Source organism: Narcine bancroftii, chromosome 4 (assembly GCF_036971445.1).
Source record: "Narcine bancroftii isolate sNarBan1 chromosome 4, sNarBan1.hap1, whole genome shotgun sequence".
NCBI classification, from domain to species: Eukaryota; Metazoa; Chordata; class Chondrichthyes; order Torpediniformes; family Narcinidae; genus Narcine; species Narcine bancroftii.
In genome coordinates this window covers 180,461,399-180,605,577 of record NC_091472.1, presented here as the reverse complement: position 1 = coordinate 180,605,577, position 144,179 = coordinate 180,461,399, and the positions used below count along the sequence as shown (strand labels likewise).

The following is a 144,179-nucleotide window of genomic DNA, read 5'->3' as shown; positions in this document are numbered from 1 at the left end:
TTGGCATTAGGCAATCCTGCCTGCCTACGTGCTGTTTCTGTGAACTTGGAGGACCAGGGGGTATCCTGTCGGTGTCTCATCATGTCATTATCCTCATTGTCCTTATTCACAAACCTGTCTTTGTTCTAATTTACACCTTCCCAACTCTCAGAGCAACAACCTCTTCATATGTAGAACTTGCTAATACTGTCTAGGGCTTACTCTTTCTTCTTCTTCTTTCTTTGGCTTGGTTTCGCGGACGAAGATTTATGGAGGGGGTAAAAGTCCACGTCAGCTGCAGGCTCGTTTGTGGCTGACAAGTCCGATGCGGGACAGGCAGTCACGGTTGCAGCGGTTGCAGGGGAAAATTGGTTGGTTGGGGTTGGGTGTTGGATTTTTCCTCCTTTGCCTTTTGTCAGTGAGGTGGGCTCTGCGGTCTTCTTCAAAGGGGGTTGCTGCCCGCCAAACTGTGAGGCGTCAAGATGCACGGTTTGAGGCGATATCAGCCCACTGGCGGTGGTCAATGTGGCAGACACCAAGAGATTTCTTTAGGCAGTCCTTGTACCTTTTCTTTGGTGCACCTCTGTCACGGTGGCCAGTGGAGAGCTCGCCATATAACATGATCTTGGGAAAGCGATGGTCCTCCATTCTGGAGACGTGACCCACCCAGCGCAGCTGGATCTTCAGCAGCGTGGACTCGATGCTGTCGACCTCTGCCATCTCGAGTACTTCGACGTTAGGGATGAAAGCGCTCCAATTAATGTTGAGGATGGAGCGGAGACAACGCTGGTGGCTTACTAATTACATACAAAACCTACTAATTCTATCTAGGGCTAGAAGACCCTTATCTTATTCAGACTAACTCTACTTCCTACATTCTAATATCCATTTCTTATCCTGTTCATACTGGCTTTATTCATTTACCCATATATCTATATTAGTTTCATCATCTTCATATTTTTATATCAGTTTTACTCATCTCTCAGAATCCTCACTTTTCTTTTAGATCAGTGATACTGATCTCTCACAATGATCAGTGTTACTGATCTCTTACAATCCTCACTTTTCTTTTAGATCAGTATTACTGATCTCTCAACTGAAATGTATTACTTGCAAACTTGGTCTTTTTCCCAGCTGGTCAGTAAATGAACTGCAGTCTCAGGATCATTAGACAGAATTAGGGAAACATACATCCTTTGGGTTATAGTGTTCGATGAATTAAATACTGCACACAAGTCTTTAGGCAGGGGAGCACCATAATGGTCAGAATAGCGAGTCCAGCTGCTATAAGGGCTGTGGGTATCAGACTTCCAGTTACCAATAAAAAGTCTAGTTAATCCCACACCGAACCAAGTTTGCCACGTCTGAACCAGGGCATGGGAAGATTTTCGAACTCCTGAAGAAGTGTCTTTAACCGCCTGACCGTTGTGAGCATTGTCATTAACCAGTCTTTCACAAACGCTGCCTTCAGCAGCCAACGAGTAATCGAGAGCCAGGCGGTTTTGTTGAACTGTGGTTCGTATCTGTCGTTTTTCTTCAGCCCCTAAATTCAGGGCCATTGCTATCTGTTCGGTGATGATCTCCAAGGCTGCCTGGAGTCTGATTAAACGATTTAAATGCCAAGCAGCTTTAGTATTCTGGTTCAGCTTACTTCGTTTACAGCTGGAACTCCCCTTACAGTGGTGGTTTTTTTAACATTCCGAATGTCTGTGTGACCCAAAGGATGCTTTACAGGAGACCAAGTTGGGGAGGGGTGTTTCTTGTCACTTAACCTGTGAGTTGCAGCTTGTCTGCGAACATTAGCATAAGTATCACTGAGCCTGTGAGTTGCAGCCTGTCTGTGAACATTAGCATATGTATTAACTCTATCTCTGCCACATGTACAATCCTGACTACCATTCTGTCTGTCTTTGTCCCACCATCTCCTTTGTGCTATCCCTTTAAAACTCCTCTCTTTAATACCTGTAGAGGCCAAAATACAAATCAAATCTACTCCTCTAGAGCCGTTCTGTTCCCCTGGTCCATGTTGGGATCCTATATTAACCCATACCCCACTATGACTATATTTTATATCTATGCCCTGTCTACATTCTAAAGGTAAATAATTGTCACCTCTGCTGCCCCTATTCCAGGAGGACTTAATACATCGTGAGTAATTTAGGGATGTCCCAAAAACGGGGAACCAACAAGTAAACAATACAGTAAATGGTAAAAACAACATTACAGCACTTTTTCCCGGCGTAGTGTAACTTTCAGATCAGAAGGATGAAGGACAGCACGCCCGGTGGAGGGTAGATTATCAATGTCTTTAGTCCGTGGATCAGCAGCTTGTTTAATTCATTGTATTTGAGTCCACCCCTTTTCTTTCGTTCGCACTGCAGTGTCTGTAATCAAAAGTACACAATAGGGGCCATCCCAGACAGGTTTTAGTTGGTGATCTTGCCATGCTTTTACATATACCCAATCACCAGGTTTAATAGAATGAATAGGATACTCCAGGGGTGGGCAGTAACATCTGCATGTCTATTTTCTCTGTGACCGCAGCCTGTCTGGCAGCTGCATCTGCCTGTCTGTTCCCCTGTGCTTCAGGACTGTCACCACTTTGATGGCTCCATACATGAACTACAGCTATTTCCTCAGGTAATGTAAGAGCATCTAGAGATTGGACAATTAAGTTTTCATGGATCAACTTTTGTCCTTTTCCAGTTATCATTCCCCGCTCTTTCCAGATCTTCCCAAAGGTGTGCACTACACCAAAAGCATTCTCTGAGTCTGTGAAGATTGTGCCCACCTTGTTCTCTGGACCCTGGAGAGCTCTACAGAGGGCATACAATTCACAAGATTGTGCTGACCAATGACCGGGAAGGTGACCGGCTTCAATCACCACTCCTTCTTTCCCATCCACTATACTATACCCGCTATAGCGAGTGCCATCAATGCAACGAGAAGATCCATCAATAAACCACCTTTCACCCTCCTGTAAAGGCTCATCACTTAAATCCTCTCTAATTTTGGTCTGTAAATCTATTACCTCTAAACATACATACTCTAACTCATTTATGGTATTGTCAGAATTTGGAGAAACCAAGAAAGCTGCTGGATTGTGTTCTTTATTCGTAATCAGGGTCAAATCATCCCTATCCATTAGGATCGCTTCACATTTTAAAATTCTAGAGTCTGTGAGTCACCTTCCAGCACTTTGTAAGAGAATATTGCGGACTGTGTGAGAGGTGTGAACTATCATCGGGGCACCAAACATAATCTTTCATCCTTCCTCAACTAAAATAGCAGTGGCTGCGATGGCTTGCACACACTCTGGCCAACCACGACAAACTGGGTCTAAAACTTTTGACAGAAAAGCAACTGGCAGTCTACAGCCTGCCCTCTCTTGTGTTAGTACTCCGGTGGCTACACCTCCTTTCGCATTGGTATATAGGTCAAATGGCTTATTTAGGTTGGGTAAAGCCAACACTGGGGCACTAATAAGGTGCTGTTTCACCAAGTTAAAATCTTTAATCTCTTTATGTCCAGACAACAGCTTTGCCCCCTAGAATTGTGAGTTTATCATAGAAAAATCTGACCAGGCTAGAATAATTTTCAATCCAGATTCTACAGTATCCCACTAAACCAAGGAATTTTCTAAGTTCTTGGGCATTCTTGGGAGGGGGGATCTGTAGAATACCACGTATCCTCTCTGGACTTATTTTCCTAGTTCCCTGACTTACCAGATGACCTAAGTATTTAACTTCTGATTGAACAAATTGTAATTTGGATTCGCTCACCCTGAGACCCTTATTCTCCAGAAAATTCAAAAGTTCAACAGTATACTGTTTAACTAATTTGTAAGTTTTTCTCGTAATTAACAAATCATCAACATATTGTATCAACTGATAATTCTCTCTCCGAGGAGCCTCATCTAGTATTTGTTCTAAGACCTGGCCGAATAAATTTGGTGATTCTGTAAAGCCCTGGGGAAGGACCGTCCACCGGTATTGATTCTTGCGTCCAGTAAAAGGATTTTCCCATTCAAAGGCAAACATGTCTCTGCTCTCTGTTGCTAACGGACTGGTCCAGAAAGCATCTTTGAGGTCAATCACACTAAACCATTTACTATGGGGATCGATTTTACCCATTATTGTATAGGGATTAGGTACAACCGGGTGACGGGTGAGAATAATTTTGTTCAGCTCCCTCAAGTCCTGCACTAATCGATAGGTACCATCTGGTTTAAGCGTATACAGAGCCGTTGTCATACCCACACTCCTGTTTGGCTCCGAATCATGGGTCCTCTACCGGCACCACCTACGGCTCCTAGAACGCTTCCACCAGCGTTGTCTCCGCTCCATCCTCAACATCCATTGGAGCGCTTACATCCCTAACGTCGAAGTACTCGAGATGGCAGAGGTCGACAGCATCGAGTCCACGCTGCTGAAGATCCAGCTGCGCTGGATGGGTCACGTCTCCAGAATGGAGGACCATCGCCTTCCCAAGATCGTGTTATATGGCGAGCTCTCCACTGGCCACCGTGACAGAGGTGCACCAAAGAAAAGGTACAAGGACTGCCTAAGGAAATCTCTTGGTGCCTGCCACATTGACCACCACCAGTGGGCTGATAACGCCTCAAACCGTGCATCTTGGCGCATCACAGTTTGGCGGGCAGCAACCTCCTTTGAAGAAGACCGCAGAGCCCACCTCACTGACAAAAGGCAAAGGAGGAAAAACCCAACACCCAACCCCAACCCACCAATTTTCCCCTGCAGCCGCTGCAACCGTGTCTGCCTGTCCCGCATCGGACTTGTCAGCCACAAACGAGCCTGCAGCTGACGTGGACTTTTTACCCCCTCCATAAATCTTCGTCCGCGAAGCCAAGCCAAAGAAGAAGACAAGGTTCGAGTATCCCATCTTTCACCAACTGGTCAATTATTGGCTGCAGCCCCTTTCGGCCAGCCATAGGAATTGGATACTGTTTTCGTCTAATTACTTGTTCAGAATCTTTTAAAGAAACTTGCAGGGGAGGAATATCTAACACTCCTCTATTGCCTCTTTCTGCCCATACTCCAGGATTTATTAGTTCTCGATCTTCCTCGCTTAATACATACAAGTGAACCCCGATACCTGATTCCTGTTGTCTGGTGCTGATAGCCAATTGGTCCTGTAAATCTCGTCCTAACAAACAAACTCCAGCTTGGGGAACTAGTAAAATATCCTCTGTTATTACCTTTTCTCCCATTTGTATTCTTACATCTCTTAATACAGGGACTGTAAAGTCTCTTCCTCCTACTCCCGAAATCATCACGGTCCCCTCTATCTTAACACCCTCAGGTGGTTGTAAGGTACTAATCCGGGCTGCCCCAGAATCTACTAAAAAGGTCATCTTGTCACTGTGGGGTCCTATGCTTAAATTTACCAATGGTTCTCCGTGCAGGCCCACGGTGTGTATTTACTGAGAACCGTGACCCCCCCTATTCATAATCTGCTTCCATCTGTCTGACTCTGGCTTTAACCTACCCTTAATTTAGTCTATGTGTCGTCTGAGTCCAGCGTGTTCGTTAAATGAAGTGATAGGAGAATCAGTTTATTCTTTTTCTTCTTTGGCTTGGCTTCACGGACGAAGATTTATGGAGGGGGTAAAAAGTCCATGTCAGCTGCAGGCTCGTTTGTGGCTGACAAGTCCGATGCGGGACAGGCAGACACGATTGCAGCGGTTGCAGGGAAAAATTGGTGGGTTGGGGTTGGGTGTTGGGTTTTTCCTCCTTTGCCTTTTGTCAGTGAGGTGGGCTCTGCGGTCTTCTTCAAAGGAGGTTGCTGCCCGCCAAACTGTGAGGCGCCAAGATGCACGGTTTGAGGCGTTATCAGCCCACTGGCGGTGGTCAATGTGGCAGGCACCAAGAGATTTCTTTAGGCAGTCCTTGTACCTTTTCTTTGGTGCACCTCTGTCACGGTGGCCAGTGGAGAGCTCGCCATATAACACGATCTTGGGAAGGCGTTGGTCCTCCATTCTGGAGATGTGACCCATCCAGCGCAGCTGGATCTTCAGCAGCGTGGACTCGATGCTGTCGACCTCTGCCATCTCGAGTACTTCGACGTTAGGGATGTAAGCGCTCCAATGGATGTTGAGGATGGAGCGGAGACAACGCTGGTGGAAGCGTTCTAGGAGCCGTAGGTGGTGCCGGTAGAGGACCCATGATTCGGAGCCGAACAGGAGTGTGGGTATGACAACGGCTCTGTATACGCTTATCTTTGTGAGGTTTTTCAGTTGGTTGTTTTTCCAGACTCTTTTGTGTAGTCTTCCAAAGGCGCTATTTGCCTTGGCGAGTCTGTTGTCTATCTCATTGTCGATCCTTGCATCTGATGAAATGGTGCAGCCGAGATAGGTAAACTGGTTGACCGGTTTGAGTTTTGTGTGCCCGATGGAGATGTGGGGGGGCTGGTAGTCATGGTGGGGAGCTGGCTGATGGAGGACCTCAGTTTTCTTCAGGCTGACTTCCAGGCCAAACATTTTGGCAGTTTCCGCAAAGCAGGACATCAAGCGCTGAAGAGCTGGCTCTGAATGGGCAACTAAAGCGGCATCGTCTGCAAAGAGTAGTTCACGGACAAGTTTCTCGTGTCTTGGTGTGAGCTTGCAGGCGCCTCAGATTGAAGAGACTGCCATCCGTGCGGTACCGGATGTAAACAGCGTCTTCATTGTTGGGGTCTTTCATGGCTTGGTTCAGCATCATGCTGAAGAAGATTGAAAAGAGGGTTGGTGCGAGAACACAGCCTTTCTTCACGCCATTGTTAATGGAGAAGGGTTCAGAGAGCTCATTGCTGTATCTGACCCGACCTTGTTGGTTTTCGTGCAGTTGGATAATCATGTTGAGGAACTTTGGGGGACATCCGATGCGCTCTAGTATTTGCCAAAGCCCTTTCCTGCTCACGGTGTCGAAGGCTTTGGTGAGGTCAACAAAGGTGATGTAGAGTCCTTTGTTTTGTTCTCTGCACTTTTCTTGGAGCTGTCTGAGGGCAAAGACCATGTCAGTAGTTCCTCTGTTTGCGCGAAAGCCGCACTGTGATTCTGGGAGAATATTCTCGGCGACACTAGGTATTATTCTATTTAGTAGAATCCTAGCGAAGATTTTGCCTGCAATGGAGAGCAACGTGATTCCCCTGTAGTTTGAGCAGTCTGATTTCTCGCCTTTGTTTTTGTACAGGGTGATGATGGTGGCATCACGAAGATCCTGAGGCAGTTTACCTTGGTCCCAACAAAGCTTGAAAAACTCATGCAGTTTGGCATGCAGAGTTTTGCCGCCAGCCTTCCAGACTTCTGGGGGGATTCCATCCATACCTGCTGCTTTGCCACTTTTCAGTTGTTCGATTGCCTTATATGTCTCATCCAGGGTGGGAACCTCATCCAGCTCCAGCCTTAGGGGCTGTTGAGGGAGCTGGAGCAGGGCGGAATCTTGGACTGAGCGGTTGGCACTGAAAAGAGATTGGAAGTGTTCTGACCATCGGTTGAGGATGGAGATCTTGTCGCTGAGGAGGACTTTGCCGTCTGAGCTGCGCAGCGGGCTTTGGACTTGGGGTGATGGGCCGTACACAGCCTTTAGAGCCTCGTAGAAACCCCTGAAGTCGCCAATGTCCGCGCTGAGCTGGGTTCGTTTGGCGAGGCTAGTCCACCACTCATTTTGGATCTCCCGGAGTTTGCGCTGAAGATGGCTGCATGCGCGACGGAAGGCTTGTTTCTTCTCTGGACAGGACGGCTTTGTAAGGTGAGCCTGGTGGGCAGCTCGCTTCTTTGCCAGCAGCTCCTGGATTTCCTGGCTGTTTTCGTCAAACCAGTCCTTGTTTTTCCTGGAGGAGAAGCCCAGTACCTCTTCAGTAGATTGCAGTATGGTAGTCTTCAACTGATCCCAGAGGGTTTCAGGGGACGGGTCTGTGAGGCGGGTTGCATCGTCGAGCTTTGCTTTGAGGTTTGCCTGGAAGTTTCCTCTCGCTTCGTCTGACTGCAGGTTTCCAACATTGAACCTCTTTCTGGGGGTTTTATTGTTCCTGGGCTTTGTCTTGAAGTGAAGGTTGAGCTTGCAGCGAACCAGCCGGTGGTCAGTGTGGCATTCCGCGCTAGGCATGACCCTGGTGTGGAGCACATCTCGTTTGTCACTTTCTCGCACCAGGATGTAGTCCAGGAGGTGCCAGTGTTTGGATCGGGGATGCATCCAGGTAGTCTTAAGGCTGTCCCTCTGCTGAAAAAGGGTGTTTGTAATGACAAGCCGCTGTTCTGCGCAGAGCTCCAACAGGAGGCGCCCATTGTCATTGCACTTGCCGACGCCATGCTTGCCCAGGATTCCTGGCCAGGTTTCTGAGTCTTTGCCGACACGAGCGTTGAAGTCGCCCAGGATGACAACCTTGTCGGCTGTAGGGGTGCGTTGGATGAGGTTGCGCAGGTCGGTGTAGAACTTGTCCTTTTCTGCTGGTTCCGCCTGGAGGGTTGGAGCATAGACACTGATGAGGGTGATGTGACGCTTGTTTTGAAGGGGGAGTCGCATGGACGTGATTCGGTCCGAGAGGCCTGTCGGAAGGTTTTCGAGTTTGGAGGCAATGAAGCTCTTGACCATGAAGCCTACACCAGATAGGTGTTGTTCATCCGAAGGCTCGCCAGACCAGTAGAGTGTGTAGCCCGCGCCGCGTTCTTGGAGGCTGCCTACATCTGCCAGGCGGACTTCACTGAGAGCGGCTATGTCGATGTCAAGTCTGAGGAGTTCATGTGCAATGAGGGCAGACCGACGTTCAGGTCGGTGGCTGTCAGCCTTGTCTAGCATGGTTCTGATGTTCCAGCATGCTAGCTTGAGTTTGTGAGCATCTTTTGAGGGGGAGGACGTGGAGGGGGAGGACGTGGAGGGGGAGGACGTGGAGGGGGAGGACGTGGAGGGGGAGGACGTGGACCTGTCCTCGGGCTTGCGCAAAGGAGCTTTTAGGTGGAGTGCAGTGCGCGCAGTACTGGCCCCACCCTTTACACCCATGGTTCGTGTTTATTACACAGCATAAGAATAAAGCTTAACAGAGCTCTGGTTCAGTCGTTAGTTCATAGGTCACCTGCACAGTGAGCTATTCCCCAAGACTGACCTCTACTGTCCAGTCTCTACAGTTTATATAGCTCAACCTTATACAGTACAAAAGTTGGCTTCCTTTGCTAGATTTCTTGCATAAGATTTATTTCCTGCTCTGCAGTTATCTGGGGTGTAGAGCTCCCATCTTTTTTTTTTAATCCTCAAGGTCAGAATATCCTGTTGTTTTGATCAGAAATCAATTCATACCCCAGATATTTCTAATTATTTCTTTGTTCTCATCTGCCATATTCTTCTGTTCTACTAAACACCTCCTTCTGTCTTAGCTTCTTACTGGTTCCATTCTCTTTGTTTCTGACAGTCTCTGTCAGGATTCTTTTTGTTTGTGCTAATCAACACCTCCTTTTGCCATAACATTCCTACTAAATTGTTTCATACATATCCTCTCTTTTGTATTTTGGGAGCAGGCAATTCTAAACCTACTGTAATCAGCCAACTTTGCTACATACTGTGGCTGCCCCTTACTTACATTACTCTTTCCCTTCACCATGAGGTAAATATTAAATTGTTACATAGTACTGGATTCATGTATACAAACCGAATAGTACATAAGCATATATTCTACATATTTTCTATGATTAATTAACCCCTATATTCCAACACATCAGTGCGTAAGGTCGTGTCTCCCTGGCTTGCATTGGGCATTCTCTCTTAAAATTACGCACCTCCGGACTAGTCAGGGGCACATTTACAAAACCAAGAACCCCTCCCATGGGAACTTCCTGTAAAGGTCTCATCCAGTTAGTTTCTGGCTTATTATGTCTAGGTTCCTGCTCTCTGGGAAATGAATAAAAGGGTTCTGCCCTTTCTTCCTGGAGGGTCTCACACTGTTCTGAATTGAAGTCGCCTCTCTCTCTTGTCAATAGAGGTGGTAATCGAGTACTTTGTGAAGGGTCATCATACCACCCCTACTTTCTTCTCCTTTAGCTGTGGGGGAGGAGGGGAAGGTGCAGAAGGGTAGAGCATAGGAGGGGGGGAAAGATAGGAGCCGGCATAGGAGGAGCATAAGGTGGAGGAAGGGAATGTAACACATCCTATCCTTGTGTTTCAGGGACAAAAGGTTCCTTATCTTTCTTGTCTTTGCATTCCTTTTCATTCAAAACCAGTTGATCAAACGATCCCCTGAGCCAGCAGGCTGCATATTCCCTGCTCTCAAGATTATCTCTTTGGTTTTGATAGAGCCAGATGTTCAATGCTTGACACATCCAGTCATCCTCGGATCGGAGCTTTGGCCAATATACTGAACTCCCTTTAATCGGACTTTTAACCCATTCCAAACAGGAATACCTGACCATGGTCTGTTTGTCCTTCTCACAGGTTCTCCCCGCACCCCAATCAGATAACATTAATCCTAACGGACTTTGCTTGATTATCTGATCCTCTCATCCTTCACTAGGACTCTCTTCCTTACTACTCACACCTCCCATTCTAACAGGTAAGTAAAATTTCTCTTACCGAGACCCAGTAACTAGTTCTAGCACGCTTCCTTAACGTCCTCTCGTTGCTTGTTCTCAATGCCTCTTCTCGGATATCACTCGCTTCATCCACTGACCAGTCACCCTTCGTCCGTGAGTCCAGCTGAATCAGCTGGGGTGCACCTACCCCCGTCGTCGGGCACTCTGTCAGTGGAGGGAGTGGGATCCTGGACGAGTCCCCATTTGTTAGAAACAGAAGTACCTTCACAGAAATTGCTCGAGACAAAAATTGAGAACAAAGAACATTTATTATACAACAATGCAAAGTTGGGTGCTTCCCCTTACCCTGGGAATACACACATACACTGGGGCTCACCCAACTTTTATACAGTTTATTTCAGTATAGGAATACCCTCCCCCTTACATTCTTCTGCCTCCTGGATAGGTTTGGTATTAGGCAATCCTGCCTGCCTACGTGCTGTTTCTGTGAACTTGGAGGACCAGGGGGTATCCTGTCGGTGTCCCATCATGTCATTATCCTCATTGTCCTTATTCACAAACCTGTCTTTGTTCTAATTTACACCTTCCCAACTCTCAGGGCTACAACCTCTTCATATGTAGAACTTGCTAATACTGTCTAGGGCTTACTAATTACATATGCAAAACCTACTAATTCTATCTAGGGCTAGAAGACCTTTATCTTATTCAGAATAACTCTACTTCCTACATTCTAATATCCATTTCTTATCCTGTTCATACTGGCTTTATTCATTTACCCATATATCTATATTAATTTCCTCATCTTCATATTTTTATATCAGTTTTACTCATCTCTTGCAATCCTCACTTTTCTTTTATATCAGTGATACTGATCTCTCACAACTTACATCTTCAAACCTCAATAAAGGGCAATTATAATGGTTTAAATGTGCCATTGCCTTCAGGTGGACTAGAAAAATAAGCAAAGCTTATTTGTAGATGAACAGAGGCTTGTGTTTAGCAGGAATTTATCCCATTTGGAAAGAGGAATTCCAAGAGAAAGAGGAACAATCTGTTGTTCACAAAGCAGGTTGACGATGAAATAAAAAGTGGGGCATGATGGTAGGCCAGAGAACTGGGAAGTCTTTAGAATTAGCTGTGAAAGACTAAAGAGATCATAAGGGAGTGAATTGATGTGAGTAAACTTGTATGTAGCGTCAAAATAATCAGATCTTCCATGGATAGATGTAGGAAGGTGGTAGCTAAGGTAAGCAGGGGACTTCCAGAGAAGGAGAATGATGACAGGAAGCAGAGTCAAGTCAAGTCACCTTTATTTATTGTTCATACCATGCTCGCACAGTAAAGACAATATAGCAGTTCTCCTGGACCATATTTACATAAATACAAGTTAGAATAGAAGTTAAACACATTTAAATATTAAAATATTAAGACATATACAGTAAAACCCCATGGTACCCTATCCACATGTGTTCTGGGAATTCAGGAGACCGATGGCTTGGGGGAAAAAAAACTGTTGCTATTGTAGCGTGCACACTACCGTGAAGTGTGGGAAGAATGATACTCATCCAAGCAGTCAAAGTCAAAGACTGGTTCATTGCACTGGCAGCTCTGCTTATATTCTCACCCCACTGCTGATGACAGGAGTGATGTCACAGCAGCGCCGGCCTCGGATTGGTCGGCATTCCTGCCATTGGTCATTGTTTCCTACTGTGTGGGTTGTCATCTAGGATGAAGGTCGCTGGCCCCTGCGGGGACTGCACGGTCACCATGATCGTCGGACCTTTTGTTTACCAGGTTGCGTCCCACTTAGCAGGCCACTACACAAACCCCTCGCCAAGAACCGGCGATTGGAGCGTTGATCACCGCTTTTGGTGCCCTGCCTCTGTGTCGCTGGGGCTGAATGGAGACTGGTTGACGTGTTGGCTGTGGTGCAGCAGGCAAACACAAAACACAGAAAGACTGTGCTACAGGCTTTAATCCACTTAAAGTCTTGTACACCAGTTTTAATTTCGATGATTCCATGTGTGACTGGTTGCTGGGGTTTGTGCTGTGGATGGTGAGTGGGGGAAACGAGCCACCGAAGGCAAAGGAGAGTCTTTGGAAGTGGCACTGGAAGTCCAGCCCTAAGGTGAATGGGACACAGAGCTGGGGCATGACCAGGAACTTGAACCCTTGATATGTTTCCCAACCCACTGTTAGATTTGCTGAGCAGCCGCTGAGTGATGTGATAGAGTGGTCCTGGGCAGCAAAGGAGATAGAGAAGTTCGTGGGGTATAAATTTAATTTCAGTGTCCGGGCCATGTTCGGATGCACAAAGCTCTCAGCACTGCCGCTATCAAACAGGCATTTTATTACCTTGCCATTGACAGCGATCTCTATCATCGAGCACCTGAGTCCATGAGGAATACCCTTCTTTAGCATGGTGAATGCTAGGACCATCTCGGGGCCCGAATCACTGCTCCCTGATGGTTGTGGCGAGTAGCAGCCAACGGCTTCCTTCTGGGGTGGGGGCGTGCATTGGGTATGTGATTGTGTATGGGCAGATGTTGACCACGTCATCCCATCTGTGAAGTGAGCAAGTTGCGGTGGTCGGGGGTTGGCTGGCTGGCAAATGATGGCAGCACCTAGTGGACGCAAGTGGCCTTGATGCGGTCGGGTGACCCGACCGGAGGTGACATCATCATTGCTGGCAAACATGACATCTTTGGTGGGGGCAGAAGTCGAGCAGAGGAAGATGGTGCCCAAGGTGAGCACACTGTGGTGGTGCGGGAGGGTGGCTGGAATGTAAGTGACATTGGCATTGCGGGCAGAAGTGGCAGGCCGAGTAATGGCACTGCCAGTCCTTGCACTTGGCGTATCCAGGAGGGCTTCCAACTGGCCGTGGAGGGCAGCAGCACTCCCAGTGGGTCTGGAAAGGCACACCTTAGTGAAGTGGCCTTTCTTACTGCTTTGGGAGCAATGCGATTTCCTCATTGGACAGTCCTTTCAGGAGCTCCTGTCTGACCCACACTGGGACCCACAATGCTAACAGCGGCATGTTACATTGTTGGCAGCAATTGTTTCCTGCCTGTAGGGGCCTTCAGCAATGGTGGTTGTCAACATCAGCCAGGCAGGAGCTTGGGGGGAGTCGGGCCTCGAATACTTCCACATGGTGGGCTACAACCTCCAGAGAGCAGACTACCTCCATTATTCTGGTAAGGAAGGCAGTATTTCCCTCCAGCAGCCTCTGTTGGGTTCCACTCGATTGTAGCCCTCGCACACAGGCATCCCGGATGAGTTGCTCCACCTCCCCTTCGGTCACCCCAGTCTCAGTCAGGCATGGGCGAGCTACCTCACGCAGAGCTCCCACGATAGGCATCTGCCATCTCACCTGGCTGCTGCACCCTGATGCTGAGCAGGTACCAGGCATAGACTACGATCGTTGAGGGCCATCACAGATTCATAGACCGAGCATAGGATGGTTTGGAAAGCGCAGGGGCCCAATTTAGTGCAGAGCACCATGAGACGTTTCTGGTTCATGTTAATTATCTCAGCCTGAGTCTGGATGATCACCTTAATCGTATGCTTCCAGATCTCGAAGCACGCCAGGGGGGTCCATTTCCGGACTGCCGATGGTGAAGAACTTCTTCCTGGTCTTTAAAATTTTAAGCGGATTAAATTGTGGTGCAGCAAGCAGACACAAAACACTGAAAGACTGTACTACAGGCTTTAATCCACTTAAAGGCTTGAACACCAGTTTCAGTCTCAATGGTTCCACGAATGACTGGGCTCACGGTCTATATCCAGGTCAGTTGACTGTCAGCTGGCCGGGTGGAGTCAGCCTCCCAGGTGGTCTTCCTGCAGGTACAAAGGTCGCCCCCCCTGCAGTAGACTGGTGGTTGTATCACCACACTGGTTTGATGCGATCGATGGTGAAAGCCTCTTCCTTACCGCAGATATCCAGCAACCCACTGTGTCTGACTACTTTGTACGGCCTCTCGTATGGCCATTGCAGAGGTGTCCGGTGCACCACCCATACTTACGGGTCTCTAAGTATTTGGGGACATAGGACTTGGCCTGGCCATGCGGCAGAGGCTGTGGAGGGGCAAGAGAGCCCAATCTTTCCCTCAGCTTAGTCAATGAGGCCATCAGGCCCTCTGGGAACTCCGCTAGGATCTGCATAAATGCGTTGTTGGGCAAAGTAATGGATTTGAGGTGGGGATAAGGTAACTTGTCTTCCCCCAGGGGCATTGTTTGATAGTCCTGACATGCATCAAACACTGCCCTTTAAGGTCCACCAGCAGGTGGAGGGATCACAGGAAGTCTGGTCCCAGGAGCGGTTGCACCACTACCGTGATTATGAATGTCCAGGTTAACCGGTTGCTGCCGGAGCAGAGAGGGAAGGTGCGGGTGCCAAAAGTTCGTATGGTGGTGCTGTTCGGTGCCCTCAGTACCGGGCCTGGTTTGCTGTTCCGGGTGTCGTAGGCTGAGGGGAAGGGGGGAGGGAGTCCATTTATTTCAGTGCCAGTATCAACGAGGAAGCGCCTTCCTGACAGAGATTCCCACATGTGGAGGAGGCTGTCATGTTGGACATTAACGACGGTTGCCCATGGCATTTTCCTAAAAAGCGCAGGGTGGGTGGAACGAGGGGGGGGTCCACTTGCCTCTCTGTTTGCTGTGGCCTTGTTGCTGGCTGTGTGCAGGACCTAGTGATCTACTCCACTGAGGTGCCATTTCCTTTCTTCGCTCTCCAGAGGATGTCCACCCAGGCTGCATCTTTCCTGAGGTTGCTGAAGTCCTCATCGAGATGCAAGGGTCAGATGTCCTCAGGCAGCTGCTCCTGGAAAATCTACTCAAAGAGCAGGCAAGGCGAGCATCTTGTTCATGAGGGCAGATGGGATCCTGTCCCCAATACATCCATATGCAACAGTCGGGCAGTGTGCTTGCACCATGAGAGCCTGAAGAAACGGGTTAATAGCTCCTTGAGCGGATTGTGTTTGCCTTGGTCTGGAGGGTGCCACAGGACCCTTGCTGGCATGTCCTGGTCGAGCAAGCTCATCATGTTGTAGTAACATGTGTCAGCGGCAGTGATCTGTCTGAGCCTCAACCTGTTCAAACCACACATGTGGCTGTGATGTCCAGAACATTGGCAGCTACAACGAAACCATGTGAAGAGCCACCTGGTCCATCATCTTTGGATCGAACTGGAGGTTGGACCTGCACCAATGTATTGTGCATGCTACTGCAAAGAGTGGAAAGAATGACATACACCCAAGATGTCAAAGACCAGTTTATTGCACTGGCAGCTCTGCTTTTATTCTCTCCCCGCTGCTGACGACAGGAGTGACATCACAGCAGCGCCGGCCTCAGATTTGTCGGCATTCCTGCCATTGCTCATTGTTTCCCACCATGTGGGTTGTCACCTGGGACAAAGGTCATTGGTCCCTGTGGGGTTTGCAATGGTCACCTCGTTCATTGGCCATCTTGTGTATTGGGTCATGTCCCGGTTAGTGAGCCGCTACATGCCCAATGTAGGGCTTGAGAGCTATGGTATCTCCTAAAAGGTGGCAGAAGGGAGAACAGTTTATGTGAAGGGTGTGTGGAGTCCTTCACAATGTTTATTGCCTTAATACGGATAAGTGTGAAGTGTTGCATTTTGGAAAGGCAAATCTAAATAGGTCATATACATTGAATGGTATACAATTGAGGAGTGCAGAGCAACAAAGGGATTTAGAAGTTATGGTAAATAGTACCCTCAAAGTTGATACTCAGGTAGATAGAGTGGTGAAGAAGGCATTTGGAATGTTGGCCTTCATAAATCGGAGTATTGAATTCAAGAGTTGGGATGTTATGATGAAATTGTACAAAGCATTGGTGAGGCCATATTTGGAATACTGTGTGCAGTTTTGGTCAACAAATTATAGGAAGGATATAAACAAAATAGAGAGAGTGCAGAGGAGGTTCACGAGAATGTTGACAGGATGTCAGGGTTTGAGTTACAGAGAAAGGTTGAGCTGCCTGGGGCTTTTTTCTCTGGAGTGTAGAAGATTGAGGGGGGATTTGATTTTGTTCAAGATTTTAAAAGGGGCAGAGAGAGTCAACATGGATAGGCTTTTTCAATTAAGAGTGGGGTATATTCAAACCAGAGGCCATGGTTTGAGATTGAAAGGGGAAAATTATAAGGGGAACATGAGGGGAAATTTCTTCACGCAAAGGGTGGTTGGGATGTGGAATAAGCTACCAGCGGAGGTGGTTGAAGCAGGAACGTTATTTACATATAAAGAAAGACTGGATAATTACATGGAGGGAAGAGGATTGGAGGGGTATGGACCAAGTGCTGGTCAGTGGGACTAGGAGGATGGGGATTTGTTCCGGCATGGACTAGTAGGACCAAACTGGCCTGTTCTGTGCTGTATATGGTTATATATGGTTTTATCGAGTGTTGTAGATATACTTCATGGTAAGAAGAGAATTATGATCTTTTCCGCTGACTTCACTATCCTCTACAGTCTCTTGCGGTCCGAGGTGGTGCAGCTTCCAAACCAGGCGGTGATGCAGTTGCACAGGATGCTTTCAAATGACAAATAACAGGAAACAAAGAAATGACTGCATGTTAAATCTAATTTTTTTTCAGTCTTTACCATGGAGGACACTAAAATCTGTAGGGTAACAGATGGACTAATTTCAAATAACAGGGAGTGGCTTGTAAAAATCCCAATTGCAAGTATCAAAAAATGCACAGAGCTACAGGAGTGGAGTCAATACCTGCTTCCAAGGGTTTTAAAGGAAGTGGCTGCAGATATAGGATACAGGTTAAAAAAATTTAAATTGGCCAAACTCAAGAGTGGTACCAGAAGATTGGAAAACAGCCAACATGAGTTCAAAAAGGAAGGAAGACAGCTGGTAGAGAAATATAGCCCAGTTAATTTAGCCTCCACTGCTGGCAAAGATGCTGGAGTCAATAATCAAAGAGAAAACAACAAATCATTTGGGAAAGTTGACATAATAAAAATCTGTGTCTTAGTTTTATGAAAGGTAAACCATGTTTGGCAAATTTGTTTGAATTCTTTAAGAACGGGGCAATGAGAGTTGATAGTGGGGGACCTGTTGATGTGGTGAATTTAGATTTGCAAAATACATTCGACAAGAAGGTGGTGGATAAATGAAGAACCCAAGTTTTTGGGCAATGTGTTTTCGCATGGATAAAAAGCTGACGGTCATATAGAAAGGAAAGCGTTGGAATAATTGGTCCTTTTCAAGCTGAAAGTTTGTAATGAATGGAGTAACTCAGAGATTGGTTCTTAGCCCTCAACTGTTCCCTGTTTACGCTCATGATCTGGCAGAGGGAACAAAAAATAAGGCTTCCAAGATGTGAAAATGGGTGAAAGGGTATGTTGTGATAAGAACGTTGGAATAAAAATGGATTGAGGGATTGGGTAAAAACCCAGCAAACTCAGTTTAATGCAGTGAGGCGTGAGATCAAGCACTTAAGTAAGACAACCCAAAACCAGATTATTAAATCAATGAAGAGAGATTAGAAATTAATGAAGTGCCAAGGGATAAAAATCACAAAATGTTTGCAGGTAGGTCCAGATAGAAATGAACAAGGTGGACAGCAGGTTGGTGTTTATTGTAAAGGGGTTGGAATCTAAGAATAGGGAGGATTTTTTACAATTATACATGGTGTTGGTACTACCTCAGCTGGAATAATGTATATAGTTTTGGTCTCCTTACCTAAGAAAGGATATAGTAGTAATGGAGCAGTCTAAAGGAGATTCGTTAGGGTGGTTTCTGGAATCAGAGGAGGGCACTACGAAGAAAGGCCAAGCAGTTTGGGTCTGCCTTCTGTTGGGTTTCAGTAGAATGAGGGGTGGCCTTATTCAGACGTAGAAGATCCTAAGGGTAGATGTTGAGATGTTGAAATATTTACACTGGTGAGTGAGTCATGAACAAGGAGGTACAACACCAAGCACAGGAGAGATGATTTAAGATGGAGCGACACAGAAATTTCTTCTATCAGAAGGTTGTGAATCTCTGGAATTCTCTGACTTTGAGGGTCATTCAATTATCATTTAAGGTGGAGATAGAATAATATTTGAAAGTTTGAGAAATTGGGTTATGGTGCAGAAGAGTTGAAGCCAGTATTGATCCTCAATTATCACATTGAATGGTGAGGCAGACTTGAAGACCCTGGTGGTCTCCTTCTGCTCCAATTTTGTGTATAAGGACTCAGTGCAAATAAATATTTTAAGATAAATGTAATCACAAGTATGAAATATTGCATGCTCCATCATTGAATCATTCCTGTACAACGCCATTGTCCCTGCCTTGCCAGTGTACCTTTGCCTATCCTAGAATAATAACAGTTAGGTCGGTGTCAATGTTGTGCAACTGCTCAGTAAAAGGAGGTGTAAGGTGTTCCTTCCATCCAATAGCCTCCAGGTCACCCTTGGGCAAGGTCACATGCAGCCATGGATTGCAGATAGTGGATGGTTTTTACAAGCAGATTCTACAAATTGGAATTTGTGGTTGTAAAACTAAAAATGCTGGGCAGATGAATCTGCTGATCAATGGCCCAGGTTACCCATCCAGTATGGACATTGCAACTGAAGAAGGCAACAGGAAACCACTGTGGTGGTACACCACCGGCCTACTGCAGGGGGAAACACCTGTACCTGCAGGAGGGTACTGCCGGCCTACTGCAAGGGAAAACCTCTGTACCTGGAGGAGTGTAAGGGGACTGGACAACACCTGGCTGGCTGTCAATCAGTCAGCCTGAAGGATCAAGCCCCACCCAGTCAGGTGTCAATCACCCTCCAGGATATAAGCTTGTGCCAGCCTCCCGAAGCTCACTCAGAATTACTGCAGCTGCAGCCAGCCTGGCTCTGTGGAAGTCTTTGTGGATTAAACCCTGCTGTACAGTCTCTACCTTGTGTGTGTCTGATTCTGGCTAACAGTGCACCACAACCACATCAGTATTTTTCTCTTGTTTAACCATGATCTCAACATTGACTACAGTTTGAGGTCAAAGATGGAACCTTCATGGAAGGAGAAAAGGCAACAACTACAATTCGGAGGATTAGAGATCGTGAGGGACGGAGTGACATGATCGCCCACGCAGAATGGCAAGGCACCTGAATGATAATGATGAGGTTAGCTAATTCACGAACTGATACAACATAGATGGCACCAATGCCAAAGATAGGGCAGTGCTAAGGGAGAGCCCTGGCCAATATTAGTGCTATGCCACAGAAGCATCCTGGCAGATATCAGGGGCCTGGTGGTGACTCTGGGGCACTGATGTTTTGACGTAATTTATTATTATCAAACAGCCTATTAAAAATGTGTGATGCTGCAATAAAACTAAAATAATAGAATTAATTAGATATTCAGAAATAAATTGACATTCCACACATTTTCTGTTGATGTTCAATTGTATCTAATATTAGGAGAAAGTTATGTTGTTTATTTTGATTGTTCTCAAAACAAGGAGAAAGAGAACTTTAAACGTAGATTCTTATGTACATCCACTTGAGAGCTTCTTGACATTTTTATTGTTTGAAAGAAAATATTCCCTCAATGGCTTGTTACCATATTAGAAATTTTAGGGCATCCAGCCAAACACCTGGGCATCTCTTAAAAATTAATTTTAAAGTTTAAAGATTTTCCCTGGTGTAATTTTACTGCAGCTGAGGAAAACTAAAGCAGTGTGAAACTATTCCCGAGAGATAGTTTTGCATTTGAAGACAAATCTGTTACTGATACTGTTTCAGCTGCAGTTATACTGAAGATTGGGTATTGCCGTGAATCTAAGCCTGCTTTTATGATGCAAAAGAAACAGTTTAATTCCCTATATAAAGAAAAGTTAAGGCCATATGACATTAATGCTAAATTACCTCACTGGATTGAAAGCTGGCTTGGAAACACAAACCAAAAGCTTTTGATAAATGGAAAAGCATTTGTCTCTGGCTAACTCTTTTACTCACTGCAGGTTTATAAATTGTACGAGTAGAAATTTCTTAAAACATTATAAATCTTGTTCATAACCTCAAACTATAAGGCCAGCATAAAAACTAAAATTTCTGGAAGACTTCATGATAAATTAAACTGGTGAATTAAAGGATAAAACAAGGATTTGAATAAATGAAGTATATATTGATGCAAGGAATATGAAATATGTGTGTGTGAATAATGAAGGTCTAAAAATTACGAAAGATGGAAGTGGTGTGATATTTAGCAACCATTTAAAGTGTCTGGTCAACACCAGTTTGTTTTGAGACCATTAATTTGAAGTTGGTTAATTATTTACTCTGTGAAGTCTTGGGTGCAGAATCTTTTAATAATTTGAATGTGGACATTTTTATCTGATGGACCTGCAATCCATTTGCTTTTTTTTTTAAGTCCAAAGAGTTTGCTAGGCAAGAATTATGACATAAAAAAAAACCCCACAAACACCTCATAGGGGCAAGGATGAACTGTTAACTCCATCCATAACCTACCTGCATCAGAGACACTTTGATGTTTTTCACTTCCCTGGTCCTAACTGGCTCATCTTTGCCATGGACCTACAATCCCTCTTTGCCAACAAATAACATCCAGGTGGTCCCTCTGACTCTTTCTAAAACAGAGGCAAATTATCTAATTTCGCTACCTCATTCTCACAATAAACAATTTCTTCAACACCAACCACTTTTTCCAGATCAAAAATGTAGCTATGGGCACTCATGTTGGTTTAGCGATAGGTGGTAATCTCCTTGTTTCTTTCCTACTCAGGTTCTCTTCCTCAACACTTTTTCTGTACAGAAATGGCTTCATTTGTACTTCTTTTGACACCCATGCAGGAATTGGACTTTTTTTTTTTTTTTTTTTTTTTTTTTTTTTTTTTTTTTTAAATTTTTTATTTTTCACACCATAAATCACAATAGCCATGATATACACTTTTTCTTTTCCACACATTTACAGTGACTTTTTCTCCCTCCCCCCTCCCTCCTCCCAAGCCACCCCCCCATCCCTCCCCCCTCTCATCCATTTTAGTTATACAATCTAGGTTGCATTAATTCAGTTAGACAATGTTGTCATTCAACAAAAATACACCAGAAATTCTACTGAGTCCATTTTTTTCTTCTCTTCTCCTTCCATCAACTTAGGTAATGTTTGTTCCCGGTAGGTTTTCGCTATTGTATTTAATGTAAGGCTCCCATACTTGTTCGAATATTTCAATATTATTTCTTAAACTATATGTTATTTTTTCTAATGGAATACATTTATTCATTTCTATATACCATTGTTGTATTTTCAAATTATCTTCCAATTTCCAGGTTGACGTAATACATTTTTTTGCTACAGCTAGGGCTATCTTAACAAATCTTTTTTGTGCATCCTCCAAGTCAATTCCAAATTCTTTATTTTTTATGTTACTTAGGAGAAAGATCTCTGGATTCTTTGGTATATTGTTTTCTGTTATTTTATTTAATATCTGATTGAGATCATCCCAAAATTTTTCTACTCTCTCACATGTCCAGATTGCATGAATTGTTGTTCCCCTTTCTTTTTTACATCGAAAACATCTATCAGATACTGTTGGGTCCCATTTATTTAACTTTTGCGGTGTAATGTATAGTCTGTGTAACCAATTATATTGTATCATACGCAGCCTCGTATTTATTGTATTTCTCATCGTTCCAGAGCATAACTTCTCCCATGTTTCCTTTTTTATCTTTATATTTAAATCTTGTTCCCATTTTTGTTTAGTTTTACCATTTGTTTCCTCATTTTCCTTTTCTTGCAGTTTAATATACATATTTTTTATAAATCTTTTGATTAACATTGTATCTGTAATCACATATTCAAGGTTACTTCCCTCTGGTAAACTCAAGTTGCTTCCTAATTTATCTTTCAAGTAGGATCTCAGTTGGTAATATGCCAGCGCTGTATCTCCCGTTATATTGTACTTATCTCTCATTTGTTCAAAGGATAAGAATCTACTTCCTGAAAAACAATTTTCTATTCTTTTAATCCCTTTTTTTTCCCATTTTCTAAAGGCAAGGTTGTCTATTGTAAAAGGGAGTAGCTTATTTTGCGTCAATATTAGTTTTGGTATTTGGTAATTTATTTTGTTTCTTTCTACATGTATCTTCTTCCATATATTGAGGAGATGGTGTAATACTGGAGAAGTTCTATGTTGTACCAATTTTTCGTCCCATTTATATAATATGTGTTCAGGTATCTTTTCCCCTATTTTATCTAATTCTAGTCTCGTCCAGTCTGGTTTTTCCCTTGTTTGATAAAAATCTGATAGGTACCTTAATTGTGCGGCTCTATAATAATTTTTGAAGTTTGGCAATTGTAAGCCTCCTTGTTTATACCATTCTGTTAATTTGTCTAGTGCTATCCTCGGTTTCCCCCCTCTCCATAAAAATCTCCTTATTATTTTCTTTAACTCTTTGAAGAATTTTTCTGTCAGTTGTATTGGCAATGCCTGAAATAAGTATAGTATCCTTGGAAAAATGTTCATTTTAATACAGTTTATCCTTCCTATCAGTGTTAGTGGTAGCTCTTTCCAATGCTCTAAATCGTCCTGTAGTTTTTTCATTAGTGGATTGTAATTGAGTTTATATAATTGGCCTAGATTTTTGTTTATTTGCACACCTAGGTATCTTATTGCCTGCGTTTGCCATCTGAATGGGGATTCCTCCTTAAATTTTGAGAAATCCGCGTTATTCATAGGCATTGCTTCACTTTTATTTACGTTTATCTTGTATCCCGACACTTCTCCATATTCCTTCAATTTCTTATATAGTTCTTTTATTGATAGTTCTGGTTCTGTTAAGTACACTATCACATCATCCGCAAACAGACTGATTTTATATTCCCTGTCTTTTATTTTTATTCCTTTTATATTATTATCTCTTCTTATCGATTCTGCTAGTGGTTCTATAGCTAGCGCAAACAATAATGGTGATAGTGGGCATCCCTGCCGCGTTCAGGAATTGGACTTCTCATTAATTTTCTCACAATACTCACATTTCCATATGGTATTTTCTCGTTCTTTTCCTTGGCTAATAGATGAGCAACCAACAGTTGTAATTACAAGTCCTCACACACCAAAAATTATCTCCACTACAGCCCTTCTATAAGAAATCCATTATATTTTCCAAGTTTCTTTGTGAGCATATTACTTGCTCCAATTATGAGATTTTTCCACTTCACAGCTATTTTCTACATCTCTCATCTAACCTCTCTTCTCCGGTCCTTGTGCATTCAATGTATTTTCCAGCACCCTTCAATGAGATTCCATCACTGGATACATCTTCTGCTCACCCCCTCTTTTAGTATTCCGAGGGACTACTATTTCCTTACTGACTCCCTGGTTCACTCTTTAATCTCCAGCAACAACTCCTCTTCTCCCAACACTTTACCATGTAACCTGAAGGAGATGCAAGAGTTGTACTTTTACCATCTTCCCTTTCAGCATGCAGAGCCCAAAATAGTCTATCCAAGAATAGTGGCAATTCACTTGCACTTCTTCCAAACTAATGGTCACAATGTTGTCTGTTCCACCCTGGAGAAACTACATGCAGATTCCGTTCATAGTGCTAAACCTGTGCTTACAGTTGTTTATTGTTTTAATCCTCCACCCATCTTCACTCCCTCTCTGACTATTCTGCACAGTTATAGTAAGGTCCAACATAAACTTGAGATACCACCTCATCTGGGTACATTGCAGCCCTTTCATGTTCAAATACTGGATTCAACAATTTCAGGTATCTCACTTTCTTGTTGATATTAGAACTAACCCATACCGATGTAGGACGTCCATTTGTAACATTAGCTCAGTTTTTCCCCCTCAACTTATACAGCTGGGCTTCCTCACATAAAGTTTTGCAAGCCATCTGTCTTGCAGGGCCTACAAGCTGAGTTAAGGTATTGGAACTGAAGTTGAATGAACTCCTTATCAAAGGAAGGATGTTCTTGCAATGGAGGGAGTGCAGAGGCGATTCACCAGGCTGATACCTGGAATGGCTGGAATGACTTATGAGGAAAGATTGCGCAAATTGGGATTGTACTCGCTGGAGTTTAGAAGATTGAGAGGGGATCTCATAGAGACATATAAAATTCTGGCAGGACTGGATGCAGATGGGATGTTTCCAATGATGGGAAAATCCAGAACCCGGGGCCATGGTTTGAGGATAATAGGCAAACCATTTAGGACCGAGATGAGGAGGAATTTCTTTACCCAGAGGGTGGTGAATCTGTGGAATTCATTGCCACAGAGGGCAGTAGAGGCAGGTTCATTAAATATATTTAAGAGGGAATTAGATATATTTCTTTAGTATAAGGGTATTAAAGGTTACGGAGAGAAGGTGGGGACGGGGTACTGAACTTTAAGATCAGCCATGATCTCGTTGAATGGCGGAGCAGGCTCGAAGGGTTGAATGACCTACTCCTGCTCCTATCTTCTATCTTCTATCTTCTAACTCCAGATCAGGGTGGTAGACAGGAGTTAAAGGGACACGATCACACCCAGGAGGCAGGAGGAGGGTAGATGGGTCTCCCCCCCCCCCACCACTCCTTTGTTTGGTAACCTCCTGACAATTTACCATTCCTTGATAAAGGGTTCAAGCCCAGTAAATCTGTTATGTATTTTTACCTTTGTTATATAAAAGACACTGATTGACCTGTTGAGTTTCTCCAGTATTGTGTTTTCACTTTGTGTGTGGTAGGTCACGTTTAACCAATCTTATAGAGTTTATCGAGGAGGTTAGCAGGAAATTTGATGAAGGAATGGCTGTGAACATTGTCTATGTAGACTTTCTTCAGGCCTTTGGCATAGTCCCACATGGGAGGTTAATCAAAAAGGTTCAGACACTAGGTTTTCATGGTGAAGTAGTGAACTGGATTCAACAATGGCTGGATGAGAGCAGCCAGAGAGTAGTGGTGGATGATTACATCTCAGACTGGAGCCCTGTGACTAGTGGTGTGCCTCAGGGATGGGTGCTGGGACAATTGTTGTTTGTCATCTGTATCAATGGTCTGGATGATAATTTGATAAATTGGATCAACACACTTGCAAATGACACTAAAGATTGGAGACAGCAAAGAAAGTTTTCAAAGCTTGCAGAGGGATCTGGACTAGCCAGAAAAATGTGCTGAAAAATGGCAGATAGAATTTAATGCAGACAAGTGTGAGGTGTTACATTTTTGAAGAACAAATCAAGAAAGAGCATATATGGAAAATGATAGATCACTGAGGAATGCGATAGAACAGAGGTATCTTGAAATACAGATGCATAATTCCCGGAAAGTGGCATCACAAGTGGATAGGGTTGTAAAGAGAGCTTTTGGCATATCGGCCTTCATAAATCAAAGTATTAAGTACAAGAGTTGGGATGTGATGGTAAAGTTGTACAAGGCATTGGTGAGGCCAAATTTGGAGTATTGTGTGCAGTTTTGGTCACCTAACTACAGGGAAGATATCAAAAAGAGAGAAAGAGTGCCGAAAGGAACTGAGTTACAGGGAAAGGTTAAACAGGTTGGGACTTTATTATTTCCTGGAGCATAGAAGAATGAGGTGAGATTTGGTAGATGTATTTAAAATTATGAGGAAGGTAGGCTTTTTCCACTGAGGGTAGGTGAGATACAAACCAGAGGACATGGGTTAAGAGTGGAAGGGGAAACATTTAGGGGATATATGAGGGGGAACTTCTTCCCTAAGAGAGTGGTGGGAGTGTGGAATGAGCTGCCAGCTGAAGCAGTGAATGTGAACTTGGCTTTAACATTTAAGAAGAATTTGGACAGGTACATGGATGGGAGAGGTATGGAGGGCGATGGATTGGGTGCAGGTCAGTGGGACTAGGCAAAAAAATAGTTTGGCACAGACTAGAAGAGCCGAAGGGGCCTATTTCTGTGCTGTATTGTTCTATGGTTCTATGGTTTAGAGCCAGGGGGCACAATCTCAGATAAGGGTTCATCCATTTAGGATAGTGATTTAAAAAAAAAGCCTTAAGCTATAAAACAAATTGCTGGAGCAACTCAACAGGTTAGGCAACATCACTGGGGAAAGAAAGATTCATCAGCATTTCAGGTCAGAACCCTTCTTATGCCACTTGGTTACTCTACCTCAGAGGGCTGTAAATGCTTAGTTAGTGAATATGGTCAAGGGTAGGATCACCAGATATTTGGATTCCAAGGAAATCGGGAGATTTGGAGCAGCCATGGCATTGTTCTATCCCCATTTCTAAAGTTCCTAAGTACCCTAAACATGGAAACAACTTCAGCATATCATCTCTACCTTTTTTACATTTTTAAAAATTTTTTCACACTATGAATAATATTGACCAAAATACACATAAACCTTTCCCTCTTGAATATACGCAGTGACATTTTCTTCCCTTTTTCTTCCCACCCCCCTCCCCACCCACTAAATGTTCAACATATCCAATACATTAAACCCATTAAACAATGTCATCACACAATGAAAATAAACAAGAAAATTGTGTCATCTACTTTTACATACTGGGTCAGTTCATTTCATCTTCTTCTCATTCAGTCATTTTAGGTGGTGGACGCCCGCGGTAGGACTTCTCTGTTGTGTTCCATGTACGGTTCCAAAATTTGTTCGAATACTGTGATGTTATTTCTTAAATTATATGTTATTTTTTCCAATGGAATACATTTATTCATTTCGATGTACCATTGCTGTATTCTCAGGCTAACTTCTGATTTCCAGGTTGACAATATACATTTTTTTGCTACAGCTAAGTCTATCATAATAAATCTTTTTTGTGCTTCATCCAAATCGAGGCCAAGTTCTTTACTTCTTATATTACTTAGAAGAAAGGTCTCTGAATTTTTGGTATGTTAGTTTTTGTTATTTAATACCTGATTTAGATCTTCCCAAAACTTTTCCACTTTCTCAAAACTAGATCAAACTGGATTTATTAAGAAAAGACGAACAATGGACAATATCTGTAAGTTCATTAACTTAATCCATGCAGTACAAGGAAAGAAGACGCCAACAGTGACAGTTGCCTTAGATGCAGAGAAAGCCTTTGACAGAGTAGAATGGAATTATTTATTCAAAGTACTACAGAGGTTCAACCTACCAGAGAAATATATAAATTGGATAAAAGCATTATATAAGGGACCATTGGGGAAGGTGACAGTAAATGGATATATATCAAACAAATTTAAATTAAGCAGGTCAACTAGGCAGAGATGTCCACTATCTCCCTCACTGTTTGCGTTAGCTATAGAACCCTTGACAGAACTGTTAAGAACAGAAAATAAAATAAGAGACATAAAAATAAAAGAGATGGAATATAAAATCAGTCTATTTGCAGATGACATCATAGTATACTTAACAGAACCAGAAATATCAATAAAAGAAATTGAAGGAATATGGAGAAGTGTCGGGGTACAAGATCAACGCAAATAAAAGTGAAGCGATGCCAATGAATAATGTGGATTTCACAAAGTTTAAGAAAGAATCACCATTTAAATGGCAAACACAAGCAATTCGATACCTAGATATTCAACTAGATAATAATCTAGGCCATCTATACAAATTAAATTATCAATTATCAATTGTAATGAAGAAATTACAAGATGATTTAGATCATTGGAAAGATTTACCACTAACACTGATAGGAAGGGTAAATTGCATTAAAATGAATATCTTCCCAAGGATACAATACCTCTCAATCGTTACCAATTCACCTAACAGAGAAATTCTTCAAGGAGCTAAAGAAAATAATAAGCAAATTCTTATGGAAAGGGGGGAAACCGAGGATAGCGCTAAATAAATTAACAGAATGGTACAAACAAGTGGGCTTACAGCTACCAAATTTTAAGAATTATTATAGAACAGCACAATTAAGATACCTATCAGATTTTTATCAAACAAGGGAAAAACCAGATTGGACCAGATTAGAGCTAGATAAAATAGGGGAGAAGGTACCTGAACATATACTATATAAGTGGGATGAAAAGCTGGTGCAACATAGGCATTCACCAGTACTGCATCATCTGCTCAACATTTGGAAGAAGATTCACATAGAAAGGAAAAACAAAACAAATTATCAACTACCAAAATTAATATTGACGCAAAATCAACTAATCCCTTTCACCATAGATAACCTTTCCTTTAGAGAATGGGAGAAAAAAGGGATTGAAAGAATAGAAAATTGTTTTTCGGGAAATAAATTTTTATCTTTTGAACAAATGAAGTACAAATATGGTATAACTCACGGTACAATGTTTGCATACCACCAACTGAAACCCTACTTGAGGGACAAATTGGGAAGCAGACTGAGGTTACCAGAAGGAAGCAGTTTTGAATATGTGATTACAGACACAATGATAATTAAAAGATTTATAACAAACATGTACATCAAACTACAAGAGGAAAAGAACGATGAAATAAGCTGTAAACCCAAACAAAAGTGGGAACAAGATCTAAACATAAAGATAAAGAATGAAACATGCTCCGGAACTATGAGAAATTCAATAAACACGAGGTTACGCATGATACAATATAATTGGTTACACAGGCTATACACCATGCCCCAAAAGTTAAATAAATGGGACCCAACAGTATCAAATAGATGTTTTCGCTGTAAGAAGGAAACGGGAACAACAGTACATGCAATTTGAATATCTCTACTTTTAAAGAATTTATTAACAGAAATAAAAAACATAGCTTGATTTACTATTCTATTTGCAGGCCATATTGAACTGCCGAGCTACTTTTAATGTGCCACCTATTTGCATTCCTAAATATAACTTCCTCTTTTATCACATACATTTCAATTTGAAGTGATATGACTTAATTATTTTCATAATGAAGGGTTATACCTCACCTTATTGCTGAAATAAATTTGCTATTCATGTTTATTTAGCAACAAATCATAAAATAAATGAATAATAACTATCTACCATTCTTCACTTCCTCCACCTCCTAAGATATAGTCACACAAAGCTTGTGCTTTTTGATCTAAAGTCGTGTACAAATGTGATCCTTGCGTTAATCCTTCCAAGGCCTACATTCAGATGCCAGGCTTTTCAAAGGTTCTTTCATTCCTTTTATTGTCATTTAATAATACATTAAAAATCTAATATACATGATATACTCCAACTTTTGTCTGCTGTAATGTGAAGAGTCGCCATGATTATTGCCTGGCGCCCCAAACAATAGGAGAAAGAGAACCAAATGAGTGTCCCTTCAGAGACACTGAGTGTCTGTGGATTCGCCTCCTGCACTCACCCAGCCTCTGCACAGACTCCAGTTCAAACCATCGGCAACCCAAGCTCCAGATCAGAATGTGTGACATGATCAGGAAATCTTCAGAGCCCGAGGCCCCTTGGGAGCCCATCTTGGCCTCAGCACCCTCTCAAATCCCGGATCTGATAGCTGTTTTCCACGAGTGGGTATCCAGCATCCTACAGCCTATGTATGTTCCTCAGCCGCTGAACATCTTGCTGGTCTGAGGCCATGGCCACTGTCCAGTAAGGTCATCCCCTCTATGGGGATATTCTCCCCTTTCTGGGCCCTGTGCCCTGCTGCTGCGCCCCCAGCATTTGCAACCTTTGTGGTATGCTGCCCAGCAAAGGTGCCACCACTTTTGGCACAGGCCTTGAGATTCCAAAATTTTTTAAAAAACACTGTCAGCTCCTTTAACAGGCCATTTAAAGCCTCCATGGAGCTGTCAGAATCAGTTCTTGACGGTAGGACCCCGTGGAGCAGCACTTTGTCTCCGCTCTCTGCTCCCCGTTCTTCCAGGTCCACAGTGCTGCCATTAGAGTCTCTCCAGCTGTACCACCATTTTTCACCACTCTCCGTTTTCTGCATTATTGCAGCCAGCTGGCTATTCTGCTAAATACTTTCATGTTGTAAACTTTGCTCTTGTGTTTATGGAAATATAATGAATGTGTTCCAGTTGATATATGATGCTGATCGACTAATTGTGCAGTATCCCTTTGAAAGAATAAAGGGAATGCTTTAAGCATATTTTGCATTGATATTTTAGGAATTAATGTTTGCCTTCAAAGAAAGATTAAATGATATTTACATTAGCTGTAAAAACGAAAGCCTATAAAAACACTTTTTCATTCTTACTTCTGGACACAGAATGTTTATGATGAAGGACATTGACTGAAGTCAGGGTTTGCTGTGCTTACTGTTGTCTGAGGTAAAACTACGGTGACCAGAAAATCTGGAAAATCTGAACAGTTTTCTTTCTGTCTGTTAGATGTGTCTTGATGGATTTTTAAAAAAACATGGTGGATTTCTGAACGACTTTGTAACTATCCTGAACAAAATGTGAGCATTATGTAAAAAACAAGAGGAAAAAAGGGGAAAAAATTATTCTGTATAAAATTCAATTAAAACAAGGAAAATTACAAGAATTGGTGGAAATTTGGAGAAAAGATTGGAGATATACACACACACCCAAGCATCACAACTTCAGCTGCACATTTGGGGTTCTTGATGTGGATGGGTTGAGCAAGTGGGTGAAATGCTATTTATATATTATGTGAACCCAACACCCAACCCCAACCAACCAATTTTCCCCTGCAGCCGCTGCAACCGTGTCTGCCTGTCCCGCATCGGACTTGTCAGCCACAAACGAGCCTGCAGCTGACGTGGACTTTTACCCCCTCCATAAATCTTCGTCCGCGAAGTCAAGCCAAAGAAAGAAGATTATGTGAGCAAAATGGGGAAAGAATCAAAAGATGGGTCTAGTGCTGCTGTCAGCAATTGCAGGGTTACCCTGTTTAAGAAAACAGAGACAATCATTCTGGTTTGAAATTGTTGAACTCGAGTGTTGAGTTAAGAATGCTGCAAAGTGTCAATTTGAGATGATATCCCTTGAGCTTCCACAGAGCTTCATTGGTGTAATGCAGGTAGCTGAGTCAGAGTAGGCTGGAAAAGATGGGTATCTCCCTATCATGCTTGGAGACATAACAGGGATGTTTTGACAAATATATATTGCTCAGCAACGCTGTTCATAATAAAGACATAACCACAGTATTATTTAAAATGATTTCAGTGCTTGGGCAAACGACCAGAGCCGTTCTCAGTGTGCATACCTTCATATTGCCATCTTACACTGCCCTCAAGTGGTGTCCACAAGTAAATGGCACAGTTCATTTAAAACCAGATTCAGTCAAAATTGTCAGACTTCAATTAAGCTTTGTTATTCTGTGCGAAGTAATAGGAACAGAATTAGACACAAGGAGGAGGCTGAGTCCAATGATATACATTAATAATATTTCATTCCACCATGAAGTACTTGGGAAAATGTCTGATGCAATTTAATGTTAAGGCAGGCTCATTGCAACTTGTAAAGGTTACTCAGTTATGCTGAATAGTTTATGCTGACCTTAAGTATCTTCTTTATAGGCCAGTGTGGGAAACACAGAACATTCCAAAGATGGCTCTGGAACTCCATGATAGAGTGGGTTGGAAGATAATGTACGGGAATTTACTCTGAAAGGTGTTTAAAAAGGGCTTTGTGTAAACCTGATGCACACCCTCAGGGTCCTTGTTATTTGTCATCTATATCAATGATCTGGATGATAGTGTGGTAAATTGGATCAGTAAGTTTGCAGATGGCACTAAGTTTGGAGGTTTTGTGGACAGCGTGGAAGGCTTTCAATGCTTGCAGAGGGATCTGGACCTGCTGGAAAAATGAGCTGAAAAATAGCCGATGTTATTGAATGCAGATAAGTGTGAGGTATTGCATTTTGGAAGGACAAGGCAAGAAGGGACATATATGGAAAAAGATTAGGGCACTGAGGAATGCGGTATGCGGTAGAACAGAAATATCTTGAAATACAGATACATAATTCCCAGAAAGTGGCATCACAAGTGGATAGGGTTGTAAAGAGAGCTTTTGGCATATTGACCTTCATAAATCAAAGTATTAAGTACAGGAGTTGAGATGTTATGGTAAAGTTGTACAAAACATTGGAGAGGCCAAATTTGGAGTATTGTATGCAGTTTTGGTCACCTAACTACAGGAAAGAGTCAATATGATTGAAAGAGTGCAGAGGAGTTAGATGGGTTATAGATAGAGTAAATGCAATTAGGCTTTTTCCACAGAGCTGAGATGAGATACTAACCAGGGGACATATGTTAAGGATAAAGGTTTAGGGGTAACGTAAGGGGAAGCTTCTTCACACACAGAGTAGTGGGAGTGAGGAACGAATTGCCATCTAAAGTGAATAATTAAGACTTTTTCTTTCCACCCACCTTAAGCAATCTCTTACTAATCACAGACCACTGATGGCATAGGGAAAACTTAAAGTGGTATGTGGGTGGAAACCACTGTTTTAATCGTACCTAATTGACTCGTTATGTGCACGGTTTCCTAACTCCAAAGGAAATGGGCCAATGACAATTTTTTCTCAAGCAAAGTATTTCAGTAACAATTGGGTCTAGAGCAGGGATTCTCAACCTTTTTTGTTCCACCCACATCCCACCTTAAGCAATCCCTTACTAATCACAGAGCACCGATGGCATAGGGATTACTTAAAGTGGTATGTGAGTGGAAAGAGAAAGGTTGAGAACCACTAGACTAGGCAGAATAGTTGGACACAGACTAAAAGGGTCAAAGGGTCTGTTTTCTATGCTGTAATGTTCAATGGTTCTGCAGTTTTCTGGTTCTCCATGACCATCCTGAACACTTCTTTTCCACTTTGAACAGTTATGAGCCAAAGGTTTCAATATAATTTAAATAAAAGGTCAGCTTCACATGAAGATAATACTGCAACTAGTGAAGTGCATTGGTGGCTCTGTGATTGAATTAACAGAAGATATCCTGCCATTTAGTTGCCAGAGTTGTTAGCTGTATGAAAAATTGACAAATAAAGCATTAATTTCTGAATGTTTATCCTTGATTGTGAATCAAATCACAATAATATAGGCTCCAATTCTTGCTAATTAAAAATGCAAATATTATCATTTGTTCAACATTGTTTCCAATTTTGGGAGAAAAATAAATATACAGTATATGGTGAATAAGAAAGATTAAAGATTTTATGACGAGGCTCTCCAGAACATTTACAAGTGTTTTGGGGATAATATAACACAAGACATTCCATTTTTTGTGAAAGCTGCGTGAACTTGATCACAAAGGGGTTTGGAGCACATGTTTCTCATTGAAATTAAATAAACTTCAAATCAGCTCTACAGCAATCCAACAATAAGGTTACAATAACTTATAATACCAAAGCAGTAGTGAAATTTGAAGTACAAATAGCTGGCAGCTGTAAGTACAAAACTAGTTTGCCTCAGAATATCTTTCCCACATGAAAATGAATTGTCTTGGATCCAGTCCACTGCCTGATTCTGCCGTCTGCAATTTCATCCTGTCCGTACTCTTCTTTTTCCAAATCAGGAGGACTGTACAAACTGTTCCTCACACTGAAGAGGCAATTAGCAAGGTGGGGGTATGTTGTGTGTTGAGGAAATGATGTTCTCCCCCTCCCCCCACCCCCAACTGTCTGGAATGTGTATATTGCGGGTTGTCACATGTCTTCTCCCTTTCTGGAATGTATTAAGAAGTCACATCACCTGTCAATCAAGGTTGGGTATCTGGCCTCTAATTATATCACCTGTCAGTCAAGGTTGGGGCTCCAGCCACAAATTAGTGCACACCTTGCCATTGGGTAATTCAAGTCACTATTGGCTAGAACCCTGTATTTAGCACCAGGACAGAACACATTGCTCTCACTCTGCCTCATGATGGCCCCAGACACCACTCCATGCCATGTTCGCTACTGTTGACGTTGCTTGGAAGGGTCGTGGGTAAGGTGTGCATTGCACTGAAGCTGATCCATGGTATCACGATAGTTTAAACGGCTATAGATGGATACTTATAGTAGAGCTGCACCTCCTGATGATCATGGGGCTGAGAGTGTGCCTATACGCCAGCGAGTACCATTTGTACCAGGGTCGCCTCTGGATGATCATGGGTCTGGGAAGGATGTGTATTACCCCTGTTATAGTGTGCGGATGTCGGCACCACCTGTGTGAATTATAAATTGTGTATTGTGCAGAATTTTACCATGCTCCTTTATAAATTGTGCACCTGTGTTTTTATTCCTGTAACGCTTCCCACGCTCCCCTATAAATTGTGATGTGATGATAAAAGCTACGTGTGATTTCAAGCCTTTGTGTCCAGACTCGTCTCTCTGTGAACCCACCAAATCTGACACCTTTCCCAACAATGGGGTGGCTGTATAAGCTTCAGGAATCAAACCCTGAATCCTGACCCAAGATTAGAAATGTCCAATAATTTTAGAACTACTTTAAGTGCTGTTTGTTGTCACAGATATTTTTAAACCAGATGGATTTAAATAAATAAAATGTAAATGAACATATTTTATACAGGTAAAATACCCTAAAGAGAGCCAATAATTAAAAGAAGCATTTAACCACTTACCTTTGCTCATTTTAATTTTGAATGGAGGTTAGAGCTATAAAAAAGTATTTAATTTGTTTACTTCCTTTACTTGTAGGCATGTAATGGCAGAAAGTTTGACTTTTTATTTTTGTTCCTTTGAATAAATGATGCACGAGCAAAGTATATTTCTCTAACACCTATTAATTAATAAATTTCAGAATGTTCAGTTGACTTAAATATGTGAAAGTCTAACTTGCCTCCTCCCCTTTGAAAGGGAGGGGATAGAAATTTATGGGTGACAGTGGAAAATGGGTAGCTTCTTGCCTGCTGCCTGTTTTATCCTTGCTTAATATTCACATTCATTGCCTTCAGTAAAACCAGATATCATGATTTCCATCTAATGGGTAGCCTGTCCACTTAATGCCCAAGTCAAAATTCTTCTCTAATAATTGATTTTAGTAATCTATGTTGCTTCTATGTTGCTTCCATTTACATTTTAATAGCTTCGAGCTATTACACATCATGAAACTCACACCAATAGTGAGCATAGGTATTTTATTGGCATTAACTGACATGGTGTGGTAAATATTTGGTGAATGTGCAGGTGCCTGCTCAATTCACTGGAACTGTTAAGTGAATAACACACATCTTTTTACAATATCAAAGTAGGCATGAAATTCAATTATGCAGACATGGAATGGGAACTTTAGTCTGCCCAAAGACACATGGAAAGATCAAAACCTTCTGTTGGCTTGAGGCCAAACATTAATTTTACTTGACATGACCAGGGGAATGCATTTTGTGTCACTATAATAACATGGGTGGGGTTACTCTCCCAGGTTTATTCAGAAGTGCTGTTGGATTCACTTTAACATGAATCTTTTAGTTCGGATTATCAATCAGAACACCAAGACATCTTTGCCAATGCATATCATTGAAGTTCTTCCAAATCACAAGTGAAGACATGCCAAATTACTTGTTTTGTTGTTGCAAAATGTATTAGAAGTTTGAAGTTCTGCAAGTTTGCAAAGGTTAATCTTCCACCCCTCTCAAATCATTTTTTTTTTAGTGTCATGAAATTTTAAAAAATATTTAGAAATGCAGCACGGTAACAGGCCCTTTCGACCCATGAGGCCGTGCCACCCAATTGATCTAGAGCCCCCGATACATTTCGTGAACAGTGGGCAGAAACCAGAGCACCCGGTTGAAACCCACACAGACACAGGGTGAACATGCAAATCCCTGGACTCGAACCCCGATCTCAGTCTCTGTAACCGCGTCGTGCTAACTTCTATGTTAACCTTGCCACCCTACTTCTTCATCTAAAATTTGCTTCTTTGGTCAGTGTCTCACGTTAGCAAGCCATTTGATCCTTGACAGTCAAAGTTTTCTTTTTTGTGTAGGAGCAGATGCTTTACCACCCATTTTTTCACTAATATCCTCATCTAGTTTGAATCAGATGTTTAATTCAACCCTTTGTTGACATAAAGTAGTTTATGCTCTCACATTATAAATAATATGTTAAAATGCTTCAAGTCTACATTTCCTGGGAAAAAAATCTAAAGCAACTTGTAGGATATTCAGGTGCAAGCGCATCAATATTATTTACCTTAACTTCCATATGTAGAATAAAATTAGCACAACGAATTCACCGTGCTGCTTCATTTGCAGTATCATTACAAACTGGGTAGCCTTGAGGATCGAGTGCCCTACATAAGATTTATATATTGCATCAGGATACAATTATGTATGATGACTTGTAGGAAATCTGTCGATGCAGCCAAAACTTGAAGATTGAACGCAATGTGCTGGAGGTACTCAGTAGGTCAAGCCTCAACAGCAGAAGGAAAAGAACGGTAAATGTTTCAAGTTAAAATAGAGTTTCAGCTCAAAATGTTGACACTGATGCTACACTAAATTTCTCCAGCCGATTGTGTTTAGCTTCAGATTCCAGAATCTGCAATCTCCAGAATCCTCAGTGTTTTGCATGAATAAAACCAGTTTAACTTGCCTGAATTTCCATACTGAGTAAATATGAAAAAAAAATGCTGTGAAGTTCTCAACAGTTCTAAACCTTCCAATGTGTTTATTTATCATTCAGGGAATATTTCTTGAAACAAAAGAAAAATCCAGTTCATCAGACAATTCTTTTTTTTGCATCTAATGGCTTCCAATTTAACTAACTCTTATGAAGTTAGAACCAAGTACAAAACCTGTGTATTAATTACATGCACAGGTACAGGAATGCTCATATTTTTCATCTTGTTTCTGTCTTGTAAGCAAGTTAAATGTCACCTAAACAACCAGCATAACTTGAAAACTGTACATTATGTTCAGTAAAAATGATTTAATTGTTATCCTAATTGTAAATGACAATATACTGTTGTCATTTTAAAAGATATGACTAAACTTACGCCATGCATTTCCTGCATTGTCAGAGCACCCCCAGGTGGCCATCATTGGATAATATGTTCACCACCAAGTTTTCGAAGGAGAAGCCCGATGTTCATGTTTCATCTACCCATTCTTTCATTTGAGTGCTTCCTGCAATTGATGCATGACATCGATCTCTGACCCCATCCAGGATGCATTGGGGAAGACTGTAGTTACCTTAATTCAATTTGATTTCAAAATCTTCATTTAATTCCGCCTGAGTTTGGTCACAGAAATTGAAGTGATAGCCCAGTGGGAGAAGGGTTCTGGATGTTGTGAAGTGGTTGGTCATTTTTTTGAGTTGGAGCCAAAAATCCCTCTATGTCTAGAAGGGGGTCTCAGAATGTTCCGCAGTCATGTACTTGCCTGAGTCAGGAGTGGTGCCGATCACTGCTAATAACATAAGCGAAGCAAAGCGCGGGAGTAATAGCACACATGCATAGGTGTGTTAAACGTCGGGTGATGGATCTCGGCTGCAGGAGGAGGAGAGTGAGAGCATCAGGATCACCCGTGTAACAGTGAGCCAATGAGAAGGTCAAAGGAGTTTGGCTTGGTGGTGTTTGGGGAGTTGAAGAATATAATGTTGTGTCTAGTGAATACAAATAAAATTGACTTCACGGTGTGCTGAAAGAAATGAATGAGTGTGTTCTTTATTTGTTTATAAGCTGCGGTAAATCAGTGTTGTTACAAGTCCACCATTCCTTCATTATTGTCAACATTGGGACATCCAGCATGAAATACTAAATTTCTTCTTCTTCTTTCATTGCATAATATATTGATAGTAATTTCAGGCTTTACATCAGGCCTTGGCTCCTCAGCACAGTCACTGGATCATAGACATCTCCAGCACAGAAAAGGACCCTTCAGCCCAATTCATCAGTGCTGACCCAGCTAGTGCCATTTGCCTGCATTTTATCTCTAAATGTTTCCTTTCCAGGCACCTGTCTTCTAAACTTTACAACAGTCCCTGCATCTCTCTCTTACACTGGCAACTCATTCCATAAACCCAACATTGCATTCATGAAGATGTCCCTCCCGGTCTCCTTTAAATATTTCTGCTCTCTAATCTCTGTCCTGCTTTTATATTGACTATTTACATTATCCATGCCCCTTATGATTTTATGAACATTTATTTATAAGGTCCCTTTTTTGACTCCTGAGTGAAAAGTAATTCAAGCCCATTAACATTCTTGTGAATCTTTTCTGCACCCTTTCCAGCCTAATGATATCTTTCCTACAGCTGGGTGACCAGAACTGAGCACTCTGGTCCGAGAGCAGGCGCACCAATGTTTTGTACAGTTGTAACATAATGTCTCTGCTCCTGTCCTCAGTGCCCTGTCTGATGAAGGCAAGAGTGCCACACACCTTCTTCACCACCCTAACAACTTTTGAGAGAAGTATCAAACAGTGGCTCCACTTTCCCCATGGAAGTGGGTATAAAAGGTCTCACACCTAATCCAATGAAAATCAGGCAAGGTTTGATGGGAATCCATCTTTCAAATGGTGCCTCCAGAAAAAGGATTGTGACGCAAATTATCTCAACACAGTGCACATTGGTTTGTGGGCTTTCTTATATTTTAATAGTAATTAAAGTTCAAAGATAACTTAATGATCATGAGTACGTTGAGGCTTTCTATGGTCATGACAGGATCAATTTCAGCAAAAGTATTTTCTTAATGCCCCAAGTATAACGATACATGGATAAATTGACCTTTCAGGCAACTCTCATCCTATTGCCTATAACTTCAAAATAGACCAATAGCAGGCTAATCATTCTGGTTACCAAAATTGGATATGGAAACCATTTTCATCAGACTCACAGGATCTTTGTGTGACTATAAAAGCATAACTGGATAAGAGCTTCCATTAATTTTCAATTGAAGTATTAAATGTAGTACACATGCTGTGACATAATATTTGATATTATGCCAAATATGATAAGTTGGCATGTCAAAAAAGACAATAACAAATTCAGTACTAATATTGACATATTAAATATTTTAATATTTAGATATTGATTAATGGTAGATCATAGCATTTCATGTATTCAGGTATTTTCAGTTGCATCAGTTTTATTAGACTATTTTACCTTCAAATTGTAGCATTATATCTGACACTAGTCTAGTAAAAGGTATTTTGTATTATTAAGTAATGGCATAAAATAGTTACACTATTTTGTAGTTCTAGATTAATATCAAATAACGGCAGATCTCAGGGGAACATGACCCAGACCCCATCGAGGGCTAAGATACTGCTGCAAAACACTGCATTTTGTAACTTGTTCATAGCAATAAATTCTGATTCTGAAATAATTCTGCAATACTGTATATTTAAGACAATAACGTTTACTTTTACAAAGCTGAAAATGCTACAAATAATGCCAGATACAGTTATGACTGCTAATGCCAGAGTAGTATACAGTCATGTGCCGCATAACATCCAGGCAACGTCCAACCGCATATACGTCTGTTCGGAAATCTCGACTGGAGAATGGGACCTAGTGGATGTAATTGAACTTGTTATGATCCTCTCAGTCAGAGCCACTGTTTGTCATTACAGTAAAATGCTTATTGTCACATACACTGACAGAAGTCCTGCCACAAGACTGAAGAACTTCGGGCATCCAGCAGTAGTGTTACAGAAAATGAGCCCGCGTCCATTTCTCCAGGCACCATGCTCCAGTATAAAATTAATGATGTTCGAAGCTGTGGCCTAGCAGGTAAAAATTGAGCAACAGCAATTATTCTAATGCAGGAATAACACAGCACCGAATGTTGCTGTTAGGGAATGGTTTAATTACCCTGACACCCATGTCGCTTCTAATCACCTGTCATTAGTGTTTGCACAACATCCTATTTCGCAGAGCGTATCGTAGACTTTAAGCGACATACGACTGTATAATATTGTGCATCATTAGGAAGTAATTTCATATCAGATATTAATGTGCTCATGTTCATCTTGAAGAAAAAAATTGCAGATGCAAGAATTTTGTAATGAAAACATAAAAAATGTTTGTATTTTACAGAATCTGAGGACAAAGAGTTAATATTTCATGTCCGTGACCCTTCAACAGGATTAAAACAATGAGAAAACAACTGTGTTGAAAGCTCCAGTAACTAACTGGTTCCTACAGCTTTGACAAAACCTGGTTTCCATCCTACTGTAGAGATTCATTTGTTCTCCCCACCCCTCCCCATCTCTGCAACTTTTTTTCACTATTTGGTTCCATAGACGGGAATAACCAAAAAAATTAAATTTAATTCTCTCTTTACTGATGCTCCCAGGCCAATATTTTGTACTTTTGTGATAACTTTTAATACAACTTCTCCATGATAATGTGCAACATTGATATAATAATGCACAACAGTGTATCACAAACACAATAACAATCAGATATTGGTGATTATTGAAATACATATAATAATTGAGCGACACTGGTGCATTATTAAATGCCTACTCCCTCTTTAAGATGAGATTTTTATTGCCAAACTTAAGCTTATTCTAATTGTGGGCTTTGCTGAACAGTTTCAGAGGTCATTTGAAAGTAAATCTTGGTGACCTATTTGACCTAGAGATAAGCTGTCGACCAGAGGCCAGAGCTGCTATTAAGCCTGTTCATTTTCACCTTGTGACATGGCCAAACTTCACCTAAACCTGATCTTATTTGTTGCTGAAACTCCCTGCCGTGTATTTGCATTTATTACCACAACACTTTTCTAGTGCACTCTTAGACGCCATTCTGCATCTACCCTCTGCATATCTGAGGTCATTGAAAATCTTCTGCTCGCAAAAGCAGCCAACGTCATAAAGAACCTCCACTACCCTGGTCACAATCTTTTCTCCCTGTTATCTTCCTAAGGTAGGGAAGCCTGAAAAACAGCACCTCTACTTTCAAGAGCAATTTCTTTCCAATTACTCTCAGATTTCAGATTTATTATCAGAGTACATACATGACATCACATACAACCCTGAGATTCTTTTTCCTTTGAGCAAGGTAGTGTGGAAAAAAACTGTACGCATTTTTTTAAAAACTGCAAACCAATTATGAATGTAAATTAATTGAGAGAAAAATAGATCAATAAAGTGCACAAGTGGTAGTGTCCTTAAATGAGTCCCTGATGGAGTTTGTTGTGGAGGAGTCTGTTGGTGAAGGGGTAGCAGCTGTTTCTGAATCTGGTGGTGTGAGTCTTGTGGCATCTACTCCTCTTGAGTGATCGTAACAGTGAGAAAAGAGCCCATGCTACGTGGTGTGGATCTTTGATGATTGCTATTCTTCTCTGAGAACAGTGTTCCTTGAAGACGTTCTCAATGGTTGGGAGGGTTTTGCCTGTGATGTCATGGGCTTTGTCCACTACCTCTGGCGGGCTTTACGCTCAGAGGCATTGGTGTCTCCATACCAGACCCTGACACAGCTGGTCAGCACACTTTCTACCACGTTTCTGTAGAAATTTGCCAGGGTTTCTGATGTCATATCACACCTCTGCAAACTCCTGAGGAAGTAGAGGCGCTGACGTACTTTCTTCATTATGCCATTAGAGTGTTGGATCCAGAAAAGATCCTCTGGGATAGTGGCTCCCAAGAACTTAAATTTGCTCACCCTCTCCATCTCTAATCCCCCAATGATCACTGGATTGTACACCTCTGTTTTTTTTATTTTCCTGAAGTCAACAATCAGCTCCTTAGTTTTAGTGATATTGAGTGCAGGGTTGTTGGTGGTGCACCATTCAGCCAAGTTTTCCATCCTGTAGGCTGACTCATCCCCTTCTTTTATACAACCCACTACTGTGGTATTGTCAGCAAATTTGTAGATGGTGTTATTGACATACCAAGCTACCCATTCGTAGGTGTAAAGTGAGTAGAGCAGGGGGCTAAGAAAACAGCCCTGTGGTGTTCCAGTACTGATGGAGAATGTGGAGGAGATTTTCTTACAGATTGTGTTCTGGAGGTGAGGAAATCCATGATCTACATCAGACACTTGAACCTCCCCTTGCTACACTTATCATGGTCTGTCTGCACTACTGCCAATCACTTTTTTTGCACTAGGATTTCTGTGAAGAAATATATATTATGTATTTATCCTTTCTATTTAATTTAATTAATTTTCCATTAGAGTCTTTTTTTACAAGAACCTGCTCAGCTCAGCAAATAAGAATTTTGGTGCATATGTATATTGTATCATGTGTATGGCAATAAACTCAACATCATTATCCTAACTCACCCTTAATTTCTGTTTAGCCATTGTGCCTGCTGGCCCATAGTGGCTCCCATTAGGCCGCTGCAAAACAATGAATAAATTCTGATTCTGAATCTGACTCATTATCCATTTTAGCAATAGTCACTCAAGTTTTCAGATCCTTGGCTTTCTCCCTTTCTATCATTTAATCCATGTGCAACCACCCAAGAAAACTTTCTCGACTTGGCGTAATGTCTTGAGCGCCCAATTGTTTCACGAGTGGCAGCTCAGATTCCGCTGCCAGGACCCTAGGTGTTAGAATTTCCTTTTTTTTTTAAAATCTCTTATTTCTCTTTGATCCTTTTCCTCGAAACATCTTTAGATTGCACTAATGAGCAGCTATCATTTTTTTTTCCTTTGATAATTGTATGTGTTCTAAGGATTTTATGAGGTGATTTTATTAGTCTTATCCTCTCAGTGCCATTGTTTAAATCAAATTCATTTTGATTTGCAAAATATTAAATCCAAACACACTCCTATCCAAATGGAATGTGATAAATGGGCAGAAAATATAAAAAAGCATTTGCATCCAATTTAGATAATTTTTGTAACTAGGGAGACAGAAAGCAAATAAAAATTAGTTTTTTTAAATTTAGCATTGGATGAAAAAAATGATCTGTAAAAAATTAATGGTAATAAATAGTCACATGGAGCGTTGGAAAAAGATGGAACTCATATTAAACTCAACTGTTGAGAAGCTACCTGAGGATGTTGCATTAGTTGGTGGTGTGAAGAAAGCCAATGCATTCTGTGTGAACACACAATGCTGCAAATTAGGTAGGTTGTTGCACATACTTAAGAGTCCAGAGATAGATTTTGGGCTGTCTATAAATACCCAAACTCCACTCCAGGTTATGAGTCAGAGCTGATGCTAGAGAATCAATATCAAGGTGTACACTGATTGATCATCATTTCATCTTACTTCTTTTTCCTTATTTAATATTGGTGCTGTAACGGCACTTGGTTGAGTGGTGGTGGGTACTGTTGTTGCACCTTCCTCTACTGTGTATCTCTACCAAGGGCAGTTTATAAATTGTTTAGTTGTGTCTGACAAGTGTATGAGTGATTATGATTCCCTGTGGTGAATCTCCCTCATGGTAAAATAAAGACTGTTATCACAGTTGAACTGTGCCTAAACTCGTTGCTTTTCAGACCCGTTGAACCTGTTCCTTATACAACAACTTCCCTGGAGTGCAGATTGAAACTATTTCTGCAAACAGAAGGGGATTTTTAATGCACAAAGGTTGTGGTCTTACTCACACTTCCGTCTTTATTACTTAATGTGTCTCATTTGCTGATCTATACACTCCGCCTTTCTGTTTTCCAGCTTCACAAATGTGTATGTGGGTTGGCCTGGCTGCACGCAAGATGCTTGAGCGCTAGCCAACCCACCCATTTACAGAAAGGACAACGAGCAGGGTGGATACCTCTTCCCATGTGAGATAAGTGTATACCCACCACTGACCATTCTCTTTGTGAAGCATGTGTCCCTGTTTTACAATTATATGCTACAAGGCTACTTCAAGGAGTATAATCTAATTAAAGGGTTTGGAGTTTTCCAGATACTGTAGGCCATGCACTGGAAAACATTTGTCGACCATGAGATTGTGAAAGTACCTTTAAATCTGCATTGCTCTCCCCACAGAAATCCAGAACTGTACACAGAGTGGAGATCCCCGTGCATCTAGTCGGACACCCTTCTTACCCCATCAGGAAGTGGCTGATGAAGGGTTTCACACATCCCCGCGCACTCTATCAATGGCAACGAACCTTTAACAGACAATTGTACTTGACAAGGAAGGTCTGGAAAATACTTTTGGCCATCTGAAAGGCCGCTGAAGGCGCCTGTCTAAGCGCCTTGATATTTGTACCTCTTTTGTTTCAGACGTTGTTGTTGCCTGTTGTGTCCTGCACAATATATATGTGAACTCTGCGATGACCGCTTCCTGCCAGAGTGGAACACTGACCTATCAGATCTCCCCGCACCTGAGTGATCAGTTTGCAAGGACGCATCAGCAGGCTATCCGTGAAGCAATTATGTCTATCCTCTAAACCGATTCCTACTTGTATCCACTAAAGTGATTATAAAGTTAATGCTATAAAATGAATGTTAAAACTGATCTTGTTCACTCTGTAATCAGAAGCTTATGAAGAAAAGAAAAAAGGCCTCATTCATGAAATGTTTTAGACACGATACAAGTTTTTACTTTTCATTTTTCGTAATATATGTATAGAGCAATTAACAATTTCAATAGCAAGATCAAAACAATAAAGAATGCAAATAGCAGACAAAGTGACTAATGACTGGTTTCTGTAATTCTTAATTCAATGCTTAAGTATAGGTGGGATCATCTTATATCAGTCCAGCAAGAGGATGAGGAGAAAGATGGAGTAAACGACCCCAATGCCTCATCCATCTGGATGTGGCTGTTATATTTCATGCCAGCCTCTGGGATGCAGGAGAGTGGTACAGGGCTGATGGGTGGGGGGTGGTTTATGTACTGTTGAAAGTGGGGTAGGTGCTGATGGGAAAGGTCATAGATGTGTAAGACCAGATCCTGAGGCATTGAGGCCTGCCTATCCATTTTTTTCCCTCGATGCTCTGGAGCAAGGAGGTGAATCCAGCCATGTGCTGCGCATGCTCCATTCTATCAACCTGCCATGCCACAACCTCCACCCCCTGCATTTTCGTAAGCATCTCCACCTCGTGCTCCCTCTGCCTTTCCACACAAAGGCCATCCCTCTCCACGTCATTGGACACCAGCATGTCATTTATCTCCTTCGAGACAAGTTGTGCCTTTGCCAGTTTTTGGTTCTTTGCCCTTTGCTGGGTTTCTAGAGAACATACCAAAAATGAGGATGATGGTGGTAACGAAGCAAAAAAATTACCTGGCTGCTAATGAGGCGCATCTTGCTCGTTCCTGCCAGTTGTGTCAGATTCCAACCCGCTCACGTTTCTGCCGGTGGAGTCAGCCTCCAGTCAGCTCATGTTCCTACCTGTGGCCTCCACCTCCAATCCACTTGTGTCTCTGGCATCAGCATTGCCGCTTGGTGCTGGAGATGCTTCAGGGATGAGCTTGGGGGAACCAGGATCATCCATTACACTCTGCAGGGCCACGGGCTTGGCAGATTGGCTACCCATATGGAATAGCAGAGGTCATTCCAGACACCCCCTGCCATGTGATCAATCACCTAGTGAATTTTTTTTGCATAGGCTTTTTAACTTAATTATATCCTGGCCTTTAGTATATTGAAAGCCATGCTCACGCAGCCAGCCTCTCAAAGGTCGGGCCATCCTTAACAGTTCCAGTGAACTGGAGATCAATTTCCTTTTGAGCCCTGAGGGCCAGGATCCCACGTGTCTCACTATCACCCCGATTAGTAGACATTCTAGCTGAGACTATATCACGTTGACCATTGATCTGAACTTTCCTGGGCTCGTGGTGGGTTCACTGCCAAGTGCGCAGATAGGTTCTTTAAAATTTGCACTTATGACGTCGTCATCCCTCCCCCTTTGGAGCCACTTTCAGCAACTATCCTTATAAACGCAGGAGGTGAAGCGACTCAACTCTCGGCAGAGAGAACCTGGAGCTCATTGGACCTTTTACGCAGGTAAAGCCTTAAAGGCAGAGGAAACCTGTCTTTACAATTTGTTAATTTTCACTATAGAAGGCTCTACTGCCAGAGACGTGGTGGTTGCAGAGGCCTTCAGAAAGCAAAATAAAAGTCTCCCCTTTAAAAGCAAGAGGCGCCCATTTAAAAGGCCAAATTTTGCCTCTTGCACCCAGTTAATTAGATGGCCAAATTTTGCCTCTTGCACCCAGTAAATTAGATGGCCAAATTTTGCCTCTAACGAATTTCCATTGTATTGATCCCAAATGACAATCATGCCAAGAATTGGTTTGAAATCTGAAGCAGGGAATGAACTAATTTCTTCATAGTCAAGCAATCTCCACTCATGATAGCAGTACTTGATGTTGAGGCAAAAATGACCTGTAAAAAGACTAGGGGAGCACCAAGAGCAGCTGCCTCAGAGCATCCAGGGACCTGGGTTCAATTCAGATCATGGGAGCTGCCTATGTGGATCTTGCATTTTGTCCTGGTGCCTCAAAGGGTTTCCTCTGCTGCTCAGATTTTCCCTCAATCCCAAAAGTATTTTGGTAGATTAATTAGTAACTGCAAACTGCTGCTCAGTGTAAAGTAAGTGGCAAAGGATAAGAATTGATGGGCATGTGAACGAATAAGTTGTTGGGCTATGGGGAAATTGGCGAGAAGGAATGGGACTAATGGAATTGCTCTGCTGGGAACTGTCATGGACTAAATAGTCTCCTTCTGTTTCATGATAATTAATAATTTTCAATCAGAAAATAGTTCTTTGGAAAAAGTAACACGAGATGTAACATATGGCACTCACAGGAGCATGCAACTTTGGACCTATAGTTTCACCACTGGGATTTTACCTCCCCTCGATTGGGTCAATTGTATAGTAATGGTTTGTAATTTATCAGCCTTAATAGTCAGTAAGCATTATCATGGATCACATTGCACATGGTGGTTGAAAGTGATTTTTAAAAAAAAATGCAGCATTCCTATATTCTTGGTAAATGAGAGTTCACAGTACAAGTGGCTCCATGCTCCAGATTGAATGCACTGGGAAGAATAATTTCGTTGTCCTCATCTCATTCCCCAGGGCAGAAAAAAAAGGCCATGGTTCATTGTACTGTGGTTTATACCTTCAATGGAAATGTGCAAAGGAAAAGCCACTAATTGTAATATTTCCAAATTTTTCCTTTGAGCTATTTATCTTAGAAGGTGCCCACAAAGAGGGGGGCGGGGGGCACATTCCTTCAATGTATATCCCTCAGCAAGATCTCCAGGTGATGAAATAGGCCCTAATGCTCTTATTGTTCCTTGGCAAAAATGTTACTTTGGAAAGCAAAATAAAAGCCTCCCCTTTAAAAGCAAGAGACGCCCATTTAAAAAGCCAAATTTAGCCTCTTGCACGCAGTAAATTAGATGGCCAAATTTAACCTCTAGCACCCAATAAATTAGATGGCCAAATTTTCCCTCTAGCACCCAATTAATTAGATGGCCAAATTTTGCCTCTCGCACCCAGTAAATTAGATGGCCAAATTTTGCCTCTAACAAATTTCCATGCACAGTTGGAATTTGATCCACAAATTTGGCGCATTCTGCTCATCTTTATATCCTCTACCCTCACCCTCTTTAGCTTTGCAATATCTGTCAGAAGTTGACCTGGCTGCCGAAACATTCATTGGATAAGTGTCAAACAAGGGATTGATTGGCAAAATAAGTTCCATTTTATTTTAAACTCACAAATATTATGAAAGGAAAATAAGAAGAAATCAAAAGAAATTATGATAAACTAATATGATGATTTCAATATAAATTCATTTTAAGATATTGAATATTGGATTTGTTTTAAAACAACTGATGATTTTCCTTGTTGAAATGAAGGAAAAGTCATTCATGAAGCTTAAAAAAGCTCTGAAGCATCCTTGCTTGACAACATTAATATTTTAATGTGATATTTTTGACTGCACCTTTGATTTTTTTTTCAATAACATCTCTTAGCATTAATATTTATTGCAGAACACAGGTCCAAGTGTCTATATGATCAATATTTAGTTTCTGGCAAGAATTAATTGCCATGATATCCATTTTGGTTGTTCAGGATTCAATGTACTTCCTGCAACAGGAAAGTGGTTCACTAAAAAGAGTGGAGGGCAAATCCATGAATTTGCAAGTGTCAAAGCTCTTGATCTGCACACTGATCTATTAGCTGTTGGTTGGGCCTTGTGCATTTTATTTCATTACTTTCTTTCCAGTTTGCTAAATTTACCCAAGTCTCTTGTTAAAATGTGTAAACATTGGTATACATACAAGATGCATTTTAATTTGACGTGTTTTATTGTCCAGAACTTTGATGCAAAGGGAAAATCTTCACTAATAATCTGTAAAATATAGCTTGACAGCAATAAATTTAACACCAAAAGAATGAAGAGGAAATATCAGCAGATTTTTTTTTGTTTTCCACAGGAGACCTGTTAAACATGCAATGCCAATTCAAAACACTGGTAGAGGCAGATAATATTTACCTTTTGAAACAGAATTGAATAAATGGATAGAAAGAGAAAAAAAAATAAACATTTTTAGGGCACAATTTTAAAAGTTGTATTTGATGTAAAGCTTAGAAGACCAATGAGGAAGATGGTGTTAAAGAAGAAAGTGTGCAAAAGTGCTGAAGAAATTCATGTTGCGTTCTTTATGGAAAAGATTCACAACCAGCATTTTGGGCCTGAGCTCATTGTCAAGGTATGAGCTAAAAGAAGGTGGAGGGAGGAGCACAAGCCAACAGCCAAGAGGTCCTAAGTGGATATGGGTGGGAGGGGGCAGAAGAGAAAAAACCTGGAAAGTGAAAGGAGCAGATAGTGATTGACTTTAGGCATGCGGGCATTGGGAGGAATATGGAAAATAAAATTTAGTATTCTTGTAATACAATTTTATCAGGAGAACAAATTCTAAAGAACAGCAGGAATAGAAAGACTGGCGAAACAGTTTATGTATAAATCTTTTAAAGCAGCAGGAAAAGCAGGTATTTTATTGGGTTTTATAAACAAAGGAATAGAACAAAATGTATGGAAATTATGTTGAAACTAAGACACTCGAAATTGTGTCCAATGACTTTACCAAGCATGAGAAGATTTATTGGAATGATCCCTGGGATACGAGTTATGTCGTTTACCCGAATTTTTCCTTAAAATAGAGAGATAATTTATTAGAAATACTCAGAAACATGAAAAATCAAAACAGAGAGACAAATGACTGCAGATGCTCAGAAATCAAAAGAGATTGGCAAACTATTTTAATTGGCAAAAGTTTTGCGAACTTGAGTGTTATTAGTATGGCCGGAGTATATAACAATCAGGGAAGGACACAGAAATGACGCTTAATTAGTGAACCACATAAATCAAAGTAGTAAAATCAGTCCCTGTTTTATTCATTTGATTCTGCTTTAGAGGTTTGCTGGTAAAATGTAATTTTTGAGTCTAATCGTTCTCCCCGTGACCTGCATGGGTATTCTCCAGGTGCTCCAGTTTCCTCCCACTTTCTAAAGCATATATGGTTGTTTGGTTAACTGGGTGTGATTAGGCAGTATGGGTTTCATGGGTCAGAAGGGTTTCTGCAGTGTTTTTTTTTTAAATTAAAATAGAATTAATAAAAACTTAAAATAAGCAAAGGATTCAAATGACAACTCGAATTTAAATTCTACCTGCAAGAGTTCAGCTAATTCTAACAGTTATATATTAGCAGTCAAATCAGTAATAGAATAACACTAATGAACTTAACCTCACTGAAAATCTCTGCTAATTGCCAACAGTTAGCCATGCATTATTGTGGGAAGTTGTCCAAAGTTAACAATGTGCAGAAAAAACCATAATCAACAATATGCATGTTCAAGACCACGTTCAACAAAATTGTTGCTTCCATCACAATTTTTGCCAAACAAGCAAGGAAACAGAAGAACAAATCTGTAATTATTTGTCTGTGAATGAAAACCAGCATTGAGAAATATACAGTACAAGCAGTCTTGGGGATAACATTTTATTTCTGAGGATTCACCGGAATAAATATTTCATAAAAGGTTTGCCGGAAAAAAAAGGGCATCATGAATTAAACAGGGCAAAATTGTTATAATCCAGCTGTGCATCTTTGACAAACAGTAAGAAAGTAAATATCACTGCACCAATTATTAAAAAAAAAGAGGCTCAATCTTGAAGAGATTTATTCAAAACCATATAAAAGTTGCCAATTGCACAATAGAATACTTCATTCTAAAGCAAAGCACAGGAAGCCTGGTGTGAAATTGCATCCTTCAGGGTATTCCGCTGACTGTCTGCTGGTTTCATTAAAGTCTAGTTGGATTTAATGACTTACCATTTCAAGATAGAAATTTCACCAAAATGGTTTAATCATAATTATCATCAAGAAAGGAAATTCAAATTTTCTGGTATTGGGATCTGATTAATTGAGTCCCTGAGGAGGAAAACCGTCAAGTCATATCATTTCTGATCCCAGGGTGACATTCATCTCTCTTGGTCAATTTGTTTTGTGGTAGACATTACAAAATTCTAAGTAATAGAAACAAAGCCAAATATAAATTAAGATTACATGCCAGATTTGCCTGACAAAAAGAAAACATAAAAAATATTTAACTGTACATTTACTCAAAGCTTTTCTTAGTTTCTTTAATTGTTGAACTCTGATACCAAATAATTTTTCTTGACTTAAGTAATTTTTATGTCTGCAAACCTATTTATTAGTTTATGAATCAAAAAAAAATCTACATTTGTTATGTCAGTCATGTGCTTTAAATTTACATTTATGTGTTGCATCACAAAATAAATGTTGGCTTCGTGTTTAGGAATATGTAAATGAAACTCATGAAAGATGCAAACTCTGCTTAAGCTAAGAAAAAAATTGGACATCCTGTATTTGATTCATTGGTGAAATTTGAAAATACATTATCATTTGATGTAAATGTTTTTAATGTGATCAGATGTACTCACTCTTCCAGATGAGATATAGTCTTACCATTGATTTTTTGATTCACGGCATAAATCAAAAGCTACAAAATATATGTAACCTTCAGGACAAACTGCTCAGATTTATTTTTGTTTAGTTTTTTTTTAAATAGAGTAGGTTAGGTGGTTTTATATATAAAAATGTATGAATATGTATATATTAAAACCCACCCAATATATATTTTTGATGTCTTTTCTGTACATCAAGTGCAATGGAAGAGGGACTGTTTATTTTTATTTATATTTATAAAATATACATAAACACACACACGTGATATTGTATTTTCAGTCTTATTTTCTTTCCTTCATTGTACTGTACTTAACCATATAACCACTTACGGAGTGGAAACACTTATTATAAAACCGATAAAAAATAGAAAAAGATGCAAGCTATCTTTCTTCATCGTTTTAGATCTGTGCGTTTAACTTCATTTATAGCTTAATTAACAATTTACACAAGTTTTCTAGGGGAAAAAAAACTTGTTTACATTATTTTTTTTTGATGAAATGCATTCCAAAGTAAAAAAAAAGTCATTATTTAAACCTTTGGTTATTGAGGTTTTATATTCTAGAATTTCAGCATAAATTTATTCAAGTAACTATTTGTCTCTATTTCTTTCTCCTCATCTGTGAAGAATATTTTGACGTCCCCAAATCAGTTTTCCTTCAAGCTGTTCCTGTCGCCACACTTACTTTTGCCAGTTATGTGCACTGGAGGCCTTGCTACGCAAGGGAATGGCCTGCAAACAGCAACCAATTCTCAGCGGATCGTCTTATGACCACTCACTGATGTTAAAGGCTTTTCAAACAGCTTTCAAGCATACCTAATGATTTGAAAAATATTTTTTTTTTAAGGTCCAATGATTATTACAAAAATATGACATGCTTAAATCCAAGAACATAATGATAACAATGCACTTGTTTGAAATAAAAATAGAAAATTCCAGAAACACTCAGCAGGCCTGGCGGCATCTGTGAAGAGAGCAACAGAATTAGCTTTTCTGGTTGACCTGAGAAATGCTCGCTATCAAGCAAATGCAAAGGTAAAGAGAGAGGAGGAGTGCACCTGCACTTTTCAATCAAGATCAGGACAATGTACCATCCATCCCTGTAATAAAATTGTGGGGTGTGCTGGATAGTGCACAGCTAAGGAAATGCGTGCTCCATCCCTAGACTCGTTGTTTTGGCAGCAAGCAGAACATCAGAGAATGACTCTCAGTTAATACATTGCCATGTACAGAGGCAGAAAAGCAAGAACAATCTGAACCAAACTCTGCAGCAAGCTGGTGGTTCTCTACTGTACTATTGACTAAACACCATCAGAATCTGGAATAATTCTTGAGAAAGTGGGTGCACTTGCACAAGGCATGACCATCTCAGAACTGATTTTGCTGTGCCATAGTACTTCCTTGGGACCATATCTTTGACCTACCATTTAAATTGGGATGGCTTTTGAGTGGGAACTTGACCAACATTATACACACAATTTATATTGTTAACGTGCTTAATGATTTCAAAGGGTATTTGTCCCTATTGGCCTGTGCTTTACAAATCTCTGCGAACAACCAGTTGGATAGGTCTCAATTGGATGTGTTGATGAACTGAGATCTTTCTTCTTGCAGGTGGAAGGAAAAAGGAAGAATAGCAGAAGATAACTATCAGCTGTCCTTTTCAACACGAGTCCCTCAACCAACAACAATTAAATCGTTATCTTGTCATGGTTGCATCATCATTGTCAGGACTTTTCGATGGAAAGCTCGTTGAATGTTTCTTTAGAGCGTAGAGGAATGAGGGGAGTTTTGATAGAGATGTACAAAATTATGAGGGGCTAAGATAGAGCAAGTGCAAACAGGCTTTTTCCACTGAGGTTAGGTGAGACAAGACTAGAGGACATGGGTTAAGGGTGAGAGGTGAAATGTTTAAAGGGAACATTAAGGGAAACCTTTTCATGCACAGAGTGGTGAGAATGAGGAATGAGTTGACAGCTAAAGTGGTGAATACAGGATCAATGGTGACATTTAAGTAAAGTCTGGATAGGTACATAGATAGGAGGGGTATTGTTCAGGTGCAGGTCATGGGGTTCAGCAGGATAATAGTTTGGCACAGACTAGATGGGCTGAAGGGCCTGCTTCTGCACTCTAGTATCCCATGGTTTTACAGGTAAAGATAAAGTTTCCATTATTGTCACATACTACTACATTTAGAATGTATTATACATGAAATTCTTTGACTTTTGGCTAATGTATGCAGAGTCGCTTCTTTGTCCAGCACCCTTTGTCCAGCAGTGACTGCATTTAAATAATGCACTTAATTGGTTTTTATCACTTTGGTCCAGGGAGGCACAACATAAATCCAAGTTTTCTTTTCTTTCATTATTTTGCACAGGTCATTGCTGATGTACCCAACCATGAAGTGGAAAAATTAATCCAATAAATGTAAGTGGATGTGAATCAAACTCATGACTGTCTGAGTGTGATCCAAAGGTTTTTTTTTCAACTTCCTAACTATAAATGGATAACCAATGGTGAAACAATGTAAGCAATGTGAGAACCCATCCACAGCGCCTGCGATCGGGACAGGGGTTCGAATCCCGCGCCGTCTGTAAGGAGTTTGTATGTTCTTCCTGTGTCTCCATGAGTTTTCCCCTGGGACTCTGGCTTCCTCCCATCATTTGAAACGTACTGGGGGTGTGGGTTAATTGGGGTGTGGGAAATTGAGTGAGACGGACTCGTGGTCAAATGGCCTGTTACCATGCTGTATGTCTAAATTTTAAAGTAGTTTCATTGTAAGATAGAACAAGCAAAATAGAGAAAAAAAAAAATCGCAACACAATAAAAATAGAAGGAATCACTTTGGCTTTTGAGCCAACAACTTTATTTAAGATGATGGTAGCTTATCGGATTGAATGCGACTTTGCATTCCCATCTATTGGCAATAGTCTTTCACCTCAATGCATCCACCTCACCTTAGAAATATTCTGACCTGGCTTCCATTGCCCTTTGAGAGAGTTTCAATTGGCCTTTGCGAAAAATGTTACATTATCTCTGACTCGTAAGTTCTAGACATTCTCACAAGAAAAATACATTCTCTGTTCTTCATCCTGCCAGGGCTTCTCGTGGTGTTGAGTTTCAATCATCACCTATTACCTTTTAAAACTCAAAAACCTACCTTTCATCAAAAGGCAACATTCCCCTTCCAAGTGGAGTGAAACAAGAAAATCTGCTGATGCTGGAGTCGAGTGAAATGCACAAAGGTGCTGGAGAAACTCATCAGCATCCACAGAAAGTAAAAGGTGATCAACGTTCTGGGCCAGAGACCTTCATCAGAATTTTACCATTTCCAAGTATTAGTTTAGTAAATTTTCTCTGAAATGCTCAACCCTCCAGAAATAAGGGGTACCCTGTACGCAGTATTTCAAGTATGGTCTCACCAATGCCTCATCTTGCTGAAACAATTAGTTCTGAATAATAGGGCACTGGGAGTGTGATGACATTTTTACAAGCAGCTCCCGGCTGATCTTGTCCTCTCCATCAGAATTAGAATCAGGATTCATTATCACGAACAAGTCACAAAATGTGGTGTTTTGTGGCAGCATCACAGTGTAAACATTCATATTATAGCCATCTTATGACATTATTATAAAAAATAAAATATCAATTATAGGGCACGAAAAGTAAGGCAGTCACGAATACCATTCTACTCTCACCTCTCCACTCTAGCACTTGCAGGATTTACCAATCGCTCTCTCTCTCTACTATGTTTTACTTGCCATACTATGCATAGAATATCTAGCTGGACTACTAACAAACCAAACTTTCTCACTTAGCTATGGTACATGTATTGATAATCCTGAACTTCGACTTGCCTTAGGAACACATTCCTATCTGATCCCCACAACCTTGGATTCCCTTTGTATCCAAAATCTATTATTCACATCATTGAACTCAATAAATGGAGCATCACTAAGGTAGAGAATTCCAAAGATGTCTCCTCAACTCATTTTTAAATAGTAAATCACTTATCCTGAGATAATGGCTTGCTATTTAAGCCTCTGAGCATGTTAATATCTCACAGAAACTGCTATGCCCCAATGAGATTACAGGTAAACCCCACTTATTTATTGAGAATTAGTCAAAAATAATACCCCCCTGTGGTGCAATGTTAGCCAGAATCAGACGTACACAAAGATAAAGACTGTACAACAGGCTTTAATCCACAAAGACTTCCACAGAGCCAGGCTGGCTGTGGCTGCAGCAACTCTAAGTGAGGCCTTGGGAGACAAGCGCAGATTTATATCCCAGAAGGTGATTGACACCCAAATGGGCGGGGCTTGATCCATTCAGGCCGACTGATTGACAAGCCGACCAGGTTGTTGTCCTGTCCCCTTACACACCTGCAGGTACAGAGGTTTCCCCCTGCAGTAGGCTGGTGGTGTACCACCACCGCCCCCACCACCCTTTTTGTTGAATTCGATTCCAGATCTCAACAGCTCCTCTCTTCAATTTTCCTTTTTTCCTTCTCTCTTTTCTTTCTCCTGTCCTTTTTTTCTTTCTTCTTCCTTCATTTTACTTTTCTTCATATATTTAGGGTATTGTCTGGGGGGAGACGGGATAAGGGTTATATTGGAAAACACACATCATTTATTAATTTATTTATCTGTGATGTTATCTTTTGATACTTTGTTGATAAAAATCAAAATAAAATATTTAAAAAAATTAATACACAATTAATTTGTCCCAATATTTACTCGCACAAGACGAATTCACGTTAAGCGATGAATAGAATCAATGGGAATAATTACAATGACTCCACATTCTTTCAGACTGTCCACCAAAACTTTAAAAAAAATGTTTTAAAAACAATTTTTAGCTGCATATAATGCCAAAACTGTTAAGGTTAATAAAAATGCTTTTTTTAAAATTTATTTCATAATTACATTTCTTTTTAAAAATATTTGTCCAAAGTTGACTAAACAGATTTTTTTTTCCTCTCATTATACAATTTCCTCTAGCTAGCCATTGCTTTTTTCTAAATGACTGTGGACGTCCAAGCTTCTTTCCATGTTAGGATTGACATTTAGATAAGAAAATCTTTGGCAGCTTTAACAATTTCAAATCCTTTTTTGAGACATTTCTGGAAATTTTGCAGGAGCATTTTTTTTAACCAGCGCGAGCAGCTTCCCCTGTAATTCTTACGTTGTGTAATCCTGTTCGATGCTTAAAGTGGTCAAAGCAACCTAGGCTTGCAGCAAAAATTTCCGTATCCCCCTTGAAATTTATTTTCTTTAAGCATCAAAAAGTTGCTTAAAGCTTTGGCTTGAATGTTTGAGCCCAAAGTGGTATTCGCTTTTGGGTGCAATCTTCAGTCCTAAGATGAAGTAACTGTTCCACCTCAATCATTAATGGACTTCTGTATTGAGTAATTTGCATGCTTAGAGAAACTGATGCAACTTTACCTTGTTTTTTATATTCGTGCTTCTTATTTAAAATTGTGTGTACCATTGACTCATTGTAGCCCAGATCGTGTCCGATTTTCACAATGCTGGCACCCTCTTCATGCCGTTTAATAACTTAACTTTTCTTCTAAAGTAATTGCTTTTCTTTTCCCTTTAATATCACTGTCAGATTCTTTTCCACAATGTCTTTTATCCACATTTAATAAGGAGCGCACACAGAGTCTGACTGTCATTTGCATATATTTTATTTAGGGCCATTCACACGACCTACTTGTAACTCGTGTTTTGCAGAAAGATCTTGCGGCAACTGAATAATTACATGGGTAAAACAGGAAATGGTTGCAGTTTTCCAAATCGTGGGAACTGAATTTCACGTTGATTAATGTGGGTTTGCCTGTACTTGTTCATACTGATCTTACTTAACCCCAGTTTTTCCATCAGCAGAACCAATCCAACAAATAATGAAGCACACTTTCTTGGGCGAATATACCTTCTTTGGGTACGGAGATTATTAACTGCATAAAACCCTCCAAATGAGGTTTCAGACAGAGTTATAGATCATGGAAACAAACTCTGCAACCCAGCAAGGCTGCATTAACCTTCAGCCATTCAGGAAACTAACCTACATACATCACATTTTGTTCATTGCACATTCCCATCAATTCCTGCCAGATTCTTCCACTTATCTGCACATTAGTGACAATTTATAGTGGCCAATCAACTGACCAACATGCACATATTTGAGATGCGGGAGGAAACTGGAACCTCGTGAGGCAGTGCCATAGCTGGGGGTGGGGGAAGTGAATACTCCCCCTGAGCACATTTTTCAAAAGTGGCACCTTCCCCTCCCTCCCCACCCTGCTCCAACATGGCTACCTCCCTGCTCCGATCGAACGCTGCCAAAAAGACAGCGCGGGCTGCCATTCAACCACTGACTCCATATCGTGGAACCTTTTTTATGTGCTCGCTCCCCCTAACGTTAGAACCTGGCTACGCCCCTGCGACAAAACCCACCCAGTCAGGAAGTATGTACAAAATCCACACTGACAACACCAGAGGGGAGGATTATATACCACTGCTGAAACTGTGAAGTGACAACTCTACTAGTTGCACCACTGAGGCTCATCTAAGCCCTGTACAATTTTACAGGACATAAGTACTTTTGTTCTCTGCATCCTTTGCAATGAAAGGCAATGTATCATTGTCTCCTTAACTGCTTCCACGTACCTATGGATTACTTCCCAACTTTCAGGAATTGGCACTTTAAGACCTCTCAGCAGACCAACATTCATTAATTTCTCAATGAGAAACATTCTATTCTTCATGCCAAGTTCATGACCTCACATTTCCACATTTTATTTCATCTACTACCCTCTTCTCAACTCGCTCAACCTGCTCACATCCCTTTGCAAACATTCTGTGTCCTTCTCAAATCATAAATATATTCCTCAATGCTTAGCATTTACAAAACTATTAGCACATTCAAAATTTGATTGGAACCAATGAAAGAGAGCAATTTTAAGTAACTTTACACTCTAACAACATACACCAATTCTTACCTTCCAATTGCCATAATAATTTGTATTCTCTCAGTCCTCGAACAGTATGATTTTTATGAACTATTAAAATGCAGAGACCAGAGGAAATGTTCTAAAAGGCTATTTTCTTTTTTTTTTCATTTTATATATTCTTATAGATGAGAGAGTATAAGAATTACAGTTTGAAACAACATGAGGCCATTTGGTGCATTCCTCCTGAACTAGTTCCTTATTAATGCTTTGACAATAGTGTCCACATTCCTGCACTTTTTCCCATGGTGGAATTATTTTCTTATTTTACTCTCATTTATTAATCCCATTTGTGTTTGAAATGCTACAATTGAATATGCCACCACCACACTTTTAATGATATCACAGATCACAAATAGCCTCCAAAGAAATCTTTCTTTATGTAACCATTAATCTATATCCTCTGGTCACTGACTGCATGTTAATTGTAGCTCATCCTCTGCAATTACAACCGATACTTCCAGAACAATCCCCTTCAGATCCATAAAGTTAGACCTATGCACGGTTCTCCTTTCCGCATCTATTTCAACCTTCGCATTGTTTTGATCACTCTGCCCCAAAAGTTTTCTGACTGAAAAATGAAATCTTCATCCTTCTAGACTTAGCAGTTAGACTTTATTTTAAAATATTCATTTCCTTATACATTTTGGACACTTTAATTTATTCCATTGTATTGTGAGTTTGATTTCTGTCTTTGGCAGAACTTGTTAATTTTTGTTTGAGCATGCCTTTTCCCATCAGTCGATGTTTTTGAACTGTTTACAATAGATGGGTTTCACCATCTTTTTCAGAAATATAGGGGAATAATTGAAAGTTAATTAGGATGGAACAATGGGCGAAGTGGTAAAATTATCATAAATTATTCTGGAATAGATACAACTTTTAATTTATTGCGGAAAAGCAAACTGCTGAATTAACACAAGAAAGTGTTTCAAAACTGCACCTGCAAGGCATTAGCAAGGGTGTTGGACAGTAATCCTTCAACTACAGAAAAGCACAGATAGGGAAACAAGGATTCTGCATCACATGAGTGGCACAATGCAAATTATTTTTTACAGGCTCTCTCCACTGAAGGCAAATAAGCAATGGCAGGTTATGGCTTGATTCCAACAGTGCTTTTGCACAGGTCTCAATTTTGCAGCTACGCAAAGTTCCAAAAATAGTCATTCTAAGAACTGTGAATTAAGAAATGTTTCTCATCTTTATTTATCCTACTACAACCTCTAGTTTTCCAAACATATAACTGCGTTTCATCATCCACTTAATGCAAAAAAAAATCCCGCACTGTCTGTAAGGAGTTTGTACTTTCTTTCATGTCAGCAAGGTGCTCCAGATGCCTCCTGTCGTTCAAAATGTTCTAGGAGTGTAGGTTAATTATGGTGGCATGAATTTGTGGACCAAAACAACCTGTTACTGTACAGTGTCTCTATATTTTTTTTAAATTAATCATTCTATAATTTTTGTAGTTTGATCTGGCCTTCTACAAGGCAACTTCCTTTGCTCACTATTGTTGGGAGTGTCTTTAAGTACTTTTATCCCAAATTCTTGTAAATCGCTTTGACTCTTTCCACCTTTAAAACCAATTGGAAACCACCTTTCAATATTAATAACTCTCCAAGCATTGCTTTTAATTGTTTTGCCTTCTGAAAAACCTGGCCTGCTATCCCACATTAATGGCAGCACATAAACAGAGATTATTACATTGGATGACCAGAATGTTCGATAAGTTTAATGTTTTCACATAGCTTTGCAAGCACATAAAGTACAAAACAATTATCCCTGTAACTTGATTCCTTTGGGATTTACTGTAACTTTGACTTCTTTGCAGAAGAAGCTGGATCATGATGAAATGTACATTTCAGAATTACTGTCCCTACGCCCCCTTATTTATGCTGATGTTAGTATTACAAAATCTAATTTTATAAGATCATGATGAAAATGCTTTAAAATTTTTAAAGATTTAAATGTAGACATACAGCACGGTAACAAGGCCCTTTAGGACCACGAGCCCTTGCCGCCCAAATGAACCCAATTGACCTACAACCCCCTGGTATGTTTTGAACAGTGGAAGGAAACCGGGGCACCTGGAGGCAACCTACACAGACACAGGATGGATGTATAAACTCCTTACGGACAGCCATGGATTCAAACCCTGGTCACTGGCGCTCTAACCACGTTGTGCTAGCCGCTACACTAACCATGCCACCCCATGGCTTTGCAGCAAGAAGCAAGAATGATCCTCTCTATAGGAGTGAAATGAAAGTCTGATCATCTTTCATGTAGTTACGCTGCAATTAAAATTTGTAGAAATTCCTGTTTAATTTATACTGTACTTAATTGTGAGGGAAAGGTCAGGGAACTAAACCAATCAAGCAACCTCATGGATATACATATCTAATTTTATCCTCTTCTACTGGTTCATTGATCTTTTATTAAATCAATACATTCATCAGCCCAAATGTGAAATTCATACTTGCTAGAGGAGTACACTCATCTTCTTTATGCTTGTAAATGATTTATGATGCTTTGACTAGATAATAGAGAGATTGGACAAAAAATAATGTAGTGTAAGTAATGTACCAAAATATTTCAATAAGATACCACCTTGTAGATTACTGAAGGTGACAGTGATTTTCAAGCTTCCCCCTGAACTCACATTCCACTTTAAGCAATCCCCTTGCCACAAGAGATTACTTAAAGTGGAAGGTGAGTGGGAATAAAAAGTTTGGAAACCACTATTTTAATCGTACCTAATTGGCTCGTTATGTGCACGGTTTCATAACTCCAAAGGAAATGGGCCAATGACAATTTGTCTCAGGCCAAATATTTCAGTAACAATTGGGTCTAGACCAGTGGTTCTCAACCTTTTTTCTCCCCCTACTCACGTAGCACTTCAAGTAATCCCTTAATAATCACAGAGCACCTATAGTATAGGATTAATTAAAGTAAGATTGTGAGTCTAAAAACCACAGGTGCAGAGTTAGGGAAATATAGTATGATGGGCACCTATTGGCTTTGAGACAGAAATGGTTAATGGTATGGATGCTGCAGAGAAATAGATCAGAGATCAATCCATAGTACCTTAAGAGTGGCAGAGATGATCACTGGAGTCTCCTACCCACCCCCCCCGCCCCCCCAATTCCCCATTGACATGATTGACCAGGATCATTTTCTGAAGAGGATGCTGTAAATAAAAACCTTCTGGAAAGAGACACAGGGGAATCAGAGGCAGGAGCCACCAGCCTCAGAAACAGTTTCTTCCCACTGGCAATAAGTCCAAAGAAATATTAACTTCACTTATTTATGAATATATTTATTTATTTGTATATATGAATACTTGTCTTGCATATGCATTGTTTGTCTGTATGTGTGTTACACCTGGTTCTATGTCTGCATGTTTTACACCGAGGACCAGAGAATGCTCTTTCATCGGGTTATACTTGTGCAATCTGACGACAATAAACTTGACTTGACGAGCAAACAGATAATGGTGAAGGCTAACAACAGAGTGATAGAAGATAGGATGTGGGTTATCAAGATTCAGATAAATCTCTAACTTTCATAAATATTGCATAATTAAAAACAAAATTTATGGCTTACTTAAAATTTAAGAGCAGGGACATACTAAGCTAACATGGCAGGGCTGTATGTAAGTACATTTATTAATAAATTGATGGTTAGATTGTAATTTGAAAATAATTTTAATGCAGCAAGAATACAATACCATATTTTCACGAATGCTAGAAGGCCAAATGTTACTTAAAAAACAAGAATTTAAATGGAGTGGAGGAATACACAAATATTGAACTTCAAACATACAAGTACTAAAAAGAGTGACCCAGGGTGAAAAGACCATTAACAAACACAAATCAGAGTTCTGTTTCTGAAGAATCAAATTAAAATTTATGCAAAAATTATCTAGTCTATCTATGGCCGCTCCTGAAAGTCTCTACACAATTTTAGTTACTCTAATTGAGAAAAATACAGAAGTATTAAAGTGTATGTAAAAACAAAGTTATAAGGGTGGTATGAGAAATGAGGGTTACAGCTATCAGAAATGGGTAGATTTCTTTAATCTTGAATAGGAAATCCAAACGGAAACCCAATATTTTGCATCAAAATCATGGACATTTTTAATATAGTAGAAGATCAAGTAGCTTGGTTGGCATAGCAATTAGCACAATGCTATTAGAATGCCAGCAATCAGGTTTGAATCTGGGGCAGTCTGTAAGGAGTTTATACATTCCCTCCTTGACCTGCATAGGTTTTACCCAGGTGCTTCAGTTTCCCTTCACCCTCTAAAACATTTTGGGATTGGTCAGGTAATTAGCTGTAATTGGGAGACACAGGTTTCAATGGCTGGTATAGTCTTCCACCTTGTGGTAGATAGGCAAGTATATAAATATTTCCATTGGGGGAAGGGAAAATCAGAAGGTTACCTATACTAAGAAGTCACCGAAGAATTAGGAGAAAATAAATTTATTCTTCCATCGAGTAGTCTATGACAGCCATTCTCAATGGGAGGCACAGTACATTTAAGTAAAAGTCTTGTTTTCTTTTTTACCTCACTTAACATAAAAATATATTTTTTATTTTTTATGTAGTCAGGAGGAGAGAAGGACAGAAGAAACCAAAAGTTGGCTGCTTCACAGGGAAGGAGATCCATAAAATTTGAACAGAGTCCCAGGCAGGTCACAGCCAAACAAAAGGTTGAGAATGGCTGGTTGATTGAACTGGCTACTCATTGAGAAGATGAAATAAGGGTGGAAGTTGGAAAGCAAACATGAAATGTGATCGTATAGTGTCACATTAAGGGAAGATAGGAGGAGGTAAGAGTGGAGAATAAATTTTGCATGGATTACACTGATCAGTTAACATCTGTGGTGATTATTGTAATAATTTATGCACTACATATTAGCCCGCTAAGGCCCCAAACAATGAAACAACAGCACATTTTCATTATGTGTGAGACATCTCCAGATTCACCTTAAATTGTAAATATTGTATTCAGTGTCCTTATTCAGTGCCCGAGGGGTTAATTTGAGTGAAATAGACAAATCATTGTTGGGTGGGTTACAGACCAATCACTGATATTATGAAGAGTAAAATTTTATGTTTAGGCCTGATTTTGAGTAACATGAAAGTGTTAAAGTTGAAAAGTTTGGCATGCCATGCAACAGTGATAGACAGATTAAAATACTGCAGCTGTATATGCAATGTATTTGGACCTGCAGAGGCTAAATAATCCCCTCCAGATGATAATGAAGCCAAAAAATCTCCATGGACTCTTTCCACAAACACCATATAATCAAAATCTGAAATGTCTGCAATGTATCGAGATGTTTAAAACATTCAAGTTAAAATGCTTGCAACAACCAAAAAAATATTTGAATGGATTTAAACTTTATTAACATCTCTTACACACTTACTCTAAAAGTTGGATTCACTATAAGAGAATAAATAAATACCCTCCGAATCAATTTTACACTTGCTGCTTTCAGACTGGTGACTCATTCCTGGATCTCACTAAAAGATCATAAGGCAACAAATGTTTCCTCAACTAACCCAAGCTCCTTATTAAGTATGTGCAGCAGATTATAATAAAATATCATTTATAGAAAGTTTTAGGTAACTAAGGTCTTGATACAAATGTTTGTGAATATTAATGTATGAACATAGATTTGTTAATTTCTTTACTTTTCAGAGCAGCAATCCATTTAAAGTAAACAGTTGTGCTTTCAATTTAAAAATTATTATTATTTGAGCACCGTAACTATAAGTACTGAGCCCTGAAGCTACCTTCTGAATGTTGAAAGGCATGGACAGAGTAGATATAGAAAGGGTCGTTTCCCAAAGGTGGTTGTGGAGGTCAGGACACTGGGTGCATTTAAGGCAGAGATTCTTGATTAGCTAGGGTGTCAAGGTTATGGCGGGGGGTGGGGGGGGGGGATGGGGGGGAGAGGCCGGGCAGTGGGGTTGAGTGAGAAAATGGATCAGCTCATGATTTAAATGGTAGGGCAGACTTGATGGGCTGAATCGCTTAGTTCTGTTCCTATGTCTTATTTGATGTTTAGATTCAGTTCTTTCCTCATAAACAAAAAAAAAAATCAATTTTATCATTGTGTTAAGTTAAAAATATTTTGGTTCAATTAAGAGAAGGTTGGATGTGTACATGGAGGTGAGGGGGTTGGAGGGTTATTGGCGGAGAGCGAGAAGTTTGAACTAGTGGAGTTGTTCTAGTGAACCAGTGCAGACTCAAAAGGCCGACATGGCCTGTTTCTGCTCCGTAAATGGTTATATATAGTACTGAATAAAGACTTTATCAAATGTTATGGTCACATAGAAAGCTACAGCACAGAAAACAGGCCATTTGGCCCCTCTAGACTGTGATGAAAACATCATACCATAAGTCCCACTGATCTGCACCCATTCTATACCTCCAGATCGCTCCCATCCATGTATCTATCCAGTTTAATTTAAAAACTTAAGAATGAGCCTGCATTTACCATGTCAAATGCCAACTTGTTCCACACTCCCACCACTCTGAGTGAAAACATTCACCCTAATGTTCCCCCTAAACTTTTCCCCTTTCACCATAAAGTCACGTCTTCTTGTATTTACGTTTCCTAATCTAAGTGGAAAGAGCCTACAAGCATTTACTCTGTCTATACCCCTTATAATTTTATACATCTCTATCAAATCTCCACTCATTCTTCTACACTCCAAGGAATAAAGTCCTAACTTGTTTAATCTTTCCCTGTAACTCAACTCCTGAAGACATGGCAATGAACGCCCTGGTAAATCTCCTCTGCACTCTTTCAATTTTACTAATATCGTTCCTGTAGTTTTGCAACCAGAACTGCCCACAATACTCCAAATTTGCCCTCACTAATATCTTATACAACCTCACCATAACATCCCAACTCCCGTACTCAATACTTTGATTTATGAAAGCCAAGATACCAAAAGCATCTTTCTTCACAACCTTGCAGAGGCTAGTGGACTCAGTAGAAAAAGATCATTGTGGGGGGTGGGGGGGGGCTCTCTTCTTATCATGAAGGACATCTACAACACTCAATGCAGGAGAAAGGCAATAAACATTGTGAAGGACTCCACAGACCCCTCAAGTAAACTGTTCACTCTTCTGTCATCTGGTAGGAGGTACTGCAGCACTAGGGCCCTTGTGTCCAGATTGGGCAACAGTTTTTTTTCCCTCCAGGCCATCATACTCCTGAATTCCCCAAACATATATGAATACTTCGGTACTGGACTTTTACAATATATGTCTTAATATTTAATATTTTATGTGTTTAATTTCTATTTTAACATATTTATGTAAATGTGCTCAGTGCTCCTGGAGAAATGTTATTTCATCTTTACTGTGTGAGCATGGCATGAATGATAAATAAAGGTGGCAACTTGACTTGACCACTTTCTGTCTTCTCCCATTCAGCCAATTTCGAATCTAGTTTACAACCTCTCCATGGATATCTTCCGAACTAACCTCCCACATGGTACCTTGTCAAAGGCCTTATTAAAATACACGTAGACAACATTCACAGTCTTTCCTTCATCTACTTTCTTGGTAACCTCCTCAAAAAACTCTATAAGATGTGTTAAACACGACCTACCACGCTCAAAGCCATGCTGACTATCCATAATCAGCCCTTGGCTGTCCAAATACTGGTATATCCATTCTCTCAGAATACCCTCCAATCATTTACCTACCATTGACGTCTGGCTCACCAGCTTGTAATTTCCTGGTTTACTTTTGGAGCTTTTTTTTTAAACAATGGAACAACATGAGGTACCCTCCAGTCCTTCAACACCTTACCCACAGTTAAAGATATTTTAAATAATTATTTTCAAGGACCACTATAATTTCTACACTTGTCTCCCTCAAGGTCCAAGGGAATATCATGTCAGGCCCAGGGAATTTCTCTATCTTTATTTGCTATAAGGCAGCAAGAACCCCTCCTCTTTTATCTCTGTATATTCCATGCCACTACTGCTGGTTTCCCTTCCTTCCTCGCACATTATGCCAGTTTCCTGTGCAAACACTGATGCATAAAAACTGTTTAAGATCTCCTCCATCTCATGAAGCTCCACACAGAGACAACCACTCTGATCTTCAAGGGAACCAATTTTGTCCCTTATTATTCTTTAACTCTTAATATACTTATAGAAAACTTTTGGGTTTACCTTCACATTATCTCCCAAAGATATCTCTATTTGCCTTCCTGATTTTTTGTCTTAAGTATTTTCTTACATCTTCAACTACCTCATATGTTCCTTGTTGCCTATACCTTCTATACACCTCTCCCTTCTTCTTAACCCTCGTAAACCAAGGTTCCCTATGTCTGCCTTTAATGCTGACAGAAACATACAAACTCTATACTCTCAAAATTTCACCTTTGAAGGTCCTCCACTTACCTGGCACATCCTTGTCCTAAAATAACTTACCCCAAATCCATGCATTCTAGATCTTTTCTCATTTCTTCAAAATTGGCCTTTCTCCAATTTACAAACTCATCCTGCGGCCCAGAACCTATCCTTCTCCATAAATAACTTGAAATAAATGGAATTATGATCACTGGACCCAAAATGTTCTCCTACACATACTTCTGTCACATGTCCTGTGTCATTTCCTAATAGGAGATCCATTATTGCACTCTCTCTAGTTCCTACACATACTTCTGTCATATGTCCTGCGTCATTTCCTAATAGAAGATCCATTATTGCACTCTCTCTAGTTGATAACTCATATACATTGATTTATTAAGCTTTCCTGAACACATATGACAAACTCCAAGCTATCCAGCCCTTTTACAGTATTGGAGTCTCAGTCAATATGTGGAAAGATAAAATCTCCTACTATCACAATACTCCACCGGCCATAAGAACGATGCCACACATGATGGCCAGGAGTTGGACTTGGTTGTCAGAGGCTGTTTCAGGTGCACATCATGAAGACCATTTGGGTAGCAATGGGAGCTTGTCCCCACTGCCACCCTTCGGCTATGACAACCTTTAGAGTTTGCTCAAAATATAGCCACTGAAATTACATTATGCGTGTACAACTGATTTGGTATTTTTAAATGGATCACTGCTTTGTTAAAACAGCAAGCAACAAAATCTTATAGTGTTGGTATGTTAATACTCTCATAGTGTCATTTAAAGTCATGGCTGTTTAAACACCTAAGGGCTTCATTAAATTGTTTCGATGGGTGTTAATTGCTCCTTATGTTTGTTGATGATCAGTATATACGTAGTTTCAAAATCCAAGTCAAAGTTGGAAGTAAGCAATGCATAGATGTGTGCTTCACCAAGGGCAGTAATTGTTTGATGGTATTGTATCCAATACAGGTAAGTCCATGCAAATGATTTCTTGAAATGTTTAATTTCCCTGTTGCAATTTTTTTTCAAAACTTTTGTCAGAACTTCGTGTTGTATAATTGTGCACAGGAACAGAATAAATAATTCCTCATTCTATAATGTACTCCTGCTTTAGAGTTTCTTTGGGTGTGTTTCCTTGTTGATTCTCAAACAGGGAAGTCCTTTTTCTTCTTGTTCTTGATACTTAAACATCCAAAGGAGATTACTTATGTATACATAAAATAATAAAATGAGATTACAGTCTTTGTTATCACACTACACAATTTTGTTTCATAAATGCCAACATAATTTGTGCTATGTCAACACCAAATAATTATTAATTTCCCAATGACTAAAAACCCATATGATTTATTATATATTCTAAGCCCTGATCTATTTTTCGGCCTGTAAAAATTATTGTGGCTTTATCACTCAAAGTACAGCAGCATGGTGAGCACCACATTATTACAACACCAGCAGGTTCTAATCCAACGCAGTCTATACCTTCCCCCGGTGCCTGTATGGCTTTTCTTTTGGTGCCCCAGTCTTCTCCAAAACATATGGGTTTTGTAGGTTAATTGGGGCAGCACAAGTTCATGGGCTGGAAAGGATGTTACTGTGCTGTAGTTTAAAACAATATTTGTACTTTGGTCAATCTGATATTGTAAAAATGCAACTTCGCAGGGAGCATGAAGTTCTCTGCCACGATAGGTTAAATCTAGAGGATGGTCATGATCATATGGGCACCAGGGTGAAGGAGTCCGTGGTGAGAATGGCACTAGTGGGAGACCCAATATTTCTAAGGCATTGTAAAGTGACACATTTTCCTTCCCTCCCCACACCACCCTGCTTCTAAATGGTTGAAGGTGTTTCTTCATGATTCTTGCAATTCTTTTGTCTGTAGATATGATACAGATTGGTTGTCTCTTCTAGTTCTTCACGTTCTCACTCCTGTTTGGGGCATTTTCAAGTGGGAATTCACATTGTGTTACTTTGCATTGACCTTTACTTGAATGTGGCTAAAATCCATTGTCATTGACCTTCAATATATTTCACCAGAAGGTCGACACCTTTCATTGTGTTTCAGTGCCATGAAAGCACTTTGGCAAAAGTACTGTTGCACTGGAATAAGCTCATCATAAAATATCATGTGAACATATGGAATCCAATAAGAAGTTAACATCTCCACAACTATTCTCTTATTTTACATTTTATCACGTATAAACAGCTGAGCTCATATTTCCTGATTCATCAACCCATTTCCTGTGTTGTCTAATCTGATTTACTATATACAGAAGGTTTCACATAATTGCCTTACACAGGGAGGCAGCTGGCCTTTGGCTTCTGCAGAAAATTTGCTCTCTGGAAGGACAAGCAAATCAACACAAGTGTGCTCTCCCATTCCCAATGTCTTGTATATTGAGATCCAAGACAAACAAGGACATTATAAGACTATGCAGTACGCCGGAGACCAGATACCTAAAAGAAACTCCACTCCAAGCTTTGACAAAGGAGGAGATTAGCAGGCAAAATGATTCAAAATTCCCACAGGTGAGCCTCAGGCTCATCACCAGTCAGGAAACATTCAGGGTGGCTTTGAGATGCTAGAAGCACATAGAAGCCTTGAGAGACCAGTGGAAGATGCCCACCACATCCCACCCTGTTGGAACCCAGGTGTTCCACTGAAGGAACAATCTATGGTTTCTACGTTAAACTCATCAGTCAAATAAAATTCTACTAAAACCAAATGGGAATTAGTCATCCTTAATCCTGTGAGTTTGACCAAAAAGAGAATTAAAGGTTGCTCATCATTTAAACAATCCAAATTGAGGATGAAATCCTGCAAAGTTTTATATCATCTCAGTGACATTTCAGTAAGACATTTATATTCAGCTTACCCAGTTTCTCTTTTCCATCTCTGTACCTTTTCCAAATGGAAAACCCTCTGAAATTCTCTCCTGTATGGCTTCTTGGGAGGTCCCAATGACCACCACTTTACAGTGCCAAGATACAGGAATATTACCATCAACTTTTCCACCTCTACTTTTAAAAAAAAGTCTCCGAACTATCACCGCCAGTCCTCACCACTCACCCACAAATGCAACCCGTTGATCAAGGTGCATTTAAGACAAGAAACAGGAGTAGGCCATCGAGCCTGCTCCACCATTCAATGAGATCATGGCAGATCTGATGATAGACTCATCTCCACCTACCTGCCTTTTCCCCATATCCCCTACTATATAAAAATCTATCCAACCTGGTCTTTCTTCTCCTTCCCCGCCCCCACCCCCACCCCCCCCAGCTGAAAATGTGTTTGACAGTTCCACACTCTACGTTATCCAAAGAATGTTGTCTGATCAACTAATAGTTCCACCCATTCTGCTTTTACTTCTGACTTCCAGTATTGGCTCTCTGATCAATCACTTGCGCCAATGGCGCAGTTATCATTGCACGTTATTCAGTGCTCATGTTCAATCAGAGACAGCGACCAGGAGACACGGCTACAACGACGAGGCAATACCTCCCAGATGCTGGTCTAACCGGCATCAGGGGCGTTTGAAACTCCCACCGCCAGTGACTTGCTGACCTCAACTTCGAGCGAAAGTTAAGTGGCCACCTCACTCTCCGCTGTAACAACTTTCAAACTTTAAAATGTCTCTCTGGCGGGGTGGGTGGGGGGATCCCTTTAAGTAAGATGCTGGCATTCTCCACAATGCACGTCCCTTCCACGGTATCAGATCATTACATTCTGAACTGCCATCCAATACGTGAAAACAACTTACCGAGCGACCTGCGTTACTGAGGACACAAGATCAACCCCAAAATAACGATTTTGAAAGATTTGTTACCGGACGCTTTACATTCACCTGTCGTTTCGTGATGTTCCCGGCTGCGGACTGTGAGAAGCGAGTCGTTTGATTATTTTCTTTGGGGCGGTTCCAACGCGAGAGAGCCGTGCAGAATTCCCCCTCCCTCCTGTGGCTCAGCTCTGGGGGTTATCCAGTCCGGGAGCTCCACCACGTGGAATGCACTCCGTGCGTTCGCAACACCAGCCCCAAATGCAGCGACTGCTCGGCCAGCCTCTTTGTTGTGACCGCGACGCGAGCCCCAGCCAATTTGCAAAGCTCCGACTGGCCTCGTTGAAGTTGTGCCCGGGGAGAGGGAGGGAAGGGAAGGGGGGGGGGGGTGGGGAGTGCAACGTGTGAGCCCAGACACGAAAGCCTGGAGGCAATCCAGCCTTGGCCCCTTGCCATTGTTTCGAGGTGTGGAAAGGTTCAGTGCGGGCTGGACATCCCGGCGTCAGGCTTCTGTCAAGCGAGCCGGTTGCCAAAAGGAAAGGCTTGTCTCCGCGGCAGAAACAAACTAATTGACACCTCCCTATACATGGCGCCTCACGCTTGATCGGTTGCAGTAAATCTGCCGTCCAGCTCTGACCCGGCTGAATGGGACCGAGGAGAACACACACCACATCGACATTTATTAACTACGCGTGGTCCTCCAAATTGATCGTTATCGACCTATGTACTCTATTAGTAGATTCCACTACCTGCTTGCAACATCGCGTATTATTATTTAAATGTCCTCTTGAGTTTCCTACCAAATTTAGCATTATTTAAATGTCCTCTTGAGTTTCCTACCAAATTTATTATTATTTAAATGTCCTCTTGAGTTTCCTACCAAATTATATTTTTTTTGCAGGAAATTGATGTCAGACCTTCTCACTCACTGATTTAACTATATTCCTTTGTAATTCCACATGTTGGACTCTTCAGATGGCGCTGAGCTCTGCCGTCGCCCACATTCAAAACAAAAGTGCCGCGGATATGAGTGGAAGACGCCTCGGCGGTGTATAATTAAAACTTCAGCTTTCCCCCACGTTTACTGTTAAATAAAGGCTTGAGAATGAAAGGTAGCAACGATAATGATTTCAATATCTTGGCAGAGCCCTTAAAATGGATCCTGCGGGAAATTAAATGGTCTCCATTCAGTGCATACCTCCTCCGTAAAGCGAGGGGGCTATATATTGAGCCATCAAACCTCACTACCGTATTAATTTGAACTTCACCAGATCACTAATATTTTCATATATATTGTATGCATTCGAAACGAATAATTAACCCTTTTAACATGTTTTAAAACGCATCGAATACTATTTCTTCGTTTTTGTGATATAATTACTGGGTCTGTGAAGAGAATATATGGATGTTGTACTTTGAATATCTTTTCAACTAAACATCTGGTCAAATTTTGGAGATGGAGGTCCTGGAACAATGTAGTGATCATGCCCCAACATCGACACCCTCCCCCAACCAATTTTTAAAAAATATATATCCTAATGCCTAATGAAACGATTTCCAATTATAGATATAGACAGGCGAGCCTGTAATGAATTTTCCGCAGACTGGCCACGATGTGACCTTTCCACTCTGCCCACTTTATTCCGCCTGCTAACCCCTAGATGGCGCTCAGTGATCAGGGAAAGGTGCCCCGCAGCCGAAATCACATACGAGATCGACGGAGGCGCCAGGTGAGTGATACACGATGATCAAACAGGCACCGTGCACATTGTTTACCTTGATACAGGTTATTTATTAACATCGCCGTAAATAGGTCGGCGGACATTGTTCCCACGTCATCTTCCACTTATGAAACTTCTTTAAAATAGTCTTTTCTGGCCATTTCAGAAGTTTTGAAAGCAGGGTGTTTTTCTAAATGGATTTCATTAACCTAGCTGCATAGTCATCGGTTACTATCCTTTAATGGATTTAAAATGAAACAATTCACGGCGGGAGTTGCATAGCACCAGAAATAAGAACACAGACAAAACCCAGTCTGCAAAGCCCTTTAGCTCGAAATGTCCCTTCTGTATCAAACTGACATGTTTCTTCGTGTGACCACAGCATTTTGATTAGACCCCCACCCCCCAGAAAGGTATTGATAATGCCATAAGGGGCTTGTGCTTAGGTGTAAAGCAAAATATGGATTTGACTATTTTACCTTCCATTAAGCGACATAAATTGAGCCCCAGGACCGACAAATTCTAACCTCAGCTCTCAGGATTTGAATTGTGATAGCTGAGAAGGTGGGGAGGGGGTATTTTGAGAAAAAGACAAGGTCGAAGTTCTTCTTTACAATCGTTCCTTGTCCTCTCCTGTAGAAAAGCCACTTCGTCAATGGATGACTTCGTGAAATAATTGAGTCGGCACTGCAAATGGAAATGCCATCAACGTTTTCCATTGGGGTGGGAGTCGCTGTATCGATTTGTTTTCAGTGGAAGGGATAATGTTCAAAAGTGGAGAGTGGGTGTGTGTAGTAGTTCAGTGGGAAAGAGACTCAAGTCAGTTCAGTGGGAAGACTACTAACCTTGTACACTGCAATGGAAGTTTGCGTGGCATGTTGTGAACACGAAGAATATTTAACACACGTATTATATGGTTTCTTTTTTTAATGCAAGTGTAGAGCCCTGATCATATTTAACAGGAAGAATATTTAACTGTGAGAAATAGGTTGGTGCAATACAAGAGGCAGGGGGGCTACGTAATGCAGTTGGAAGTGAGAATATTTAAGATTGTGAATAATGTTAAAGATGATGAGGTGATATACCACATTGCAGACTGAAAGTATAAAATACGGGAGACTTTTAACATACTGTGGAATGGGGTTAAATGACACAGTGGCGATGATAAACTAACAATTAAAAAGGGCAGTATAACAAAACAGTGTGAAGAGAGATAATGTAACGAGCGGTGAGGTAAATAAGGATCTGCATCGCTGAAGAAGATAAGGGGAAACAATGGATAAGTTGAGGTAATCTCTGTGATGACAGTTTCTTGTGAAAAAAATCTCAGGGCACAACAAAGTGGATGAACATTTTAACATTATCAAATAATATAATTATCTCGCCACACTCATCTAAAGCTAGCCAGTGAGATTGACTGCAAGTTTGATTAGAATAACAGGTACAAGAGACTTGGATAAAAATTTATTGAAACATTTCATGGGAACTTCAAAGCGAAACAAATAGTACAAGAAAACCAAGAAAATTCAATATTTTATAACACAAAATATACCTTCATTTATTTTGTTTTAACTCTCTCGGCACTTTCAAGCTGTAAGCATAAAATTTCCATTCCTTTAGACACACCAAGAACCCCAACCCTCCCCAAAAGCATCTTCATTACCTTTCCAAGCAATAGATGAGCCCGTTTATTTTATGTTACTCTAAACTGTAGAGACAGTAGCACTTTAACACTGAACCAATGGTAAAAGTTAAAAAAAAATGGCACGTCTTGGACTCGACAAAGGTTGTGTTTTAATGTAGGAAGGTAACACATTACTAGGTAAAATAGTGGTAACAATGCCGGAAATCTGATTAATAAGGAGTTGAATTGAAATGGGTATGACTGACGAATAAAGGCTTGGAGCCTTATATACAGATGTATATACAACGACAATAAATTAAAGAATAATTTCGAGTATTCGAATTTCAGTATATTTACACGTTATCAAATAATTACATAAATACTTTATAATAGTCTCCGTTTCCTTCTGTTATTGCATATATATGAAAAAGCAGATTGACATCTACAACCCAACTACCAATGGTGTCCGCATCTTTCGGCTACTTTTTCTTGCTAATCTGGGGAACTCGATAGGATCAAGGCTCTACACTTGCATTAAAAAAAGAAACCATATAATACGTGTGTGACATGCAAAGCCTTGTTGCTTTCGGCTATCACCATCCTTTCAGGGGGAACTACTCCTAGTTGACCGATCTTGTTTGGTTTCCAGTCCACTGACCAGGCGCTGGATGTTCTGAAGCTCGCTGGACGTTTCTTTTTCTGAACACTGTTTCGGAGACAGGGAGACGGATCCCGAGGAGAGAGTCGAGGACCTGCTGTTTAGCTCTGACCCCGAGTCTAAGCCCGCTGACACAGGACTGGTTGCCATGCTGTTTACTTTCGCCTCGGCTACGGTGGACATTGGTGGCACGCCGGTAGTCAGCAAGCTGCTACTGTCCAGTCCCGGCACGGGGAAAGTGTAAGGGCTATACCTTAAACGAGGCCGGACTGCACTGAGGAACGGATGGCGATGTATAGAGGACGCGACTGATGTCGGAATTCCAGCGGGCATGGACGCCGCGGCCGCAGCCGCCATGTAGGTATAAGGGTAAGGGAAAAGACTACCAAATGGTGACATCGCAAGACCCTGTCAATGCAACAAGAAAAGTCACTGTGAATATATATATATATATATATAAAATGACCAATAACACTGGTTCAGACCGCATTTTCGCGTTCACCGATAAACTCGTGTTCCACATTCGAGCATAAGCTTCATATATCAGGTATCTATTTCTTGAGTTGGTGCAAATGAACGAACAGTGCAAATGTCTAGCAACCCCGAAGAAGGGGCGCGCTTTGGAAACAGTGACGCCGCGCAGGGGTTTCAATTAAAATGAACGTCAGCTCCAACCCTATAGGTCACATGATGGTAAAATACTTCATAAACTAGGCGGGGGACTCGGGGCCCTTTGTATCTGGAGCATTTTGTATTTTTTAAGGATCATATCTTTTGGTTATTGTTCCCGAAATGCAAACTCATTTAAATTAAAGACCCGAATACAAAATGCATTTCCAAATGTGAGAGGGAGCCACGTTAGAGTCATAGAATGAGGAGGTGGTCTCTTTACCTGCGTGGCCAGGACGTGCTGTTGGAGGTGATAAGGGAGACCTGTCGCTGATCCACCAGGTAATCCCTGCTGTGACGAAGCCAGTGAGTCCATGCTGCCGATGCCGCCCGCCGAGGCCGACATGGAGGCGAGAAGGTGGCTCATACCTGCAGCCATACTTGGGAAGGCCCCACCCATAGCAAACTGGCTCGGGTGCAAGAGAAGTGGGTGTCCTGCGCTCAAAGGGGTAAAGAAGTGCTGACCGGATAAGTTGTGAGAAAAGGCAAAGTTCTGTAACTGTCCATGGTTCAGGTGTGCGATGCTATCCGTCTGCACGGTTAGGGGAGAATAAGGCTCCTTGTTCAGCACAGCGGATTCATCCCCCTTCTGATGGTCTCTGACTGGACTTTTGATCTCAGATCCCTCGCCATTAACGACCACAATGCTGGAGGAGGTGTTTGTCGGGCTCGGCTGCAAATCCCCTAAACTCTTATCCATCCTGGCGCTTTCATGTTGTCTGATTCTGCTGAGACTGTCCGAGGGGCGTTGGTGCGATTTGACCGAATTGCGCTCATTGTTTCGCTGCTCCGCGGTTGAGAATTTCTCCGACTCTGTCCCGTCTCGAATGGGGTCATCTTTTGTATCCATATCGCTTTCTTCTCCATCACTTTGCAGACCACCTGGAAATCCGAATGTACAGATAAATAATACAAAAAACCAACTCTTGTCAAACGGTGTCATTTTTCCTAGCCAGTCGGTGACCATGAGCATTTCCAAGAGTCACGGGTTGACAAATTCCAAAGTAATAAAACTGGTGCAGGGACTAGCAACTCGGGTGTGGTGGGGGAGCTGGTCATAGGACTGCTTTAATTCCGCACCTTTTTCAATAATCTTATTTTGCTAAGACCAAATGAACAGAGAAGTTGACTTCTGTTTTAAAATCCGGCAAATGTTCTGTGTTTCAAAAAATGCCTCCTTTTTCTGAACAGGCACTATTCCAGAGGTGCAATGTAAATCAGTGCGAGGTGTCCTGACTTACGGTGTGAGGTGATTAGGATCTTTAATACAAGCATGTTCCCAACATGTCCTCAAATAATGGGTGAGAAAAACACAAACTTGGTCGCGCTTTATAAAAAGAACAAACAAGTCCCTTGTGTAGCCAACAAAATAATAACCTTTTAAGTTGGCAGCCCCTGGAGTGGAAACCGCGGGAGAGGCAGACTGACCGAAGCATTTGAAAGTGGGCTGTTCGTTGGATGAATCATCCGATGTTCCGTTCTCTTTGGAGCCTTTCTGCTGTTCTTCGTAAACTCGTAGTGATTGGATTGCCAATTGTTTTCTGGATTTTTAATTAAAAGGACAACGATTTGAGTCATCAAATAACTGCTCTTATTGTTTCCAGTTTATTTCACTCTGGAAATCGAACATCTTTGAATCGTTTTGGATTGTAGAGTGGTGACTTAGTAAATGTTAATGACAATGACATATAAATATAACGCTTGCCAATTTTCTAAAAATTAAACATCTAAAATGGCACTGAGCTCCAACATCAAACTTTTAAGATGAAAGCCACGACTCCAATTCAAAATGTAATAAGCAAACTAGCAATCGGTATCGATGAAATGGATTCACCGTGTCAGACATTATGAGGCGCGCGTATTGATAAAGTGGACTTAAACTGAACTAATCTCACCTTTTCTCTCTCCGCCCATTCCCTGTGTCACGAAAGCCTTTGGCAAATGGGTTGTTGTCGATTTTTAATTGCGTTATCTAGATGTTAAATAATAACAGGTTTGATTCCTCTCCTCGTGGTCTGCGATACCAAACAGTTTTATCAAACTTTTGTTATCAAAAGTTCACAGGCTCGAAGTGTTATTCAGGAGACGCAGTAATAATTTATCGTTCAATATTTTTTGCAAAGGATAGCCCTGTACCGATATTTAATCAACAATTCGTTTTCTGTCTCTTTCTGATCAATTGTTACAATATTTTCTCCATGTTCATTCAGTGCTTATTCTTAAAGATAGGCCAACACTGAACGCAACTGCTCTGTGAGAAGTCACCATGGTAGAAAGAGTGATGCCTTGATCTGTTTTATTTTGGCACGGTGACCTGGGCTCAGCTTTCTGCTGTTTAACGCAGCGTTTTTATTTTATTAAATGTGAAGATTCTCGGAACCTATCACATATCCGCCCTCAAATATAAAAAAGGCATCTTTCATGATAATCTCGGGTGAGCAGGAACAAGATAAGCAGGTAGTTTATCAGCGAGAAGGAGTGAAACGGGTCTGGCGTCACCATCGTAACTTGCCCTCTCTTGACAACATAGTCACAGTAACTTAATTGTCACATCATTTTCATTTCAATGGGAGCAGAGAATGAAGCGAGATTGAGATCACCGACATTTTAGTAATGGGCTGGAGAAAATAATCGAAGAATACTAGAAATTGAAACCCAAAATGTCAAGAAAGCAATTTAGCTAAATTTCCCTCTATCAAGTCAACAACCTTTTCATAACTTATTCAAACCAAGTTTATATTATCTGAAATGAACCTCCCCCTCCTAATCAACAAAGCGATGGACCAAAATTACCATATTTCCATCTGTAATTTTCACATATAAAAAAAGTATGATCTCTTGGAAGTCGGATGTTGAGTCAGATAATATTACCAAAAAATTTCGACATTCCTCTAAAATCGTTTGTATGAAATAATTATACTGTAATTAATTGATCACCCTGATTGACTTGATGCTTCAACCTCAATACTATATGGTTAATCCACAATGGTAAACTTCGATGGCTTTTGATTTAAATGACTTATACTTCACAAAAGTTCAGAAATCTATTAAATGCTGCCACTTCGTGGTGCCAAATTGGTAAAAATTGCAAACATGCATTCAAAAGAGCGGCGTCCTCTGGTTTAATCCATATCACAAAATAAAGCAGAAAACCAAAGTGTCCCGCAAAATAGACAGAATATTCAACATCTTGTAAATTTAATTACCATCGTCGTCTACTATAAAAACTTCTGTTGACCAGAGTAAACTAAATAATTAGGATGGGGTGGGGGGGGGGGGAGACGTTTCGCTGTACTTTGGCCCTTTTACTTTTACATCCCTTTTACTTTTACATTCTCAGTGTAATAGACGTCTCCCATTACTGGGTAGATCCGATTCAATCTGACAAGGTGTCTTTATACACAAACTGCAAAGTTTTTTTAAACTCACCTTATCATTTTGATATGCAGTCACGGCTATGAATTCTGTTTCAGGGAAAACGTATGTCCGGAAAGTACTGTAAGGAAGTTTCAAAATGTCGTTCGCACGAACAATGTGAAATCTAGGTTGGTACTTGTGCATTGAATTCAAAATAGTCTGAAGAGAATAAATCAAACAATTTTAATTCTCTCAAAGCGAAGGCAGCTCCACACATTGTACCAGTGCTTTGGAAACTGTCAGTCTGACGCTTGGTTTGCTGCGGCTAAATTTAGCATAATATCGTTTTACACGCTGCTCATCGATAGTTTTTTTAGCAACAACAAACTGATGGCAGTCGTTTTATTTTACTAAGAAAAAACTGAATTCAGCAAAATTCAAAACCCGGCTTTCTACGAGAACAACTGACGGCGAGGTAACCTCAAAAGGAGAGTTTTCCCACCGCTCTGACTGTTAACAGATATCATACCATTTGATTTACGTAATTTTTTTTCCTGAATCTAGTGCTAGATATAGTTACAAACGTCTACATCCAATTTTATTTCTAGAAATATGTATTTGTGCACACAAATGTGAAAATGCGAATAAACTGCATTAATCCACAAACTGCGCCAATATGTAGTTTCAGGTCAGAAACAAAAAAGTTAAACAGTGATTATAAAATAAGCCTTCAAAATTTTGTCTTGCTTCGAGCAATTTTTTAAATGTCACTTTAAAATGTGTTGATTATAGAGCTGCTATTATCCTCGTTATTATTTACAGTGACTGGATTCTTGTTCCTCTTCCAGCACAGATTTGGGGGGGGGGGGGGGGGGAAATACACTTTTAAAAAAACGTTTCCTCTGCAAGGCATTGTACACGACTTCCAGATTTACCAATCTATTTACCCATCAGAGAATTGACATCATGTTTGATTCTAAAAATGAATACTTGCAATCTCTGCTACATAAAATGGCCGATTTTCGCAATACCCCAGGTTATGAAAATAATCACAAAACAACGAAAAAATACTGACAACAAAATCCACTTTTTTTCCATACCGACAGACATTTGTATGTTTTGTAATTATATATATCTTGCATCTTTACCCTGAATTTGCGAAATAAATACATTTATAATTTTAAATCACTCGACCAAACTTACTTATATTAATTCAAAATAAAATATTAAACTTACAAATCCATGTTTATCAGAAATGTTGTTTGTCAGTTTCAGCTTGTGAAAAGTGACGACTTTAGACATCCATTGCTCGCCGGTAGCTGGGCTATCAGGGTGAATGTACATTCGCTTTGGCATTTCAGGGTCCGCTTTTCCAGCTACCATCCAGCGGGAGTTGTGGAATTTGTACCTACAGTCATCTGCCGCCACAATATCCATTAACAAAATATACTTGGCCTTCTTATCCAGTCCCGTGCACCTAACTTTAAATGGCGGGAACATTCTCCTGAAACAAAAAAGTTAAATTATGTATCTTTTTAAAGCCAGCTTATTTTCATTACTGTGACCTTCTAATGCAGAAAAAAAAAACCGTTAATTTCAACGCTATTTTATGGTTAGGTCTGGACATGCAGCAGGTCATTCTTCCTGTTAAGTATGTGGGACCACTCTCAGTGGCGTGGCTTTTTCTACAAGTCTATCAGCACTGAGAGAACTATGGACGGAATATGAAATATTATATATATATACCATTGAGCAAAACCATGATTATATTAATGTCGCAGCAGCAACATTTAACTGGAGATATTTCAGCTTTATTCTCAATATGTCCAGTATAATTGATAAAGTAAAATATAATTGTGAACTCTGTCCCAAGTATAAGAATGTCTGGTACCTGAGTAAGGCCGCAGCTAACATTTATGGTTTTATAATCATCAATTGGTGTCATAAAATACTGCGCGAGTTAAAATGTTACTCTCACGGGTGTCGTGGAAACAATCTACCCTACGCTTTCCTTCAAGATAAATTGCAATTCCCCTTTTGGCATCTCCGTATTGGTTAGGGTCGTTGGCCGTGCAAGCGGTGCATGCAATTTTCGATTCAACTGCATATTCCTACTGCCTTTTCTCAGATCAGCTGAATGGATTAATAAAATGTAAAGTCCGATTCCTCAAGCGGCTTCCTGCAGACTACGTGTGACCTTTCCATCACAAGGAATTAAATTCATTACTATTTGTTGAAAATAAATATTTGGTCGTGCCACTTCCCTCTCAGTGATCTAAACAAAGATGCAGATTAAAGATCTTGCACTCTCTCGCTATACTAATCCAATAAATAAGTGACTCCAGATATCGAGAAACTAACAGCCGAGCCAAACCATGTCACCAAAATTCAGGAAGCGTTTCAAGTCCAATTGTTAGAAAAGCCCTTGTTAGATTACACGTTCAGGGAATTGGCCGTTTTTTTCTCAATTAAATCTATCTTGCGTGCTTAAAACCTCCAAGAAACATGTATTATCTTGTGCCACAATTAACCGCGAACTGAATATTAAAAAAAAGTCATGATTTGCAAACAGAAAAGCTGACATTCAACGCTTGGATGGACAAAAAGCGCTGTACCTTCCAGATTTGGTGATAACCATTTCAGTGCCACGCTTGTGAAACTGATCCCACAAATCTTTAGCTTCGAGTATAACTTTTGGGTCGTCTTCCACTTCTTCCTCGGGCTCCAGAGTCTTGAGAGGCCTCAAATGCGAGGACTGGTGGCCCATTGCCGACAGAGCGAGTCCAGCCTCAGCTGCGCCGACGAGCTGATCCACGATAGGCTTGCTCATTGCGCCCGGGAGTGTGAGAGAGGCCGCGCCGCTCGGCGGCAAGGCGAGAGCCGGGAAAAAAGGAGGTTGATGTCCCAAAGCAGCGCTCATCGCAAAGTCCGGCGCCCGGTGAGGTAAGAACGGATGATAAGCCATACTTGTCCCTGGAATGACTGGCTCTCTCATCGGTAAATTCATTCACTCCCCAGATCTCTGTCGCACGGCCACTTATAAGGACGGCATTATTCTTGGTTATATTATTTGCTTCTTTTCTTCACATTAACAGAAAGTAAGACTGGTTGGCGGTGGTGGAGCCGAGACGCATCTCCCCAAACAGTCAACTCTGATCTTTCTGTATGTGTGTGTGTGTGTGTGTATGTGAACGTGTTGCGAATAGCTGAGCCCTGTTGATTGGCTATTTGACGCTTTCGGACCAATTGTGTGGCTCCATAGGCGTGGTTTTGACAACTAAAGCCGGGGATAGATGAGTTATAAAAAGAAGGTGTCGGAAACTGTAACGTACAGCGAGCATCACTACTTCAGCCGTGTGAATATGTCAACATCATTATGGGGGGGGTGGGTGGGGGGGGGGCGGTAGAGTGGGCGACAGCCAATGGAAACATGCTGGGCCGCCTCAGGTGGCTTTGCCCAACATCGACTACCAGGAAATCGGCAAGAAATCATCTGTCTGTCCACAGGCGAGCTGGGGACTGGGCCAGACGGCCCGCTGCCCCATTCTGCCGATACGTGTTGTGTCCGAATCATCACTTCTCCCTTCTCACTAATCAGCCAGATTGGGCGATTGCCATTTGTATTCATACTGATTTTTGTGCTCGTTTGTCCTCTTTCCCCTGGTCTGCCGCAGAGAGAGAGAGAGAGAGAGAGAGATCTATCCTTTACTGCGCGTTCACAGGAACAGACAAGGCCATGTTTTAATTGTATTTATTGGTCATGATTTATACAACAACAAAAAAAGCTTTATTTAAAGAGTTGATTTAATTATCTAGACAGGGCGTTTGATGTAGCTGAAAGACACGACTCTCTGTCTCTCTCTCGGAGCTGCTGAAGAAGATTGGTAAATCGGTTAAATGCACGAAGATAGGAGCGGAACATCTAAAGTGATTAGCTCCTGTAAGATTGCATTTTGGACGCACATGTTTAAGGGCGCTTGGCGCCAGTCTGCTGACGTCGAGTTGTAACTACCGTCGCGTATCACTTTTCGTTTTTTTTCTAAACCAACATATCGCCTCCCTGATCTGTGAGACAGTGAGTACATCCTGACCAATAGCTCGATGTGGCCACTAGCAACCTCCTCGGTTGTAGCCAGCGATCTAACGGCGTTTTATTTCTTTCCCGTGCTCTCTCTCTCTCTCTCTCTCTCTCTCTGTCGTGTTCTGAGCCCTTGGCTCCTTCCATAAGTTACGGATGCCTAAAGTACAGCACTTGTCTGACCTGTGTGGAGATTTGGAAGTCGTCAAATTCTCTTCAAGGCGAGTTCCCCTCACGTTCTCGTGTGCATTTTTTTTCTTTGACATTTTGATAAAGGGAGATCCTTCTCAGATCTGTTTTGTTTTAATTTATAATCACCGTTTTAAATATCCCCAAACAGTATTTTTGCAAAAAAAAATACTGAACCCTTTTGGATATAACTATTCTATAATATTGTGTTGCAAATGTCTCAGTTGCAGTAATAAATATTTATGAAATATGCGTTATAATGTAACATTTTAAAACGTTTGCACTAACTTCCGCTAATTATGACTGACCTCCCAGGCTAAGCACCCCAGAGACTCGTATTATGAAGCGTTAGAGTGGACTAATCTAGGATCAAAAGCAGGAAGGTGCGAACTCTCTTTGTCTCTCCTCGCCCGACTCATTCACCCTCCTGTGTGTGATAAATCTGCACTGGCGCCAACTACGTATAGGATGATTAATTTGCAAGCAAACAAAGGGAATTGATGGCTAGCCATCTTAGTTAAACATTCGCCAATACCGCAAGCTACTTGTTAGCCGTCAGAGCTTTAAACCTAGTAAGTGCACTGATGTGAAAATTAAAATGGTTTTGAAAACATTCACGCCAGCACCGAATCGCTCTGAAGTGGCTGTGCAAACAGACACCTCACTTCATTAACTATACGCAGACAGAGGTATAGCTCGAAATGATACAGAGGTTTGTTGATTACTGTTTATCTGTGAAAGCGGTCACGTTTACATTGGCAAGTTTCCTGTAAATATTGCTGGTATGTGTGGGGTCCTTCTAATGCCGATTACATGCTTATTATTCCTTCCGAAACTTTTCAGCCCATTCGCAGTTTAACCGAAAGTGTTACTAAATAAGTTCACACAGTGTTACATTTGTAATTCTGATGACGCCAGATGTAATGAATAACCGCAATTGCAATCCTCTCGATCCATGCAGGTGTTAAAATTCAGTATGGAGGTAATTCAAATATATTTAGAAAAAAAACAAGCTACTTCACACAAGTAAAATAACTTGGTTTAAGCGCCCGCGTAATTATTGCAAAGTTCATATTCAAGCGACGAGCCAGCTATTGTAATTAATCAACATGCCTATGCGCACACGGGAAGTCCTGGAAATCCTGATGCAAGGCAGCATAAAGATATGATCAGTCCATTTGTTTATGTTACATTGGAACAACAGTCAGTAATCATTTATTGTAAATATTCTCTCCCTTTGAAATAACTACATTTTAACCATGTACTTTATGTTCTGTTTTTAACTAAAATCAATAGATGCAACTCTCACAGAGCATTTTCAATCGGCGCCTTTTCCACATTGGATCACACTGGCAGCTTGCTTGCAACTCGGTTTTGGCCTTCATCTTTGAACATATTGATTGTTGCCGACTCCCAGTACTATCTCACTTTCTGCCTGCTCCCCGTTCATCTCGTGGTCTTTTTCATATTCACTGCCTCTGACATCCACTGCACCTTTCTCCTCAATTCATTGCTAAAGTGATCACATCTCTTCGGCGAGAGCTCCTGCTAATCGTTTAATTTATGTCGTTTTCCGATCACTTAATATACCGCAAAGGCTTCCTGATTCTTTCCAGCGTTGTAAATATATCATTTCTTATGAAAAAGTTCATGAACTCGATTTTCCAAGTTCTTAAAGTGGAATTTTGCTGGAGGTCATCACAAAACAACCCCAAAATAATCAAACCGAGCTCGCGGTTCTCTTGACAGACACTTCATTTATCGATCGACTAATTCGTGTCAGAGCACGCACGAATGTTGTAGCTATCGTCAAAAGTTGTCTCGTTCCAGCCGGTATTATTTGTGGGCTATAGACCGACCTTGGCGCCAGCTGGTTTAAGCCTTTCACAGACTGCCGCACGTTACGTGTGATCGTCCGTTTGTCAATTTTCATTTAGGACCAGGTTTCTGGCAAAATAGCTGAGTAGCCTTTGGATAATGACCAACGTCCTTTTATTTATAAGCATAACAGTCCTAATTACATTTTAAACCAAATAATGATTTGGACGTTGTGAAGAGATGTCAGTCGAAAATATTTTTTTCTTGAAATTAAACTAATTGGACTTTCCGTGAGTAACTTATAATAGGTAACTAACTACTGTATCAATGCTTTCTTTGTGTGCTTTTTGCTATAGAAACGCTGGGCAAAGCGCTGATACATTAAGGGCTGCCGGCAACATTATTGCTGATGCGTTTCTCGCAGATCGAGTATGACAAGACCTACCACATTAAACGGCAAGGTGACTTTTTTAAAATCTATTTTTTTTTCCATCAAATTGTATTTTATAGTTGCACCAATCAGTTTGTGTTGAAATTTTTAGATTGATTTTTGAAGGTAAGTTGTGACAGAACTCACACATTTATCGTGAACTTATAACGTAATCCTTTGCGTTTTTTTAATGCTACGGAGATAATTAAACAAATCTACACAGTTACTATGTATTTCCCCATAATTGGCACTTGCATGAGGGGTACCTATAGCCTTGTAGGTATTTGGTCTTTTAGAATTGAGATCAATTATATGTGATTGTTTTTAATTAAGCAAACTTTAACCAGATGTTTTACAGGTTTTATGAATCAATAGATGCGTTTATTTCGGGTGTCCAGAGCCGTATTTTAGCAAACTGGTATAATAAGTGCAGGAAGAGTGATTGATGCTTGCTGCAGTTCTCTCACCAATAATGCTTCTTTGCGAACATAACGCGTTGTGGACCGCATTTGCGGTTTTGTTTTCCGATAAGAAAACTTTTCAATTGCACATTACTCTGTTCGAGTTTGCCCTCTGATTTCTATTCTACCAGGCCCTGTAAATATCAGCGTCTTCACTCACACTTGCAATGGTTTTCTGCAGCTTCTGTCAAACGCTTTGGCAATTAAACGTTACAAACGTTGAAATAAGAATCTCCTTCTGTCTATTGCATGTCTGGAAATGTAAGCAACTGATCCACTCGAGTTTGAGAGAGAGAGAGAAATAAAACAAGCAGCCCTGTAGCCAATGGACCCTGTTCTTTGAGAAAAGAAGTCCAACTCTATTTTATTTCCGGAGTAAGTAAGCTCAAGTACTCATATCATTTATTGGCATAACTTAATCATTGTATGATATTGAAGCGTGACCATGCAAATGATAAAATAGAAAATATGGTGACTAAATCAAACACCTCCCCCCCATGAAGAATTAATCACAACACATGTAGCCTGAGAAATTCTCTTTACCTTGAAATATTAAGAACAATATTCAAGATAAGATGTTGAGCCCTACTTATCTTCTAAGTGTTTGAATCTGCCAATAATTTTCTTATACAAAGAGAATGCAAGCTTTATTAAATAAATAACCATTGGCCCATTTCCAGTGTTAATGTCATCCTTCAAGAAATTAAATCCATCTTAATTTCCACCATATAAAGTAAACACCACATCATCTTGAAAACGTTTGTCATCCTTGTGTTGAGCAATGATATTCTGACATTTCTGGGCATCTCTAAACACTGAGAAACTTAAAATGGGACCAATTATATGTATCACTCAAATGCTTGCTCTAGACTGATAGCATTGTTAACTGTTTTGACATCTGTAGTAAAACTGCTCACTACTGGTATTCCCCTTAGAAGTATTTGCTGCATAAAGAAAGACATTTATTTCTCAAAAACATACCTTATTCACAATAAAGTCTTTACCAAAAAAAAAGCTTTTTCAAATCCATATATTTCTTCAATGTATATATTTTCTAATTACCCTAATAATGCCCCTGTGGCATCTTGTCATTACTACCCCTCTATTGTTTGAGAGGTTTTCCTCAGTCTTAGCCTTCTTAATGCTCGGTAATGGAAGGACGCACTTGACCAGTTATTTTCAAACATTTTTTTTGCTGTTGGTCCCCTTATAACTCTGCTCAAAGTTGATGGGCCCACTTCCCTTTCAAACACTTCTCTGTTTGCTTACTGATTACATTAAAAAAAATGTGCTATGACCTCCCCCCACCCCCCCCCCCCCCCAAGGGTCATACAGTCCACATTGAAAATGGCTGTTCTTAACTGTGGTCTTTCCCCACAGCACCTGCACTTACTCCTTCAGCCTGGAATGAGCCCATCGGCAGCATTTCCTCACCAATATCTTGGTGCACTGAAACACCAACAAATTTTGGGCAGACCAAAGCAGATATTTTGCTGATCTTCCAGTAGTTATGGATGTCTTTCATTGCATGCATCCCCAGGAGCATCCCATAATTCAGAGTCCTCTCACTGCTGCTGGGGTTGAACCGTGACAAGGACCCTTGCATCCTTCTCCACACTCTCTGAACAAAAACAAATGAAACCACAGATTTACTTTGGCCTCATAGAGAAAGCAGTATTCTAAATATATTTGGGTGTATGACATAATGTAGCAACAGTGAAAGTTTATCTTTCTGTCTTAACTCTCTCTCTCTCTCTCTCTCTCTCTCTCTCTCTCTGTTTATTTGCAATGCTGTTATATTGTCAACTCCTTTATATGCTCTCTGCTGTCCAAATACATGAGGGAATAAACTAGTGCCAACACTGTTATATCACTTGGTATTGTTGTAAATGTTACTGATTGGTTTAGCTGAGGCAGAATTAACTTATGATAAATCAATGGTGAAGACAATAAACAAAAGAAAGTTAAGATATATTTCAGGAAAGGATCTTTGTCACTTCCCTATGTAATTCTCTGTACATCACCAATTAGCAGTAATTCTTGCAATTGTGACATAGCCAATGTCCATGAATAAGCAGTGTATGTCAAACAATTGATTTCAAGGTGAAAAAATAAATATACCCAATTAATCAATTAATTTGGGACAGTTTATTAAAATGAGATAGAATAAACATAGACTTGTTTTGTCTAGATGAATTGAAGACAATGGAATAATTAAATGAGATATAATTTTGCTGTCTGTGTTTTATTTCCCATTTTTAATATTTTTTGCCAAAGTGAATTTTAATGAGCAAATGAACCTATTCATTTCCAAACTGAATATTTTAATATTTAAACATGAATTTTGTTATGGAATGATAGCCCTTTTAAATAATACGAGAGAGAAGTAACATAATTTTTCAGAAGTCCACAAATTCCATGTTTGGATGCATTTTCTTATTCAGGGCTTAATAAGTGGTTTAATGTTAAGAATATAAAATGTGATCAAACTCTGAGACAGGTTGAAATATCTAGCATAGATAAACCTATATGGAGTATTTCATGTGGATTTTAATTGGTTGTGACCAGAGAGGATATATCTAGCTGTGTCTTAAGTTTAGTTGTTTGGGTAACTTATATGTTTTCCCATTCCCCTGATGAGGATGCTGTTCGGTTTGGGTCTATAAGTTCATTTATTTCAACATTACCATCAGACCATGTAGAAAATTAAAAGAAATTGAAGAAACTCAGCAAATAGTAAAGCTGGCTATTTTGACACCATGACTTTGTTTATGTCATAAGCGCTGACGTTGGAGATATATAGCAGTTCTTATAAGGACCATGAGTAGAGTCCATCATAATATTATCAGTTAACTGACTTAAATATTGTAAATCATTTGCCAAAAATTAAAATGAAATATGCTGTTAACATGATTTGAGTCCATGCTTCCAACCTCATATCTTAAGAAAGGCGGAACAAAAATAAGGTGAAAAAAAATTGTGTTGAAAACAGGCAATTATGATATAAACGTGAGGCCATCCTTTAGGTGAAGGATGGCCTCACGCTTACAAAGTAAGCTGCAGGGGCGCTTCAAGCATGTGAAAGGAATGCCTTGAGTGACCATTAACTATTAATTCCTCATCGCGTGCTGAATATCTTAAACCAACATTAAAGCAGTGCGAACTTAAACAGCAAAAGCATTTCTATTAATGCCTAATAATGGAATGTAGAATGCATTGGGGGCGAGCGAGTGGGAGGGGGCGAGAATGGGTGATCCAACTTCTATCAAAGATACTGTACATAACTTTGAGAAATCAAGAAAAATAAACATACGCGGCCTGTCGAGGACTGACAGATTCACACCACAAAACAGGTTTGGAAGAGATACCAGTTTTTACTTTGCTGCACTTTCCAACACTGCCCATCTCTATCTTTCTTTGCGCAAATTATCTAAAACAACCAGGCCTGTGCGTGCTGCATTGTTTGCAGCAGGGCGTGTTGTTAGAATCTATTAAACACAGATGACCTCGTGTTTTTAAAGCATACGGAAAAGATTTACAATTCACATAATTGCAATGCACTTATTTCCATCATCACTCCGCAGGTGTAAATATGGGTCGTTTAGATGTGTGGCTTATGTAACGGCACACTGCTTATATACCAGGTCACCCCAAAAAGCACATCCAATGAAGTTTACACCATCAAAAGCCAGAAAGAGAAAATTGTCGTTAAGGATATTTTTTTCTCTGGTCGAAAAAAAACCCTAAATATGAACCTGGAAGACCAAACGTATTACAAACATTTCTACAGGTTGTGCTATTTTAAATACCGTTTATATTTTGTTTTGGTGTAGAAACGATTGTTAAACAACAGTAAGCTTTCTGGATAAATGAGAGGGGCGGGTAAATCTCATGGTGTAAATCACAGCGCTAAGACGTCCTGCGGTACCTTTCTGGCCACCGGAGGCCAAATTGCTCCCCTGAGAAAATAACAGCCATCTGTCGCATGATGGCGCTGTCTTTAGGTTTCCCGTTCCCTAACCGAGAATTTGACAGGTCTTAGGTAGATTTACTTCTATTGCTACTTAAACAACCGGACGTGCTATTTCTTTTGGGCACATTTATTCCCAATCAGTGAAAGGGGGAGCAACAATAGGATAATTTTGGTTTGTCAAACGAACAGGGAAACATAGATGCAACCTCTCATCCATCTACTGCCCAATGTGATTCCCCGGGTGAAGCATCCGTTTTTCAACTTAAACCAAGAGCTCATTTTAGACAAGATAAGTTCACCCGAAGTTCACTTTCTCTGTTGTAGGTTCGCCTTTCGCCAGTGTGACAATAATTCCCATGGAGCTATTTAGTTGCACTGATAATATATAGGCCCCAATCAAACGGATTAATTATATTTTTTAACAGTTTCAATTGAAATGTTTATAGTAGAAGCCGGCGACCTCAACACCTTATGGTTAAACCTACTAGGGTTTTCATAGTTTGGAATCCTCTCCAGCGACATTTGCACAGTGAGATCCAGTTGGGAAGTTGGTTGACCTGCTCTTTCCCAGAAGCAAAACGGAGAGAATGGCCACTTTAATGCCATTTTCATCAGGTTAGCCTCAATCGATTTAAAGGTCACGGGTGCCCGTTCTGCAGTGAATGGAGTCTGTAAAAATCTATTTTATAATGTCACATTGGCTCGAGTGGTGAAAGCGTTAAAAAAAAATCTATTGTTTTAAATCCAGGGCTTTATTTTTTTAAAAAAATCTCTGTTGCTTCAGCTTAAGCCCAGTGAAATGATCCTTTGAACTAAATTCTGTAGTTTCATCCCTCTTAGCAGCGCTGGCAGAATTAGAAGTTCTGCTTATTCATAGCAGTTAATTAGAAGAATATATGGTATTGTAAGCGAAAGGTTTGTACGACTGTACATGTGGGCTAATTGAATGCATCAGCGTTACAGTTCATCGCCATATGTAACAGAGGTTATACTTTATACTTGTATGATCGTATCTAAATTATCTCCGTGTTAATTAGATTTACTTCAAATGAAAATTGTTTGCCTGTACCGGACATTATCCAAATGACAAATTACTCCGCGGCGTTGTATTTTGACCTAAGCAGCAAACAACCACGGCATTGCTTTAAACTTTGAGCGCAGACACGAATCCTATTATCAACGCTTCAAGTTAAAGACCCAGGCAGTAAAAAAAAAACCTTTACGGGCTTTTGCGCGAAAAAATGCCTTAATAAGATCAATATAGAGAGAAAGACTAAATCTTAACAAAGGTTTACTGGAAGTCTAACGACCTCTGACATACATTGCAAATTAATTGGAGACTATATGAGGGGAGGTGGGATTCCAGTTAATTAGTAGAAAATAGAATAAAATTGAACATTATATGATTTGTCTCCGAGTACCGCTTTGTTAGTGCGGATTTAGAGATCAGCTTTTGTACAGAACAAATTGGATGTGAGTAGCGTGGTGCACTGTTACACTGTCGTTTTGTACACTGGCGACAGCTTCAATCCTGGGAAAAGGTAAAGGGATCTGGGCGATCACGGCCCTTATTATCTCATGTCTGAGCACATCTTTGAGAACGATTCATAATCAACATGTGTTATATTTTCTTTCAATGCAAAGTAATATTAAAATCCAGCATTATTGCAGATAAAGTGCGTTAATAATGTTGGATTCCCTTTAGCCACCCCCCCCCCCCCCCCACCTTTTAACCAGCAACTAAGGACTGGATCTTCCAACAATATATTTGAATCAATGATTTATGTAGTGAATTTGTAATATAATTAGGAAATCTGTCCCGATGTGCTGTGCTCCCTTCGGAGTTGTGATGAGACTATTGTTTGTAATCCAACACTGAGAAGCTCTCAGGCAATGTTCTTCGCTTTATTTGATCACAAACAATGTCTGATTATAGTGTGAGAAGTTTCAGATAAATGCGCGTGGGAGGACCAGTCAACTGGTGCGGTTTTGGTGAGGGGATGGAGGGGAGTTTATATGGGAAGGGTAGGATATTTAAGGGTGGCGGACAGTGGAGGTGGGGGAGGGCGGCGGCACTGGAAGTAGGCGAGTCAAGGCAAAGTGGGAAGAGAAAAATCCGGCCACATGAATGGACAACAGTCTTGCTCGCACGGACAGTGTCGCTTAAACTAATGATTATCTGATTTAGAAGATGGTAAAATTCTGGCTGGATTTTATATGCAAAACTTAAACCCAGTCGAGGCATAAGGTAAAACGATCAAATAACTAACGGAGAATCTGTAATTAAAATAAGGATAAAGATTAGGGTCATACAAACGTAAGCCTGGACGACAAAGCATTCGACCAGTTTTGCCTCTCAGTTTGACCATGCCAGTTACGCTCTGCAACTAGCTGTGACCTAAGACTGAACATTCTCCAATGTCAAAAAACCCAGAGAAGGAAGACAGAAACGAACTTTAAAACATCATTTATCTTGGAAAGTTCCGACGTTTGAAGTATTTTTATTCAATCTCCATAAACAGATGGAAACTTAGCTGTGAACATAATTAAATAAAATGCAGCAAAATCATTTACACGTTCATCTTTTTTTTTGTTGTTATAAAACGGTGTACTGATTTTTTTTTAAAAAGAAGGAAATATTTCATCTGGCGGATACTAGCCCTTAAAAAGTGCATCGCCCCCCGCCCCCCTCCATAAAGGAATTAACGCTTGCAGTCTGGAATGCCAGTGCGTGGAATCCCCGAAAAAAAATGTTATTCCCCCTTTGAAGGTCCTTGAATTCATCTAATTTCTCCCACAAACATGAACAATTCAAGTGCTCCGAAAAGCAAAAATGGAACCAGAGTTAGATCTGCCCGGAAGAATACAATGAGCTTTATTATTGGTCATTAGTTTAAAGCCATCTCGGTATAGGCGGGCAGCATTTAGTCACTTTGCCTTTAAAATATAGACCACGGCTTTATTATCACGATAACATGTGTTTCACGTGAATGACGTGTTAAAAATGTAGTCGTTTTGCGACCAGTAATAAATGAGAGTAGCTTCAGGTAAAAACACAGAATGGAAATGTGGAATGTCAGTGAGATTTACACCTGTCCTGTGGCTTAAATTGACAGAACTATTGCCTACAGAGATGACCACTGGTGCCAGTCTGTCTGGGCCTCATCAGCCTTACTTTGTAAATTTAAATGGGCGAAATGATCAAAACAACCTAATGACTTCGGTATCGTTTTATCAGCAGAAACTACAAAAGGAAAACAAATATTTATGTTTTAATACGTGTCATAATCGTGCTATTTTGTCAGAGATCGTAGTTGCTAAAGGAACGTAGCTAAACCTTTATTGCCAAGAGGAGGGAGATTGTCCCTCAGCATCAATAGTGATCTATGTTAAAACTACCCCAAACAAATAGCCCATACACAATCACCGAAAGCTCAACCCATTGGACAGTTCAGTGACAGATATTAACCAGACACCAAAGGAATCCTGTTCAACTGCAGATCCAAATGATGGCATCTGTTGTGCTCGGTGCACACATTTCCATTTCGCAAGAGCTATTACCATCCTGTAAGGCTGTTGAAAACATTAATCATATTGGTCAAAGTGGAGCCAGGACACTGCCACCGTTTTCCACACAGGTAGCCTAATGATTCCATTAGGCGAGACCAAACCGTTCCGGATCAGTAAGTGCATGAAGGGCTTCAGAAACTAATGCACCACTCTCACCGTCGTTTAAGAAATCAAAGAAATGTCAAATCCGACATTACACCATAAGTCATGACTAAACATTTATTTCATTGTCGTTTGACTAACCGGCGTAGCCATAATCCCATGAAAGGCTTTATATTTGTCTAACGACTTTACACCTTTTGAAACAGTCACTTCAAATATTTACCAAGCCTCTCCGTTTTGAAGACAGCTCGCTTTTCCACAAGACTGCACCAAACAATGTCAAGCCATTTCAAAAAAAATGCGTTTCCTCATAAACATCTGAATCGATCATTTGGAAAAAAAAAGTATCCTCTAAAACCCATTTCCAATAACTTTTTTTTTCAACCTTTCACATTCCGATCAAAGTAATTGCTCATCACGTGCACTGGAAAAAAAAAACCTATTTGCTCTGGAATGTTTCAGGAATAAAGATTGCCCCCTTCAATGTTTGGAAAGGTGCTTTATTCTTTGTAAATGTCACTTGCGGATCCACCTGTTCATTACAGACATTTATATTTAAGCCACTTCGTTTATTTAGTCGGTTTATAGTGGAATATTATTAATGGACTAAGCCAGTAAATAAAAGGTATTAATTTTTAAGCAAGGATAGCTCGGATTAACACATGGCACGTTACACTCTATATAAAAATGGACTCGATTTACTTTGATTTTATACTAATTCATTAAAAAACGCCCCACGCTCTGTGCGTGATCCATTCGACGTTAAAAGCTATACCTTTAGAAGGTATGTGATCACAGAAACGAATAAATAAGTTGTGAATCATATTGAATAATCTGCAAATCTCTTTTTAAATGTGTGTGGGTGGATGTGACAGAAAGAGAGAGAGAGAGAGAGTTTCCAGCTGTAAAACCTTTGTATTGACCCCCGCAGAAGAAGTATGTTATCTATATCTAATAGAAACCTTGACTGGAATCTTATTTCTTTGATGTGTCGCTCCAATAGAAAAATAACCATTATCTTGAATTTTGGGTGAAATATTAACATGGTTACAAAGGCCATAATAGTATTTCCAGCATATTACATGTCCAGAGAAGAATTATCAGTCATTCCATGATCGGGGAATACGATTGTGCAAATCCACCCTGAGCGTCTGAAGTAGAGGATACGGCAATGCCAAGATTGGATGTTTTTCATTTCACAAACTATTCATGGGAGAGCATCAGGTTATTACTCAAAGCCACACAAGAAAGCATAAAATGCTGTTTACAAGTCTTGTCAAATACAACCATGTATTAGCTGTTTTCAAACTCCTGGAATTTTACCAGAGATGATAAAACGTGAATGATAATGCATTCTTAAAAAATAATAACAGCCCTCTGCTAATTCAAAGAACTCACAAAGTGTCTGGTTTGGTTTCACATGAATGATTTTTATGTCAAGGTACTAGTCAGCTGAAGCGGTAATTTGTTGATATTAACACATCAGGGCCATTCTGACTTTTAAATAACCATGACTTTTTTGTTAATTGTTAAAGAAATGGGGTTAAAGGGGAACTTTAAACCTGCTTTTGCAGGACTGTAAACTCTTCCACTGAAATAATGGGTTTAATTGCACCACTCTCGCAATCAAGATTTACAATACCCACAAAAGCACGCAAACAAACGGGAGAATGTAAAACTGCATGAACATAGTTACAATCATATTTTCTCTAAGAATAAGTAGCCGGTTACTAATCTTCCACCTTCCCCCTCTTTGGTAGTATATATAATGTAAGCTGTTTCAAAATATTTGCTATTCCAGCGATTCGGGATTATTTTTCCCCCCAGCACAATTATATTACCTATTTGCCAAATTAGTTCTTGATGCAATGTCCTTAAACTATTTTTCACTCTGGGAAGATTGCACCTGTGTCGTTAATATCACTCAACTGTCGTTCTTCGGCCTAAATTATTGCGATATATAAATATCCACATGTATTCAACAGCTATATGAAAGTAACTCAAGTCGAAAGGCTGTTTCGGCTGGCTGAGATCTTAATTCATGAATTTATTTTAAAAGCACCTTTTCCCTGTATTTAACACATGCATGGCTCCCAAAGGCGATTTTCTGCTAAATAATTTCGAGTATTATCCCCCAGTCTTCACCCAAATCAGGAATATAGACGTGGTTTTGGTCCTTGTTTAAATTGCAAAGCCAGGTCCCAAAGGAATGTGTATTTTTGCACCTCTGAAATAATTAGGATTGTTTTGTCTGAAAGCAAAATATTTCACTCAATCAGAATGACTAACCTGGTGCGCGTTAGAGAACCCCTTTCGGAGCTCGCTACTTTAATCCAATGAAACAGTCGCAAAGACAATTGCTAAAAAAAAACATTAAATGCTACATTTTGATCGATTGCTTGACGACCCAAATAACGTTACGGAGTTATCTTTACAGTATTCGCTTCAAATGTTTACTGTAGAAGTTCTGTTTATAGTAGAGTAACGGATATTTGCATGTAAAGAAAATCTGGGCGGTTCTCTTTCAGCATAAATGTTCGTAATCGTCGTTACAGAAAATAGACAAGGGCGTATACTTTGTTTGCAAAGACAACTTTTTAGCCGCTGCCTCGTCGCGGTCAGCTCCTCGCCATCCACACTCCACGCCTTGCCACCACCCCCTCCCATCCCACCCCACCCATCCACACAACTCCACCCGTCCCCCTCCTTCACCGCGGGGTGCTGAAGAGAATCACTTGCCGCGAAGATAAGACGAGGCAGCATACAAGTGGACACACGCTTCACACTGTCCTACTAGATAAAGGGACTTTTGTTTGGGCGAATATGTGGGAGGGATCATCAGGAACATGATAAGGCGATACCAACAGAGAAAAAAAATTAAAGTCATGCCGTTTAATCAAAAACTTATTAACTAGCAGAATGATTTCGACCCTTTATATGAAAACCAAAGACGAGGGCCACAGATTTATTTCTGATCAACTGTGAAAAGAAACACGAGCAACGAATAAATAATACGTGTAATTGTGTGTGGACATTGTTGTAGCGACCCTTTGAAGTTTAATGTTCAGCAGGGAACACAATTTTCATAATGTTGGCAATATTAAACCTTTACATGTCTGTTATGCGGCCTTATAAAAACTGCGACCATTCAACTGTTATCCAGTTTTTAACTAAGAACCACTAAACACTTATCAAAAGCCGCGGAGGAACCTTCAAGAAAACTTGCACATTTTGATCAATAAATTATATTGCTTGAATTTTTAGCATTCGATTTTACATATACACGCCTTTCATAGTTACAGGTTGAACGTGCAGGCTGGATGCACATTCCAGTACATCCTTGTACTGGAAGAGACCATAACAGGCTAGTCACGTAACTTCCAAGTTCTGCAGATAACAACACCTCATGATCAGTGTCAGCTACAAGTTAATCGAAGAAAATCACATCAGGAGCTAAGCCCTTTCTAGAGTAATGTAAGGTAATGCATGTGAATGTTAGCGCTGGGAGGGAGGTGGGGAGAACTCAGAGACTGTGAAGTGCCTTACGGAAATGCGATCGTAATTGATTGAAAATATGCAGGTTAGTAATGGTCCACCCATAAGGAAGATCATCAAATGTCGAGTGGATTTTGGCTGCGAAAACCATCCATTCTAGAGTAATTCCAGATCGTCTCTGCCGAGAGTCAGAAACATGACCCAAAAACATGAAGGGACAACTCCGAGGTTTGTTCTGAGTTAACATCATATCTAATTGAAACTAACCAAAATCTCCATTCGGATTCCCCACTTAACATTGGATTGCGAATTGATACAAGAGGTTGGCGTAGCGTGTCAGCACCTTTACAGCGCCAGTGACCGGGACCTGGGTTCGAATGCCGCGCTGGCTGTAAGGAGCTCGTACGTTCTCCCCATGTCCGTGAGGGTTTCCTCCAGGTGCTTGCTTCCTCTTCCCGTTCAAAACGTACTGGGAGTGTAGGTTAATTGGGTGCACATTGGGCGGCACGGAGTGGTGGGCTGAAATGGCCTGTTACTGTATATCGGCATCCGAATGTAGGTAGCAGTTGGATTTGGTCGTCGATGCTCCCGCTCTAGGCTCGTTGCCAGTGACCTGCACTGTAATTCACATGGTCTTTAGGACACGTTGTGTTTACTTGTCCATTTTCAGGCCTAATTTCTTCCCTTCATGGCAGCAGCCAGTAAATTCTCAGTAACAAGTTGCTGTGAGCAAAAAGGCAAGAAAGCTACGATCGTAATTCAAATTGGATGGACTTAAAAGATTTGATAACCTATCCACTGAACTCAAACCAATGGTACTTCATTCTTAACGTGCAGTTAATTTTTGAGGAAATGTTATCTATGCCAAGCTTTGGAAGGCTTCATGTAACAGTGAACTTTTAGAAGTGTGACGAATATGTGTGTTATGCACCACAAGCGAAAAACCTCCCCAGAGTCGCATGTAAATCTGCAATGTTTTAATGCACCTCGTCCAAGTAATCAGATGTTCGAACTGTCACTCCAGGACTCTGGTAACCAATCAAATCATTATTAAACCATACACAGATTTAATGATCTCATCATTAAAAACATCATTTGGCTAACCTTTGCAACCTCCCCGCCGTGATCCCTTTTCCCTCCCCTAATAAGAGAAACAGGGTGACAGACCGGGGTGGGGGTGGCAAACAGATACCTAACAATAACGTAGTGAAGATGTCTGCATGCAGTAGTTCCTGACTTCCAACGAGAATACCGTTCAGTCAATTATTAACTGAAAAACGGTTCCAGTGTCCAAATTTTGCGATTTCCCCCCCCCCCCCCCTCCCATATTTGCTACTAGTCTTGGGCCACAACAACAGCAAATAGCATCCGTCAGTATATGTTCCGTGTTCTTCTATCAACTTGTATGCCATGAGGAATTAAGTTGAGTTTTCTTACAGGATTGCAACCGGCTGGTTTAACTTCATGATACCATGAATTTTGTTTACACTATCAGATGCCGTCACTGCTGTCATTCAAGAATGGATGAATTAGAAAATATTGCATTAGGGCACGGTTGAAAGGTGGAAACGTGCTCGCGATGGTTTTTGCACATTGGGATTTGACTTTGGCATTCACTGGCTTTTCAAGCAAGTATTTCGAGGGTGACAAGTGCAACCCGGGATCACTCTCAGATATCTTCACCATTTGCCAGTCGGTTGAGAAACTAGCTTCGGGACGGGTCATTCATAAGCGTAGCTGCAATTTGATCTCGGAGTCACGATGTTATGATTTGTCTCTCCAACAACTGGCGGAGCCACACAAAAAAAAACGAACCCTCTGGCTTTGTATTTTTGGTCCTCCAGCTATCAAGGATGGGGATCGAAAATCAGGAAGGCGGCCCCGTGTAATGACTTGTCGGGATGACATTCTTTGTTGACTTCCATCGACTTTTTCAATGGAACCACCTGTCAAATAACGCATGCCATTCACTCATCAGTAAGACCGCATGCTTTTAACAGGCGTGTATATATATAATGAAGTACAATACCCTCAAAATCAATACTGCATAATTTACAGACCCCCCTGGTTTCTGATAGTGTATTTATATGTAATGCAGTTTTTGTTAACTACTATAAACAAGTGCGGCTTTTTTTTCGAATTTACACCTGCAATCCAGTATTTAGAATCAGAATTCATAGTCACGAAATTCCATGTTTTGCGGCAGTGTCATGAAAACATTCATATTATGAACCGTCTTAGAACAATAATATACAAAAATAATAGTGCAGGAAAAGTAAGGCAGTGTCTTTGGTTCATTGATTATTCACGAATAGGATGGCAGTGGGGAAGAAGCTGACCTTTTGCCGCTGAGTGCTGGTCTTTAGGTTCCTGTACCCTTTGCCTGAGGTAGCAGAATGAAAATGGCATGGCCTGGGTGGCGGGGGTCTTTGAGGATAGATATCCTCAGGTAGATATCCTGGATGGAGTGGAGTCTAGGGCCTGTGATGTTGCAGGCCTAGTTAACAACCCTCTCGAGTTTTTCTGAGATTTGGGCCTCCATATCAAACAGTGATGCGACCAGCCAGAATGCTCTCCGTGATACACTGTGACATCCCGAATCTCTTCAAGCAGCTCACAGTATAGCTGCTGGGGGGGGGGGGGGGGGGGGGGCTTTCCTCGTGATTGCATCGACATGGAAGCTCCAGGACAGATCTTCTCCGATGTTGACATCCAGGAATTTTAAGTTCTTGGCCCTCTGCTACTGAGTCCTACAATATCGATTACCCTTTAACTTTTAAGGAGAACTTTTGCCTGTAGAAAATTGGTAGCAGTGGGTCAAGAACATCGTTCTGTACATATTAACTCTACTGGTGCTCCCATGCACTCTCGTTTTTAGTGCAAGGGTAACAGTGGAATGGGCCCGGTTCACATCAGTCCCGTTTGATCGTTCACGCCCGGTCACATAATCGCATATGGGGTGAGTTGTAGCTGACAGCAACTGTTGGAGGTTCCTGGGTATGCAATACCTGCCTCCTGTCCTTTCACATTCTTCACTGTCACGCTAGGTACCCCCGTTTATGTCGCGCTTTAGCAATATGTTCTGTGTAACCCGAAGCTTCTATGCCGCCACAGACTTTACAGAGTCACTTTGTGAAAGGATGGAGGATATTTTACGGGGCAAATGTCGCCCACACGATGGTTCAAAATGTGTTTTTTTAAATTGTAATAACAACGTTAAGGCCTCAGTAGCACAGATCGTTACAGCACCGAACACATGCAAGTGGGAAATAATTTCCATTGGGATTTTCGTACACGTGTTATCTTCCCCCAGTTATTGCACTTTGGAGCACGTTTCAGAATTCTGTAACGAAAACTCAAGAAACGCATCTTTAAAAAAAAACCCACTAAAAATATCCTTCCCAGCGTCTTGCGTTTCCATTTATATTGTACAGTTGAAACAATTTTTTGGCCCAGTGACAGCATAATTTCCCCACAGTGCAACGATATCTGAACGTCAGTTAAATTATCCCGTCGGACTAATGATTGACTGCTGTCATTCAAAGAAATTAATTCAGAAATCTGGACTTAAAGTCTCAGCGTGTGCTTAACTCACCAGGGGTTGAATAATACGTGGCATTTTACTGAGGGAAAGGAATCGTTTGCCATTATGTGTATCATATTTAAAATGCGTTGACCCTGGTATTCATTTGTCTGTAATAATTAAGGAAATGATTTTGGGGCGGCACGGTTGTCGTAGCGGTTAGCACAACACCTTTTGCACCGCCAGCGATCAGGTCCAGGGCTCGAATACCGCGTGGTCTGTAAGAACAGTTCTCCCCGTGGGGCACACGGGTTTCCTCCCACCCTTCGAAACGTAATGGGGTTCGTAGGTTAATTGGGTGTAAATTGGACGGCACGGACTCGTGGGCCGAAATGGCCTGTGACCTTGCTGTATGCCTAATTATTATTTTTTTTAAAAGAGCAAGTTTAACTACGCTATTGGCTGCTTAGCCAGAAGCAAAACCAAAAAGAGGAATATTTCTCTGAAAGGTTTGCTCGGAATCTACGCGCAAAGGTAATCCCCTCAGACGATCTCTGAACTCAAAACGTTTACATGGTTGTCAAAGGCAATTTAAATTCGTCTGCAAAATATTTCTGAAGTAAATACTATAGTTGCGTTTTTTCCCCCCCAAAACAGATTATTACTGAACTCATAAAATGAACATTTTCAAGTTTGCATGTGAGAGGTGAGGTCATTTTTTTTTTGCAGTAATATTGGTCTCGCAAGTTGAATTTCGTAATGGAACAGAGAAGGGTTTAAAAGTTTATCCTGGTAAAGTTGATAGGAGTCCTGCCTTTTCACGCAAACGTTCTCTCTTTTCTTTAAGATTATTTCAATCAGAGGAAACAAAAATGTTTTGCGAATTATGCAAAAGAAAAATACATGGGTCAAATGCTATTGTTAATTCTCAGTGAGGCACACACTCCACTGAAACTGCTTGTTTAAAGGAGAAAGGGGGTGATGCATATTTCCCTGACCTCATCTTCGAACTTGAAATTTGGCATATATTTCAAGTTTAGTCGGTTTGAATTTCCGATCCAATCTCAATCAAAAAATGACGCTCCAAAGTTAATAAATAACGCGGTGAAAATATTCTAAACCCTGAGCAGCGAGAAGACACACAAAAAGAAAATAAAGAACTTGTTCTTGTGGTGCACCTGGAAATTGCTGTAAGCAAGTTTGTCATGCGCTCTGTTTTGTAAAAAAAAATCATTCGGGGGCAAATTCTCAGTCTCAGAATAGTTCTAAAGTTATGTCAGTCTCCTGAAGAAGACTTCGGGATAATTTGAATGGAGGAGTAGACTCAATGGGTCCAGCGGCCTAATTCTGCTCCCATCTCTAATGATCTCAGCTCAGTGGTTAATTTGCTGTGTGGTTGAACCTCTTAAACTGGCCTGTAGTAAACCTGAATAAAATGCACCAATATTTACTCATGAATGTGAGCAGGAATTAAACATTTATTAGCAATGAGTTATATGCAATAACAGAATGAATGGTTGAATGTGGACAGGCACCTGCCAGGGAAATTATATGTTAACCGTTTGGTTTAATGGGGTTACTTCCATCCACGTATTTATTTGGAAAAATAATTTATTCATTGAACTTCCAGCATAAGTAATTAATAGTCTTGTTACAAAAACCTAAACTGACCCTTTTTCCTGTGAAACAGGCAACTGGTATTTGTCGTGTGACATTATGGCATGTGACATTGTTGAATCCATAACATATACAGGAGCAGAATAAAACTTTCTGCATAGTGTAATAGGAGGGGAATGTGGAATGTAAGAAATCTCTCTCTGTCTCTGTCTGTCTCTCTCTCTCTTTCTCACTCTCTCTCCATTTTCGGTTTGTTACTAATATGTGATTGAAATTATCAACAAGAAGATAAAATAGTATAAACAAGAGCTTCAATAGTTTCGTAATTTGTTGTATTGGTAACCAATACTGAAGTTAGCACAAAAGATAATGACAGTAAATGGACTCTAGTATTTTGTATGGCAAATTATGACTAATGGATCTCTTTGCAAAAAAATAACGCTAGATAATCATTGCATGAACCAGAAAGAATCGTAACAACAGTCTGAGGGATATTAAATACATTTGCGAATCTCTCTTAACGGTCTTAATCGTGAATAATTTATTCCTAGGCAATATATCCCTACATTACTTTATAAAACAAGTAGTTTCTCATGAGCATTGCACGGTCCATTAACACACACATGAATGGAAACAACGATTGAAGTTTGCTTCTAAGGCCTCTAAATATATGAAATGTATGTAGTAAAGAATATGGTCAATTTAAGATGATCCACATTCTCCTTTCATATGTGTGTTTGCCAACTCGTTTGTGTGCCAATAAATTGTAACCGTTTCTGGGCTTCTTTTCCTCAAAGACACGATCTCTCTCTCCCTCTCTCCCACTCCCTTCCCCACCTCAAAACTACTGATGTGATATTTGCTGGATTCATTGGAGGGACTCAACTCATTGACACCAGACAATTTTTTTTGTCAACCAGTCCGAATACGTCCTTGTATTTTAATTGTAACCATAATCTCTGGCAGTTTCTGTCAATTCCTTTCGCCCTTTTTGTGTTTTTTTTTTAAACTTTTTCTCCTTGCCAAATGATATTTTTGTCTTAAATTCGTTGGTTCGTGCTTTCACGCTTTCTGCATTCGACATTTCCATGCAGTGGAACTGAGAGTGAGTCAAGCTGCTCCAGCGTTCCCTCAACAGCCAGGATCTCGGAGCAGCATCTAGCGGGTACAATTACGAATTGCAATGGTTCAACCGTATTTTGTTATGTTACGACACTGGGCTTCATTTAATGTGCTGCAGACACGACACGGGCCTTTCTGAGGTCATTATGATCGCTTTCCTTCTTGCTTATGGTCGGACCTCAATTACTTTGCGTTGAACGAGTTTAATGGTACACGGCAGCAGGTGGGAATGAGCGATTGCCACTGAGTTGTGTCGCTCTGAAATAGCTGGCGTGGAAGGAAGGATATGAAATGAGAGTATAACATTTAGGTCACTTCGATGAGATTTTAAAGCCAAACAAGGAATAATAATAGTTTATAGATTGCAAAGTGTACTGTGGGCAATTAAGTCGTTTGAGTGTTGAAATATAAGAAGCACCTCATCCATTTTGCACACAGAAAGCTCCCCAAATAGCAGGGTGCCAATGTGCAAGACAGGCTGTGCTCGTTGAGGGCTGGTCATTGGTCAGACACCTTTCTTGTTTTTCTTCAGGCTAGTGCACTGGAAGCCTTTCCCATAATCCGGGCACAGAAGGCTGCTAACGTTTAACAATCACAGGTCTTTGGAAATACTGGAACGAGGTCGATGGTATTTTCAGCAAGGCATCCGTGTCCGGTGCACCCCCCCAACCCCCCCCCCCCCACCCACCACCTCTCAATTCGCAGCTGTGTCGACCTTCCACCATCTCCAGCAAGTGGTCAATGCTACAAATAACGGCCAGAGGATAAGAGGGGGAAGGGGAAAACATTTGCCCCAGCTTTGGGGCTTGATCGCAAGCACTTGCGCCTCAGTGGTTGGCGAACTCCCTGACTGTTACACTCAATCTGATTCTGACAAACCCTGCACGTGGTCTCCCCGTCCAGCGTGGAGAGGAATGCTTATCACACGCCCAGCGAGGCATGGTTTATGCCAAGCTCGATGGTATCGCATTACTAAAAAAATGTCAAACAGCACTGAGGCTGCCGAACTCGTATTTTCTTGACATTATTGAAACTTTCCTACACAATTTCTCATTGCGGAGTTGCGGAAACAGCAGCAGAGAGTTTTAACTGAAAATATAAATACTTTAATTTTAATGGCATGTTGATGCATTGAAAATTGGTTTAATGTTAAAATTCGCCTGGCAAAGCCTTGTTTCCTCAATCTCCACAATAATTGCAGGGTTGGGGAAGAAGGATATGGCGAATTTTGTGCAAAATTAAAATATGATCAGTTTCATTTAAAATCCGGATAATGTATCACACTCCTTCCAAGCCAGCTAACAAATAGAAGTCCTGAGGAAGTCAGGGGCGCAAGCCTTCCCGTCGAAACAAATTAATGGAAGCGGGTGGAAAGCCATTCATTTTCCAGCAGGTTGGCCAGCGTCTGAAAGAGAAAGGCTGTAATTATTTGAGTCGAATCGCAATTTAAAAGTGAAGGTGCCATTATTGGACTGGAACAGGCATCATTCTTTTGAACCTATGAAATCTCTGCAGTTTGTTGACCCCATTTGTCGATTTTTTTAACTTTGTCTGCTTCCGAATTCTGCAATCTGCTTGCTCTTTAATGGAGACTGGTGTGTACATTTTGTTTCAAGTAGTGATTTCTATTCCTCGAACCTGACACAGTGGGGGGGGTGGGAAGTGGGGGGGGTGGGGAGTGGGGAGTGGGGGGGGTGGGGAGTGGGGGGGGGTGGGGAGTGGGGAGTGGGGAGTGGGGGGGGGTGGGGAGTGGGGGGGTGGGGAGTGGGGGGGTGGGGAGTGGGGGGGGGTGGGGAGTGGGGGGGGGGTGGGGAGTGGGGGGGTGGGGAGTGGGGGGAAACACTTTTCAAAAAGTTGCAGAAAACACCAATTAGTTCGACTAAAATAAACCCGAGCTCTCCGCCTCGATGTCTTTTTACGGAATCTGAGAGTATTTTCAATCCAGTGCCGATTATTGGCAAATTCCTTCGGGCTTGCAACAACAAATGGCAGTTCTTCACATTTAATTTATAACCCGTGCCAATTGAAATATTCCTGTGCATTGCACGATTATCGCCCTCGGGTTGGACAATCAACCGGATCATTAAAGTGCAGACTCGTCACATGTGGACATAAAACACCGGTTGCCTTCAAGATAACTTAGATATAAAAAAAATAAGGCTCTTAAACTGCCGTAAGGAATCACATCCCCGATTTGAAAGACCGTTCTTTAAAATCGTTAACACGTCTTGTGTCCTGGTCTAGCGCCGAATTTAATTCAATGATTCAATTCTTTGACATTTTAGTCCTCTGGTTGCTGCGAAGTGAGGGGGCTAATTCGGCAAACTAGACACGGTTTTCTGACTCTCGGCTTTCTTCCTGGGACACACATGCCCTCGGGGATAAAGTTGGGTTTTGTTTCCCCCCTCCCCGCTTCCGTCTGCTATAAATTTACACGCCAAAGTGAAGCCTTTGATTGTGAGCAGATCTGTACCCCGGGTCTGACAGTTAAAAAAATGCAGACTCTTTGGAGCTCATTGATGTGTCATCAACAAACTCTGTCATTCAGACTGAAAATCCACTGGGCTGGAGGTGGACACAAGGTAACAAGGTGCCCGACTTCAGCAGTGGTAACAGTCGTCGGAAGCTCTAATCTTTACTGTGAGCGGGCGTTTTAAAGGAGCGGGTGTGGCGATCTGCTCAACATTGAATTTTAATACTCATTCAAAAGGCAGACGGTCCGAAAATGACGAGCTCTGAAGTATCAAGAGAAATCAAAAGAAGTTTGATGCGTCGACGCCTAGTTCAAGAATGAAGGTCGCTCGACTCTTGCGTTGCCAGTCAGCTCCACCAGCGCTCTGACCCACTCCCTCCCATGTCCACTTACTCGGACTGGGCTTTCGCCAAAGGACTGACTTACTTTTTGCACCTTGGTCCCCACGTTTAAGAATTCACCACTGGAACCCTCTCTGTGGTGTGTCTCTTCCGCCATTCCTCAAAACCCACCAGCCAGCCAAACAATTCACCATGACTTCTGTCTCTTCTTCCTCTGGCAAGAAGTTGGGGTCCTGCAGAAAGCCTCGTCCACATCCCCCCATGGTCAGTTTCACACCTCAGTATTGTGTCAGGGCCAGCACTGCTGATGGATGAATGCTGCCAAGAGCAAGAACCTTCTGACACCGACGCGAATCTCTTAATGAATAGAACGATCTCAGTCAAGTTATCAAAATACGTGGCGATCACAACTTTTCGTTTTCCATAGGCACTGACAAGATGTTTTTCTCTCCCTCTGTCTGAAAATGTCCAGCGGTTGTATCTCTTTAAGCATAAAACGATGCTGTTGGAACCTGTATTACCGGGTCATAACGTCTTGTCACTCCAAGCTTTATATACTCCTAATAGCGTCTGTAGAACCCATCCGTCCTTCGCAATTGGACATCTCACCCAAGATTTCATGGTGTTTCCAGATTGAACCAGTTACCACACATCTGCAAACTTCCTGACACAATATATTCAGCTCAGAATCGAGCATTTCAAATGTAAGAAACGAATAATGAACACACACGTCGAATCCATAACATAAACTTGCACTTCTGCATAACTGGAGTTTGAATACAAGTTTAAGTGTGTGCATTTAAGAGATGATAATCTTTCAGGTCAGGGCCAATTAACAATTCATGAATTTCAAAAGGAATCCCGAGCAATAATCTTTTAATCAGAATTAATAGCATATACCTCGTTATGGGTTGGTTTAATTAGAACCATTTGATGCACAAACCAAGACGTTTTCAAACGTAAAATATAAACATCACGCTCTTAGTCTGGAAAGCACAGCTCACATGAAATGTGTGCCTTCTCTCCGATGTTACTGACGAGGGATGGTCATGCGAATTGCCTGCCCTGAGTTCACATTGACAAACTTTTGAATAATAGCGTCTAAAAATCTTGCATTTTTGCTCATATGAATGTGTACCAATATAAATAAACATGCAGTCATAATTACAACAAATGTGCATTTCAGTAGTGACATGATGTGTCAAAGCATCTTAAGCTATTTTACTTCATCCATGAAATTGATGAATACTAACTAAAGTTAAACAAAAATTGTTAATTCATTAAAACCAACAGAAACGTTACATACATTTGAACCTCCATAATTCTGAGATCCAAGTAATATTAACTTCAAATCAAGATAAATAACGATGTCCTGAGCAGTTAAAGCAAAACTCCACAATTTCTGATCATAGCCGAGGTGGTAACTAATATTCAACATAAAATTGATTCATTTTATTTTCCTTGGTCAACATTTGAATGTTTTAAATGATGTATATTAAACCTTATTTAATACAACAGCACATATTGCTTTCTCAATTTAGATTCACTTTCTTGTTTTGCTTTATCCCAAAACTTTATTGAATGCTATTTTCAGACAGATAATATCCTTATTACGGAAGAATCTTTCTTTCTGCCATCATCAAAACATATGTGCCACCACTATGTAAGACTTCTTGAATAGAAGATAATGTTTAGTTCTCTTGCAAAATAATTCAATTTATTTAACTATCAGATAAATGGGAAGCATAAACAAAAATATAGTGTGAGTAGCAGTCAACAGGTAACATACTGTACCTGCAGCTTGACAAATAATAGAAAAATGTTGGAGACTGAAGTACTGAGTGGAGTGACATATAGGTCGTTAGACTGGCAGCTAGTGCTACAGGACTAGTTTCACAAGCAGAGCCTCAGGGACATTTCATTTGATCTCCAGTAAACCTTGCAGAACACAACCAGGGTTAAGATGATGTAATGCATCAACTCTAGATTTATGTGAAGATTTAGTTACAGGAAGAACTTCACTAAAACATGTAGCCTCTGCTGTTGTGACTCTTCAAAGAACCAAAGCCATTTTCTACTCATTCCAAGGATTTGTCTCCCTTATTTCACTGAAATAGAAAAAAAGAAAACAATTAATAAAGCCAGCAACAGGTCTGAGTAAACAAACAAGTGGTAGGAAATGCATGAGAGCTGTATGGAGAAATAGGAGCAAACCTGAAAATTAAGAGGGGAAATATTTGAAAGTGGGATATAACAATTATGTCATAACATGTCTAATGTTTTTAAAAGTGCATTAAAAACATAAAGTCCATTCTACCTGCTGAGACTAAAACTTTCCATGTCATATTTATTATCAAACTAAAATTATGCACATACTAGATTAAAATAAAGGATTTTTAAAGTTGTTTTTTTTATATAGTAAATTTTAAAAAAATCAATCTGAAATAACAGAAATAGATAATGCACATTTTAAATACATTTACACATTGTCCATGACAGTCTGGAATTTTGTGAACAAAATATGAAATCGATGGGGGTGCTTCAATATGCATTCCCAGAAGCAAGCAGCATCTGTGTAAAGAAATGCCAAACTAGGTCATGTGAGTTAGAATAAATTACCTGAATTAGCCTTTTTATTTGAAAAGTTTATTTATTTAAGAAAATCATTAATATGAAAACAATATACAATCTAGTATAAGTAATTATATATATATATATATATATATATATAATTACTTATACTAGATTGTATATTGTTTTCATATATATATATCTCTTTGGCTTGGCTTCGCGGACGAAGATTTATGGAGGGGGTAAAAAGTCCACGTCAGCTGCAGGCTCGTTTGTGGCTGACAAGTCCGATGCGGGACAGGCAGACACGATTGCAGCGGTTGCAGGGGAAAATTGGTGGGTTGGGGTTGGGTGTTGGGTTTTTCCTCCTTTGCCTTTTGTCAGTGAGGTGGGCTCTGCGGTCTTCTTCAAAGGAGGTTGCTGCCCGCCAAACTGTGAGGTGCCAAGATGCACGGTTTGAGGCGTTATCAGCCCACTGGCGGTGGTCAATGTGGCAGGCACCAAGAGATTTCTTTAGGCAGTCCTTGTACCTTTTCTTTGGTGCACCTCTGTCACGGTGGCCAGTGGAGAGCTCGCCATATAACACGATCTTGGGAAGGCGATGGTCCTCCATTCTGGAGACGTGACCCATCCAGCGCAGCTGGATCTTCAGCAGCGTGGACTCGATGCTGTCGACCTCTGCCAATATATATATATATATAAATATATATAAATATATATATATATATATATATATATATATATAAATATATATATATATAAATTAAAAACATAAACACAAAAAAAGGAAAGAAAAAAAATTATACCCCTCCCACCCTCCCACCTCATCAGCCTGCTCTCTTAAGGAGCTAAAAAAAAAGGAAAAATATATAATACATCAAAATACATCTAAATGCATATATTCCAAATACGGTAACCACTTATTGACAAAAAAAATTATCATGCAAATTGTATGTAATTTTTTCCATGACGATACAAGCTTTCAATTCATTATGCCGTCGTGTTATATTAATCACTGTGTTATCTTTCCATGTACTTGCTACACATTTTCAAGCTATAGACAGTACTAAATGTACAAATGCAATTTGAACTTTATCCAGCCCTAATCCCTTTAAAGGAACTATGGATCTAATGTTATATAATTTTTCCAAAATTAACCTCATTTCTTCCCAAAATGGTTGTACATAAACGCAAGACCAGACAGCATGTAAAAAAGTACAAGTACATACACCACATCTAAAACAAGAATCCGAGTTTACTGAAACCATATTTTTTCAATTTCACTTGAGTTAAATCTAACTGATGTAAAAAAATTACAATTAACCATTCCATACTGTACATTCGCCAATTTAGTTACATTGTCAATACACATATCTGCCCAATAATCTTCAGGAAAAACAAAAGCTAAATCATTTTCCCACTTAAGCTTAGACTTCTCCCATTCCGGTTTATCCATATTGTCTTGTGACACTTGATACATAACAGAGATATAGCCCTTTTTTGGGTATAGAACTGAACTAGCTTCCTGTGGAGATGCTCACTCTGCTGCAGTAGGTTAGCTAAACCCTTTAATGGAAAAGGAGATTTAATTGCATGTTGCAAGATCAGTGATATTTGAAGGGACAAAAATTGAGAAAAATATTGATTAATATTCACACCACTCCCATGCCAGGCCAACTTATGTACACTTTGCTCACAAAGGTAACAACAATCTTTCACTAAATAAGTTCAGAAAGTACTTTTAAATGCCATTCATATTATGCAGGCCTACTTCATTATGAATACATCATGCTCTCTGCAATATTATTACATTCGCATTACTTCTGAATTTTATGTGTTTTGTATGCGTTCCCATATTCATTCACAGCAATCAACATTCTTACAGCTACTGAGCATCAAAATAAAGAGCAAAAACAAAAATTCATGCACGCAGTATCTTAACTCATGGTTAAGATCCCAGCCTATAAATAGAAATAACTCCTTGTGTTCTTCATTTTATATGTACACAAATAATTTTTTCTTCTTTTTACTGTGTAATTTTTTTTCCTGAGAACTTTATTAAGTAATATGGTTGATTTCTCATTTGCAATGAGAGCTCTTCTAATGCTGTTAAGATGAGAGTGCAATGGCAAGTGAAAAGCAGAACAAAGTTAATAAGAGTGCCCTGCTTTGTTTCCTCTCAGAAGTCAAACACAAAAATCAGCAAACACCACGGTTGAAGTAAAAACACAATGCTGGACTAACTCAGCAGGTACCTAACTGATGTTTCAGGCTTGAGACCTTCATCATACCTTGACAAACACCACCCACTTAAACTCCTCTGACCTTCTCATTGGCTCACTGCCACTCATGTGATCCTGACACTCTTACTCTTCTCCCGAAGAAGGTAAGGACGTGAGCATGACAGCATGTGCCCCATTCCTCCTCTCAGCCTCCAAGCCATGCAAGGAAGTAACTGATTGGAACTGTCCCATTACATAACAGTCTGGAGGGTTGACAGTTCGGTCCGACCTCGCCCAAAAGTGCAAGACAGGCGATGCACGGTACGACCGGCAAGAGTGCGACTGGTCCTCTGACTCTGGACTTGACACAGAATGTAGACCATTGCTATACGCTGGCTTCAACTTGTTGATGGAAATCATGCTCGCTTTTCCATTTCTGTCGGTCACAAAAGTCTTCGGGTGGCATTGTAAGACCTGAAAAGGTCCATTGTAAATGGGTTGAAGTGGTTTTGAAACAGCATCATGCCCAAGGAATACATGTGTAAATAATTCAGCACATTCACTGCAGGTGATGCCCGCTGCATAGGAGTCGGTTGGAGTAATCTCATGTTTTCCTGAAGACGATCAACATAACTAGCCAGATCATAGAGCGTTGTGCTTGGCCTCGGATTCACAAACTCACCTGGCAAAATTAATTCACACCATATATTAGTTTCTGTTGCTGAACATCCAAGATCTGCCTTAACAGCAGGGCGCACTCCAGGAAGAACAATGAGCGAGTGTTTGCTCCATGTAGATGCATTGCGACCTGCTGTTAATGCTGCCTTGAATTGTCGATGGAAACACTCAATGAGGCTGTAGGCCTGCTCTTAAAAATGCCGTGATGCTCGTACATCAGAAGCCCAACACCTGGCTCTCTCCTATTACAGATGCTTCGGTCATTGCTGTGGGAGCAGTGCTTGAATGAGTCCATGGGCAATTGCTTTTCAGCCCAGCTCAGGCAAAGTATAGTAGGTTTAGTCAAGAACTCTTGGCCATCTATCTCGCAGTGAAACATTTCTGCCTTTTACTGAACAGTTGTCCTTTCACCATTTATATGGACCCTCAGCGTCTTCAGTCTCATTGCCTCACCGCCACACGGGTGATCCTGACGCTCTCACTCTCCTGACAAAATTAAGTACACGACTGCAACACTCTCTCCACTACCGGATTATTAATGTGCAGGGATGGTGGCCATTCCTGGTCCTCTTGATGTCCAAGATCTTCTCCTTTGTCTTGTCCACGCTGAGACTCAGGTTATTATTCGTGCACCATATCACAAAATTGTCCATTTTTTCTCTGTTGTGCGATTCATCGTTGATGCTGATGAGGCCAACTACTGCCATGTCATCTGCCAACTCTGTTGGAGCTAGATCTGACAATGCAGTCATGGATCAGTAGTGTGAACAGGATCAGTCTAACCTTGATGGTGCTTGATGTTCTGCTACCAACTCGGACACTCTGTGATCTTTCCATTGGGACAGTGGTTCTCAACCTTTTTCTTTCCACTCACATCCCACCTTAAGTATTCCTTATGCCATAGGTGCTCTGTGATTAGTAAGGGATTGCTTAAGGTGGGATGTGGGTGGAAAGAAAAAGGTTGAAAACCCCTGTTGTAATCATCCCTAATTGACTCGTTATGTGCACAGTTTCCTAACTCCAAAGGAAATGGGCCAATTACAATTTTTCTCAAGCAGAATATTTCAGTAACAATTGGATCTAGAGCAGTAATTCTTAACCGTTCCTTCCCACTCACATCCCACCTTAAGCAATCCCTTACTGATCACAGAGCACTGATGGTATAGGGATTACTTAAAGTGGGATGTGAGTGGAAAGAAAAAAGGTTGGGAACCACTGCATTAGGAAGTCAAGAATTCAGTTACAGAAAGGGGTATTGAGTCCCAGAGAGGACAGCTTTTGCACCAGCCTTTGGGGAATGATCAGATTAAACGCTGAGCTGGAATAGGTGAGCAGCAGCCTGGCATATGAGGCGTTATTGCCCAGGTGGGTAAGGATGGAGTAGAGGGACAAGGCTAAAGTATCATCAGCGGAACATTTTTTTTCTACAGGTGAATTGAAATGGGTCCATTTTCTCTGGTAAATGCTCTTTGATTTGTTCCATCACCAATTGCTCAAAGTAATTCATAATGGAGGTCAGTGCCACAGAGCTGTAATCATTAAAGCCTATTAGTGTCCCCCTCTTTGGTGCTGGCATGACGGTGGCTGTTTTGAAAGCCACAGGGTCGATGGACTGCTGTAGTGAGGTGTGCAAGATTTCATAAAGTTTTGCAAAAAAAAAATCAGTTTCTTTCACAGTTACATATCTGTTTTTAATTCTCTATTTATTTGACAGGTTAAGTTTAAATTGAATGCCGTGATAGGATTCAAATGTTCTTCTGTGGAGCAGTCATTCAGTTTTCCGAAAGCGCATCCTTTATCTTAACTATCCGCTCACTCATTCCCAAATAATTCACACGGAAGAAAAATCAAAATCACGATTTCTGAGTTGCAATCTCTTTGCAACTCAACCGTTTGAGGGCAGTAAGTTATTTTGCAGCTTGTGTTTTCTGCATGTTTGTCTGGTTAGCAACAATATTACTTTGATAATAACAAAGAACAGGAGCAATGAGAATAATCTAATTGTCAATATCTTAAAATACAATGAATCATTTTTAGAATGGGCTTGCTTCAGAAATAAACGTCAAGTGGCAAACAAAGAGGAGCTAACAAATGTGATTGATTCTTTATATTTTGTGAAATTTTGTTAAGGTTTGTGTTCAGTGTTGAATTTACAGTGCATGATTTATTGCATAAACTCTTCATTTATACTCACTCAGAACACACAGAGTTTTCTCCTGAAACTGGTGTATCAGAGACCAAAAGGCAACCAGCAAAATAATAATGTAGACGTAAAAATCTGTGCATGTTGGCAATTGTAAAGAGGAAAAAAAAAACACAATATCTGCTGGAAACAAAGACAAAGGGAGAAAATAATGATGAAAGCCACGAGCTTTCACAGAATATTCCAATGGGACATCATTGAACTTAAATTCAATAAACTTTACTCTGTTTATTAGTCAACAGGTGTTGACTGACCGATAAAATGTGATACGTTTTTCCAGTCAATGTTTCCCTCTAACCTTGTTTAGTGTACAGACGTCCAGCACAATAAAGTAATATTTTTCAGCCATCACTCTATGTAATTTTTACTCAAGTTAAGAAGTAAGAGTTTAGAAGAAGGTATTTCTTAAAGGTTTAGAATGTTGTCTATTATACTGTTTATTCGAGCGGAAATCTACATCAGAATTCATGAGAGAATTTTTTTTTCTGGATGTTTCACAGCTTTAAATAACTTCTCATGCATATGACGTTTATTGGTTCATAAAGTTGCACTGTGCTATTAAACTGCAGCCAATGCAACACAAGGTTGAATACATTTACAATTCAATGTTAAAATATTAAAAGTTCACAGCAATTATTTTTAAACAAGAATTCTCATTAGCTTTAGAATGACTGATGCAATGTAAATCTGATTGAGTTCAACTTCAGCTAAAATGTTGCTAGTTCTGCACTGGTTTGAAAGATTTGAATATGCTGTAAGCTTTTTTGTTCCTCCAAAGTCTGGATATGGTAGAAGACTTGAACCAAGGTCAGAAATGTGAGAAACACTCAAAATCTTGGGAGTGGATCCTTTTCGAGAAATTTAGTTCCAATTTTGATGAAGGGACAACATCTGAATTGCTTTGGTTCCCGATTCGTAGCGTCTGCTTTTGACAGATAACTTTGCATGTGCTTACGTCCAGAATTCTGTCATCTCCTTGTAATGGATTGAAAAGCAGTGCAACAAAATGCTTCCTAATTACACAGAAATTTTGCAGGCCAGCTCTGCTAACATATTGTCAGGATTATATATTTTAGTTGACATGATGTAAAAAAAAATGTTAATGAGGTTTCAGGAAAATGCTCTGGTGGAACTAAATCGAGCATCAGCGATCAGATGTTAATGGGTAAACATCAGTCTGTTCTTAATCTTCAGCAAAGCAATGGAAGGTGTCATTGACAGTTGCTTTAAGGCAGCATTTACTTATCAACAAACTGTTCACTTTATGATTTACTATGTATAATCAGTCCCAGATACCTTTGCAGCTCTGGTCCAAACATGAATTGAAGAGATGAACTACAGAGCTGAGGCAAGTGGATATACACAGAATCATGGCTCCCTAACAAAATTTAAACTAATGGAACTCAAGAGGACAACTCTTGCTTGGCTGGATTAATACTCAGCTAAAGGAAGTTATAGTGTTCATTGGAGCAATATTATCTCAAGTAAAACCACAGAAATACTGGAGGAACCACTCTCTCATGGAGTCCAAAGGAGGTGAAGGTTATTAACAAGATTTCAGGCCCAAGTCCTTCTTCATGCCTTGATGAAGGGTTCATGCCAGAAATGTCAGGAATAAATCTTTACCTCCTATGGACGCTTGAAGATCTACTGAGCTCCTCCAGCATTTCTGTGTTTTTTACAACGATCACAGCATCCACAGACTTCCGCGTTTCACCGCAAATTATCTCTTTTTTTTTGAAGATTTGATTTAAAGTTTTTCTGTACATGTAATCGTAACCAGACACAAAATACCACACATTATCTCAAGCTCAGGATAACCTTGCAGGAGTTTATTCAGATGGGGTTCTGGGGCTAAGTATTTTCATTTGCTTCATCAATGAGCTGACTTCATCAAAAGATTCCAAGCAGAATCTCTCTTAAAGACTGCAGATTGCTTACATCTCTTTGTATCTACATGAATATTGAAGCAGTTCATACCCACATTGATCAATTTCTGAGCAATATTCAAATGTTCATCAAGTAGGGGTAGTTCAGCCATCTCCTGTTGGCGACCTATAGCAATATTATTTCTAAACTCTATATCATCTATAGTTGGGCAGTTTCTATCAACTGAAATCTTCACAGGTCTAACCAGGTTAATTTTGATGCTTAAGAGTAAGTCTAACATTTGATATTCATTAATTGACTTTGTTAATTCTTTCTACCTGCAGGACAGTGTTATGTGTGCATGGATAACTGAACCTATAGTTATAGAAGAGCTTAACACATCCAGGCGAATGCAGCCCATTTGTTTGGCACCCTGTGTGTGGTGGAAAGTGTGCTGACCAGCTGAATAACTGTCTGGTATGAGGACTCCAATACGCCTGACCAGAAAGCCCTACAAAAGGTAACGGAGACAGCCTAGGACATCAAAGGGAGAACTTACCCCGGCATTGAGAACACCCACAGGGAAAGCTGCTGTCAGAGAGGAGCAGCAGTCATCAGGGATCCTCATCACCCAGTTCACGCTCTGTTTTTGCTGCTATGATCAGGAAAGAGGTCTCGGTGCCACAAGACTTGCACCACTTGGTTCAGGAACAGTGGGCTCCCCCTCCACCATCAGACTCCTCAATGACAAAATCAATCAGGGACTCATTTAAGGACTCTCACTTTTGCACTTTATTGATTTTTTTCCTCTCTCTCTATTGTACAGTCAATTTGTTTACATTTCTTTATTTGTTCACATGTGTAAGTTGAGAACAGAGATTTTGCACTACTACTAAGTGGTAATTCTGCCTTGTCCACAGTAAAAAATGAATCTCAGGGTTGTATGTGATGTCATGCATGTACTCTGAAAATAAATCTCAAATCTGAATCTCAAACATTAAATTTCCACGCTTTATTGCATTATGGTTGCAACCTTCAAAACACACCATCATCCACCTGGAGGAAGAAAACCACCAGGTGTATGGTCTACTCGCACCTCAAGCTTAGTTGCAAGCAAAAAAATGGTGGTGCTGCTTCTGCTCCTGTTAACCACAGCACTGTGCTGGCTCTGACCTCGGAAGAGCATGGAGTGGAGATAAAGCACTCCTTCACGAGGGCCTGCTGCCTGGACGTTACACCTTCAGGGCCTGTACAGGTTTTAATTGGCCTGTAGGAGTGCTCGCCGTTGTTTCTTTTGAACATCAGCAAAACAATGGAGGTCCATGCCCAAGATGGATGTGCTCATATTTGGGACAGACTACAAGGGTTACGAACTCCAGGCCACCAGTCTGGTAGGATACTCACCTGACTCCATCGATAAGGAGGAGCCATGGAGAAGAGACCACTGGGCAGGTGTCGAAAGCAGCAGATCAGCGAAGGGCTCAGACACTGAAGGACTCCTGCTGGGCTGCGAGCTTCTGGAGACCGGCTCCTCAAGAGCACAGTAGAGGCCCTTCAGACCATGATAAGGTTATGGCCTATGTAGACCAATTCCACAACAATATAATCCTTCCCTCTCTCACTCCCATAACCCTTGATTTTTCTTACATTCATGAGCCTGTCTAAGAGCCTTTTGAATTTCTCTATTGTACCAGCTCCCAGCAATGCCTTCCAGGCAACCACCACTTTCTGTGTTGAATATTTACTTCTGACATCTCCCTATACTTTCCTCTACTCACCTCAAACAAATGTCCTCTGCTATTTGCTATTGTCGTCTGAGGCAAATGGTGCTGACTGTCCACCCTATCTCAATCTCTCAGAAACTTATCTACCTCTCTTCAGTTGCCTCTCATCCCCTGTCACTCCAAAGAGAAAAACCCTAGCTTTGCCAACTCTACTTCATAAGACCAAGTATCGAGATTGGGAGTTGTGAGGGTGCTGATGGTGAGAAGTGCTCCTGAAGGCCCTTAGCAGCTACTTGATTGGTACTGGAGGTTGGAACTAGGAGCTCTGGTTCACTGCTTGTATGAACAAGAGGGTCTACAGCTATAGAGGTTGTAGGAGGTGAGGGGCTCTCTTTTGTCTCTTTCCCTTATTGATGGGAGCACCAGGGCAGTGCCTTTACAGCATGCAAAAGTTGATAAATTTTGTGCATTTTGTACAGTACAATAAAAAAATCTTGAATTTTATGCATTAACTTGTTGAAGAAACTCATTGCAATTCTAAAACCCTAGGCATATACCGCATGGGTTCTATGGGTTCAAGCAGGCCAGTTAGAGACTAGCCATAAATGTTAGCTTTTCAAATGATGCCCACATTCTATACTTACATTTTAAATGTTCCTTGGTGCCTAACTTTCATGAAAATGAACATGCAAAAAAAAACCCGGCAAATGCGGGAAATCTGAAATTAAAAAAAAGAATATACTGGAAAAGCTCAGCAAGTCAGGCAACATCTGTGGAGAATTAATGCTTCAGATCAATGATTAGTTGATCAGAGTGGAAGGTTTCCTGGATGTTTTAACTGTACAAATGATGCAAAAATCAGATCAAATCCAGAGCCATGCTGTAATCATTCCAGAGACTAAGCTCTGCATGAAAACTATGTAGGAAGTAAATTTAACAATTTGTCTCTGATCTAGATATCATTCATAAACATGTTGGAAATAAAATTTTCTGCCTTTACCTGTATGTCATTACAATTTAAATCTGACTTCATCTTTGTGTCTTTTCTATTTACTGCTGCGTGTTTATATTTTATTTGTAGGCAACATTTAAATTAATTTTGAATGAATCCTAAAACTTGCCTGATTTACAGGAATCATTTTTTTCTCGATCTGTGACACCATCACATGGCACACTTCAAGTTAACAAATTAATTTAAAAAATGAACACTCACAAATGTATGTTTTATTTTCTAGTAAAAATAGCAACACTTAATATTAAAATAATGGTGAAATCTCTCAAACTAGAACTAAATTTGTTTTGTCGTTTGGGAGTAAGTAAAATTGAAATATAGGCTCCAACAGTTAAATGCAACAAAATGCTTAAATATAAATGTCAATATTAATTAGATTGACCAGACTCTCCACTGATTTGACATTCTGATGTTTTCACTAATGCTCTCAGTTGAAGTGTGCAGTTTTATGAATCCAAAATAATGTTTGGCAGTAGGGCTGAAAACAGATCACAGTAATGTTACAAGAGTCTCTGTGGGACTAAGAATATAAAGACAAGGAGCAGATGGGCTTTTCTCTAGTCAAATTTTTCATGGATCACTTGTTAGTTTCCTGGTTCTGTGAGACATCAATTTGGCATATTTCAAGATATTCTTTGTAATGAACGATGTGATGTAATATGAATAACCAACACTCCAATGAAACAAATTTGAAACATTTGGGTTCCCATCAATCAATGCAAAAATGCTCATGGAATAAAATATGTTTATCTTTTCTATTTAGGTTGATGAATTTAAGAGGTAATAAATATATTTTTTTTCCTAATTTTTCAGTGCATTTCCTCATAATCGTTCATAAAGATTATGGCCAAAAGTTTCTGCCTGATTTTGCTGGTTCCTGGCAAATCTTGTATTCAACAATCTATAAATGCTCTTGAGGGGAAACATTTTCCTAAATGATGCGAATCTGGGCATATTTGGGCTGGAATTATTGCGTACAACTCATGAGGAGAATCTATCCAGTTATATCAGTAGCAGAAGTAATAAGTTCCTGTTTTTAGATCTCCAGGCACATGAACAATTTGAGTACTGTATTCAAGATCAAGATTCCTTCATTGTCATGTACTTAACCCAAAATCTGTCAACTTTAGCTTATCATAAAGGCACCCATATAACCATATAACCATTTACGGAGCGGAAACAGGCCATGTCGGCCTTTCAAGTCCGCACCAGTTCACTAGAACAACTCCACTAGCTCAAACCTCCCGCTCACCGCCACGTGATGTTCAGGTTGAAGTTTTTTGATGCATTGATAAACATATCCAGATCTCGGTTTTGACAAGAACCGAAATTGGTTTACCCTCTCCACCTCTGATTCCCCCAGTGATCTGGCTTTCCTTTCTGAAGTCAACCATCAGCTCCTTAGTTTTGGTAGCATTGAGTCGAAGACATGACTAATAATAAGACAAGCAAAAGAGGGTCATAATTTCAACAGAATGATAACTGCTAGATACGCTATGATATTAGAACATTTTTATGTATTAGTGTCCCCAACCAGAAACAGCATTTGCAGGTAGAACATAAGAAAATTAGTGACTTCGTAAGTCTGTGAGATGCTGTGTAGATTTAGCGGAGAATTAGGTTTCCAGAGTTAATGACCAAAATTGAACCAGAGCATAGGAACGTAATAAATGAGAGCAGGAGTAGGACCATCCAGCCCGTCGTGCCTGCTCTGTCATTCAATAGCTGATCTGGTGATAGGCTCATATCCACCTATCTGTCTTCTTCCCAGATCCTTTAATTCCCCTATTATGTAGAAATCTACCCAACCTTGTCTTAAATATATTTACTGAGGCTGCCTCCACTGTTTCAATGGGCAGCGAATTCCACCCTCTGGAAAAAGCAGTTCCTCCTCATCTCTGTCCTGAATTTGAATCTTGAGGCTATGTCCCCCTACCAATGGAAACAACTTACCTACCTCAGTCTTATTGATGCCTTTCATAATTTTATATATTCTAAATTCCAGTGAGCACTGTCAAAAAAGACTCACTCTCTCCTCATATCCTCATCCCTGGAATCAACCTGGTGACCCTCCTCCATACTGTCTCCAAAGCCAATGCATCCTTCCTCAAGTAAGGAGACCAGAACTACATGCGGTACTCCTGATGCAGCCTCACCAGTACTTTGTACAGTTGCAGCATAACCTCCCTGCTCTTAAATTCTATCCCTCGAGCAATGAAGGCCAACATTTCATTTTCTTTCTTGGCAGCCTGCTGCACCTGCCAACCAATCTTTTATGATTCATGAGCAAGCCCTCCCAAGTTCTTCTGCATGTCAGCATGCTGCAATTGCTTTCCATTTAAATAATAATCTGATCTTCCAGTCTTCCTTCCAAAGTGGATAAATTCACATTTGCCAAAATTATACTCCATCTGCCAGACCCTTGCCCCCTCACTTAACCTAGCTGTATCCTCTGCAATATTTGCTTTTTCACTCGATTTCTTGTCACCAGTGAACTTAGATACACTGCACTCTATCCCCTCTTCTAGATCATTATGAACACTGTGAACAGTTACGGGCCAGTACCGACCACTGTGGCACCCTGTTCGCCATGATTGCCAGCCATAAATATACCCCTGTACCCCAACTCTCTACTTTCTATTGGTTAACCAATCCTCTATCCATGCTATATTCCCCCCCCGCCCGCCCCCCAATTTCATTCATCCTTTTCTTCTTTGTCTTTTATGTGGCACCTCATCAAATGCCTTCTGGAAATCCAGGTAAGTAATGCCCACCTGCTCCCTTTTATCTACCACACTTCAAAGAACTCCAGTAAATTTGTCAAATAGGACCCACCTTTGCTGAATCCATGCTGTGTCTGCAGCTGGATTCATTTCACTCCAGATGCCTCACCTTTCTTCTTTAATGATAGTTTCAAGCATTTTCCCAACTACAGATGTATTCCCTGCATTTTGCTCACATCCTTTTTTGATTAGTGGTGTGACATTCACCACCCCAATCCACCATGACCTTCCCAGAGTCCAGAGAATTTTGGTAAATTATCACCAACGCCATGACTATAACTTCCATCATTTTGCTCTGTACCCCGGGATGCATTCTTTAGACCCTCACATTTTTTGCATACCACCTCTTTAGTGATAGCTATTACATCCAGGTCCAGAATAGAGAATAGTGCTCAGCCGGGGAGGGGGGCACTGTGAGGTGCTGCCACAAGGTGCCACCAATGTGAGGTGCCAGAGCAGCCCTGAAGTGGCCCCAAAGCAGCCAGATGAGATGCTGGAATGGCCCAGTGATTAATTCCCAATCCTCTCAACCCTGTAAGCATGTTTCTGCAATGGCCACAAAATCAAAACTTCTTTGTCCTGATTTATGCCACGAGGTCACTGACCTTGTTTTGAATACCACGGGCATTCAGATAAAGTGCCCTTATTCTCATTGTACTTTTAAAATATGGTCATCCTTGCCTCTGTTGAGAACTTAGCTTTTATGCCCTCTATTCTTAATTTTTTTTTAACTTTGTTTTTAATTTTTCCACACAGATTTCTTTCACGTCATCTGCCCCTCTCCAATCTCCTGAACCCAGTCCCTACTATTTAATTTAAAGTCCTGTCCACAGTCCTAGTTTTGTGATTCGCTAGGATCTATGTCTCATCAGGTTTAGATGGAGCTCGCCCCCTTTGAACAGTTCCTTCCATCCCCAATACTGATACCAATTTCCCATGACTTGCAATCCACTCATCCCACACCAATCCTTGAGCAACACATTTAACTCTCTAATTTTCTGGACACTGTGCCAATTTGCACGTGGCTCAGGTAGCAATCCACAGATGGCCACCTTTTTAATTCTTCTTTTCAATTTGGTCTCTAGCTTCTCTAATTCCCTTTGCAGAGCATCATCATCTCTAAGGGATTGCAGTCATCAAGTTCTAAAAAAATCTTTACGAGCTTCTGATTTTTGCCTTTGACATTAAATGTATATCTTCTGGTTACTTATCCTTCTGCCAGTAGAAACAGTGACTTTTCATTTGTTGAAAACTTCAAATATTTTGAACATCTCTTCCAAATTTCCCTCCATCATTTCTGTTCTAAACGGGACAGCATTTTCTGTGGTCTCCTTTGCTCCCATTCTAAGACCTCGACTGTTTCATCAATTGTCCTGGTACTAATACTAGGATCTGTTCATTATTGTTGGCATTCATTTCAAGAGGAATAGTGTATAAGTGTAAAGAGGTGTTGATGAGGCTGTATGGGGCACTGATGAGACCCCATTTGGAGCACTGGGTGCAGTTTGTGCCCCCTGTCTTTGAAAGGTTGTTATGTTGCTGGAGAGAGAACAGAGGAGATTTACTCAGATGATTCCTGAAATACAAGGAATGAGGAATATTTGCCAGATCTTGGATTATATTCATTGGAGCATAGAAGAATATGAGAGGATCTCATAGAGACATTTCAAATTTTGAAAGGTTTTGACAGAGTGGATATAAATAAGATGTTTCCCTTGGTGGGTGAATCAAGGACAAGGGTTCACAGTCTTAAAATTAGAAGTTATTCATTTAAAACAGAGATGAGGAAGAACTTCTTTAGTCAGAGGGTCATGGATTTGTGGAACTCATTGTTGCATACAGCGATGGAGGCCTGATCACTGGGAGAGTTTAAGCAAGAGATTGATAAGTATATAATTGGTCAGGGCATCAGAGGTTATGGGGAAAATGCTGGCAATTGGAACTAGGTATGAATATAGTTCAACTTACGGTAGAGTCGTGGTTCTTTTGTGAAGACTGAGAACACCCTTACTTTTATACTTTATTCCTGTTCCTGAAATCCAAACTCCTGTGCACTATTTGAATAGTTTTTGCACTTGTCCTACTAATTTAAAAAAAAGTGTATATATTTTCTAAGTTTCTCTAAAATTTGCCCTGCATTTAGAAATGTTCCATTTAGTTAATGTTGTCTAAGTATCTTGAATTATCTTTTGAGTACAACAATCTATGAATTTACATGAATGAGTTCACATAAATCTTGCATTTTCTACATTACTTTAGATGATGCGTTTGATTTGAATCAAACTGAAGGGGATTATTTGTTGAACCTTCAATAACATGTAAGTCTATCATGTAACATTGTCTTAGATCTTAACATTCAAGAGAAATGTTAAACTGTGAATGTTTGCAAATGGTCAGTCTACCTTAATTCAAAACCACCATTATTGCTACTTACCTTGTAAAAATTGAAAGATTTATGCAATATTTATGCAATATCCTCGATATTGTTTTGAATTGTACCCAGCTCTATTGATTTGTATTCAATGCTATGTATAATTCCGAGTCACTATCATGTAATATTAAAAAGTTATTTTAATACAATGTGGGAATAATTTTAATGTAACTCACATGTTTGAAAGCAGATGGGATCAAAATAGCCATGTGTTTAATATTCTGCTAAATTTTCCTTCTTATTGAAGACTGACTTGTAGGATTTTACAATGCGGTTCTGTGACTATCTTTTTTTAAGTTTCTCTTTTATTCTATGAAAATTGCCCACACCAAAACTGAAGGATTAAACCTTGAACAAATATTAGATATTAATTCCTGTCAAAGATGTAACTGTGCATTTTTCCTTCCTCAAAATGTTAGTTATTTTAAAATGTAGCCGTCTCTCTTCCAATCATGGTAGAAAACCAATCTTAGATCAGGTTAATAAGATGTTGCATTTTCCTTTTTGACTGTATGAATTCAATTGCAGATTTTGTTAATTTGCAAAACAAGTGTCTTTTGTTCACATCTGTCCTTATCAATAAAGACACAGAATTTGTGATTAAATCAAAAATTTTAAGAGTTGGAAGAAAGTAATAGAAACCAATACACAAAATGTTTTGTGGATCTATGGAACTTACAGGACATAGTAACATTTTAGAGTTCTTTCAGCAATCATTGCTTCAAGCAGATGACTTCAGCATGGTTAGCGCAACGCTATTAGGGCGTCAGTGACTCTGACTTGTATTTGCCGCTGTCCGTAACGAGTTTGTACATGATCCCTGTGTCTGCGATGGTTTCCCCCACGTGCTCCAGTTTCCTCTCACCTTTCAAAACCTACAGGGTTGTGGGTTAATTTGGTGGCACAAATTTAAATGGCTGGAATTGGCTTCTACCATGCTGTAAATAAAACTAAAGTAAAATTTTAAAAAAGATTAAAAACTTAACAATGAAGATAAGGCAACAAAATTTCCAGGCAAAGAGTTGGATCACACAGCATCCATGAGCAGGTCGAGAAGGGAGAGCAGCAGCAATCAACATGGGTCCACTTCACCCAGAACATGCTCTGTTTTCACTGTTGACATCAAGAAGGTGGTATAGGTGCCTTAAGATTCACACCACTATAGGCAGGAACAGCTGCTACCACTTAATCATCAGACTTCTTTACAACAAACTCAATCAGGGACTCATTTAAGGGCTTACTTGTACACTTACTTTAAAAAAAAATAATTGTTTGCATCATTACAGGAAAAAAATGAATAAAACATTAATCAACTATCCATAGGCAATGATACAAAAAAAACTTTTATACTTTTCTCCCCATTTGCCCCCCACTCAAAAGTAAGAAAAGGAAAGAAAAGAAAGAAACACCTATCATTTAATATACAATAATATTAGCATATACAATCATTAATTATTATTAAAAATTACTAATTAAGAGGAGTGGATAAGGTAGAAGAGGTAGTTGGAAAATTATCCATAAAATCCATATATAGTTTCCAAATATTCAACTCACTTCCTTAAACTATACGTAATTTTTTTTCAAAGGTATACAATTTTGCATCTCATTATACCATCCACTTAATAACACTTCTCTATTATGTTTCCATAATATCGCTATACATTTCTTTGCAGTTGCTATTGCCATACTTCAAAATTTTTCTTAGCATTTGTCCAAGTTCAATTTTATATCTTTTTCATAAATATCTCCAAGTAAAAATATTCTTGGATCCTTTGGTATTTTTATCTTCATAATTTGCCCTAATAATAAACTTTTCCACTTTTTCACAAGACCACACTGAATGCAATAAATTCCCCATTTCGTTCACATATCGAAAACACTTATTTGAATATTTAGGATTGTCCATTTAACCTATGTGGAGTATAATACAATTGATGAAGAAAATTATATTGAACCATTTGATATCTAACATTTACTGTATTCGTAACACTTTCATACCATAATTTTGACCCAGTCTCCTCCTGAATTTTTACATTTAAATCTTTCTCCCATCAGATTTTTGATTTATATAATTTTTTTTCTTTACACTCTCTTGTAATTTTTTATACATATTAGTAATACATTTCTAAATAACAAATGTATATGTTCAAATTGACTTTGTTTAGGGAGTCTCAAATCTGAATACAGTCTCTTTTTCAAATAAATTTTTAATCATTAATATGCAAAAATTAAATTATTATGTATATTGTATTTATCTTTCAATTGTCAAAAGTAAAGAAAAAAAGATCCTAAGAAACAATATTTTATTCTCTGCATCCCTTTACTATACCGATTATCAAATAAACTAAAATTCAAAGAAAAAGGAAGAATTTGATTTTGTTTTAACAACATTTTTGGTAGTTAATAATTTTTAATTCCTTTCTCAATATGAATTCTATTCCATAATTTTAAAATATGTTTCAATACAGAAAAATCTTTAGTTCCTTTAAACGACTCACTATTCCATTTATACAAAATTAACTCGGAATAGTGTCACCAATTTTATTCATTTCTATTTGAATCCAAGCTGGTTTTTCACCTCGTTGATAACAGGAGGACAAAAACCTCAATTGAGCTGCTTTAAAATAATTCTTAAAATTTGATAGTCTTAGTCCACCCTGATCAAATTTCCACATTAATTTTTCTAAACCAATTCTTGACATCTTACCTTTCCAAAGAGATTCACATATTATTCAAGTTTCGAAAGAAAAATTCTGGTACTTGAATGGGCAATGATTGAAACAAATATTGTATTCTTGGAAAAATATTCATTTTAACACAATTCACTCATCCTATTAACATTATTGGTAAATCTTTCTATCTTTTCAAATCCTCTTCCAATTTTTTTAACAATGGTAAATAATTTAGTTTAAACAAATTATTTATATTTCTACTAATTTTAATTTCTAAGTATTTAATTGCTTCATTTTGCTATTTAAATTTTGTCATTCTTTTATATTGAGAGTAATCCATATCAACCATAGGGATTACTTTTCTTTTATCAACATTCACTTTATAACCCGATACTAACCCATTCTCTTTTAATCTCTGATTCAACTTATTTAAAGATATTTCTGGTCTTGTTAAATATACCATTGTGGCAGTGCACATCTCTGTGAGTGAACCAGCTCTGTTTGTACTGCCACACTGGCAGGGCAGTTGCAGAAGATGGCACCATCAGGGCTTACTCTCTGCCTCATGGCTTAGGCCACAGCTCACAACATGGACCATGTGACTATGTCACCGCTGCGCGGGCAGAACTCCCATTGGCCTTAAAGGGGCATGCACAAAATTCAAATAAACAGTTCTACTGGAAACCCCACCAAGTCCAGTGATGTTTTCTGTGTGTAGCAGCCGCTACACTATAACGTCATCAGCAAATAAACTCATTTTATGTTCCTTATTACCTATCAAATTCAAATCCTTTAATTTCATTATCAGTTCTAATTATTTCTGCCAATGGTCCAATCGCTAATGCAAACAAAAAGGGTGACAATGGACAATTTTGTCTCGAAGACCTTTCAAGCAAAAAGGGTTGTGAGATTTGTTTATTCACACTCACTTTTGGTTTTTGTTGATCATACAATGCCTTTATCCAGTTTATGAAAATATTTGGAATCCCAAAAGCATTAAATGTCTCAAATAAAAAATCCCATTCCAATTGATCAAATGCTTTTTCTGCATCTAATGCTACCACTACCACGGGAATCTTTCTATTTTGTGCTATATTGACCAAACTTAAAATTTAACTATGTTATCTGCTGCTTTTCTATTTTTAATAAAACCAGTTTGATCTAAATTTATTAATTTTAGCAAAAATTCAACTAGCCTATTAGCTAACAATTTTGATACAATTTTATAGTCTCTATTCAATAATGATATCGGTCTATATGAAGAAGGCTGTAAACAATCTTTCTATTTTTTTTGGAATTACAGTTATTAATGTTTTAAAAGATTCAGGTAGATCATAAACCTCTTTCATTTGACCTAAATCCTCCATCAATACAGGTATTAATAGCCCCTTAAACTCTTTATAAAATTCTGGTGGGAAACCATCTTCACCTGGCATCTTATTATTTTATAGAGACATTTGAGTCTCATAATCTTCATTTTCTGAAGAATTCTTGGACAGTCTTTATCTTTTCATCCTCATTTAATACCAGTAATTTAATTTGTCTCAAATAATCTCTTATTTTATTATCATCTCTTCTCTCTTTCTTTGTAGCAATTATTGTTCGAGAAATCTGTTCCATTTTTAATTGCCATGCTAAAAATTTATGGGCCCTTCCACTCTACTCATAATATTTTTGTTGTGTTCTCATTATATCTCTCTCCACTCTAAGTCTGCACAGTATTAAGTCTTAATTTCTTCAACTCTAACAATTTTCTCTTCTTCTCATCTTTATGTACTTGAATTTCCTTCTCCAATTTCATTATTTCTTTATCTAACTGAGTTACTTCTTTCATATATTCTTTCTTTATTTTTGAAGTATAACATTATTTGACCTCTCAAATATGCTTCATTTGATCCTATAATACAAACTTACTTGCAACTGAATCCTTATTAGTATCTTGAAAAAAAATTATCTGTTGCCCCATAAAATCACAAAATTCCCTTTTCTTCAACAAAATAGTATTTAACCTCCATTTATGACCTACCTTTTGCTCTTCTTCCAATGAAATAGACAAAATTAAAGGTGAATGAGCTGATAAAACCTATACTTGATAATTGTGCAGAAATTAAAAACATCTATCTGCAAATATATGTGATTAATCTCTTTCATTTGGGTGGATTTTTCATATATATCCATTAAATCCATATCTTTCATCAAATCTGTTACCATTTTTGCTACCTTATTTTTCATCATTCTATCTCCCAATCTATCTAATTTAGTGTCCAATGCAAAATTAAAATCCCCTCCCAATATAACTTTTCCCTTGGCATTTGATAAATTCATAAAGACATCTTGCATAAATTTGCCAACATCGACATTTGGTGCATATACATTCATCATGGTCTGTTGTTCTGAATAAATCTGACAATTCACCATAACATATCTCGCCACTACATCTATATTAATATCCAATATTTTAACTGGTAAATTTTTATTAATTAATATTGCTGTACCTCGAGTCTTAGAATTAAAAGATGATGCTATTAATGTTCCAACCCAATCTCTTTTTAATTTTTGATGTTCTTTTTCCATTAAATGTGTTTCCTGTAAAAAAGCTATGTCTGTTTTAATTTTTTTCATATAAATTAATTTTTTTTCTGCTTTATTTGATTCTGAATCCCATTAATATTAATACTAATACTATTCAATTTATCAGCCATCTAAACTCTCATAAAATCCAATAACCATCCAACTTTCCATCTCCTACATCCAAAATAGTAACTAAATATTTCATTATACAATGATTAAATTTAGGTTTATTAATGAGAAAAAAGAAAGGAAAAAAAAGAGCAGAAATCCTACCCACCCCCTCCCTCCGCGTATGTTATTAACAGTGTGTCTTTATACTCCCGATCTATAGGAGTTGTAATTGAAAACCACACCCTCCCACAAGATTCCATGTTGGCCAGGCTCATACTCTCACCTAACTCCCCCAAAATGATACTATCTCTTATGCCTCAAATCTACTCAACTTATTTTTTTATACAAATCTATTGGGTATAAACTGTCCTCTCTAATATTCTCTCTCCTCCTAAAACTTACATAATTTTACTATACAACTGCAATCTTTCCACTTCCTCTCTCTCTAAATATCTCCCAGTTCTTGTCTCAGTTTCTTAGGCAACAAATTTGCAAACACTTTCGTTTCATTGGGTTCTGTAAAAAGTCAATTTTTACCCTGAGGAACAAAAATTTAACATTTAATCTTAAAACAAAAGTGTAACTTTTTTTCTTTTTTTAAAAATTTTAAAAAAATTTTTACACAATAAACCATATTGATCAAAATACATACAGACATTTTTTTCTTGAATATATACAGTGTCATTTTCTCCCCTTTTCCCCCCTCCCTTCCCTCCCTCCCTCTCCCCCCTTCCCATTTATTCAAAATTCAATCTATAAGATACATTAAATCCATTAAGCAATGTTGTCATTTAATAAAATAAACAAGAAATTTTTATTTTTTACTTTTATATACTGAGTCAGTTCATTTTGTTGTCTTCTCCTTCTGTCAATTTAGGTGGTGGAGGTTCATGGTAGGATTTCTCTATTGTATTTCATGTATGGTTCCCATATTTGTTCAAATATTGTGATGTTATTTCTTAAATTATATGTTATTTTTTTCTAATGGAATACATTTATTTATTTCTATGTACCATTGTTGTATTCTCAAGTTGTCTTCTAATTTCCAGGTTGACATAATACATTTCTTTTGCCACAGCTAGGGCTATAATAATAAATCTTTTCTGTGCTCCATCCAAATTGAGTCCAAATTCTTTATTTCTTATATTACTTAGAAGGAAGATCTCTGGGTTTTTTGGTATATTGCTTTTTGTGATTTTATTTAATATCTGGTTTAGATCTTCCCAAAATTTTTCCACTTTCTCACATGTCCAAATTGCATGTATTGTTGTTCCTGTTTCCTTTTTACAGTGAAAACATCTGTCTGATATTGTTGGGTCCCATTTATTTAACTTTTGGGGTGTGATGTATAGCCTGTGTAACCAATTATATTGTATCATGCATAACCTCGTGTTTATTGTATTTGTCATGGTTCCGGAGCATAGCTTTTCCCATGTTTCATTCTTTATCTTTATGTTTAGATCTTGTTCCCATTTTTGATTAGGTTTACAGTTTGTTTTCTCGTTCTCCTTTTCTTGCAGTTTGATGTACATGTTTGCTATAAATTTTTAAATTATCATTGTGTCTGTAATCACATATTCAAAATTGCTTCCTTCTGGTAACCTCAGACTGTTTCCCAATTTGTCCTTCAAGTAGGCTTTCAGTTGGTGGTATGCAAACCTTGTATCATGAGTTATATTTGTCCTTCATTTGTTCAAAAGATAATAATTTATTTCCCAAAAAACAATTTTCTATTCTTTTGATCCCTTTTCTCTCCCATTCTCTGAAGGAAAGGTTATGTATTGTGAAAGGGATTAGTTGATTTTGTGTCAATATTAATTTTGGTAGTTGATAATTTATTTTATTCCTTTCTACGTGAATCTTCTTCCAAATGTTGAGCAGATGGTGTAATACTGGTGAATTCCTACGTTGCACCAATTTTTCATCCCACTTATAGAGTATATGCTCAGGTATCTTCTCCCCTATTTTATCTAGCTCTAATCTGGTCCAATCTGGTTTTTCCCTTGTTTGATAAAAATCTGATAGGTATCTTAATTGTGCTGCTCCATAATAATTTTTTAAAGTTTGGTAGTTGTAAGCCTCCTTGTTTATACCATTATGTTAATTTATCTAGTTCTATCCTCGGTTTCCCCCCTTTCCATAAGAATTTCCTTATTATTTTCTTTAGCTCCTTGAAGAATTTCTCTGTTAGGTAAATTGGTAATGATTGAAATAGGTATTGTATCCTTGGGAAGATGTTCATTTTAATACAGTTTATCCTTCCTATCAGTGTTAGTGGTAAGTATTTCCAGTGCTCTAAGTCGTCTTGTAATTTTTTCATTAATGGCTGATAATTTAGTTTATATAAATGGCCAAGATTATTATCCAGTTGTATACCAAGGTATCGAATTGCTTGTGTTTGCCATCTAAATGGTGATTCTTCCTTAAACTTTGTGAAATCCGCATTATTCATTGGCATTGCCTCACTTTTATTTGCGTTGATCTTGTACCCCGATACTTCTCCATATTTCTTCAATTTCTTATGTAATTCTTTTATTGATATTTCTGGTTCTGTTAAGTATATTATAATGTCATCTGCAAATAGACTGATTTTATATTCCTTCTTTTTTATTTTTATCCCTCGTATTTTATTTTCTGTTCTTATCAGTTCTGCTAGTGGTTTTATAGCTAAGACAAACAGTGAGGGAGATAGTGGACATCCCTGCCTTGTTGATCTTCTTAATTTAAATTGGTTTGATATATATCCATTTACTGTCACTTTCGCCAATGGTCCCTTATATAATGCTTTAATCCAATTAATATATTTCTCTGGTAGGTTGAATTTTTGTAGTACTTTGAATAAATAATTCCATTCTACTCTGTCAAAGGCTTTCTCTGCGTCTAAAGCAACCACTACTGTTGGAGTTTTGTTTCCTTGTACGGCATGGATTAAGTTAATGAATTTACAGATATTGTCCATTGTTCGTCTTCTTTTAATAAATCCAGTTTGGCCTAGTTTCACTATTTTTGGTACACAGTCAGCCAATCTGTTTGCTAATAGTTTAGCTATTATCTTATAATCTGTGTTAAGTAGAGATATTGGTCTATACGATGCTGGTGTTAGTGGATCTTTCCCCGTCTTTGGTATTACTGTAATTATTGCTGTTTTGCACGAATCTGGTATGTTTTGTGTTTTTTCAATCTGGTTCATTACTTCCAGGAGACGAAGAATTAATAAGTCTTTGAATGTTTTATAGAATTCTACTGGGAGTCCATCCTCTCCTGGTGTTTATTGTTCGGTAGTTTTTTTTAATATCTCCTGTATTTCTTCTATTTCAAATGGTTTTATTAATTTATTTTGCTCCTCTGTTTGTAATTTTGGTAGTTCAATTTTAGTTAGAAATTCATCTATTTTGTCTTCTTTCCCATCGTTTTCAGTTTGATATAATTGTTCGTAGAATTCCCTGAAGTTTTTGTTGATCTCCATTGGGTTATATGTAATTTGTTTGTCCTTTTTCCTTGATACTAATACCGTTCTTTTAGTTTGTTCTGTCTTAAGCTGCCATGCTAGTATTTTGTGCGTTTTTTCTCCTAGCTCATAATATTTCTGTTTTGTCTTCATTATGTTCTTCTCCACCTTATATGTTTGTAGTGTTTCATATTTTATTTTCTTGACTGACAATTCTCTTCTTTTAGTTGGATCTTCCTTTATTGCTAATTCTTTTTCTGTATTTGTTATTTCCCTTTCCAACTGTTCTATTTCTCGATTGTAGTCCTTCTTCATCTTAGTTACATAACTTATTATCTGTCCTCTGATGAATGCTTTCATTGTATCCCATAGTATAAATTTATTTTTCACTGATTCCGTATTTATTTCAAAGTACATTTTAATTTGTCGCTCAATGAATTCTCTAAAATCCTGTCTTTTAAGGAGCATGGAGTTTAATCTCCATCTATACATTCTCGGTGGGATGTCCTCCAGCTCTATTGCCAATAACAGGGGTGAGTGATCTGATAACAATCTAGCTTTATATTCCATTTTCTTAACTCTTCCTTGAATGTGGGCTGATAACAGGAATAGGTCTATCCTTGAGTATGTTTTATGTCTACTCGAATAATATGAATATTCCTTTTCCTTTGGGTGTTGTTTCCTCTCTATATCCATAAGTTGCATTTCCTGCATCGATTTAATTATAAATTTGATTACTTTGTTTTTTCTGTTAGTCTTTTTTCCAGTTTTATTCATGTTTGAGTCCAAATTAAGGTTAAAATCCCCTCCTATTAGTATATTCCCTTGCATATCTGCGATCTTGAAAAAGATATCTTGCATAAATTTTTGATCTTCTTCATTAGGTGCGTATACATTGAGTAAATTCCAAAATTCTGAATATATCTGACATTTTATCATTACATATCTCCCTGCTGGATCTATTATTTCCTCTTCTATTTTGATTGGTACATTTTTATTGATTAATATAGCCACTCCTCTGGCTTTTGAATTATATGATGCTGCTGTTACATGTCCTATCCAATCTCTCTTTAATTTCTTGTGTTCCACTTCAGTTAAATGTGTTTCTTGCATGAACGCTATATCAATTTTTTCTTTCTTCAGTAAATTTAACAGCTTCTTCCTTTTGATTTGATTGTGTATTCCATTAATATTTAAAGTCATATAGTTCAACATAGCCAGTTCATACTTTGTTTATCTTTCCCTTCTGTTTCCTCATCACCACCTCCCCTTCTTATCCATTTCTGCTTTCTTTTTTTGAACACATTATAAGCCAATATTTCTAAAACATAAAATATTTCCACTATTCCCATATCTAAAATCCCTTTAACCCCAATAGTCCCTCCCTTCTCTGAGTTGCCCTTTGCCCCTTGTCGGGCAACCACATCTCCCCTCTTCATTTGGATTTGTGAACCTGCTCGCAAGCGTCAACTGATTTCGCAGTGACTGTTATTCTTCCCCACCCAGCCCCCCAGAAAAGATTTTAATCTTCATATATAACAAAGCTCACTGTCTTAATTCCCTCCTTACTTCCTTTCTTCCCTTTCTTTCTCTTCTTAGTTCTTACTTATACTTTATTCTACTTCTTCATATATAGTTTGTTGTCATTTTTGTTCTTATTATATCTCTTCATCTCTCTATCTGTTTTGTAGGTGTTCTGCAAATTTTTGTGCTTTTTCTGGATCCGAGAACATTTTTCTTTGCTGCTCCGGGATAACTATTTTAAGTACCGCTGGATATTTTAATATAAATTTATAACCTTTTTTCCATAGGGTCGTTTTTGCTGCATTAAACTCCTTCCTCTTCTTCAGGAGTTCAAAACTTATATCTGGATAGAAAAAAAAATTTTGACCTTTGTATTCCAGTGGCTTTTTGTCTTCTCTTATTTTTTTCATTGCTTTCTCCAATATATTTTCTTTTGTCGTATAACTTAGGAATTTTACTAGAATGGATCTTGGTTTTTGTTGTGGTTTAGGGGCTAATGTTCTGTGTGCCCTTTCTATTTCCATTTCTTCCTGTAATTCTGCTCTTCCTAGGACCCTGGGGATCTATTCTTTTATAAATTCTTTCATATTTTTGCCTTCATCTTCTTTAAGGCCCACTATCTTTATATTGTTTCTTCTATTATAATTTTCCATTTTATCTATCTTCTGAGCTAACAGCTCCTATGTTTCTTTAACTTTTTTATCAGATTATTCTAATTTCTTTTTTAGTCATCTACCTCTATTTCTATGGCTGTTCCTTGTTCTTCCACCTGGTCTACTCTTTTTCCTATATCTGACATGATCATCTAATCTATTCACTTTTTCTTCTTTTTATTTCACGGAGTCTGCCATTCTTTTACTGTTTCCATACATTCTTTTAAAAAAATATATCCATGTACTTGCCCTTCCCTTCATCTTCCATTTCTCTGTGTTCTCCCTCCTTTTCTTCTGAGTCCACTCCAGGATCTGTGTCCCTTACCTCTGTCTCTTCTGATTTTCTTGTTGGGTTGTTTATTTTTTTTTGTTCTTCTTACTTTTATTAAAAGTGTCTTGGTGTTGGTCTTCTTCCTCTGGGTTGGTCATCTGTTGTTTCTCTGATTTCCTTTTTTTATTCTCTTCCTTCTTGTTCCATTATTTTCTATATTTTCTTGTTGAGAGTCTTGCTGTCATGTTATACTTGTCTGTTTCACCTGTGGAGATTTACTCCTCAGCTGTTCCCCCCTCCCGTCGGTGTTGTTTTTGTCTTGTGCATCGCACATGCGCGGTTGCGCGCTTTTGTTTGGCTCCGTGAGCCATCTTTGTAGTCCTCAGTTCGGGGTTTCCACTGACCTCAGGGAGCGGGCTTCTCTCTCCACGGCGGGCCTCCTCGTACAGGAAAGGCCTTCACCTTTCTCTTCCGACATTTTTCCTTCTTCTTTTCTTCGCATTGTTTTTGATTTTTCTTTCTTTGCTGCCATTTTCTCCACACTTTTATTTTTAATTTGTTATGTTTTCTGTGTTTGTAGTTTTGTTTTTCTTTACTTTTTAAAAACTTTTCTGGAGAGGGCTGGTATTTTCTTACCGGTCTCTACTCCATCACACGACTTCCTAAGTGTAACCTTTTTTCCCATAGCACATTTTTAACAGCATTAAATTCTTTTTTGTTTAACAAATCAAAACTTATATCAGGGTAAAAGAAAATCTTATTAACATTATAAATCAATGGCGATTGTCTCTCCTTCACTTGCTTCGCAGCCAGCTCCAATCTTCTCCCTCACTTCATAACAAAGCAACTTGACCAGAATCGAATGTGGCTTCTGATCTGGCTGTGGCTTAGGTCGAAATGGTCTATGAGCTCTTTCAATCTCAATATCTCCTTGAAATTCTGTTACCCTCAAAATATGCGGAATACAACTTTGTAAAAATCTCTTCATATCTTGCCTTTCATTGCTTTACTTAAGTCCAAAAATTTTATATTATTTCTTCTACTAAATTTTTCTAACATATCAATTTTTTTAGTTAATTGATCTTTAGTTGCAACCACCTCAGCTTCAACCTTCTTCATTTGCTCTTTAACATGCTGAATTTCAAATTCATTACCTTTTGCGTCCACCACTTCAAATTTTTGTATCCAGCACTTCAAATTTTTGTTCCATTTGTGACAGAATTCTCTCCACCTTCTTTGTAGAACCCTTATTTTCAATTATACCCTCATTACATTTTTTAACTTCCATTGTTAACTGTAACAGAGTTTGCTGGGAAGAATCCAAATACTTCATTTCAGTTGTAGATATATAAGACTCCTTTATTTTCTCCTGTTTCTTGGCCAAAGCTCTGTGTTCAACATATATTTCATTTTCTTCCTTCTCCTCTTCTTGATCACTGAAGCTGGAGGCTTCTTGGGCATTTAAAAAAATTGCCTCCTTTTTTTGTGCTCTGCGCAAGCATGACTCCTCACGCATGCGCATTGTCGGGGGAGACCTTGTGCAGTGATGTCTAAGATCTCCCCAGCTCCAGGTCTGTCACAACGGGCACTTGCCTTCCAGAGAGCTCCAGGATCCTTTAAGGTAGGCCTCTCTTCTTTATCTGCTTGATTTTTTTTGTTCAAGTTCTTGAGAAGTAACAGTCAGTTTATCTTTCTTAGGAGGCATTGTTTATTGTTCTACAGGCCTTCCAATAGCTTCCTCTTCTATTTTTTTGCAGTCAGTTCAGGCTTTTTAACTTTTTTAAAAACATTTTCAGAGAGAGTAGAGAATTCAAGTCTAGCCCCACATCATCATGTGGCACGCCCACCCCACTTGTACACTTCATTGATTTGATTTTATTCTCTCTTTATTTCACAGCCAGTTTGTTTATATTAATTATCTATTGACAGATCTTAATTTGTTTATTGTGTACAGTGTGGCGGCTCACTCATGCAGCAAGCGAACCTGCTCCAGCAGTCACAGGTGAGTCCGCAGCCAACGGCATTCACAGGGACTCTCAGTGTGGGGAAAAGCCTAGGCCCAGAAGCCAAAGTCACTTCCGTCCTGCAGGGCGCAAGAGCTGCTGGGACAAGCACAGGTCTCTTAAGTGCGTAATTTTGAATTAGTACAGCAGCTGAACTGAAACTCCGTTTGACTCAGCGTGTTTCTTTCACAATGGTGAACCCAAAGGTCCAACAGCATTTGGATTCAACATGAAAAACACATTTGACGTGGACAACGTGAATGGCTTGGCTCTTCAGAACACAGTTTTGCTTAAACTGCCAGCTTTCTAGACCACTCAGCCAATCATCTGGTTTCAACACACAGAGAATCAGTTCCAGGTCAGGAACATTGTCTCCGATGATACCAGATACTCCTACATGGTGGCTGTCCTCCACCAGGAAACAGCGAGACACGTGATTGACTTTCTGCAGCAGCTCTTGGAGGCTCGGAGATATTCAGTGCTCAATGCTTTGTTGGTCGGCACATATGACCTCTCTCGCTACATATGGACGGCCTGGGTGACCGCATGCCGTCAGCCATGATGAGTGACAAGCTGGCACTAGCAGACGGCCATAAGCCATGTCTACTCCTCGAACAGATATTTTTGGAGCAGATGGCAGAGGACATCTGCATCCCACAAGCAAATGAGGACTTCTCCGACCCACGAAAGGTGGCCGCTCACGCAGATGTTCTGTGGTACGCCAAACAAAATGGTGGAGCCAGCATTGGGATTCGTTCTGCATCATGGCTGAAGGCCCAGCCACCTCACACCCCAGCCGAAAAACCTGCAACATCCATGTTAAGAGGCGACACCATTTCTGAGTCTTGGTGATCAAAGGTGGTGATCTGGGGCTCACCGATGCTGACCTCCACGCTCATTCCTGGGAAGTGAAAGGGAGAGCTATCGCTGATGGCTATGGTGGCTGGCCACCATACATCTGGGGCAGACACTCCAAGCCAGATTCCTGGTTGACACGGGAGCAAAAATCAATGTCTTTAACCCTTCGAGTCCCGATACCCAAGCCAGAAAAGCCAGACCGGAGCTCACGGCAGCCAACAGCACCACCATCTGCACCTATGGCATGCCGGCTATCCCCTTGCAATTCGGTTCCAGCCACTTCACATGGATGTTTACGCTGGCCGTGGCATCACAACCATTGCTGGGAGCAGACTTCCTCCACGCACACTGCTTACTCGTGGATCTGAAGGGATGATGGCTGATAACCATCCCCTTCAGTGAAGCCAAATTGTCAGCTCTGGACCTGGATTCCATCATGAATTTGGACAATGAGTTCGCCAGGGTGTTGTCAGAGTTTCCATCTATCATCACGCCGCAGTTTCCCACAGCAGCCCCAAACGTGGCGTGCTGCACCACATTCCCACACAGGGAAACCCCTTGCATGTCCGATCCTGCAGACTACTGCCAGACTTGCAAGGGAGGAGAATAACAAAATGAAGGAGATGGGGATCATGTGGCATTCGGAGAGCCCATAGGCCTCCCCGCTCCATATGGTCCCAAAGCCCATGGAAGGATGGAGGCCGTGTAGTGATTACAGGAGGTTGAATGATGCAACCACCTCCGATAGGTACTCAGTCCCACACATCCAGGACTTCGTGGCCAACCTTCATGGGGCATGCATCTTTTCAAAGATTAACCTAGTTCGAGGGTATCATCAAGTTCCTGCCCTCCCAGATGATATTCCAAAGACGGCCATCATTACCCCATTCGGCCTATTCAAATTCCTTAGGCTGCTCTTCGGCTTTAAAAATGCAGTGCAGACCTTCCAGTGCTTCATGGATGCAGTGGGATGGGATCTGGACATTCTGTTCATCTACCTGGATGACATTCTGGTAGCCAGCCATTCCCACCAGGAACATCTGGCGCATCTGCACCTTCTCTGCCACCGCCGCAGTTGACTAGGGCCTGGCGATCAACCTCGTCAAGTCCCAGTTTGGCCTACCCGTCATCGACTTCTTGGGACACCAGTATGACCATCACGGAACTGTTCCTCTGACATTAAAAGTGGAAGCTCTTAAATATAGTGAAAGGCCTGGAGGAATTTGTCGGGATAGTTAACTTTTACCACTGGTTCATTCCCTCAGTGGTCCGGATCATGCAGCCCCTTTTCGGTTTGATGTCCAGCAAAGCCAAAGAATTTGCCTGGACAGAGGAGGTGAAGACAGCTTTCAACCAGGCCAATGATGCTACAGCCGATGCCATGCTCCTGGTCTACCGTTGGGTAGACGTCCCACGGCCTTCACTGTAGATACCTCTGATGCAGCAGTCGGCCAGTGGAACCCGCTTGCTTTCTTCAGTCAGCACACTGTGACTTCCAGAGATCGAGTACAGTGTGTTCAACAGAGATCTGCTAGCCCTGCATCTGGCCATCCGTCCCTTCAGGTATTTCCTGGAAGGGAGGGAGTTCATGATCTTCACGCATCACAAGTTCCTCACCTTCATGTTTGTTAAAGTGTCTGACTCATGGTCAGTCCCGAGCCAGAAGCACCATCTGTTGTACATTTCTGAATTTATTACCACGATCAAGCATATCTCCGGGAAAACCAGCATGGTGGCTGATGCACTGCCATGGACATCGATCCAATCGGTGCATGCTCTGACTCCAGGGGTTGTAAATAGCAGCGTTAGCAGAGGTATAACAGATGGACAGTGAAATACCAGCATACCAAACAGAGACACCATGAGCATTGCTCGGGCCATCTAACAATAGGAAAAGAGAAGCAAAAAAGAGTCCCTTCAGGGACATTGAGTGTTCATAGATTTGCCTCTTCACCTCCAACATTTCTGCACCCTCTGCAGCCACACAGACTCCTGTTCAAGCCATCGACAACCCAAGCTCCAGGTCCAAACCTATGATATGATAAGGAAAGCCTTCAGTGCCCGTGGCCCTTTAGGAGCCTTTCTTGTCCTCAGCACTCACCTGAAACCCGGTTCCAATATCTGGTTCCATTGAGCTTGTCTCCAGTAGTCTACAGCCTGTGTGAGTCCTTCAACCACAAATTGTCAGCCAGTCTACAGCCAGTGTAGGTCCTTTAGTCATTGAGTTCCTCGCTGGTCCGCTGTCGTGGTCACCCTCCAGGATGGTGAGCAAACAATGCTCTTGAAATGTTATGAAATTCTGAAGAACTGCATGTTATTCTAGTTTGGAACTGATATCTGAACAAAAACCAGGTGAAACCATTTTTATTAATACAGAGTATTGCCACTGAGATGTTTCTAACTCTTCAATATATTTACTCCCATGCTAAACAGGTAGGTGGTAAATATGAAAGTTTGCTCTCCCATATTACTACAAAAGATTATTCATTCATGCAAATATGGTTTTTAGGCACATGTGTCACTAGTTTCACTGATTAACGAAAACATATTCTCCTGAAACCAATCCAAAAAAAACCCAGTATCATCTCTGTGAAACTTTGCTTCCAAAATCTTTTGGTGGAAATGATTCCTTAGTGTAAGAGCCAAGAATTTCCACAAGTACATGGCCATAGCTGTTAAAAAAATCTTCACACTAATCAGAAAAATATTGAAGGTAAGAAATTGTTTTGCATAATATATAAAGCCACAACATACATAGCTGTGGTACATAACAGAATATTTTTCTTCCTCCTCTCAAACAGATAAGTAAAGGCATATGAATTTATCAGCTTTTACAGAGCCATTATGAAGAAAGAATATTATAAGCTTATTTGCAAATTCCTGCAATAGAAATGCGAACCTTACCCCAGAATTAATTTTTCAAAATCCCATTTGGAAATTCTAGCTCAGTGTAAGCGTCACCACAGAACACCTGTTTGTTTGAAAAAATGATGAAAACTTAACTGTTTGTGATACTTCAAAGAGGATCTAAATCAGACACCATGTAGATATGGGAAAATATTTTAGTCAGGATATTGAAAAATGTCAAATAATTAGAGGAGGAGACTTTTCACATTATCTCACAGCATAGAAAGAAGTTGTTCATTCTTTCAATTCTAGCTTCCTATTTTTACTCTTTCTGCTTTGAGCGGCCAGGAATATATTTATTCAGGCTAGATACCACACTTCTTACTCCATCTTCCCTTTCCATATTCAATATTTCACAATCATCTTTCTTGATGTCTGTGGTGCGCTGTTAGCCAGAATCAGACACACACAAGGTAAAGACTGAACAACAGGCTTTAATCCACAAAGACTTCCACAGAGCCAGGCTGGCTGTGGCTGCAGCAACTCTAAGTGAGGCCTCGGGAGGCTGGCACAGGCTTATATCCTGGAGGGTGATTGACACCCGACCAGGTGGGACTTGATCCCTTCAGGCCGACTGATTGGTGTTGTCCTGTCCCCTTACACTCCTGCAGGTACAGATGTTACCCCCTGCAGTAGACCAGTGGTGTACCACCACATTCACCCACTTCTTTAAAATTGTCCTGGGGTGGGGGGGGGGTGGGAGCAGTAACGAGGAATCGCACCCACTATGTGCATACAATATTTACAGGTTGAGACGATTCAGCGGCCACCGTGGTCTTTGTGACTGTCGTAGGACTGGCTCCTGGTCACTGGTCAGATGGGAAGTGGGGGGGCTGGCAGCAGGGGTGTGTGTGGCTGGTGTGGCGCCGCGCGGAGGGGTGGCCAGGGGGGCCAGGGTCGACATATGTGGGTCATATTGAGTGGGTGGGGGGGGGATGGGTTCGTCCCTTAAGGCTGAAGCAGACCCCTGGTGGTCAAGGAGGCCCTGCGTCCCCCTTAGCTGCCTGGGGATGGGGATGTATGCCCGGTCAGCGTCTTCCTGGGTTGGAGGATGGCATGGTGTGATGGGTGCTCCTGCTGGTGCCATGTCCCTGGTTGAGATGGTGTCCTCCCTGCCACTGCCGAACCTAATGTAAGCATAGTTATGGTTTGCAGATAGGAGGGAGACCTACTCGACCGGGTCTTTGGCCTTGTGTGCCCATACATGCTTACGCAGAAGCACCAGTCCCGGGGACGTGAGCCATGCAAGGGGTGACATTCCAGTAACCGACCTCCTGGGGAATGAGAACAGTCGTTTGTGAGGCGTTTCGTTGGTAGCCATGCACAGCAGTGACTGAATGGCATGGAGCGCCTCAAGCAGGGCGTCCTGCCAGAACTCAGCGGCCCACCCTTTTGACCTGAGAGCCTGGAGGACTGCCTTCCAGACCATCCCATTCTCATGTTCCACTTGCCTGTTGACTCTTGGGTTATAGCTTGTCGTGCGACTGGTCATGATATCCCTCGCCGTCAGTTACTGGCGCAGCTCGTTGCTCATGAAACTAGACCCCCCGGTCGCTGTGGATGAAGGCAGGGTAGCCAAACATGGTGAAAATCTGCCTCAAGGCCCTGATGAAGGTGGCCATGGAGGTTTCTGGACAAGGGATGGTGAAAGGGAAGCGTGAGTACTCGTTCACTACCGGGAGGAAGTAGATGTTTCGGTTCGTGGAAGGCAGGGGCCCTTTGAAGTCCATGCTGAGATGCTTGAAAGGCCGAGTAGCCTTTACAACATAGGCCTGGGGGGGGGGGGGGGGCATAAGGAATGGGGTTTACACTCTGCACAGACCTGACAGACCTTGGTCATGTCCCTGATGTCCCTGATGGTGTACGGCAGATTTCGGGACTTAACGAAATGGTAGAACCGGGTGATACCCCGATGGCAGAGGGACTCATGCAATACCTGCAACCTGTCCTCATGCATAGACGCAGGGTACGAGAAAGGGCATCAGGGGAGTTATTAAATTTTCTGGGATGGTACTGGATGTCATAGCTGTAGGTTGCCAGCTCGACTCTCCAGCGCAGGATCTTGTCGTTCTTTATCTTGCTCTTGTGGGTAGTGTTAAACATGAACGCCACGGCCTGCTGCTCTGTGAGGAGGGTGAATCTCCTGCCGGCCAGGTAGTGGTGACAGTGGCGGACCACTTCCACAATTCACTGGGCCTCCTTTTCAATGGCGGAGTGCCCTAGCTCGGAACCATGGAGGGTCCTGGAGAAGAAGGTGACCTTGGTTGAGGGTAGCAGCGAGGGCTACCTCTGAGGCATCGCTCTCCACCTGGAAGGAGGAGTCCTCATCCACAGCCTGTATCGTGGCATCCACGATGTCTTGCCTGATGCCTCAGGTGGGAGGGGAAAAGTTGTGGCTTGGGCCAGTGGGTAGACCTTGTACGAGAAGTGAGGGACCCACTGCGAGTAATAAGGCCCAGGCACCTGTGGAGGACCTTTAGCGTGGGGGAAAGGGTAACTCCATTAATGGGCACATCCTTTCCGGATCTGGGCTGATGACTCCATGGGCCATGATGTACCACAGGATTGCAAGGCGGGTGGTGCTGAACACACACTTCTTGTATAAGTGAGGTTCAGCTCTGCAGACGTCTGGAGGAAATTTTCCAGGTTAGTATCGTGGTCCTGCTGGTCATGGCTGCACGTTATCCAGATATGTGAACGTTGCCTTCAGCTTGTGCAAGTCTACCATGCGATCCATCTCCCACTGGAAGATGGAGACCCCGTTCGTGACCCCAAAAGGAACCCAAGGGAACTGGTACAGGCGCCCGTCTGCCTCAAAAGTGGTGTAGGGCTTGTCCTTTGGGTGGATAGGGATTTGGTGATATGCCGACTTCAGGTCAATCATGGAGAAAACCTGGTAGTGGGGAATCTCATTGACTATGTCGGTGATCCTTGGCAGGGGGTAGGCATCCAGCTGGATGTACCGATTAATGGTCTGGTTGTAATCCATGAGGACTTGGGCTCTCCAAGGGCTGTTACTGGGCTTTATAACACCTTCTGCCAGGAGTTGCCGCACCTCCGCCTTGATGAAGTCTCTGTCTGCAGTGCAATAGCGCCTACTTCTGGTGGCGATCTGCTTGGAGCCTAGCGCAAGATGTGGAAAGAGTGTCGGTGAGGTGATGCAGAGTGTGGAGTGGCCGCAGTTTGGTTGGGGCTGGTAGGTTGGCATGCTGTGCAATGTGAGTGGAGGCAAGGACGGCACTCTGCAGGTGGCACTGGAAATCCAGGCGCAGGAGGAGTGGTGCACAGAGTTTGGGCATGACCAGGAGTCTGAATCCTGTGTAAGTCTCCCCTCCCACCGTTATATCGACCAAGCAGCACCCGAGGGTACCAACAGTCTTATCCTTGGTGGTGAGGGCGAGAGACCAGCTGGTGGGGTGGACCTTTAACCTTAGGGAGTGGGCCACATTCGGGTGAATGAAACTCTCAGTGCTGCCAATGTCCAATAGGCACTTTGTTACCTGCCCGTTGACTCTCACTGAGCGCCCGAGATCGTGGGAAATGTCCCTGGTCAGCATGGTGGCAGTCAGGACCATCTCGGAGTCAGAGTTGTTGCTATCTGAAGGGATGGGAAGCGTCGATAGGGTGGCCTTGTCATTTCCCGTGTTGACCATGTCTACATCGGTCGTGAGGTGTAGCATGTGGTAGCCAATGGCCTCCGGAGGCATGGGGAGCATCGGTAGGGCGGCCTGGTCATCGCCCATGTTGACCACATCATTCTCAACATCGTCGGGGGTCGTCTGTGTCGGGTGCTGCCTGGCCCAAGATGGTGACAGCACATGGGAAGCCGCTCCGTGGCTGGCTTCCTTCCCCAGCTGTGTCCGCTGCACCTGGGGAAGTGATGTCATCACGGACGGCCGCAGTGACATTGTTCCGTCAGCCGGAAGTGACGTCACACCATGAACCGGAAGTGACATTGCTGTAGTTCTCAGTGAGCGGTGAGGGTGAGGGCTGGTGCAGATGCTCGGGGCACACGCTGCAACAGTTGCTGACGGGGTCGGATTTTGCACGGTCGAAGTTGGGGAAGACGGAAATCGTCACAGGGACAATGGCACC

At 40.4% G+C, this 144,179-nt stretch overlaps 1 protein-coding gene and 2 long non-coding RNA genes across 6 annotated transcripts; 1 reads left to right on the top strand and 2 right to left on the bottom strand.

Moving 5' to 3' along the window:
• Positions 1-53,994: 53,994 nt before the first annotated feature.
• Positions 53,995-70,965, bottom strand: LOC138759998 (uncharacterized). The gene is made up of 2 exons (XR_011355316.1): positions 70,422-70,965; positions 53,995-55,751 (listed from the first exon to the last, which is right to left on the bottom strand). It is a non-coding gene; the product is annotated as an uncharacterized lncRNA (long non-coding RNA).
• A 2,557-nt stretch (positions 70,966-73,522) lies between these two features.
• Positions 73,523-81,581, bottom strand: LOC138761284 (T-box transcription factor TBX3-like). 3 transcript variants are annotated; one of them, XM_069933158.1, is made up of 7 exons: positions 80,997-81,580; positions 79,618-79,885; positions 78,454-78,600; positions 76,920-76,996; positions 76,402-76,565; positions 75,248-75,906; positions 73,523-74,763 (listed from the first exon to the last, which is right to left on the bottom strand). In XM_069933158.1, the coding sequence occupies exons 1-7, from the start codon at positions 81,386-81,388 to the stop codon at positions 74,302-74,304; spliced, it is 2,169 nt and encodes a 722-aa protein (XP_069789259.1). In that variant the 5' UTR covers positions 81,389-81,580; the 3' UTR covers positions 73,523-74,301. The 3 variants fall into 3 exon arrangements, with proteins under 3 accessions (XP_069789259.1, XP_069789260.1, XP_069789261.1); XM_069933159.1 differs by having other exon boundaries at positions 76,453-76,565; positions 80,997-81,579; XM_069933160.1 differs by lacking the exon at positions 78,454-78,600 and having other exon boundaries at positions 80,997-81,581.
• Positions 81,582-82,061: 480 nt separating this feature from the next.
• Positions 82,062-116,114, top strand: LOC138759997 (uncharacterized). 2 transcript variants are annotated; one of them, XR_011355314.1, is made up of 4 exons: positions 82,062-82,321; positions 84,823-84,927; positions 85,624-85,732; positions 86,738-87,486. It is a non-coding gene; the product is annotated as an uncharacterized lncRNA (long non-coding RNA). The 2 variants fall into 2 exon arrangements; XR_011355315.1 differs by lacking the exons at positions 85,624-85,732; positions 86,738-87,486 and adding an exon at positions 115,461-116,114.
• Positions 116,115-144,179: the final 28,065 nt, after the last annotated feature.

What these genes read in the sequence shown, in the direction of transcription:
- LOC138761284 (XM_069933158.1), bottom strand. Translation starts at nt 81,388, where the DNA reads ATGAATTTACCGATGAGAGAGCCAGTCATTCCAGGGACAAGTATGGCT. An exon ending in AGGGGCTGCCAACTTAAAAG is followed by an intron (nt 75,907 to 76,401) that starts GTTATTATTTTG and finishes TCGGATTTCCAG; the next exon opens with GTGGTCTGCAAAGTGATGGA. An exon ending in AGCACGTCCTGGCCACGCAG is followed by an intron (nt 74,764 to 75,247) that starts GTAAAGAGACCA and finishes TTGCATTGACAG; the next exon opens with GGTCTTGCGATGTCACCATT.